General features: G+C 42.4%; 2 protein-coding genes across 2 annotated transcripts in view; both read right to left on the reverse strand.

Annotated features, from left to right (window-relative positions):
- LOC114113798 (antigen WC1.1-like) overlaps window positions 1-15,556 on the reverse strand; it is a 59,462-nt gene extending 43,906 nt beyond the window's left edge. The window contains exons 1-3 of the mRNA XM_042247611.2: window positions 15,431-15,556; window positions 11,637-11,957; window positions 1-150 (exon numbers count right to left, since the gene is read on the reverse strand). The exon at window positions 1-150 is cut by the window's left edge and continues 159 nt beyond it. Of these exons, the coding sequence (XP_042103545.2) occupies window positions 1-150; window positions 11,637-11,957; window positions 15,431-15,503 (544 nt within the window). The 5' untranslated portion in view covers window positions 15,504-15,556. The remainder of the gene's footprint in view (window positions 151-11,636; window positions 11,958-15,430) is intronic.
- Window positions 15,557-27,790: 12,234 nt separating this feature from the next.
- LOC101117316 (antigen WC1.1) lies at window positions 27,791-121,107 on the reverse strand. Its single transcript, XM_060413464.1, has 27 exons — window positions 120,982-121,107; window positions 115,586-115,906; window positions 100,726-101,034; window positions 100,315-100,632; window positions 96,081-96,173; window positions 95,692-96,006; window positions 94,198-94,512; window positions 84,082-84,396; window positions 76,001-76,309; window positions 75,590-75,907; window positions 68,887-68,979; window positions 68,496-68,810; window positions 66,957-67,271; window positions 56,313-56,627; window positions 51,547-51,855; window positions 51,145-51,453; window positions 39,887-39,979; window positions 39,497-39,811; window positions 38,095-38,409; window positions 31,508-31,549; window positions 31,098-31,412; window positions 30,814-30,846; window positions 30,114-30,251; window positions 29,643-29,736; window positions 29,336-29,382; window positions 28,680-28,823; window positions 27,791-28,086 (listed from the first exon to the last, which is right to left on the reverse strand). The coding sequence occupies exons 1-27, from the start codon at window positions 121,052-121,054 to the stop codon at window positions 27,941-27,943; spliced, it is 6,024 nt and encodes a 2,007-aa protein (XP_060269447.1). The 5' UTR covers window positions 121,055-121,107; the 3' UTR covers window positions 27,791-27,940.
- Between the last annotated feature and the right edge of the window lie 789 nt (window positions 121,108-121,896).

Genomic DNA, 121,896 nt, shown 5'->3' on the forward strand with positions numbered 1-121,896 from the left:
ACACAGCCTTGCCACACCCCAGCTCTGCACAGATGACCTGTGCAGTGGGGAGTGTGAAGTTCCCATCAGACACTGGGGTCCAGGCTTCTCCAGAATACACTTCTACTCGCCCTGAGCAGGGTCCATCCGCTCCAGCCAGATGCACAAATCCTAAGAGGAAACAACAACAAAACCAGTCAGTGTTCATGGTACTGACTTGGCAACTGGAAACCACATGTCACAGGCAGTGGGGTAAAAGTTTTTCTTTTTAGGAGTGGAGCATATAGAGTCTTTGACAGTGTCATAATTGAATTTTCATGAGCAGGTTTCTAAAGAGAAATCCAGGAGGATTACCAGATCAATTCAGATCATTGGAATGGCTGAATACTGGAAACACGTGTTTTAGCATTGGTTGGAGAAGTGAATTTCTCACTTAGCAGCCTAGGACCTACATACAGATCCAAGGATAATGTATAATTTTCAGGCACTTAAACTTGAACATAGAGATATGCAGACCAGAAGCCACCCAGAGGGACGTGGGCTATGACATGAGAGACCTAGCATCCAGCCAAGCTTAGAAAGCTTTCATGGGACTTGTGGGGCTAATATTCTGACCAGTTTTCTCTCCCAGAAGCTAGTCCTCAAGTGACTTAGGTTAAGGAAAGTCCTGAGGCTGGATCCATGAGGGGATGCCAACCTGTAGATGGGTGACAGCTCCAGAGAAGAAATATAGACACTATCATTAATTCACATTTATGTCATCACATCTTGTCTTTCTGATACTTTTTCATGCTAAAAACTTTCATGAATTCCTTCAGTGACCTCAGTGGGAAGGAAAATGAGTTACGAAAACTCAGAGAGTCATAGACAGTCCCAGCCATCTCTCTTGAAATCCTAGGATTTGTCAAAGAATCTTGGGGAGAGTGTGTTGTCAGTGGGAGTCTACCAGATAGCTGAGTTTCCACATCGTCTCCTATTAAAGGTTTTTTTTTTTTTTTTTCCTCAAACAGGACTCACAGAAAATGCTAAGGGCTGATAATAATTGATTTTAATACTTTCATTGTACTAATTCTAACCACAAAAAATATGCATTCTTCTCAAGCACACATGGAATAGTCTCCAGGCTAGGTTACAAATAAGCCTTAACAAATTCAAAAATATTAAAATAATTCCAAGTATCTTACATGACCATAATGGAATGGAACTAAAATTCAGTAATGATCAGAAAACAGGAATTCATGAATATATAAAAATTAAAGCACACACTCATATTTTAAGATTGTTTTCCTATTTATATAAAAAATGATATTTAGATAGGAATTGCATTAAATCTATAGAGGACTTTGAGAAGTTCAGGCATTTTAACAATACTAATTCTTGCAGGTCAGAAACACAGAATGACTTTCCATTGATCATATTGTCTTTAATTTCTTTCACGGATGTTTTACAATTCTAAAAGAAGATGGCATGTTGTCAAAAAGAAGGAAGAAAAAGAAGGAGAAGGAGGAGGAAATGAGCAAACAAGCCATAATTTGGAGAGTTCCAAGTTGAAAAAGCCTCAATATGGATAAATATGCAAATATTTGTGGGAAACACTTGTTGAATACGTTGTTAGCATACTACATCACCCTCTGCTCCTCCCGTCCACCACCTAAACTGCTATCCTTTCTCATTTCTCCCACTTCAGACAAACAAAAGCCATTTTAAAGGATACAGATGGATAGAAAAGAAAATCAGAAAGGATAGCTACTGCTGAAGAAGTAGGGTGTAGGTAGGGTATATGGCATGCAAGGTGGGATCAAGGAAGTTTTGAAACTAAAGGAGGAAAATCAAAATTAAAGTTCATCATTTGGTCATCAAAGGAACACATTTTGAACTGAATGAAGATAACCCAATGAAACAACTTTATTTAATTCATCAAGGACAATTCCCTGATTTCTGGGTGTGTTCTGATTATTTACTTCTGAAGTTCTTCCTGGTAAAGGACTGCTTAGTGATGCCCAACATCCAACCAAACAATTATTAGAATTTCCAAAAGAGAGAAATGTAACCCATAACACATTTTTTAAAAACAATCAGACAGAAAAAGAGACACCAATGCATAGAACAGTCTTTTGGACTCGGTGGGACAGGGCGAGGGTGGGATGATTTGGGAGAATGGCATTGAAACATGTATAATATCATATAAGAAACGAATCACCAGTCCAGGTTCGATGCCTGATACTGGATCCTCGGGGCTGGTGCACTGGGACGACCCAGAGGGATGGTATGGGGAGGGAGGAGGGTTCAGGATGGGGAACATGTGTATACCCATGGCAGATTCATGTTGATGTATGGCAAAACCAATAAAATATTGTAAAGTAATTAACCTCCAATTAAAATAAATAAGTTTATATTAAAAAAAATCATTTAAAACAGCTTCAGAAATTACAGAAATGATTGAATTGGCTGAAGAGCTCCTTAAAACCCTAATACCAATATGCTTAATGAAGCATAAAAATAAACAGGGAGAAAAACTAGGAAAAATAAACAAATGAGACTTCTGAAACTGAAAAATATAGTATTGGAATGAACAATTATTTGGATTAATTACACAAGAGACTAGACATTGCAGAATAAAAGAACTGGAAAGTAAAACACAGCAGTAGAGACTATCTAAATTGAACCAAAGAGAGTAAAAAGGCAGAAAAATATGAATGGAAACACAGTGGCATGTAGGATAATATCAAAATATATAAAATATGTGTATTTGGAGATTCAATTAAGGGATATGCAGAAAAATATTAAGAGAAGATAAATGACATTTTCCCAGTTATTGAAAACTGTAAACCCACTGATCCAAAAAGCTAATCAAACCCCAAACAAGATAATGAAGCTGTTCTCAGAAAACTTGACAATGTAAATACTGAAATACATTGGTAAAGAAACAAACAAAAATATGTTAAGAGCAGCCAGGGAAGTTTGGCACATTATCTGCAGGGAACAAAAGGATAAGTATTATTTACCGACTTTTTGTTGAAGGCAATGAAAGTCAGATGACAATGTAAGAACATATTTAAAGTATTGGGATTGGGCATTTGTTATGCTAAAATTGAATCTGCTATGAAAATACTTTTCAAAACTGAATGAAAATTAAAATGATATACCCGTGGCAGACTCATGTTGATGTATAGCAAAACCAATACAATATTGCAAGGTAATTAACCTCCAATTAAAATAAATAAATTTATATCTTAAAAAAATGAAATGATTTCAGGTAAATGAGAGAAGATAGAATTGGAGGCCACCAGATACACACTACACAAAACTGCGTCAGAAAGTTCTTTAAGCTAAAGGGAGATGACAGCAGATGAAAACATGGATCCTCTCAAAGCTATAGAGACTGTGCTAAATGTTGATTCTCTATTAGAGGATTTAAGGCAAAAAATATTAGCAACAAACTATAAGATTCATAATAAATTTATAAATAGAATTATGACAATGAGAGCACCAATGACAAGAATAAGAAAGTGGAAGGAATGTATAGTGACTAACATTGCATGTTGTGACATAATATCGTTTCAAGGTAAAATGTAATTTAAGATTAATAATTCAATGTTGGGCTTTCCTGGTGGTTCAGTGGTGAAGACTCCACCTGACAATGCAGGAGACGTGGGTTCAATCCGTGGTCTAGGAAAATCCCACATACCACAGAGCCACTAAGCGCGTGCACCACAACTAGTGAGCCTGTGTTCCAGAGCCCAGGGCCCACGACTGCTGAAGCTTGTGCCCCATAGAGCCTGTGCACCACAGCAAGAGAGGCCACCGCAATGAGAGCCTCATGCCTGCAACTAGAGAGTAGCCTCTGATCTCCACAACTAGAGAAAAGCCCATGCAGCAATGAAGACCCAGCCAGCAAAATATAAAAATTACTATAAACTAAAAAAATTAAACATTATAATCACCTAAAAATCTGATACGATTAATAAACCAATACAGTATTTATTTGGGGGGGTGTATTCTTTTTCTTTTTTTTTAATTTTTATTTTTACTTTATTTTACTTTACAATACTGTATTGGTTTTACCATACATTGACATGAATCTGCCATGGGTGTACATGAGTTCCCAATCCTGAACCCCTTCCCACCTCCCTCCCCATATCATCTCTCTGGATCATCCCCATGCACCAGCCCAAGCATCCTGTATCCTGCATCGAACATAGACTGGTGATTCATTTCTTACATGATAGTATACATGTTTCAATGCCATTCTCCCAAATCATTCCACCCTCTCCCTCTCCCTCTCCCTCTCCCTCAGAGTCCAAAAGTCCATTCTATACATCTGTGTTTCTTTTGCTGTTTCGCATACAGGGTTATCATTACCATCTTTCTAAATTCCATATATATGTGTTAGTATATTGTATTGGTGTTTTTCTTTCTGGGTTACTTCAGTCTGTATAATCGGCTCCAGGTTCATCCATCTCATTAGAACTGATTCAAATGTATTCTTTTTAATGGCTGAGTAATAATCCATTGTGTATATGTACCACAGCTTTCTTATCCATTCATCTGCTGATGGACATCTAGGTTGTTTCCATGTCCTGGCTATTATAAACAGTGCTGCGATGAACATTGGGGTGCACGTGTTTCTTTCAATTCAAGCATGGAAATTGAAACTGTAATCAGAAATCTTCCAGCAAACAAAAGCCCAGGTCCAGATGGCTTCACAGCTGAATTCTACCAAAAATTTCGAGAAGAGCTAACACCTATCCTACTCAAACTCTTCCAGAAAATTGCAGAGGAAGATAAACTTCCAAACTCATTCTAGTAGGCCACCATCACCCTAATACCAAAACCTGACAAAGATGCCACAAAAAAAGAAAACTACAGGCCAATATCACTGATGAACATGGATGCAAAAATCCTCAACAAAATTCTAGCAATCAGAATCCAACAACACCTTAAAAAGATCATACACCATGACCAAGTGGGCTTATCCCAGGGATGCAAGGATTCTTCAGTATCCACAAATTAATCAATGTAATCCACCACATTAACAAACTGAAAAATAAAAGCCATATGATTATCTCAATAGATGCAGAAAAGGCCTTTGACAAAAGTCAACATCCATTTATGATAAAAACTCTCCAGAAAGCAGGAATAGAAGGAACATACCTCAACATCATAAAAGCTGTATATGACAAACCCACAGCAAACATTATCCTCAATGGTGAAAAATTGAAAGTATTTCCCCTAAAGTCAGGAACAAGACAAGGGTGTCCACTTTCACCGCTACTATGCAACATAGTTCTGGAAGTTTTGGCCACAGCAATTAGAGCAGAAAAAGAAATAAAAGGAATCCAAATTGGAAAAGAAGACGTAAAACTCTCACTGTTTGCAGATGACACGATCCTCCACATAGAAAACCCTAAAGACAGAAAATTATTAGAGCTAATCAATGAATATAGTAAAGTTGCAGGATATAAAATCAACACTCAGAAATCCCTTGCATTCCTATACACTAATAATGAGAAAGTAGAAAAAGAAATTAAGGAAACAATTCCATTCACCATTGCAACGAAAAGAATAAAATACTTAGGCATATATCTACCTGAAGAAACGAAAGACCTATATATAGAAAACTATAAAACACTGATGAAAGAAATCAAAGAGGACACTAATAGATGGAGAAATATACCATGTTTATGGATCAGAAGAATCAATATAGTCAAAATGAGTACACTACCCAAAGCAATCTACAGATTCAATACAATCCTTATCAAGCTACCAGCGATATTTTTCACAGAGCCAGAACAAATAATTTCACAATTTGTATGGAAATAGAAAAAACCTCGAATAGCCAAAGCAACCTTGAGAAAGAAGAATGGAACTGGAGGAATCAACTTGCCTGACTTCAGGCTCTACTACAAAGCCACAGTCACCAAGACAGTATGGTACTGGCACAAAGACAGAAATATAGATCAATGGAACAAAATAGGAAGCCCAGAGATAAATCCACACACATATGGACACCTTATCTTTGACAAAGGAGGCAAGAATATACAATGGAGTAAAGACAAAGTGGTGCTGGGAAAACTGGTCAACCACTTGTAAAAGAATGAAACTAGATCACTTTCTAATACCACAAACAAAAATAAACTCAAAATGGATTAAAGATCTAAACATAAGACCAGAAACTATAAAACTCCTAGAGGAGAACATAGCCAATACAATATTTAAATTAAAATGGTAAAATATACTCAAAAATTAAAATAAGAACGAAGAGATAACATATAGCAGCTGCTGCTGCTGCTACTGCTGCTAAGTCATTTCAGTCATGTCTGACTCTGTGCAGCCCCATAGATGGCAGCCCACCAGGCTCCCCCGTTCCTGGAATTCTCAAGGCAAGAACACTGGAGTGGGTTGCCATTTCCTTCACCAATGCATAAATGCAAAAAGTGAAAGTGAATTTGCTCAGTCGCATCTGACTCTTAGCTACCCATGGACTGCAGCCTACCAGGCTCCTCTGTCCATGGGATTTTCCAGGCAAGAGTACTGGAGTGGGTTGCCATTGCCTTCTCTAACAAATAGCAGGCAAGTACACCTAAACCCAATTATGTCAATAATTGCATTAAATGTGAATAATTTAAGTACTCCAAATAAAAAACAAGATAATCAGATCAGATAAAATAAGACAAACAATATACTATCTACAAACTTTTGTGTGTTTAAATATAAACAGAGAAACATACTAAAGAGGTAAAAATTACTGACCATGCAAACACAAATCAGAGAAAACTGCATATAATATCTAAATTAATATCATACAAAGTCAGACTATAAGACAAAGACTTCATTCAGAGAAAAAGAAACATTTTATGATAATAAAATACAAAAGAAATTATATAGTATTGAAACTGGTGGGTTAAAAATAAAGTGATGCTTAGAGGAAAATTTAGAACCTTGATGCTTCCTTGATGGTTACATTGGAATAAAAATAGGCACAGAAGGAAATGATCCAAGACTCCACCTCAAGAATCTACAAAAGCAACCACAATCATAACTGAAAAAGAGGAATGAAAACAGAGCATAGAAATCAATTAAGAAGAAAGCAAATACACCATCAAGAAAACGAATACAGTCCATTAGTGAGTCTCTTAAAAAAAAAACATTAACATGGATAATCTTCTAGCAAACCAATTAAGAAAAAAAAAGGGAACACATTAAACAGCACCAGTAACAAAAGGAGGAATATCATTGTAGATCTTCCCAACATATAAAGATATGAGATATGAACCAGTGTTACTAATTTGAAATTTTTTGTAAAATGGGCCAAGTCCTTAAAAACACATTACCTGTGAAACACAACTCACCAAAATCTGATACAAAAAAATAAGAGAAAAATATGAGTAAACTTATTTGTTAAATAAACAGAATCCATATTATAAAAATTCTCCACTAAGAAAACTGCCAGCTACAAGTGCTAGCACTTCCAGAGAGCTCAGAAATGACTCCCACAGCAAAATAAAGGAAGAGAGGGAGGGAAGGAATGGAGGCAGGAAGGAAGTATAACACAGAGGCTGTGGTAAATGTACAAGTTGACTGCATCTTTCCAACCCACCCCTCCTGCAATCCTTGCATCTTCATCCCCTCACTATTTTGCACTTCAGTACTGTAGTCCCTGGTGGCTCAGAAGATAATCAAGACTCTGCCTGCAATGCAGGAGACCCAGGTTTGATCCCAGGGTGAGGAAGATCCCCTAGAGAAAGAAATGGCCACCCACTCCAGTATTCGTGCCTAGTCCATGGGGTCACAAAGAATAGGACAGGACTGAAGCAACTTGGAATGCTTGCACCACAGTCCTTCAAAATTTGTGTGTTCCCTCCCAGATCTTCCACGTGAATTCCATGAAATCTCGTTATTTCAAACAAGCTTCGCTACATTCTCCTCTGGTCATTGTTTCCACTCTAGATTTATCCTAAACATGGTACTTCACTTCCAGCAATCCACTACTGAGGCTGAAATTTCTCTAACGTACCTGACTCCTAAGGCTGAGCAGAAGTACTCCAAGAGTTTTGATTAAGATAATGAAAACACATGCTATTCTAATCTTATTCCTGCTACATCACCACCACTTTGACTTATCTTCACATCATTAAAATCTGTCTGAAAATACAGAAAAAACAGACCAGGAGGAGGTAACTAGCGACTAAAAGAGAAATAGAAGGAACCTGGAATCGTTCATAAAAATGTGAGAGCAATGGTAGCTAGGGAGTACAAACCACAATCAGGGTTTAAATATCAGTTCAGTTCAGTTCAGTTCAGTTCAGTTCAGCCGCTCAGTCGTGTCTGAGTCTTTGCAACCCCATGAATCACAGCAGGCCAGGCCTCCCTGTCCATCACCAACTCCCAGAGTTCACCCAAACTCATGTCCATTGAGCCAGTGATGCCATCCAGCCATCTCATCCTCTGTCGTCCCCTTCTCCTCCTGCCCCCAATCCCTCCCAGCATCAGAGTCTTTTCCAATGAGTCAACTCTTCACATGAGCTGGCCAAAGTATTGGAGTTTCAGCTTTAGCATCAGTCCTTCCAATGAACACCCATGACTAATCTCCTTTAGAATGGACTGGTTAGATCGCCTTGCAGTCCCAGCGACTCTCAAGAGTCTTCTCCAACACCACAGTTCAAAAGCACCAATTCTTTGGCACTCTGCTTTCTTCACAGTTCAACTCTTATCCATACATGACCACTGGAAAACCATAGCCTTGACTAGACAGAACTTTGTTAAATAGCAGAGCACTTCCAATTATCTAAGTATATCTTAACTGGAATTAATAACAAGACATCAGTTTCCTTAGGGTAACATTGGGAGTTCTAATTTCACACAAAGTTTCACCACACTCCATTCTCACTCAGGTGCTGATTTATCAAAATATGATAGAGACACCTGTAGTATTTCCACAAATTTATCTTCAGTTAGAACCATGATTATGACATTGCAACTATGAGGAAGGTTATTTGAGATGCTAGAAAACAGGTTTGTTTAAAACAAAAGTTTCTAACTAACATTCAAATTCACCTTGAAAATAATTACTTTTAATAAGAGTGATAAAGAGAATGGAAGAAAACATTTTGAAGAGATGAATAGATTTATGACATAAGTGCTGTAGTGGTTTCACAAATGCATGCTTATCCAGCAGTTTTGTATGTCAGACATAGCTCAATAAAGTATTTTTTTAAAAGGAAAAGAATTGTTTCCTTAAGGGCATCAACTAGAATCATCAAAGATCTGCTGAAGGTGAGATTAGAAGAGATCACTTTTCCAATGATCTTCCTGTACATAAACACCCAAGAGCTGATTGGCTGTGGCTGTTAAGGCCCTACTGCAGATGTCTTCAGGGCTCTCCTGTCACACCATCCCATTAGATGGGGTGATACTATCCTAAGTCCAGTCTTCTACCTTAGGGAACTCACCGTGATAACTGACAATATCTTCCTCCAGTCCAGGTGTTCTGATGTGGTTAATAACCTGGACATCCAATCTGCAATTGTGATAACAACTAGAAGCACTGAGTAATTCTTAGGAGTCACAGAGGTCCTCTTAGCTTCAATTCAGTTCAGCTCAGTTCCTCAGTCATGTCTGACTATTTGCGACACCATGGACTGCAGCATGCCAGGCCTCCCTGTCTATCACCAACTCCCGGGGTTTTCTCTAACTCATATCCATTCAGTCGGTGATGCCATCCAACCACCTCATCCTCTGTCATCCCTTTCTCCTCCCACCTTCAATCTTTCCCAGCATCAGGGTCTTTTCCAATGAGTCGGTTCTTCACATCAGGTGGCCAAAGTACTGGAGTTTCAGCTTCAGCATCAGTCCTTCCAATGAATGTGCAGGACTGATTTCCTTTAGGAGGGACTGGTTGGATCTCCTTGCAGTCCAAAGGACTCTCAAGAGTCTTCTCCAACACCACAGTTCAAAAACATCAATTCTTTGTTGCTCAGCTTTCTTTATAGTCCAATGCTCACATCCATACAGGACTACTGGAAAAACAATAGCTTTGACTAGACTGGTCTTTGTTGGCAAAGATATGTCTCTGCTTTTTAATATGCTGTCTGGTTTGGTCATAGCTTTTCTTCCAAGCAGCAAGCGTCTTTTAATTTCATGGCTGCAGTCACCATGTGCAGTAATTTTGGAGCCAAAAAAAAAAAAAAAAAACAGCCCGTTAACTATTTCCACTGTTTCCCCATCTATTTGCCAGGAAGTGATGGGACCAGATGCTATGATCTTAGTTTCTGAATGTTGAGTTTTTAAGCCAACTTTTTCACTCTCCTCTTTCACTATCATCAAGAGGCTCTTTAGTCCTTTGCCTTCGGCCATAAGTGTGATATAATCTGCATCTAAGGTTATTGATATTTCCCCAGACAATCTTGATACCAACTTGTGCTTCATCCAGCCCAACATTTCTCATGATGCACTCTGCATATAAGTTAAATAAGCAGGGTGACAATATACAGCCTTGATGTACTCCTTCCCTGATTTGGAACCAATCTTTTGTTCCATGTCCATTTCTAACTGTTGCTTTTTGTCCTACATACAGATTTCTCAGGATGCAGGTCAGATGGTCTGGTATTCTCATATCCTGAAGAATTTTCCAGTTTGCTGTGATTCACACAGTTAAAGGCGTTGACATAGTCAATAAAGTAGAAGTAGGTGTTTTTCTGGAACTCTCTTGAATTTTCAGTGATCGAACAGATGTTGGTAATCTGACCTCTGGTTCCTCTGTCTTTTCTAAATCCAGCTTGAACATCTGGAAGTTCACAGTTCATGGACCACAGCCTTGTCTAACTCAATGAAACTATGAGCCATGCCATGTAGGGCCACCCATGACAGATGGGTCTTAGTGGAGAGTTCTGACAAGACATGGTCCATGGAGAAGGAAAGGCAAACCACTTCAGTCCTCTTGCCTTGAGAACCCCAGGAACTCCTAGCTTCACTGCCTCTTATACATCATGCACTTCAGCTGCTGTGTTGTAAACTTCAAGACATTTTCCTGCTCCCTCAACATCCCTGCAAATGTGATGTGAGCTCCCCACTCGATTCATCAGGTACACCAGTGTGATGAGATTTTCCCTGCCATGAGTCCCGCTTCTGGCCTCCTCTGACTGTGACCTAGGGACATTTAAATGCACCACTGAATTTCTCTCACACATTTCCCTTGTGTAACTGCACCATGACTTCGGGTATGGTCACTTGTCCATGGGTCTTCACATGCCCTTTTGAGGTCACCATTGCTTGGTTGAGGCTGTTCTATTGGCACATCACCCACATACCAACCTGATGGTGTGTGGTGACTCTGACTTTTAGGACCAATGAGGATAATAAACCTTGTTGCCTACAACTCTCCTACGACACACCCCCCATCAATGTAGACATACACTACTGACCATTATGTCAAAAAATACAGAACAATTACCATGCTGAGACTGTGTCACAGAGGTCAAATTCAGAAGCTGAATCTGTATGAAACTTTTGACCTCACCTCTGCCTCCTGTGACACATCACAAAGACCTTTCACCCAAGTATGTTCTAAAGGCTGTATCCATAATCTCGAGTCATTCTGATGATAAGACAAAGGGTTTTCCTGCTAGAGATCCCCACACAGACCAGACAGGACTTACCTGAGCAGACTACTCCAGCATCCCAGTCATGGATATAGCTATCATTACGATAGTCTTTAATATTAGAATGCCTACAGTCACTGACAGTTGACTCCACTCCTTCACATGAAGTATACAAAAGCCAAATGGGGCCAATTCCTGGTCCAAAATAAGCCTGTTTAGGAATACCAACGGCAACTCCACACCCCAGCTGTCTGCACGCTACAGATGCATCCTTCAAGCTCCAGCTGCCATCAACCACTGTGCCCCATTCTCCTTGGTGCTTCACTTCCACTCTCCCCTCACAGCGGTGGGCTCCATCCTTCAGCCTCAGCTCCAGAGCTGCAAAAGAGACACACGACACAGAAAAGATTTTAGGAGACTTAGAGTTGCATAATATTTAAAACATTAGCTCTCTGAGGAGCAAAACAGTGCATGGGATATAGTATTTCCTGACCTCTGTAGTATAAGCATTCCCACCATGGCCAACTCTAAGCCCCCAGTGTGCCATCACTGAACACGGAGCAGGAAGGGAGGCACCAGGTATTTCTTAGGAGCCTGTAGAACCAGCTCCAGGGACACCACCGAGGACAGGCCTTCAGAGAGTCTGGATGCTGCCCTCCCTGTAGATGTGCCCAAGGCTCCTAGGGCCCAGCTTCCGCATCTCAGTTACAGATCATGGCCTGAAATCCAGGGAGGAATTATCCCTCTCCTTCCCTGTCCATAGGGAGGATCTCATCCAGCCTAGGAACAGAGGGCTGGGTAACAGGCTCTAAAATGCCCTGGTTATTCCTGCCATCTGGTGTTCATGTCTTTGTGTAATTCCACACTCCAATGTACCTGTAACACACATCTAACAAATGGAATTTGACAAAAGTGATCAGATGTCACTTTAGCGATTAAGTCATAAGATGACTCTGGTTTCTGCATATAAAAAGGAGTTCATTAGTAGGAACATCATAGATGGAGACATTACCAGTGTTCAGTTCAGTTCAGTTCAGTCTCTCAGTCGTATCTGATTCTTTGAGACCCCATGGACTACAGTACGCTCGGCCTCCCTATTCATCACCAACTCTCGGAGTTTACTCAGACTCATATCCATTCAGTCAGTGATGCCATGCAAGCATCTCATCCTCTGTCATCCCCTTCTCTTCCCACCTTCAATCTTTGCCAGCATCAGAAGACTATTTAAACAACAAACAAACAAACAAAGAACTAACCAAATATTTGCGATTTTCTGATGGCTCAGTTGGTAAAGAATCCACCTGCAATGCAGGAGACCCCGGTTCAATTCCTGGGTCAGGAATATCTGCTGGAGAAGGGATAGGCTCCCCACTCCAGTCTTCTCTTGGTCTTCTCTTGTGGCCCAGCTGGTAGAGAATCAGTCTGCAATGCTGAGGACCTGGGTTTGATCCTTTGGTTGGGAAGACCCCCTGGAGAAAGGAAAGACTACCCACTCCAGTAAGGCTTGGAGAATTCCATGCACCGTGTACCCATGGGGTCACAAAGAGTCAAACATGACTGAGTGACTTTCACTTCTTCAATTCTTCAACCAGCTATTTTGAAGCTGAATAATAAATGACTGGGCTTCCCAGGTGGCACTAGTGGTAAAGAACCTATCTGCAAGTGCAGGAAATGTAAGAGACTCGGGTTCAATTTCTGGGTCCAGAAGATCCCCTGGAGGAGTGCATGGCAACCCACTTCAGTATTCTTGCCTGGAGAATCCTGTGGATGAGGAGCCTGGTGGGCTACAGTCCATAGGGTCACAAAGAGTCAGACATGACTGAGGCGACTTAACATGCACAACACAATGAGTAAACTGAAGAATTCAACACAGAGACTCAACAACAGACTTGACCAAGGGAAAGAAAAAGACAAAAGAACCAATGTGTTAGAAGGAAGATTAGTTGAAAGCATCCAAATCAAGGAGCCAAAAGAGAATGAAAGGAATATAGAAAGCCAGTGGGCACCATAAAGAGAAACAATGTACGGACTGGAGCTACAGCAGAAGAAGTGAAGGAGAAAAGAATTAAGGGCTGAGGACTTCCCTGGTGGGGTAGTGGTTAAGAATCCACCTGCCAGTGCAGGGGACATGGGTTCAATCCCTGGGCCAGGAGATGCCACATGCCACAGAGCGACTAAGCCAGTGTGCCCCAGCTGCTGACACGTGCGCACCCAGAGCCTGTGCTCTGCACCAAGAGAAGCCCCTGCAGTGAGAAGCCTGTGCACTGCAGCGAGGAGCAGCCCCTGCTCACCGCAGCGAGAGGAAGCCCGCGGGCAGCAAGGAGACCCAGCACAGCCAACAGTGAATAATTAAACAGAAAGACAGGCTACGAATTTCCAAACCTGGGGAAAGATCTGGACATCTAAGTTCAAGAGCTAATAAGTCACCCCAAAATTTCTATTCAGAACAACCTTCCCACGACGCACAGAGTAAACTGTCCAAAAGCAAAGACAATGAGAGAATTCTAAGTCTAAAGAGAAGAAAAAAGTTCTGTCACCCAAGAGGACTCCCATAAGGAGATCAGCGGATTTGTCCAAAGAAACCCTGCAGACCATGAGGAAGGATTGGTAACACACTCCACCCTCACTCAGGGGAAAGCAGCTCCAGGGAGAGACAGGAGAGGGCACGGAGAAAGGGCTCCCTACAGAGTCACAGCAGCTCCTGGGAGGGGAAAGGACCGTCCCAGGCCCCCAGCACATCCGGAAATGTGTCACAGGGACCGGGGCAGGGACTCGGGAACTTATACACCTGAGGCTATGCATCAGCTGATCTCTACAGACAAGAGGTCCCCTCTCCTGAATGCAGGCTTCTCTGCTCCCTAATGACACCTGGTGGGAACAGGCAAGGCCAGCAGGCAGAGCCTCTCACAGAGCCCAGTGCTGGGCAGACACATCAACAAGCAGAGGGAAGCCTGGGGGATGGGGACGAGGAGCCAGAGAGAGGCGGGCAGGGGCACGATTATCTCTGATCCAGTTACAAGGAGTGGCTGTGACACCCAGCCCTGTGGACACCCAAGTGCTTCACAGACCAGCAGACACAGTCCATGCTCAGCAGCCCCGTTCCTCTCACAGAGACAGGCTCCATCCCCCTTACACACACAGCCTCACACACACAGCCTCACACACTCCCACATACACACACATATTCTCACACAAATACACACAATCTCCCACGCTACTCACACTCCTCACACACCCTCACTCACCCTCACATACTCCTCACATACTCCATACACACACACACACTCTTCACACCCTCACACACACAAATACATAACTCCTCACACACACACTCACACACTCCTTGCACACTCACACACACACACTCCTCACACACACACACCCTCCCACACTTCTCACCTGCACACATACACACACACACACACACACACACACACAAGCACAGAGCCTACAGGAGCACAGACACAAGAAACACGGGGACCCAGGGGCAGTGCTCACACACCAGGCACGTGGAGCATGTGGGAACAGCCCAGAGTCCCTGCTGAGCTCATTCACTGGAACTTCCACACACTGGGAGCCACTGGGACTCCTGGAAGCTCCCTGAGAACAAGGGAGACAGAGGAGGGGACTCAGGCTGACCCAGCTCTGTCCAGACCAAACCTCACTGCTCTGTAAAATCTGCCGCTATGACCAGTGGACCCCGCACAGGAGAAGGACCAATGTTCACAGTCAGCGTGGCTACTTTTTGGTCAAAAACACTAAGACTGAGGCTCCACAACTCCATACACCTTTCCCTTCCTCAAGGCGTCCACCCCCCTGCTGTGGACCCAGGACAGAAGGCCAGCTCTTACCTTGACCACCCACCACGGTGCCGAGGAAGAGGACACAGAGTCCCCGCAGGGAGAGGTATCTGCTCAGAGCCATCCTGACCCCACGTCCTCAAGGTCACAGTCCCAGCTGCAGGATCAGCCTGTGAGGAGTGTCAGGGTGCCGACTGGGGTCTATATAGACCACCCCTTACACCCTCCCTCCTGAGAGCCAATAGCGACACCTCTCACCATTTCAGGCACTATCCGAGGCTGCATCTGCCCCTTTCTGCAGCTCAGACACCAATGAGCTTCTGCGTCTTCAACATCTCCTTATATGAGCAACACGGTCTTTGACCTCCTGGTTCCGTGGTCCTGAGAGCCGGGCCCCATAATCAGGGCTGGCGTAGAAAACCTTTCTTTCTTCTGATCACCCTGGCTGATCCCCAAGGAGTGTGAGATTTTGCAGTCAGGTTGTAGAATCGATTGGCCTGCTGGGAATAACTCTAGTGGAATCAAACACTGATCTTCCCAGTACTGACCTCAGGCTGGAAGCAGAGTACTACAAGAAGGTTTGAAATACAAGAATATTTAATGGACCAGCAGAAAATGAGGGCAAGGATTGCAGGAATTCACAGGTGACCATGGAGAAGGTGAAGTGGAAACCATTAAGCTGAGGGAATGAGACTGCAGGTCTTTCTTCCCTTCTCAGAATGATCTGGAGACTGGGTCCTGGAGAAGGTGTGTTTCTGCTCAGTTGTGTCCTACTCTTTGTGACCCCTGGGCTTTTACCCCGCCAGGATCCTCTGTCCATAGGCTTTCCCAAGCAAGAATACTTGAGTGGGTTGCCATTTCCTTCTCGAGGGGTTCCTCTCGACCCCGAGATCAAACCCATGTCTCCTGATCTCCTGCATTGACAGGCAGGTTCTTTATTGCTGAACCACGGGGAAGCCCTATAAGGGATTTTCACACAGGCTAAATCCCTTTCCCTTTATTGCATTTCATATTATGTGAAATACCCCTTTCACCTAGTCAACAAATGATGCTTCAGGAGAGAAAGAGATTGCTGTTACAGGAAACAAAGAGAAAGTAGTAGTCATCATTCAACCCTAGCCCTCCAAAATATGAGTGGGAATCTCTAGAAGAAAATATGTAGCTTAGACAGATCAACATTTTCTAAACTTCACGATTTCCCCCTTTGGATATTGAGAGTTTGGTTTGATAGGATTCAGAACCCACCTGTGTTATAAGCCATAACTAAAGAAGATGCAAAATATTGTTTAAGGGAACCGCCCCCAGACAGAAGGATAAATAGAAAGTATTCTGCTGCACAGTGGCTGCAGGCAAGGGGCAAAGAAGAGGCAAATGAAGCAGAAAAGAGAAGAGGGATCATTCGTTCTGAGCTCAAGAGGGAAGGTGGCGGCAAGAATGGAAGCCCAGGTGGGTTGAGGGCACAGAGCCAAGCAGAAGGGGCTGATGTCCAGAGTGGCCACTGCTGCCTTGCCGTGTCCCACTGATCAGAGAAGCTCCCAGATGCTCTCCAGAAAGCAGCCCAGGGATGAGTATAGACAATGAGAAGGGCGGTAACGATGAAAGACAGAGCTCCCCCATCGAAATTCAAGGTCACTAACATACTGCCTCATTCCTCATACTCCCTCGGGCTAAAGACTCTCATGATGCACCTTCTGGTCCACACAAACCCACCCTGAGGCCCCCTCACCCTGACTCTCATCATTTCAGCACAAACTTGGGAAGGACCCGTCTGTGACACACATGCCCCCGAGTGCCCACCAGAGCCCCACACCCTCCCCCACCCACACCCGAAGGTCTCGTGAAGCCAACACGGAGGGAAGCTGTGGACCAGTCCACAGGCCTGTCACATCCCCCACTGGAAGGACCCCTCATCCCGGTCAGCAGACACAGCTTCTCTGTCCTGCCATACCCATCCTTCCTACTTGAGACTCAGGTAAACAGAAAGGGGGAAAAGTCAACTGAACACATGCTTTTGTCCCTCTAAATATGGTGATATTAACCTGTTATTTTATAACACTTCCTTGTCCTGTGTTCCTCTGACTTCCAAGCCTCCAACTGTACATGAACCCCATCTCCTTCTGGATGCTCAACACAGGAGTGATAATCACTGATTATAAATGTCAGAACCAGAACACAAACTCAGGCGCTGGAGTAGGAACAGGATCTGCTCAGTCACTAGAGTCGATGCTGTACTCCCCCTGGGGCCCAGAGTCACCACTCTTTACCCAGTTATGGACTCTACTCCACAGCATCACCAGAAACCACCAGACAGACACCTAGATACAGGATGCGCTTCCTGGAGTCCAGTCATTCCTCCCACAGGATGACACAGGGACGCACTTAGTGAACCAGGTACACACGGTCTCACCTCAGGATGGAAACCTCGCAGGTAACATACTGTTAGGGACTCCACACCCTACTATAAGGATGGAGTGGGCTGGAAGGAGGGGCTAAGCCAGCGCTGGCAGGCTGTGCTCAGGGAGCACCCTCTACCCCAGAGCTGGGGATGCAGGGTCATCAGGGACCGACTCAACCTCTGATGAAGGTTCGTCTTTTCTGACACATAAGGAAATCTCAGTGTCTAACCTCATCCAAGATTTGAAGGAGGAAAGCTTTAGGGAGGACACTAACCTAGCTGTGTCCATGTGAAGTTCAGGTGTCAGGAGAACAGGCTCAGGAACCAGTCTGCCCCGGCCTGACTCACAGCTCAGCCACATACCCTGTGTGTGACCTTGAACAGGGTCCTTACACTCTCTGTATAGTGGCTTTGTCTGTAAAAGAAGAGTTATACTTTTGTATAGATGAGAGAGTTTTGGTTAGAATTAAATGAGTTGGCATTAGTAAGATATATAACCACTAAGTCAACAGTAGTACCTCGTCTTGGCGGAGAAGCAATATTAGGGCCCCTCTCTCCATCCCATCCCAGGAATCCCAGGACTCTAGAACAGGAATTCAATTCTGTTACCTGCAGCCTTGACTGGAGCTGTCAGAACTCTCCCAGGAACCACACGCTGTGACGGTGACTGGGGCCAGAGTTGTGAGTCTTCCACACATCACCCCTTCTCTCTGTGCCCCAGAGAGAGCTTCTACTGCTCATGAACCTCGACCTTACCAACTGAGAACCTCATGACTTAAGTTGTTTACTTGCCAAGTTTACTTTATAAATGGACTTGGTAAAGGTTCTGTGTCTAATTCACCTCCTTATCTCCAATGCCTGCTAATTAAAAATCCTAAATGATGTCTATTGTATACCTGAATGAATGAATGTCAGCCAGGTATTTTGCACAAATCATTTCAATCAAAATAAATCTTTTGAGATATAATTTAACTTGGTATGAGGACTTAACAGCACAATGCAAGTTGTGTCACTTGTTGTAATGCTATTTCAATATGACTAAATGGCATAAGCTAGGTATGGTTCACTTCTACACTTTTCTGCAATGAATGCAGTCAGTTGCAATACCAGACACAAGGCTAGCCCCATTCCAAGAGCAGTGCTGAGAGAGCCAGTTCTAAACATGTATAAATGCTGCATCTTTGTATATCCGAAGATAAAGAAGACAGACCTCAGCACACTGACAGGTGAACACCATGAAGCCTCCTGTTCTGGTCTTAATCAGATATGGCCATGTGGTCCAGATGTTTATATACTTATCTTTTGGCATATTTTCAGTTCAAACCACACATAACTGTAACAGGAAGAAATTCTGTTATAAAAAAATTTAGTTTAACAGCTTCTGTATTAAATTAGAAGTGCAGAAGTAAAGACCAGGAAGAATCCTGTTCTTTAACTTAGACTGTTTATTTCATCTCATGGATTGTAAAGCAATACAATATGTAGCATTATTATGCCCAAATCACCATGAAAATATGGAGGTTTCAGAGGTTCAGTAATCTCTTTGCTGGGAAAATTAATAATTAAATATCCTTGGTAGAGGGACATTTTCAGGACCAATCAGAGTGACTAATATACAAAATATTTTTGGATTAAAAAATAACTGTATAACTTTAAAAGGAAACAATTAATGATTTGTTACAACAAACTTTTGGAGACCCACCTCACCATCTGTGTTCCTTGTATGGATGAGACCAAGGTTGGTAAAGGCTTCTTTACTAAAGACCACTTCATCATGAGGGCATGTGATGAGCTTGGTCATGAGCTGGCTGAGGTCCAGCCCATCATCTCTCTTCAGCCCTTTACAGTCTATAACCAGCAACATCTAACAGAGAGCATGGCAGAAACCAGAGCCATCAAAGCTGCTAAATCAAAGACAAGCAGCTTCTAAGTGGAGAGCATGCAGACCAAGGACACTTCCCCACTGCTGTTGGGAAGGAAGAAACCCTCCCACCCAAGACACCATCTGAGGGAGGAGAGACAAGAAGATGTCTCCTTAAATACAGGAAAACCAGTGTCAACAGGGAGCTTCAACTAGAGTTGACAAGATAATTATTACCATAAACCCAAGCTAACTTGGGGGACAAATTTTAAATGGGAGAGTCTGCGATTTTAAACAGGAGAGTCTGTGTTAACTTTGTGCAACTTTCAATTCATGCAAACACCACTTGCTACTGCACAAGATGAAATCAGTTATAAAAATAGTGAATATTGCATTTTTGCATATTTGAATTCTGCTGCTGCTGCTGCTGCTAAGTCGCTTCAGTCGTGTCTGACTCTGTGCAACCCCAGACAGTAGCCCACCAGGCTCCCCCGTCCCTGGGATTCTCCAGGCAAGAACACTGGAGTGGGTTGCCATTTCCTTCTCCAGTGCATGAAAGTGAAAAGTGAAAGTGAAGTCACTCAGTCATGTCCGACTCTGTGCGACCCCATGGACTGTAGCCCACCAGGCTCCTCCATGCATGGGATTTTCCAGGCGAGAGTACTGGAGTGGGGTGCCATTGCCTTCTCCAGTTGAATTCTAGAGGACACATTTTCAAGCCCACTACAGAAAGAAAATATGTGTATCTTTCCCTGTGTTTAGATGCACAGAGTTGGCACCTCTGTGAACTCTTTCTAATTCCTCCAGCTCAAAATTACTGCTGTGTCTCTTCAATCTGTAAAAACTTTCTTATTGTCTCTAAAGTGGGGGCTTCTTGAGAGCAAGTGTTGTGTCTTATTCTGCAGTGTCTCTATAAGGTCAAGTAAAGACACAGAGAAAGAGTTTAACAGACATTGGATAAGAAATGAATGCATGAACAAATGCTGAAAATCACTATGCAGCGAGTGATGCCAAGTGGGGAAGGGAGGCCGGGGCACTAATCTGACTGACCCCACCCGGCACAGACTGAGGTGGAGGAAGGAGTCAGAGACACGCCAGCCAAAGGATCCAAACAGAAAATGCCTTCAAGCCCGCTCCGGAGGGTCAGATCATGTTCAATCTCTGCACAAAGCTGTACCTCAGAAGCTTCTGCAAGGTGAGAAAAAACTGACTCACTGCTCTCAGGAGTTCTACTGAAGGATGTGGATAGACAGCAATACTTGTCAAATAGCTGCATTTCTACTCCCTGGTGACTCATTGTGGCCAATGAAGCGTGGGTGGTGTCACCTGTGGCACTTCTGAGTGGAGGCTGGAAAAGCCCAAGTGTGACTCTCTAGTCTCTTTTTCCTGCCCCAGAGGCTGCATGTTCCAGATGGTACATGTGCAAGAGCCTCACTGATCACAAACATCTGTAGGTTGCGATGAGTGTGTGTGTGTGTGTGTGTGTGTGTATGAGTGTGTATGTATGTGAGCATTTGTGTCTGTGTGTGCGTGTATATATATGTGTGTATGTGACTGAGATATGCGGGTCACTTTTTGCAGCAGCAGAGCAGAGTCTCTTCTGATGAATACAAAGGAGAAAGAAGACTTGAAAAGAAGACAGAATCTGTCACGTGAAGCAGGTCCTTTCCGGAATCTCCCCTTCCTTCTGTGTCTTCATCCCACGCTGCTCCCTCAGGCCTCACCTTGCTTCCTCTGTTGGGCTTGGCTGTTTCTCAGTCACCATTTCTGAGTGACCAACAACTAACGCAAGTCCTGTCTAGCTGCACCCGCCCCTGGTGCATCTCCTGTTCCCTTTACATCACTCTGTGCTGACAGTCAGGCTCAGTTTCCCGAATTTGTCTCTAGCACCTTGACCTTCATCCTTAGACAGCTCTTCTTTCCTCTGAGTTAGTCAGTTCATCATCTTTGATCCTGTTTTTACCTTCAACCAATCCTGTACTAATGAAAAGGCAAGTATTCACCATGTACTGTCTAAGCCCCCTAAGTCTTTTCTTGATGTCCTGAACAAATTTAATCCCTGGATTTAGTGCTTCATGCACTTAATAAACTACTTCACATCTGGTTAGGAAATGATTTTGCTGAACATTTTTTCTTCATCTCAAGAAAATGGCTGTTTCAAAACCTATATCCTTGTGAGCACAGCCCTAGGGCTTCCCTCATGGGACTTGGAAGGGACTGATGTAAGGAGAGGCTGTGAAAGTGAAGCTTCATTAGCTTCATGATTAATCCACCTCTGCTCAGAGTTGATGTAATGACCAACTCCAGAGCTATTGAGCTCCTATGGGTGGTCATTCTTAAGCCTCTTAAACCCAAGATTATTGCCACTGGGATGGCCCTCATAGTTCAAAGGCTGTGGTTGCTCAGACTTGAGCTCTATGAACTGATGCTCTATTACACATGGAGCTTTGGTGTAGCTGAGACCAGCTTAAGACACTGGAAACACAGCAAAATGTGTTCCTCCTTTAACATCTAAAAGTCTGTGAACAGATTCTCTTTTCCTTATCATCGAATCCGTCCACATCTGGGCATGCTCTCCAAGGCTCCTACAGGCTGCAGGCATCTGCTGAGGCCCTGCAAGGCCCAGGATTGGAGTGAGGCCTGCTCCTGTGTATAACCTCTGTATTTCCACTCTCTATAAGTTAATAGATGCTCAGTTCAGTTCAGTTCAGTTCAGTCACTCAGTCATGTCTGACTCTTTGCAACCCCATGAATTACAGCACGCCAGGCATCCCTGTCCATCGCCAACACCTGGACTTCACTCAGACTCAAGTGCATCGGTCAGTGATGCCATCCAGCCATCTCATCCTCGGTCGTCCCCTTCTCCTCCTGCCCTCAATCCCTCCCAGCATCAGAGTCTTTTCCAATGAGTCAACTCTTCGGATGAGGTGGCCAAAGTACTGGAGTTTCAGCTTTAGCATCAGTCCTTCCAAAGAACACCCAGGGCTGATTTCTTTTAGAATGGACTGATTGGATCTCCTTGCAGTCCAAGGGACTCTCAAGTGTCTTCTCCAACACCACAGTTCAAAAGCATCAATTCTTTGACACTCAGCTTTCTTCACACTCCAACTCTCACATCCATACATGACCACTGGAAAAACCATAGCCGTGACTAATAGGTGCTCAGCTAATGTTTATTGAATGACTGAATGGTACTATGCTAGACTTTTAAAAGAAAGTATCTTAAATATAAAGAACTAGTTTTGAGGACATCATTTAGCTAATTGATACCTTTGTTTTAAAGGCAAATGCTTTCAACAATTAACAGGGCAAACTTTTATTTTCAAAAAGAAGGTGCATATCACCACCAGATACATCACAACAAACTCTGCAAATCTCTATCTCTAAGGATACACAAGACAAACCGCAACACACTCACATGTGGCTTCTTATTAAGTCTTAATCAGAACCAACAGAGGAGACAGGGTATTGGGATGATTTATGATTTGGCAGTTTTTCAATAAAAACCACACAGGAAAGTCACAGGATGAAAATTTGCAATTAAAAAAGTACAGCTGCACCATCTATATGACATAAGGAAGGAGATGAGGTGCAGAAAGAGTTCTTTGGCTTATAATAACAGACAGACTAATGAGTTTTTCACTTTGTGAGAGGAGAGTCCTCTGGGGCTGATCTTGAAGGATGCTGTAGAGGCAGGACAACTCAACTGTTTTGTACAACAGTTAGAGCTGTGAGCTGAAGATTTTGGGTAATGATGTGCTTTGATTTTTTTTCTCTTTACTTTCTGTCAATCTACTATAGGTTTTTACATTTTTATTGCCACATGGTTCACATAAAATATCTTATAGACACAGTAGTCTCTATTACATTGATAGCAAATTCATTTCAATCACATACAATCCCCTCCCTGCACTTTCTGTTTTTGATGTCAGAATTTACCTCTCTTTATATTGTATATCACTAACAAAATATCTTTCTCTATTCTGAAAGAGATGGGAATACCAGACCACCTAACCTGCCTGTTGAGAAATCTGTATGCAAGTCAGGAAGCAACAGTTAGAACTGGACGTGGAACAACAGACTGGTTCCAACTAGGAAAAGGAGTATGTCAAGGCTGTATATTGTCACCTTGCTTATTTAACTTATATGCAGAGTACACCATGAGAAACGCTGGACTGGAAGAAACCCAGGCTGGAATCAAGATTGCTGGCAGAAATATCACTAACCTCAGATATGCAGATGACACCACGCTTATGGCAGAAGGTGAAGAGGAGCTAAAAAGCCTCTTGATGAAAGTGAAAGAGGGAGAGTGAAAAAGTTGGCTTAAAGCTCAACATTCAGAAAATGAAGATCATGGCATCTGGTCCCATCACTTCATGGGAAATAGATGGGGACACAGTAGAAACAGTGTCAGACTTTATTTTTGGGGGCTCCAAAATCACTGCAGATGGTGACTGTAGCCGTGAAATTAAAAGACGGTTACTCCTTGGAAGAAAAGTTATGACCAACCTAGATAGTATATTCAAAAGCAGAGACATTACTTTGCCGACCAGGGTCCGTCTAGTCAAGCCTATGGTTTTTCCTGTGGTCATGTATGGATGTGAAAGTTGGACTGTGAAGAAGGCTGAGCACCGGAGAATTGATGCGTTTGAACTGTGGTGTTGGAGAAGACTCCTGAGAGTCCCTTGGACTGCAAGGAGATCCAACCAGTCCATTCTGAAGGAGATCAACCCTGGGATTTCTTTTGGAAGGAATGATGCTAAAGCTGAAGCTCCAGTACTTTGGCCACCTCATGCGAAGAGTTGACTTATTGGAAAAGACTTGATGCTGGAAGGGATTGGGGGCAGGAGGAGAAGGGGACGACCCAGGATGAGATGGCTGGATGGCATCACGGACTCGATGGACATGAGTCTGAGTGAACTCCGGGTTATGGTGATGGACAGGGAGGCCTGGAGTGCTGCGATTCATGGGGTCGTAAAGAGTTGGACACAACTGAGCAACTGAACTGAACTGAACTGATAGTTATTTTAATACTTCCCCTAGACTACAGCTAACTGGTTAACACACTACCATATTCAGTGTATTCTGTATTGGATTACACATTTACATTTACAAGTCTTTTATATAATTTCACTTCTTTCATGTAATAATTAACATCCTTCATTTAGCTTGAAGAACTCCCTTTGGCAATCTTGTAAGACAAACCTGTGTTGGTGAGCTCCCTCAACTGTTGTTTGTTTGGGAAACTCTTCATCGCGTCTTCATTTCTGAAAGGCGACCTTCCTGAGAAAAGTATTCTTGGCTGGCAGGTTTACGTTCATCAGTTTGAATATATCATCCCTTCCTCTCCTGGCTTGACAGGTTTCTTCTCAGAAGTCCACTGATATTCTCAAGGGAATTTCTTTTTTGTGAGCATTTGCTCTTACCTTGATGCTTCTAAAATTCTCTCTTTGGCTTGATTATAAACAATGTGTCTTGGAGACGATCATTTTGAGTGAACTCTGAGGGGTGACCTATTAGCTCCATGAACTTGGATGCCTAAGTCTCATCAGATGTGTGACTTATCTGGTATTATTTCTTTAAGTACAATCTCTGTCCCCTTCTCCCTCTCTTCTCCTTCTGGGACTCCAATAATGTGCAGGTTGTTACTGTGAACGTTATCCCAGAGTTCACACAGGTTCTTTCACACCTTTTCTTTCTGTTTTCTTCTTTGTCCTCTGGCTGGCTAATTTCAATTTTCTTGTCTTGTGCCTCAAAGATTCTTCTGCTGTTGCTGCTGCTCTCTGTAGCATTTTTTATTTTGCTGCATTTCATTCATTGTAATCTTAAGCAATACAATTTCTGTTTGGTTCCTTCTCTTTTTTTTGCCTCATTACACAGCTTGAGGGATCTCTGTTTTTGCCTCATTGCACAGTTGCCTGACCAGGATAGAATACAGGCACAGCAGTGAAAGCATCGAATCCTAACCACTAAACCATCAGCAAACTCCCTGTTTGCTTTCGTTTTTATGATTTCAGACTCTGCACTGAAAAAAAAAAAAAAACTGAGTTTATTCTGTGGAGCAACTCAGAGCCTGGGCACAACTACTCTGTACTCTGGGACCCACAAACTGCCAATAGGAGCCGGCATGCTACGACTACTGACGCCTGTGCACCTAGAGCCTGTGCTCCACAGCAAGAGAAGCCCCCACGGTGAGGCCTGCTGTCCGCAAAGAAGAGCAGTGCCCGCTTGCCGCAACTAGAGAAAGCCCATGGGTGTCAACAAAGACCCAGGGAAACCAAAAATTGAAAACAATAATAATAAATAATCATTTTTCAATCTTATTTTGTTCATATTCTTTCCCTGGATTTGATTGTTTATCTGCATTTGGTGGAGTTCCCTGAGCTTCTTGGTGGGTATACTTTATTTCTTTCATCATATGTCATTTATTTCATCACTTCCCAGTGGTGAGTAGCCATGTGAGCTGCCCTGGGGGAAGTCCTGGGCATCTTCTAATCCCCAAGCACAGCCTAGAACTATGAAGACTGCAAGCGTGACTGTAGGTCGGAGCCCTGGACACCATGCAGAGCCATCAGCCAGGGGCTGGGTGGGTTCACCTCACAACCAGGCCATCACCCTCAGGTCTTATATAAGTTCAGCAGCCTCTCCACATGTCCATAATGGAACTGGGAGGGAGCGGGTGTTGTGAAATGTAATCTTTGCTTGGCCACTCCTACATGACAGCTCTCTCTGCCCTGAAGAATCACAGCAGGATCACCTTTACTTTTTCAGTAGTAACCAGATTAAAGCAATCTTGAAACAGCTTGTTTTCAGAGGAGCCCATTAGTTTTAAATTCTTCCTTTAGGAATTTAATCATATCAGGCCCCTCCATCCACATCTTTGAAAAGGAAATAGACAAATGTACCTGATTTTCCCATCTATCCCTTCTTCTGGATCCCCTCTGTCTAGGTCTCCACTTTCTTGCCCTCTTGTCCCACATGGATTCAGGCTGTGGGTGAGCACCAATTTGCCATCCATCAACTTAGAGAGAGATATGAGCTGATATAATTTGCTCAGAAGGATAGATAATTGGACAGATAAGAAATGGCAACGTTCTGAAGAAATAGTAGGCAGGGATAGAAAGAATGGATACATAAAGATTTGATAACCAACTACACATGGGAGAAAAACAATGAGGAATCTATATCTGCTTGAGGAATAAACAGATCAAGTAACCTAGGGAATGAGAGATGAAAAGGCAGAGGTAGTTACCTAGAGTTAGAGTTTTAATTGGCCCGTGAACACTTAGGCAGGTTAAGGAAAACTGTATCCCTGTTATCCCAACAGCAAACTCCAACTTTGAAACTCACATCCAAGTCTGGTGCCCAAGAACAGGTTAAAACAGGTGATGTGACATCTCAGGGAAGAACATACAGGAATGTTCAGGATTGGGTTTTTTCCATGAGTTTGTGAAATGAAAATATCTCCTGCCATATCAATAAACAAGAAATGTCACAGCCATCAGTGATTTCTGGTCTCCAGCTGTGAATGAGGGCTCCCAAAACTGATCCTGGGGATGCTGCCACCCCACATGATGATTGCTGAGAAGCTGGGGAATGCAAGCAGCAGCCGTCTGCCGCTCCTTAAGGTGAACAGGGAACCAGGGTTGGCCCCCAGATAGCTGAGCTGCATGCGGAAGCACTGAATCCAGTGAGTCCAGAGGCTGGCATCTTCCCACACATAGAACTCTACATTCCTTAACTTGACACCTGATCTTTGATGTTCAGACTCCCTGCTCCCTTTGTTGCAAACTTGTATACAGCCTGACTTCCCCTGCTGACGCTTTGGAGCAGTTTTCTCAAAGCTACTGAGATGCCGTCTCAGGGCTTAGAGTCTTAAGCATTCCCACCAAATAAAATAACTCTACCAGGTTCTGACTATACTTTTCGGTCAACAAAGGCATCTTGCTAGGAAGGAGGGTGTGAATGTGGACCAAGTTTAGATACCTTTTCTAAGCAAGAGTGAGCTGGAGCATCTGTGATCCCAGACAAAGTCATGGCCTCATTAGCCTTTGAAGGAGGTGAGAAAACAGGGCAGCACACTCATCGTGTATTTCCTTTGAGGTAAATGGTGTTTGAGGACCAATCCTCTAAAAGCATTTGACATGGAACTTGGTAATAATTAACAAAGCAAAAAAAATTTTTACTTTATTCAGAATATTTCATTTTGAGCAATTTCCATATAACACAGTCACAGGTCAGCACTGTTCTATTGAGACATAGGCAATTAGAATATCTGCGGCATGATCTTGTATTTAATACAACATCATGGAAAAGTCACTGTGGATGTTCCCAGGGCACTTAGTTCAACATCATCGTACCCAGGGTCCCCTTTCTCCCCCTGGAGCAGCCAGGGGCTCTCTTCTCCTTCTCCAGGATCAGCTTCCTCTCTAAAGACGTTTAGAGAAGAGCCTGAAAGAAGAGAGAGAGGTATGATTTAGAACAGAGACAAGGGGGCCAGACAGTGAGGAGGAAGCAAGTTAAGCAAGTGGTGATGACAAAGTATCCCTGGGACCCAGGGGTGGGCAGGAGGCTCAGATTATTTCATATCAGTTACAGTGAGGACGGATCCCAGCTGTCCTCTCAGATCCAGTCCATTTACTCTCTGGGGCCTCAGCTCCTGTGGAAACCCTGCATCACAGGAGACCTGTGCTCACACAGGAGCTCTGAGAAGACCTGCCTTCAGGCACTGAAGTGCTAGTTATTCAGTTGTGTCTGAATCTTTGCAACCCTATGAACTGTAGCCCGCCAGGCTCCTCTACCCATGGGATTCTCCAGGCAAGAATACTAGAGTGGGTAGCCATTCCCTTCTCCAGGGGATCTTCCTGATCCAGGGATCAAACCTGGGTCTCCTGCATTGCAGGCAGATTCTTTACCATCTGAGCCACCAGGGAAGCCCATCAAACGCATGAGAAAGTGTAGTGAGACTGGACATTGAGGAGCTCAAATTCACCCTTTCCAGGACAGAGACCAAAGATTACATGGGATTAACTAACCCCACTCACCTATCTCAGACTTCATCCCATCTTCCTTCTCTGGGGGCACTTCCTCCTCACTCCCCTCAGAGGTAGGAGGAGCCTGGGGCACTGGTACCTCTTCAGCATCATCATAACCCTCACCAAGGGCATAGGTCTTCTGATCTGGGGCTTCTGAGGGCACAGCAGGGGTCAGATGAAATCACAGTAAGTGGGTTGGTCTGGGAAATACCTAAGATCCCTTCTGACCCAGAGTTTCTGAGCTGCTAAATAGAGGCACCAGTCACTCCTTGTTAAGAAAGATTTTTTTCTCTGAGACCATGTTTCATTTTGATGTGTCCATAAACCAAAACATGACTTTACATATCTTAATATTTCCTAACTGAAAATATAGATCTCAAAGCAACTCTCCCACCATCAAGCATTACTAAAGTATTTTGACAAACTGTGTTTACAGATGTTATTTTTAAAACCAGTGTGTGTCTCTTGTGATTCAGAACTCAGAGAGCCCAGCCCCAAATGTGAGACATCACAGAACAGCCAGAGAAGGAGAAGGACAGACCCAATCTGGACACAAGGGATCCCTCTGGTCCATCAGAGGAAGACTGTTCCCCTTATATCTCCTCCCTATGAGGAGGGAAACTCTCCTCCGCAACACTCAGCTGACGCAGGTCCATCTCGATTACCTGGAGCGGATCTGGAGTCATTGTTGTCCTCACCATCTGACAGGAAGCCGAAAGTGGAGAAAAACAACACAGAGAATGAGCCTCCCACACCCACGGGACCTGAGTTAAGGCTGAGAAGGGACAGGTCTGGCTCTTGCAGTGTAGGCAGAGGCTGGGGGCTCACAGGGCTGTGAGAGGCCATCCTGCCGCTTTGGAGAGCCACCTCTGTGAGCCTGGGGAATGTGTGGGGTCTTCAGATGCTGAGGAAATGCCCACACCCAGTGGGTGTGACAACCAGAGGTCCCAGGAGGGCAGACAGAGACACCCACCTGGGCTGCCCAGAAGACTCTCCTTCTGAGTCACAAGGTGATCGAGCTCCTCATACATGGCTTCAGCAAGAGCATCTTCATAGCTGAATAAGGCTGAGAGATCCCCCAGCAGATCAGAGGTGCCACCCCAGACACCCCAGTCCAGCAGGCCCACCCTGTATCTCTTGATGTTCACACGGAGGCTGCCTGGACCTCTGCATCATCTTCCACCCCGTGCACCATGTCAGCACATCTGACCTGAATTCACAGCTTAGCCCCGACTCTGTCTGCTCTCATAGGAGAGGCCATGACTTATGAGATTCATGCCCCAGTCCTAAGAATCTGTCTGCTCACCCCTTAGAGCTCAGCACAGAGTGCATGGAGTTCTTCAGACTCACAACAGAGACCTGGCCCAGGTTCCCCTCCTAACACCTGCCCCATCTCCTGCCTCCACACACTCTCCCTGGTCCCCAGTTCCCCCTGCAGCCCACCTCTGCGCTCTGCTCTCCATCTGAACACCTGAGTCACCAGGATGACGAGGACCAGGAAGAGAAGGGACCCCAGGATGAGGCAGAGGACCCCAGGCAAGGAGAAGATGCCAGGGAGAGGACTTGAAACTGGTCTGGACCCTAAAGAGAACAAGGCAACAGGGTGGGGAGAAGGTCCTGGGCACAGAGGAACCCCCTGTGCCAGCATTTCCAGGGACTCCAGACAATGGCATCCCAGCCTCAGACACAGGTGCACTGACAGTGACTGGCTCCCCCGGGTCTCGTCCTGAGATGGGTCAGCTCCACTCCGGCCAGTGTGGCCCCTAAGCAGAGCTAGGGATTGTCAGGGAGCTGCCCTGCTGAGACAGCCTCTGAGGACCCAGCTCATCTCTTCTCCTTGAGCTTCAGGAGACAGAGCAGCAAACAGTCCTGGGACCCGTACCTCGCTGATGAGGAGCAACACTCAGAGGCCGGTGGGAGAACCTTAGATTCTGCAACACAGGAACCAGTCTCCCTTGGACCCCAGTCATGAGAAAAGTGTGGCCCCAGGAACCAAGGCAGAGGAGTTCCCCAACATAACGCCCTGGGCTCCTCCCCGCCAGCCAGGGCTCCTCAGGCTCTTTCCTCTCCTGAGCTGTCAGAGAGCCACAGAACAGGTCCCCAGACCTGAGTATCCTCTCCAGCCCATGGATGTTCACAGTACCTGCTGGAGTCGGGGGCAATGTTTTCCTTACACCTAAAGAGAAAAGTAGCAGTGTGAGGAAAGGGAATTGGCCAGAACGCAGGCAAACCCATTTTTCCCTCCTGAGCCTAAAATCAGACGTCAGTCTCCACATCAGTGTCCAGTCCTCCCAGCTCCCCCGTCCTAGATCAGAGCCCCAGGACCTGGACACTGTCTGAATACAAACTCCCCACCATGCCCAGTCCAACCCACTGCCCTCGCGCTGCCCCAGCTCACCCAGGGTGGACCCCGAGCCCCTCGCTCACCAGAGCACCTCACACCAGCGTCCTCCTCGTGCTTGCAGTCGCTCTGTCCCCAGGGCTCCGCAGCACAGTCCCACAGGGAGGACTCCCGGCCCCCGCACCGCACCTCGTCCAGCCAGATGCTCCCATTTCCAGGGCCGAATGTCGCGGCCTGCACAGCTTCCAGGGCCTGGCCACAGCCCAGCTGCTGACACACCACCTCGGCCTCTGCCAGGCTCCAGGAGTCATCGCACACGGTGCCCCAGGAGCCACTGTGCCAGACCTCCACCCGCCCTGAGCACTCGCTGTCTCCTCCCCTGAGCCGGAGCTTCTCTCTGTCTGAAAAGGCAGCAGCCCCTCCTGTGACTGCCCTGGTGGGAGGAAGGAGCCCCTGGGAGCCACGGGGAGGCGGGGGCGGGGGGGGGCTGATGTACCTGTGCAGGGGGCAGCAGTTGGACAGCTCTTGGGTCTTCTTCCTGCAAACAAGAAGGAAACAGTGGATCAGGAATAGCTGGGGTTGGTCTTGTCCCAAAATAAGATTATCTAAGGCCCTTGGGTCAGTGCAAATGACACATGAAAACACAGGCTCATTCATTAACTCCTGGGCTGAAACTTTCACTGCATCTGATCACCAGCTGAAATTACTTTAAATATTTACTTGTTTATCAGTCTTCACATCCCACAGCAAATATAAACACAGCCATCTACAAATGTACACATACGCCCCTCTGAATAAAAGGTCCATTAGAAGAAGGACCTTGTATATCTTATATGTGCCTTGTTTCTGCTATTAGGACAGTGCCGGCACATTGTATGCACTCATCCAACAAATATCTATGGAAAACCTTTTCTAAATACCTAGATAAGGGCTTGATAAATAGTTATTGAATGAATGAATAGATGAATAAAATTCAGTAAAATAAAACTTCTTTAAATTCACCCTAATCAGTGAAATAGTAAACCAAATATCAGTGACTGGTAATAACCTATGATAATAGCTCATAGTAAAAATGATCAGTCCAGTTAATTTATACTCAAAATCTCACATGCTGCTGCTGCGGCTGCAGCTAAGTCGCTTCAGTCGTGTCCAACTCTGTGCGACCCCATAGATGGCAGCCCACCAGGCTCCTCCGTCCCTGGGATTCTCCAGGCAAGAACACTGGAGTGGGTTGCCATGTCCTTCTCCAATGCATGAAAGTGAAGAGAGAAAGTGAAGTCGCTCAGTCCTGTCCAACTCTTAGCGACCCCATGGACTGCAGCCTACCAGGCTCCGCCACCCATGGGATTTTCCAGGCAAGAGTACTGGAGTGGGTCGCCATTGCCTTCTCCAAAATCTCACATACGTAATTTTAATGGAAAATTATTAAATAGATTATAAGCTGCTCTTACCTACTATTCAGTGTGACAAGTGGGCAAGTGAAGACTACTGTTGTAAAAGGAAACTCTTTTTTAAATTTATTTTTAATTGGAAGATAATTGATCTACAATGCAGTGTTGGTTATGTGTGTGTGTGTGTTAGTTGCTCAGTCGTGGCTGACTCTTTGTGACCTACGGAATGCAGCCCACCAGGCTACACTGTCCATAGGATTTTCCAGGGAAGAATACTGGAGTAGATTGCCATTCCTTTCTCCACTGGATCTTCCCTATCCAGGAATCGAACCCAGGTCTCCTGCATTGCAGGCAGTTTCTTTGCTGTCTGAACCACCAGAAAAGCCCATAGTGTTGGTTAGGATCTCTTAAAAAGGAAATATACAGGAAAGACTTAGTAGAATTCTAAGATATATGTACACATATCTGTACACACTGAGTAAGGCAGAAAGTTTTGCAATAGAGTAAAAAAAAAACCTACTGAGAAAAATTTGTATTGAGAAGATGCAGAAATAAAAACAAAAGACTGAAAAGTATATATAAAAGAATTGAAGCTGAGAGAAATAAATACAAATTCAAAGCAACACAAAGAAACAGAAGGGTAAATAGTACCTGTCGTAAAGTATCAAAATTTGTATATTCTTTCCAGATCATCCTATCAAACCTCCTACCCACTCTATGCAGAGAATCTCTGAGAAAATGGTGGCAGGACCTTTGTGAGCGGGTTGCTGATTTTCATGGTCAAAGCCTTTACCATCTCTCCATTCTCAGTGTTTAATTGTAGGAAAAATATCATCAATAAAAAGTCTAATAGTTTAATGCCTCTTTGGCCTCAAATGGAAAAGACAAAGAGATGAAAAAAGAGAGGCAAGGAAGGGATTGAGCCTCTGCTTTTGAAATATCTCTCGCCATATTCTTAGCGGCGGGTTTCAGGCAACAGCCAGCATACCATTCAAGGTGTACCGTGTGTACTGTGTACATACACTGTGTAGTTGTGAATGGGGTGTGTGTGTGTTTGTGTATGTGGAGGGGGAGGGAAGGAGAGAGAGAAACAGAGAGAGAGAAATGTTGAAGGAAGTAAGGTGCTATGGTTTAACTATTTGTCACCATCTCCAACATTTATTTATTTCATTCAACATTTATTTTCAAAATCCCAATTCCCAGTGTAACAATATTTAGTGGTGGAGCCTTCTCAAACTCTTCCAAAAACAGAAGAAAGAAACACATCCAAACTCATTTTATGAGGCCAACATTATTCTGATACGAAAACCAGATAAGGACACCACAAGAAAAGAAAATTACGGGCTAATACTCTGATAAATATAGGTGCAAGAATCCTCAACAAAATATTAGAAAACTGAATTTGACAATACACTAAAAGAATCATACACCATGATCAAGTGATGTTTGTTCCAAGGATGCAAGGATAATTCAACATTCACAAACTAATCAATGTGATACACCAAATAAAGAAAACGAAGGTAAAAAATCATATCTCAAAGGATGCAGAAAAAATGTTTGACAAATTCAAAATCCATTTATGATAAAAACTCTTTTACAAAGTAGTTATAGAAGGATTGCATCTCAACATAATTCAGGCCATATGAGCAGTTCACAGCTAATATCATACTTGACTGTAAAAAACCAAAAGCTTTTCCTCTGAAATCAGACACAAGACAAAATTATCCACTCTCACCACTTTTACTCCACTTAGTTCTGGCAGCCCCGTCCAGACCCATCAGGCAACGAAAAGAAAATCAGGATCCAAATCTGAAAGGGAGAGGCAAAACTGACACTACGTGCAGATTGGAAAGTGAAGTGCTAGTCGCTCAGTCGTGTCTGACTCTGCGACCGCAAGGGCTGCAGCCTGCCAGGCTCCTCTGCCCACTGGGGTTCTCCAGGCAAGAATACTGGAGTGGGTTGCCGTTCCCTCCTCCAGGGGATCTTCCCAACCCAGGGACTGAACCCAGGTCTCTTGCATTCCAGATGGATTCTTTGCCATCAGAGTCATGAGGAAGGAGACTCCCTTACATGATATTATATATAGAAACCCCAAAGACTTCACCAAAAATATGAGAAATAATACACTCAGTAAAGTTGTAGAATGAAAAATCTATATACAAAAATCAGTTGCATTTCTATGCACTAACAACAAAACTGCCATGAGGAGAAACTGAGAAAACAATTCTATTTACATTTGCATGAAAATGAATAAAATATCTAGGAATAAATTTAACCAAGGAGGTGAAAGACCTGTACACTGAAAACTATAAGATACTGATGAAAGTTACTCAAGATGACTCAAATAAATGGAAAGATATTCTGTGCTCATGGATTGGAAATCTAATATTATTAACATGCCCATTACTACCCAAAGCATTCTACAGATTCACTGCAATCCTTACCAAAATTTCAATGGAAATTTTCACAGATATAGACAAACAATCCTAAAATTTGCATGGAACCACAAAAGACGCTGAATACCAAAGCATCTTGAGAAAGAGTAATAAAGCTGGAAGTGTCATACTTCCTGTTTCTAACTATATTACAAAGCTATATTAGTCAAAACAGTATGTTGTTGGTATAAAAATGGACACAGAGATCAATGGAACACAATAGAGAGCTCAGAAATAAACCCACATTTGTATGGTCAATTAATTTTTTACAAAGAAGCCAAGAACATATCATGAGGAAAGGACACTTTTTTCAGTAAATGGCATTGGGAAAACTGGACAGCCACATGCAAAAGAATGAAACTGATCCACTATCTTACACCACACACAAAAATTAACTCAAAATAGATTAAAGACTTGATCACAAGTCCTGAAGCCATAAAATTTCTACAGGAAAAAAAAAAAAAAAACAGAAAATAAAATCATTGACATCAGTCTTCGTGAGGATTTTTTGGATTTGACACCAAAATCAAAGGGAACAAGACTAAAAACAAGCAGTTAGGACCACATAAGGCTACAAAGCTTCTGCCCAGTTAAGGAAACCATCAAGAAAATGAAAAAGCAACCTATGGAACTGGAGAAAATATTTACATATTATATTTCTGATAAAGATTAGTATCCAAAATACACAAGGAACTCACACAACTCAGCAGCAAAAATCAAACAATATGACTTTCCAAAAGTGGGCGGAGAAACTGATAAATATTTTTTTTAAAGAATACATGCAACTTGACAATAGGTACATGAAAACGTGCTCAACACTACTAATCATCAGAAAATACAAATCAAAACCACAATGAGATATGACCTCATATCCTCTAGAAAGGCTTTTATCAAAAAGAAGAAATAACAGGAGTTGAGGAGAATGTGAAGAGGCAGGAAAGTTTTTGCACAGTTAGAGGGAATGTAAGTTGATGCAGCCCCTATGGAAACAGTATTGAGGTGCATCAAAAATTAAAAATAGAACTGCCATATGATTTAGCAGTTTCACTTTGGGGTATTTATCTGAAGGAAACACTAACTTGAAAACCCAGTGTTCACTGCAGCAATATTTGTTCAGTTGACAGGTTGTGTCTGACTCTTTGCAACCCCATGGACTGCAGCATGCCAGGTTCCTCAGTCCTTCACTATCTCCCAAAGTTTGCTCAAATTCATGTCCACTGAATTGGTAATGCTATCTAACTATCTCATCCTCTGTGGCCCACTTCTCCTTTTGCCTTCAGTCTTTCTCAGCATCAGGGTATTTTCCAACGAGTCAGCTCTTCGCATCAGGTGACAGAAGTACTGGAGCTTCAGCTTCAGCATCAGTCCTTCCAATGAATATTCAGAGTTGATTGCCTTTAGGATGGACTAGGTGGATCTCCTTGTTGTCCAAGGAACTCACAATTCACTTGTGGCATCCAAGCACCACAATTCAAAAGCATCAACTCTTTAGCGATCAGCTTCTTTATAATCCAACTCTCACATCCATATATGACTACTGAAATAAACACAACTTTGACTATATGGACCTTTGTCAGCAAAGTGATGGCTCTGCTTTTTAATACTCTGTCTTGGTGTGTCATAGCTTTCCTTCCAAGGAGCAAGCTTCTTTTAATCTCATGGCTACAGTCACCATCAGCAGTGATTTGGGGGCCCAAGAAAAGAAAATCTTTCTGTATCCAACTTCTCTCTTTTTATTTGCCATGGAGTGATGGGACCAGATGCCATGATCTTAATTTTTAGAATGTTGAATGTTGAGCTTTAAGCCAACTTTTTCACCCTCCTCTTTCACCCTCAACAAGAAGCTCTTTATTTCGTCTTCTCTTTCTTCCAATAGAGTGATGTCATCTGCGTATCTGAGGTTGTTGATATCTCTCACAGCAACCTTGATTCCAGCTTCTGATTCATTCAGCCTGGCATTTCCCATGATGTACTCTACATATAACTTAAATAAACAGGGTGACAATATACAGCCTTGACGAATTCCTTTCCCAATTTTGAACCAGTCGGTTGTTTATGTCCAGTTACAACTGTTGCTTCTTGACCTGCAAACAGGTTTCTCAGGAGGCAGGTAAGGTGGTCTGGTATTCTCATCTCTTTAAGAATTTTCCACAGTTCGTTGTGATCCACATGGTCAAAGGCTTTAGTCTAGTCAATGAAGCAGATGTTTTTCTGGAGTTCTCTTGCTTACTCTATGATCCAACAAATGTTGGCAATTTGATCTCTGGTTCCTCTGCCTTTTCTAAACCCAGCTTGTACATCTTGGAAGTTCTCAGTTCACTTATTGCTGAAGCCTAGCTTGAAAGACTTTGAGCATAACCTTGCTGGCATGTGAAATGAGCACAATTGTGCAGCAGTTTGAACATTCTTTGGCATTGCCCTTCTTCAGGACTGGAATGAAAATTGACCTTCTCCAGTCTTGTGACCACTGATGAATTTTCCAAATTTACTGATATATTGACTGCAGCATTTTAACAGCATTACTTTATAGTATTTTATAGCAATATATACAAGAGCCAAGCAAGGTAAGTCTTCACTGATGGATGAATGGATAAAGAAAATGTAATACAGACATGTATCCACCCATAAAAAAGAAGATAATTTTGCCTGTTTCAACAAGGATGGACCTTGAGGGCATTATGCTAGGTGAAGCAAATCAGACAGAGATAGAAAAATACCATAAAATCTCATTGATATGTGTAATCATAAAACAAAAAGCAAGTTCAGAGATGCTGAGTAGTTGGTGGCTGCCAGAGGCGGAGAATTTGGTGTGGGCAAATGTGGTCAAAAGGTATAAACTTGAGTTATGAAATTAATAGGTGAAGACATATAACTTACAGCATGGTGACTATAGTGAATACCATACTGTCTACTTGAAAGATGATGAGAAAATACATCTTAAACATGCTCATCATATAAGAAAAATATTTAACTATATATATGGTTATGGATATAACTAGACTTACTGTAGTGATCATTTGTCAATATACACAAATATATAAGCATTATGTTATATACAGCAAACAATGTAATGTTATATCAATTATATCAATTAAAAACTTTTAATAAAGCAAGTTTGGAACATGTGGCTTAAATTAGATCCATCCAACTTCATTCTATAAACTCAAATTAAACATATCACTGAGATTTTAAAATATCAAATCTCACTAATAACTTCCTACAGGGTTGGGACAGACACAGAAACAGACATAAGTCACCTGCACAGGAGATGTAGGCTTCCTCCTTTGGAGAGCATGAACTGTATTTCCAGGGGTCAGAAGGACATTGCCAGAGAGAGGTATCAGTTTTCTGACATTGGATTCCATCTACCCACCGGGGTCTAGAACCTTCCCTGAGACCAACAGAAGTGTTGAGACTTCCACTGTCCCCACAGCCAAGCTGTCTGCAGATGATGGACACAGTGATGTCTTCCATGGGGCTGCGGCAGACACTGCCCCAGGTCCCATTGTAGAAAACTTCCAGCCACCCAGCACACTGCTGGTCCTCGCTCACCATCCTGAGGGCCAGGAACTCTGAGATTGAAAGAGAGGAGACAGGACACAGTGAGCACCCCACTCAGTGCTCTGGGTTTTCCTCTCTCCCCAAACTTGTGAGCACTCATCTGTGACCCGGCTGAGGAAGCAAATCCACTAGATGACCAGAGTGAAACCTGTCTCCTTTTCATCCGACTTTGTCCATTTGTGTCTGTCTTTCTAAATATTTCTACCACCGTGATGTAGTGGATATGAACTGAGGAAGACCAACCTGGACACCTGCAGGGAGAGAGAGCTGACTCCTGCTTCCTGACAAAACATCTAAAAGAGTGTATGAAAGGGATGTGATGTGGACAGTGCAGAGGCAGATAGAGTAATGGACCTGTGACTGTTTCCTTATCTGGCAAAGGGGACTTTACAGATGTGATTAAGGTAAGGACCTTGAGATTACCCTGGAATATGATGGATTAACCACCTGACCACAGTCTAATCACAGTCTTAGACTCACTATCCTTTAGGGTGGAACACTTTTCCTCGTTCTGGTTAGAGGGAGATGTGAATATGGATAACAGTTAGAGAGGTGGAGCATTGCTGGTCTGATGATGAACAGAAGGGGGTTATGAACAAAGGCAGGCAGGCAGGCAGTTTTTAGAAGCTTGAAAAGACAAGAAACAGATTCTTTCCCAGAGGCTCAGAGGTGATGTGACCCTACTGAAACCTTGATCCCCATTCAGTGAGAATCCTGCTGGACATCTAAGCTACAGAAGTGTAAGGAAGTAAATGTGTTGTTTTAAACCATTAACTATGTGGTAATTTGTTACAAAACAAAAAAACTAGCACCTTGGCTTTAAGACTTCTCTACCATATGTACCAGAAAAGTGAGCCCCGGTTTCAAGGAAAACTGAGAAAAGGCTCTGCCAGGAAACACTACTGAGGAGAAAAGACCAGAATCTCAGCTGCTGCAGGAGGCAGTGAAAGCACCCCGTCTTCACGTCTGCTGGAAACACAGGCTTCATGGGAGGAAGCCTCCTTCTCTGGTCCTTTCAGCATCTCTCCCTCAGGGCTCAGACCCCGTCCTCCAGGGCCCCACCCCTCCCCCAGCCTGTGGACAGTGTGCAGCGCTGACCTGAGCAGATGACTCCCGCGTCCTCCTTGTGTCTGCAGTCGTGCCGCCCCCAGCCCCGGGAAGGGCACCTCCACACCTGGGACTCATTTCCTGTGCAGTTTAGGTCGTCCAGCCAGATGGGCCCTGATCCTGCCCCGAAGTGAGCAGACCGCGTGGCATTAAGGGCTTCTCCACACCCCAGCTGCCTGCACACCACGCGGGCATCATCCAGGTCCCAGCCGTCATCACAGATGGTGCCCCAGGAGTCCTGGGCAAGGATCTCCACTCTCCCGGCACAGGGACCGCCCCCGTCCACCAGGCGGAGCTGCCTGCTGTCTGAAGAGAGAGAAATGGGACAATGAAGCCTTGACCTGGGGAATGAGAAGGGTCCTCTGTTTGTGGGACCCTCACCTGAGCAGTAGGGGGCGCTCTCCTCTGAGGCTGCAGACCCTGCTTGTTCAGACACGGAGTCATTGCACTGGGGCAGCACCTGGGAGTGGTTTCCTGAAAAAAAAGATCGATGATTAGAGCGTTGGGAGGGTTGAAGAACAGGAAACTCAGTTAAGCAAAATAATTTTTAGGAGGGGAGGGGAGTTTGGGGGGAAATGGATCCATGTATATGTATGGCTGAGTCCCTGCCTGTTCACCTGAAACTGTAACAACATTGTTAATCGGCTAATCCCAACACAAAGTAAAAAGTTCAAAATATAATAATAAAAATAATAACGACCTAGTGATGGAGCTGAGATGAAAGCTGTAACATACCAGTAAAGTTGCCATAATCTTAGTGTTCCTTTTCTCCATGAAGAGCCCTGGTCCTGACAATGCCACGATTCCTGTTTTAAGCCAAGCTTTCCCCTAAGAATGAGTTAAATAAGTTGCTCTATCCTTAATCTACCCCTAAATAGAAGCAAAACAAAATCCTTTCTGAAGGATTTGTACAATTTTTTATCTACAATGTTTGTGATTTTAAAAACACTTATATAAAAGAGATCTCATGGAAAACAAGAGGAAAAAGAAACATTAAAACAATTTCCCAGGGTATTGGGCTCTTAGAGTTACCTGACAGAGTTTATTTTATTTATTTTCATTAATTTTTATTTGAGCATAATTGCTTTACAACGTTGTGGTAGCCTCTGCTGCACAGCAAATTTAATACATTATATATACATGTAAGGGTTTCCTAGGTGACTCAGTGGTAGAAAAATCTGCCTGCCAAATAGAAGACTGGGGTTCCATCCCTGGTTGGGAAGATCCTCTAGGGAAAGAAATGGCAATCCACTCCAGTATTCTTGCCTGGGAAATCCTATGGACAAAGGAGTGTTGCAGTCCATTGGGTCACAAAAGAGTCAGATGCAACTCAGCGACCAAACACAATGACATATATATATATATATCCCCTCTTCCTTGGATTTGCTTCCTATTTAGATCACCACAGAGCACTGAGTAGAGTTCCCTGTGCTATAAAATAGGTTGTTATTTATCTATTTTATGTGTTCAGTTCAGTCACTCACTAGTGTCTGACTCATAAAGACCCCATGAACTGCAGCATGCCAGGCCTCCCTGTCCATCACCAACTCCCGGAGTCCACCCAAACCCATGTCCATCGAGTCGATGATGCCATCCAACCATCTCATCCTCTGTCGTCCCCTCCTCCTCCTGCCCTCAATCTTTCCCACCATCAGTGTCTTTTCCAATGAGTCAGCTCTTTGCATCAGGTGGCCAAAGGATTCGAGCTTCAGCTTCAACATCAGTCCTTCCAATGAACACCCAGGACTGATTTCCTTTAGGATGGACTGGTTGGATCTCTTTGCAGTCCAAGGGACTCTCAAGAGTCTTCTCCAACACCACAGTCCAACAGCATCAATTCTTTGGTGCTCAACTTTCTTATAGTCCAACTCTCATGACCACTGGAAAAACCATAGCCTAGACTAGATAGACCTTGGTTGGCAAAGTTTATGTGTGCATGCATGCTAAGTCACCTCAGTTGTGTCTGACACTGTGACACTATGGATTGTAGCCCATCAGGTTCCATGTCTATGGGATTCCCCAGGCAATATCTATTTTATAATTAGTATCAATAGTGTAGGGTTTCTGAGTCTGGTGGCTGAGGCAGTAAAGAATCCGCCTGCGGTGCAAGAGACCTGGATTTGATCCTTGGGTTGGGAAGATATCCTGGAGGAGAGTATGGCAACCCACTCCACAATTCTTTCCTGGAGAATCCCCGTGGACAGAGGAGCCTGGTGGGCTACAGTCCATGGGGTTGCAAAACGCTGGATACGACTAATCGCACAGCACAGCACATCAATAGTGTGTATATGCCATATACGTCGATCTCAAGGTCCCAGTTCACCCCACTCTTCATTTCCCCTCTTAGTATCCATATGATGTTCTCTATGTTGGTGTCTCTATTTCTGCTTTGCAGCAAGTTCATCTCTACCATTTTTCTAGATTCCACATATAAGTGATGTTATACAGTATTTGTTTTTCTCTTTCTGATTTACTTCATTCTACATAACAATCCTATTTCAAATCCTAAAAGATGATGCTGTGAAAGTGCTGCACTCAATATGCCAGCAGATTTGGAAAACTCAGCAGTGGCCATGGGACTGGAAAAGGTCAGTTTTCATTCCAATCCCAAAGAAAGACAATGCCAAAGTATGCTCAAACTACCGCACAATTGCACTCATCTCACTAGCAAAGTAATGCTCAAAATTCTCCAAGCCAGGGTTCACCAACACGTGAACCGTGAAATTCCAGATGTTCAAGCTGGTTTTAGAAAGGCAAAGGAACCAGAAATCAAATTGCCAACATCCGCTGGATCATTAAAAAAGCAAGAAAGTTCCAGAAAAGCATCTATTTCTGCTTTATTGGCTATGCCAAAGCCTCTGACTGTGTACATTACAATAAACTGGGGAAAATTCTGAAAGAGATGGGAATACCAGACCACCTGACCTGCCTCTTGAGAAACCTATATGCAGGTCAGGAAGCAATAGTTAGAACTGGACATGGAACAACAGACTGGCTCCAAACAGGAAAAGGAGTATGTCAAGGCTGTGTATTGCTACCCTACTTATTTAACTTCTATGCAGAGTACATTATGAGAAACACTGGGCTGGATGAAGCACAGGCTGAAATCAAGATTGCTGGGAGAAATATCAGTAACCTCAGATATGCAGATGACACCACCCTTAAGGCAAAAGTGAAGAGGAACTAAACAGCCTCTTGGTGAAAGTGAAGACAAGAGTGAAAAAGTTGGCTTAAAGCTCAACATTCAGAAAACAAAGATCATGGCATCTGGTCCCATCACTTCATGGCAAATAGATGGGGAAACAGTGGAAACAGTGGCTAACTTTATTTTTTTGAGCTCCAAAATCACTGTGGATGGTGACTGCAGCCATGAAATTAAAAGACACTTACTCCTTGGAAGAAAAGTTATGACCCAACCTAGACAGCATACTCAAAAGCAGAGACATTACTTTGCCAACAAAGGTCCATCTAGTCAAGGCTATGGTTTTTCCAGTAGTCATGTATGGATGTGAGAGTTGGACTATAAAGAGAGCTGAGCAACGGAGAATTGATGCTTTTGAACTGTGGTGTTGGAGAAGACTCTTGAGAGTCCCTTGGACTGCAAGGAGATCCAACCAGGAAATCAGTCCTGAAGGTTCATTTGAAGGACTGATGCTGAAGCTGAAGCTCCAGTACTTTGGCCACCTAATGTGAAGAACTGACTCATTTGAAAAGACCTTGATGCTGGGAAAGATTGAAGGCGAGAGGAGAAGGGGACGACAGAGGATGAGATGGTTGAATGGCATCACCAACTCAGTGAACATGCTGCTGCTGCTAAGTCGCTTCAGTCGTGTCCGACTCTGTGCGACCACATAGGCAGCAGCCCAACAGGCTCCGCCATCCCTGGGATTCTCCAGGCAAGAACACTGGAGTGGGTTGCCATTTCCTTCTCCAATGCATGAAAGTGAAAAGTGAAAGTGAAATCGCTCACTGGTGTCCGAATCTCAGCCACCCCATGGACTGCAGCCTACCAGGCTCCTCCACCCATGGGGTCCCCCAGGCAAGAGTACTGGAGTGGGGTGCCACTGCCTTCTCATTTGCGTAATCTCCGGGAGTTGGTGATGGACAGGGAGACCTCTTGTGCTACAGTCAATGGGATCCCAAAGAGTCGGACATGACAGAGAGACTGAACTGAACTAAACCGAACATAACAATCTCTAGCTCTATCCATGTCTCCGCAAATTTTACAACTTTATTCTTTTATGGCTGAGTAATATTCCATTTTATATATGTACAACATCTCTATCCATTCCTCCTGTAAGGGACATTTAGATTGCTTCCGTGTCCTGGCTGTTGTAAATAGTGCTGCAGTGGACACCAGGATGAATGTCTTTTTGAATGATGGTTCTCTCCAGGTATGGGCCCAGGAGTGGGATTGCTGAGTCCTACGATAGTTCTATTTTTAGTTTTTGAGGAACCTCCATACTGTTCTCCATAGTAGCTGTGCCAATTTACACACCCATATGTAGGAAGATTCCCTTTTCTGCACATTCTCTCCAGCATTTATTGTTTGTAGATTTTTTAGTGATAGACATTCTGACTGGTGTGAAGTAATACCTGACTGTAGTTTTGCATCTCTCTAGTAATTAGTGCTGTTGAACAACTTTTCATATATTTGTTAGCCATCTGTATGTCTGGAGAAATGTCTGTTTGTTTTTCCCATTTTTCAATTCTGTTGTTTGGTTTGTTGATATTGAGTTGTTTCTGCATTTTGAAGATCAGTCGCTTGTTAGTTGTATCGTTTTAGTTGCAAATATTTTCTCCCATTCTGACAGTTGTCTTTTTGTTCTGTTTATGGGTTCCTTTGCTATGCAAAACCTTGTAAGTTTAATCGGGTCCTATTTGTTTATTTTTGTTTTTATTTTCTTTACTCTAGAAGGCTGGTCAAAAAAGATCTTGTTGCAATTTATGTCAAAGAATCTTCTGCCTATGTTTTCCTCTAAGAGTTTTATAGTCTGACAGAGAATTTAAATAGCCAGGATTAAAGTCTTCAAATAATTAATTAACAAGATGTGTGTCTTGGCAAAGAAATGATAACAAAAACAAATGAAAATTCTACAACTGAAAAAGTTAACAGCTGAAATTAAGAACTAGAGAATGAGTCTATCAGCACATTAGATCAATATAAAGTAGAAATAGTAAAATGGAAGATGAGAGGATAAATATTCCTCTATATAGAAAAGCTGGTTACATGGCAAGTGCCTGGTTAACAATGGTGTATAACAAAGTTTCCCCCCAAACTTAGCACTGGGGGACTTTTTCTAAATTTTGATCATAATGTTCTGCTCAGTAATTTGGGAAAGACTCAACTTGGCAGCTCTGTCTTTGGGGTCTCTCATGTGGTTGCACTTAGATGTTATCTGGGGCTGATATCTCTAAAGGTTTGACTGAACTGTGGTTATGTAAGGAGATTCCCTGAAGTATTTTTTCGTTAGGAAGGGGAAGGGATAAAGGAGCATCCTGTCTGCAACTTAATCCAGAAAGATTTTACATACTCAGGGGAGAAATGGGGCAGGAGAGAGACAAAGGAGGAGAGAGACGGAAAGCTAGAGCAAGACAGAGAAAGAGAGAGAAAACTAGAGTGAGAGAGGGAGGGAGAGAAAAGAAAGAAAGAAGGATTAAAGCAAAATACTAACCTAACATTTTGGGAATCCAGAGAAAGTTCAGAGAGAATTCATTCCTAGAAAACCTTCACTAAAGGAAATACTAGTAACATCAAACCCATAAAATGCCTAGGAGGAAACCTAGGTAAAGATGTGCAAAACATCTGAGAGATATTCAAGACCTAACTGAATGAAAGGATATATTTTGCCAATGAATTGGGAAACTCAGTGTTGTCAAAATAAACCATTCTCAAGTTTATATACAGATTAAAGCTAACCTCAATAAAATTCCCTGATGCTTTTGTGTGTGTGTGTGAAACATGACAAGATGATTCAAAATTTCTGTTGTTGTTCAGTCACTCAGTCATGTCTGACTCTTTGCAACCCCACAGACTGCAGCACGCCAGGCTTCCCTATCCATCACCAACTCCCAGAGTTTACCCAAACTCATGTCCACTGAGTCAGTGATGCCATCCAACTATCTCATCTTCTGCTGTCCTCTTCTCCTCCTGCCTTCAACCTTTCCAAGCATCAGAGTATTTTCTAATGAGTCAGCTCTTCACATCAGGTGGCAAAGAATTGGAGCTTCAGCTCAAAAATGTATACAAAATACAAAAACCAAGAATGACCAAGGCAGTTAGGAAGAACAGCAACAACATAACTTCTTTAAATTAAAGTTACCCAGACTTACTATGTGTGCTTAGTCACTCAGTCATGTCCGATTCTTTGTGACCCCATAGACTATAGCCCGCCAAGCTCCTCTCTCCATGGGGACACTCCAGGCAAGAATACTGGAGTGGGTTGCCATGCACTTCTCCAGGGGATCTTCCCAACCCAGGGATCAAACCCAGGTCTCCCGCCTTGCAGACAGACTCCTTACCATCTGAGCCACCAGGGAAGGTTCAAGATTTACTATAAAATTACAATAATTAAGAAAATGTAGTACAGGTGCAAGGATAGACAAATGACACAGTGGAACAGAATAGAGAGTCTAAAGGAAGTACTCAGACATATGTGCCCTTTCGTTTATCAACAAAGGTGGCACTGCAGTAGGAAATAGTCTTCCAGAAAAAGGTTCTGAGTCAACTGGATGCCCATATGAAAACATGACACTTGACCCTTATGCTACAGTTATCAATCCTGGAAGCAGTGTATAGTCATGTGCAAGAGAAAGGTTATTACACTTCTGTGAGATACTCTCAGAGAACATTTTTTTGATTTTGGAGTAGACAAAGTTCTTTCTAGAAGGATTTAAGGAGTTCTATGGACTAGAACAATGGACTGGTTCAAAACTGAGACAGGACTATGTCAAGCCTGTATAGTGTCACCCTGATTATTTAACTTCTATGCAGAGCACATCATGCAAAATGCCAGGATGGATGAAGCACAAGCTGGAGTCAAGATTGCTAGGAGACATACCAATAACCTCAGATATGCAGATGATACCACTCTTATGGCAGACAGTGAAGAGGAACTAAAGAGCCTCTTGATGAAGGTGAATGAGGAGAGTGAAAATGTTGGCTTAAAACTCAGCATTCAGAAAAGGAAGATCATGGCATCTGGTCCCATCGCTTCATGGCAAATAGATGGGGAAACAATGAAAACAGTGACACACTTATTTTCTTGGACTCCAAAATCACTGCAAATGGTGACTGCAGCCATGAAATTAAAAGATGCTTGCTCCTTGGAAGAAAAGCTATGACAAACCTAGATCAGTTCAGTGCAGTCGCTCAGTCGTGTCTGACTCTTTGCAACCCCATGTTACCTAGCACACCAGGCCTCCCTGTCCATCACCAACTCCCAGAGTTCACTCGGACTCGCGTCCATCGAGTCACTGATGCCATCCAGCCATCTTATCTTCGGTCGTCCCCTTCTCCTCCTGTCGCCAATCCCTCCCAGCATCAAAGTCTTTTCCAATGAGTCAACTCTTCTCATGAGGTGGCCAAAGTACTGGAGTTTCAGCTTTAGCATCATTCCTTCCAAAGAAATCCCAGGGTTGATCTCCTTCAGAATGGACTGGTTGGATCTCCTTGCAGTCCAAGGGACTCTCAAGAGTCTTCTCCAACACCACAGTTCAAAAGCATCAATTCTTCAGCACTCAGCCTTCTTCAGAGTCCAACTCTCATATCCATACATGACTACTGGAAAACCATAGCCTTGACTAGACGGACCTATTCGGCAAAGTAATGTCTCTGCTTTTGAATATACTATCTAGGATGGTCATAACTTTTCTTCCAAGGAGTAAGCGTCTTTTAATTTCATGGCTGCAATCACCATGTGCAGTGATTTTGGAGCCCAAAAAAATGAAGTCTGACACTGTTTCCACTGTTTCTCCATCTATTTCCAATGGAGTGATGGGATAGGATGCCATGATCTTCATTTTCTGAATGTTGAGCTTTAAGCCAACTTTTTCACTCTCTTCTTTCACTTTCATCAAGAGGCTTTTCAGTTCCTCTTCACTTTCTGCCATAAGCGTGGTGTCATCTGCATATCTGAGGTTACTGATATTTCTCCCAGCAATCTTGAGTCCAGCTTGTGTTTCTTCCAGTCCAGGGTTTCTCATGATGTACTCTGCATATAAGTTAAATATGCAGGGTGACAATATACAGCCTTGAAGTACTCCTTTTCCTATTTGGAACCAGTCCGTTGTTCCATATCCAGTTCTAACTGTTGCTTCCTGGCCTGCATACAGAATTCTCAAGAGGCAGTTTAGGTGGTCTGGTATTCCCATCTTTTGAAGAATTTTCCACAGCTTATTGTGATCCACACAGTCAAAGGCTTTGGCATAGTCAATAAAGCAGAAATAGATGTTTTTCTGGAACTCTCTTACTTTTTCCATGATCCAGCAAATGTTGGCAATTTGATCTCTGGTTCCTCTGCCTTTTCTAAAACCAGCTTGAACATCAGGGAGTTCACGGTTCACGTATTGCTGAAGCCTGGCTTGGAGAATTCTGAGCATTACTTTACTAGCATGTGAGATGAGTGCAATGTGCGGTAGTTTGAGCATTCTTTGGCATTGCCTTTCTTTGGGATTGGAATGAAAATTGACCTTTTCCAGTCCTGTGGCCACTGCTACGTTTTCCAAATTTGCTGGTTATTGAGTACAGCACTTTTACAGCATCATCTCTCAGGATTTGAAATAGCTCTACTGGAATTCCATCACCTCCACTAGCTTTGTTCATAGTGATGCTTTGTAAGGCCCACTTGACTTCACATTCCAGGATGTCTGGCTCTAGATGAGTGATCACACCACCAAAGATTGAGAAGCTCTATACTTTCAACAAAAACAAGACCAGGAGCTGACTGTGGCTCAGATCATAAACTCCTTATTACCAAATTCAGACTGAAATTCAAGAAAGCAGGGGAAACCGCTAGACCATTCAGGTATGACCTAAATCAAATCCCTTATGATTATACAGTGGAAGTGAGAAATAGATTTAAGGACCTAGATCTGATAGATAGAGTGCCTGATGAACTATGGAATAAGGTTCATGACATTGTACAGGAGACAGGGATCAATACCGTCCCCATGGAAAAGAAATGCAAAAAGCAAAATGGCTGTCTGGGGAAGCCTTACAAATAGCTGTGAAAAGAAGAGGAGTGAAAAGCCAAGGAGAAAAGGAAGGATATAAGCATCTGAATGCAGAGGTCCAAAGAATAGCAAGAAGAGATAAGAAAGCCTTCTTCAATGATCCATGCAAAGAAATAGAGGAAAAGAACAGAATAGGAAAGACTAGAGATCTCTTCAAGAAAATTAGAGATACCAAGGGAACATTTCATGCAAAGATGGGCTCAATAAAGGACAGAAATGGTATGGACCTAATAGAAGCAGAAGATATTAAGAAGATGTGGCAAGAATACACAGAAGAACTGTACAAAAAGGATCTTCAAGACAAACCTAGATAGCATATTAAAAAGCAGAGCTGTTACTTTGCCCACAAAGGTCCAACAAAGCTATAGTTTTTCCAGTAGTTATGTATGGATGTGAGAGTTGGACCATAAATAAAGCTGAGAGCTGAAGAATTGATGCTTGTGAACTGCAGTGTTGGAGAAGACTTTTGGAGTCCCTTGGACTTCAAGGATATTACACCAGTCAATCCTAAAGGAAATCAGTCCTGAATATTCAGTGGAAGGACTGATGCTGAAGTTGAAGCTCTAATCCTTTGGCCACCTGATGGGAAGAACTGACTCATTGGAAAAGACCCTGATGCTGAAAAATACTGAAGGCAGAAGAAGGACATGACAGAGGATGACATGATTGGGTGGTATCACCAACTCAATGGATATGAGTTTGAGCAAGCTGCGGGAGATGAGGGAGGACAGGGAAGCTTGATGTGCTGCGGTCCATGGGGTTGCAAAGAGTCAGACATGACTGAGTGACTGAACTGAACTGACTGACTGAAGGAGCGCTACATGTACAGTAAAAAAGGTGAATGAATTAACTTAAGATGAGTAACTTGGCTCATTGAAGTACACCATACCATTAAGAAAATGAAAATATCAGACAGAATTAAACACACAAAAAAAGTAACAAATATTTGTTCCAAAAGTCATCATGATGGTAATTTGCACCATTGTGTTTGTAATGGTCAAGACCTGGCAACAAACTCAAATCTCTGCCACAAGTTGAATGGATCAATGCATGGTCATGTGATCATTCAAAGGAATACTCTATAGTAATAAAAATGAATACAGTGTTGCCATAAACAACATCACGAGTGAATTTCAAACACAGTTTGAAATAAAAAAAAACTTAGACACAAAAGAAAACGTTCTGTATGGTTATACATAAAGTTCAAAACCTGAGAAAATATTCTATGGCAGTACAAGTCTTAGGTAAGCAGGCCTCCCTGGAGAGGAGGAGGACACGGCTATTGGGAGGCAACAGTGATTCTGTGGTGCTGGGAATGTTCTCTTTGTAGATCTGGGTTGGGGAACATGACCTAGGTATACACTTATTGTTTGTACTTTGTTCTCTATTATTATCCTTAAATAATAATGTTTCATAAAAATATTATTCATCCAAGCATTTCTTTCCCTGACATAGCATTTCTTAGCATTTCTTAGCACTTCTTTCCTCTGAAAAAATGAGTGAACCATGAGAATGCTATGGAGCAGGACCTTACAGAGCCTTCTCAGGACAGACCACCCTCACGTCCTCCACCTGCTTCTGTCTGTAGAAAAACCTTAGCCAAAGAATAAATTTAATCACAGAAATGAAAAAATTTCAGAAACAAAGGAAAACAGTCAAATAGGACAAAATAATAATAGTTTAACCTTAAACAAAGTCAAGGATTTTTAGTTTCTCCTCATGGCTATAGCTAACATTCTGAGCCATATCCTTTGAGCTGTTTTGCAGATGCTGAAATTCCAACCAGGTGGTAGAAGAAAATACATGATGCCCAGACTAGTGGGATGCCATTTTCTTCTCCAGAGAATCTTCCCAACCCAGGATCAAGCCTGAGTCTCTTGCATTGCAGGCAGGTTCTTTACCATCTGCGCCAACAGGGAAGCCCATAATCATCACCTTACACAATTCCAAGAATCGGCCGCAAGGAAGTGGGAACAGACCAGCACTAGAACTGATGATTAACTGCATTTCAAACAATAAAGGTGACACCAATCAGACCTATTCCAAGATGATTGTTGGCGCTAGCTGTGCTATTCTGCAGGTAACCTGTCCCCTACCTCCACCTGTGCACTCCTAAAATTCCCGTTTAAAAACTCTCGTCCCTGATCAGCAAGGGGGAGCTGGTTCTTTGGTACATTACTCCTCTGTCTCCTCAGAACTGCTGGTTTTCTCAATAATGCTATCTTTAAATTTACCCCACGCTTGTCTCTCAGTATTGGATTCTTGAGTAATAAGGAGAGGAAACCTGAGTTCCATAATTTCACTACAGAATATCTTCCTTTTAAAGCCTGTTTTCCCTTACTCTCTGCTCTGGGGACATTTCACCCCAGGAGCATCCTAAGTACAGTAGCCCTTCCCTGTCTTACCTGAGCAGATCACAGAGGCCGTGTTGCCATGGGAACAGTCAGGAACACCCAGGGCAGTCACAGGGCATTTCCATAGGAAGGACTCAGTCCCTGAGCAGTGAAATCGGGCTTTCCAGAGTTGATCACTGCCTTCTGCCCCATTCGGGGTGGAGATGGCGACTCCACAGCCGAGCTGACGACAGACAACATTGGCATTGGCCAGACTCCAGTGGGAGGCACACAGAGCTCTCCATTGTCCAGAAATATTCATCTCCACCTGCCCCTCACATTGAGAGGTGCCATTCGTCATGAGCCGGACATCTGTGTACACTGATAGAAAAAGACAGAATTTCAGCAAAATCTGATTTCTCTTTTAGGTTGAACTGATTGTACACGGAGGTTAAGTCCTGATATGCATCTCACCTGAACAGACAACCTGAGCAGCTCCACTGTGCTGACATGTGCCCCCTGGACAGGGCACTCTGGGGCATGACCAGAGGTTAGGCTCCTCCCCCTCACACCTGAACTCTTCAGCCCAGACCCGGCCATCAGACTCTCTGAAGGGTACTTGTCCCAGGACAGACACAGCCTTGCCACACCCCAGCTCTGCACAGATGACCTGGGCAGTGGGGAGTGTGAAGTTCCCATCAGACACTGGGGTCCAGGCTTCTCCAGAACGTACTTCTACTCGCCCTGAGCAGGGTCCATCCCCTCCAACCAGACGCACAAATCCTGAGAAACAAAGAACAACAAACCCAGTGAGTGTTCATGAACCTGGCTGGACAATTGCAGACAACATCTCACAGGCAATGGTGTGAAAGCTTTTTTTCCAACAGTGGAATAAGAGGGGATAAGAAGAGAGAAATTGACTGTCGTCGTCAAGCTGCGTTTTCATGGGCAAGTTTCTGAAGAGATATCCAGAAGGATTGAAGGATCAGTTCGGAATGGCTGAATCTCAAGAATATATATTTTGGTTAGAAATGTTAATTCCTATCTGGGGGCCTGGAAACTACAGTGCCAGAGAAACTACACCTTGGTAGACATTCAAATGTGGGTACAGAGCTGAACTGAGAATGAAAAAGGTCCATGGGATTCAATAGGTTAGAGGCCTAAGAGCCACAGAAGTTTAGAGGACCATCCTGAGATTTCTGGAGCTAAAATTCTGGTCAGTTTTCTCTCAGAGCCAATATTCAAGTCACTGAGGACAGGGAAAATCACACGGGCTGGATCTGAGTGCAGGCATTATAATCTAACTGTGAAAGAAGTTGTCCACAGGTAAGTTTAGAAATGACAAAAGCTCAGAGGGTCATAGGAGAGGGAGGGAATGGTCCTAGCCATCTTTCTTGAAAACCTAGGATTTATCAAGACACCTGGGAGAAAGTGAGGTCTCAGTGGGATTATGCAAGACAAATGAGTTAGTTGATTACTTCATGCTAGACATGAGATTCTCTGCAAATGTGAAAGAGTAATGATAATTTAATGTATTCTAACCTTATCTATATGCTAACTGCATGTGCCTTTCTTATTTGGATCTGAGATAAGAAGCCAACAAGCTATAAAAGAGGACAATGAGAGGAAGAGGGCAGACAGCAAACAAGCCATATATACTTTCAGTTCAGTTCAGTTCAGTCACTCAGTCGTGTCCGTCTCTGCAACCCCATGCATCACAGCACGCCAGGCCTCCCTGTCTATTACCAACTCCCGGAGTTCACTCAAACTCATGTGCATCGAGTCGGTGATGCCATTCAGCCATCTCACCCTCTGTCGTCCCCTTCTCCTCCTGCCCCCATTCACTCCCAGGACCAGGGTTTTTTCCAACGAGTCAACTCTTCGCATGAGGTGGCCAAAGTACCAGAGTTACAGCCTCAGCATCAGTCCTTCCAATGAACATTCAGGACTGGTCTCCTTTAGAATGGACAGGTTGAATCTCCTTGCAGTCCAAGGGACTCTCAAGAGTCTTCTCCAACACCACAGTTAAAAGCATCAATTCTTCGGTGCTCAGCCTTCTTCACACTCCAACTCTCACATCCATACATGACCGCAGGAAAAACCATAGCCTTGACTACATGGACCTTTGTTGGCAAAGTAATATCTCTGCTTTTTAATATGCTATCTAGGTTGGTCATAACTTTCCTTCCAAGGAGTAAGCGTCTTGTAATATATACTGTAGAGATTTCTAAATTGCAAAAGCTTCAATAGGAATGAAACATAGAAAGATTTTGGGGGAAAAAAGACTCGTTCAACAAGATTTTAACACTTTCCATCCCCTGTGCTCCTCCCATTTGCCACATAACCCTGCTACCCTTTCCCATTTTTCCCAATGCAGAAAAGAAAAACCAAGCTTAAGAGCTACAAATAGATGGAAAGGAGACTCCAAAAGGGAAGAACTTCTGTGGGGAGTGAGGTGGAGGGAGTGGCAGGTGAAATGGGGAGTGGATGGAGTATGAGAGAGAGACCAGAGAAAACACTCATGATCATGATTTCATCCTTCAGAGGCCCTATTTTGGATAGAGAAAAGGTAATCCAATAGGGAAAAACCTGCACATCATAAAGAACAACTTTTTAAATCATTTTCCTGGTTTCTGAGTGGGCTCATAAGTATTTATGTACATGGTGGAATTTGTTCTGGTGAAGGACTCTGATTGTATAAGTTTGTGAACTTTGAAACCTCAATAAGAATGATGTAACAAAATTAAAATCTACTATAGAGAGCAGGCAGAGAAGGCAATGGCAACCCACTCCAGTGTTCTTGCCTGAAGAATCCCAGGGATGGCGGAGCCCGGTGGGCTGCCGTCTATGGGGTCGCCAGAGTCGGACACGACTGAAGCGACTTAGCAGCAGCAGCAGCAGCATAGAGAGCAGAAGAGAACAGAAAAGGCACTGAAGGATTAGCTTGACCACTCATACAGGAATAAATGATGTAAGAGAGGATGATCGGCTTGCCTTTTATTATTTATCCATTTCCATCTCCCCAGAGAGGCCCAGGTCAGGACCCCTAATCTATTCCGGCTGGGAGTTTGGTCACAGGCTACACATTCTAGATAAACCATTTTTATTTGACTGGTTGTTGTTGTTGTTGTTGCTCAGCCACTCAGTCATGTCCGACTCTTTGCTACCCCATGGACTGAAGAATGACAGGCTTCCCTGTCCTTCAACATCTCCCAGAGTTTGCTCAAACTCATGTCCATCGAGTTGGTGATGCCATCTAACCATCTCATCTTCTGTCGTCTCCTTCTCCACCAACCTCCAATCTTTCCCAGCATCAGGGTCTTTTCCAGTGAATCAGTTCTTCATATCAGGTGGCCAAAGTATTGGAGCTTCAGCTTCAGCATCAGTCCTCTCAGTGAATATTCAGGGTTGATTTCCTTTAGGATTGAGTGGTTTGATCTCCTTGCAGTCCAATGGACTCTCAAGAGTCTTCTCCAACAACACAGTTCAAAAGCATCAGTTTTTCAGTGTTCAACCTTCTTTGTGGTCCAACTCTCACATCCATTTATGACTATTGAAAAAACCATAGCTTTGACTAGACGGACCTTTGTCTCAAAGCAATGTATCTGTTTTGTAATATACTGTCTAGGTTTGTCATAGCTTTTCTTCCAGGGAGCAAGCATCTTTTAATTTCATGATTGCAGTCACTGTCCACAGTGATTTTGGAGCCCAAGAAAATAGTCTGTCACTGTTTCCATTGTTTCCCCATCTGTTTGCCATGAAGCGATGGGACAGGATGCCATGATCTTAGTTTTTTGAATGCTGAGTTTCAAGGCAGCTTTTTCACTCTGCTCTTTCACTTTCATCAAGAGTTCCTCTTCACTTTCTGCCATTTAGGGTGATGTCATCTGCATATCTGAGATTGTTGATGTTGTTATATTAATTCCACGAGATTAAAAATTTAGAAAGAAAAAGAGGGAAGTATTTCTTGTATTCTGTTTTATATACCCTGATAAAAGTTAAATATTCAAATATGTGCTGGATAATCAAGAAAGTCTTAGGATATATTAGGATAGAGACTTCTGAGATATATTATTTCTTTTTTATTATCTACTTGATTTAAAAATTTACATGGAAGAATAAGTGTGAAAATTCCAGGAAAATGATGAAATAGGAGGCGGATGTGAATGAGTAAAGATACTAAATATAATAAAGATATATCCTTGTCTGGTCTCTTGCTGTGTAGACATCTTGTGTCCTTAGGCACACATAGCACCTTCCACACCACACCTGGACCTTCAGTGCTGCTCAGAGAACCTCACCGTTGCCTTCCTCAGCTCCCATGGCCATTCCCCTTCCTCCCAGCTTCTATAAAACCTGCTCCACTTTTTTCAAAATTACATTTGTCTTCTTTCTCCAAATAAGCCCCCCAAACACGTCTCTTATATCATAAAAATCATCAAATATAAACTACGTAATCTCTTATCATAAAACACACAAATTCATGTTTTATTACCTCCACCTTTCACTTGCCAGTGCATGGCTAAGTGTTCCTCCGAAGTTTGCATTTGTACAGATATCTTAAAGGAAAATTGGGGAGAGAGACTGTTCTAGTAACAGTGAAAGAATGTATGACTCGGAGCATTTCATTCACAGTTCTCTAGTTCTAGCATCAAAGAACTATGAACATTTACATATAAATTTGCAAGGGAACTTGAAATCTGGCACAAATCCATAAGAATCTCAGATTTGTTAAATGATATCCCTTTAGGGATCACCTCTATACATGTAAATGATATCCTCCTATAGTAAGAGTAGACTCCACTCCTACTAGCCTAGTGCTAAATAATATCTCACATTGTTTGTACAGAAACAACTCCACCCAGGAAAGTACATCCTCATTTTTGTCCCTCCTTCGCATAGCCTCCCTGTGCAAAGAGAATGTGTATGTGGCAGTTAGCAAATGTTTCACAATACAAAAAGTGATTTATGAAAACAAATTATGAGGATTTACTTTAATTGGGAGAATGAATAAAGCTATTTTAGCGTCAGGTAACTCCATTGGAGATCAAAACAATGACAGAGACTTATAAGAGGAAAGTATATGAATCTCAGCACTCATAGCCACAGTGCAATCAGGGAGGATGGGTAGGCGTCTCAGTCCTCTCTAGGCCACCTATCTCCCATTGCCCTGCTGATCAGACACCAGCTTTCTTGGAACTTTCCATTTTCTCAGCCGGTGGACAAAGAACTGACCATACCTGAGCAGACGACTCCTGCATCTTCTCGATGATCACAGTTGTGTTGCTGCCATCCCCAGGCAGGGCACCTCCACACTTGGGACTCCTCTCCTCTGCAGCTCACTTCATCCAGCCAGATGGGCCCTGATCCTGCCCCGAAGGGAGCAGACCCCATGGCACTGAGGGCTTCTGCACAGCCCAGCTGCCTGCACACCACGCGGGCATCTTCCAGGTCCCAGCCGTCATCACAGATGGTGCCCCAGGAGCCCTGGTCAAGGATCTCCACTCTCCCGGAGCAGCGACCACCTCCGTCCGCCAGGCGGATCTGTCTGCTGTCTGAGCAGAGAGAAATGGGACATGGGGTGATGACACCAAAGGTTGACAAGGGTTTTCTGTCCTGTGGGACCCCCACCTGAGCAGTAGGGGGCGCTCTCCTCTGAGGCTGCCGACCCTGCTGGTTCAGACTCGGAGTCATTGCACTGGGGCAGCAGCTGGGGCTGGTTTTTTATACCAGTGGCAAGAGAATAATAAGGTTGAAAAATAGGAAGAAAATAAAACAGGAAATATTAAGTTGAAAACACTCTAGTGAGTAGTCTGAGACAGCAGGTAGTACAAGGTCCTATCAGAGTTAACATTCTGATCTGTAGAGTTCTGCACAGCATCAGAGAAAGATTTATAGGAAATGTTAGTCTCTCTACCCGGAGCAGTTAAATGAGTTCAGAGTCACAGAAATGAGCAAGCACCTGGATGGATTCCTTTCAAAGCACACACATTTTGATGCTGTTGACCTAAGAGTTAAAGGGGTTGATTAAAGGGAGTGGAGTCAGGAACGGGCCTTATCAGATGCCTCAGATAGCAATCATGAATCCTCTACCATTAGAATCCTTCTCCTTGGTACAGTCATTTAGAACTGAAAAACGAATGGGTTCCGTGATATCTTGGTTTACCCCCGAATATTTCATTTGCAGTTCTAAGCTTCAGACGTCAGATCTGGATACTACTTTCAAACAATGTGATCTTTTTGAGTAGACTAAACAACTTTGCATGAGAGATGATGTCAGAGAACATCAACACTGGCCAGATTCCACTGGGAATCATAGAATGTTGCTTCTTCTCCCCCAAAATATAATCCCTCCTTGGACTTTGTGTCAAGTATCTCTCTTATTCAAATTTTGGAGTTATCTGATCTTTAGGGGGAAGGAGAAGGCAATGGCACCCCACTCCAGTACTCTTGCCTGGAAAATCCCATGGATAGAGGAGCCTGCTAGGCTGCAGTCCATGGGGTTGCTAACAGTGGGACACGACTGAGCGACTAGACTTTCATTTTTCACTTTCATGCATTGGAGAAGGAAATGGAAACCCACTCCGGTATTCTTGCCTAGAGAATCCCAGGCATGGGGGAGCCTGGTGGGCTGCCATCTATGGGGTCACACAGAGTCGGACACGATTGAAGCAACTTAGCATCAGCAGCAGTGTGTATGTTTGCCTAGTCACTTCAGTCATGTTCAACTCTTTAAGACCCTATGAACTGTAGCCCACCAGGCTCCTCTGCCCATGGGATTCTCCAGGCAAGAATACTGGAGTGGATTGCCACGCCCTCCTCCAGGGGGTCTTCCTGACCCAGCGACCTAACCTGTGTCTCCTGCATTGCAGGTGGATTCTTTACGGCTGAGCCACCAGCAAAGTTCTTCTAGTTCTATCACTGAGCAGAAATAGGTCACATTCCTGCAGCCCCTTGAACAAATAACATTAACAAGCTCACTGTATTCTCCTCTCCTTTTATACATAAAAGTGATCTAAAGAAAGGTTAAAGAATGTCTATCGATGTTGTCCTTTAAGTAAATGATGTAGCAGAGAATTAAACCTAAAATTTTCCACTTCCATGGAGAATGGAGGAGTTCACAGCAGGCCAATGTGTTTTGCTGGGTCTAGCTGCACACAGCTTAAAAGCTGAAAAATGTTTTTCAAGAAACACTAACTGTTACTTTGCCAAAAAAGTTCTGATTAGTCAAGCCTATGGTTTTTCCAGTCGTCATGTATGGATGTGAGAGACGGACTGTGAAGAAAGCTGAGTGCCGAAGAATTGATGCTTTTGAACTGTGGTGTGGGAGATGACACTTGAGAGTCCCTTGGACTGCAAGGAGATCCAACCAGTCCATTCTGAAGGAGATCAGTCCTGGGTGATCTTTGGAAGGAATGATACTGAAGCTGAAATTCCAATATGTTGGCCATCTCATGAGAAGAGCTGACTCATTGGAAAACACTCTGATGCTGGGAGGGATTGGAGGCAGGAGGAGAAGGGGACGACAGAGGATGAGATGGCTGGATGGCGTCACTGACTCGATGGACGTGAGTCCGAGTGAACTCTGAGAGTTGGTGATGGACAGGGAGGCCAGGCATGCTATGATTCATGGGGTCACAAAGACTTGGAAATGACTGAGTGACTGAACTGAACTGAGCTGAACTGAACTGAAATGTATTCAACATTTGTTGACACAACATGGACCAAATATGCTAAAATTCTATGGTGTGGAGTTTATTTCAGTGTTAGCCAAGGATCTATACTTCTTTTTCTCTGGGAATTTGCTGATTCATTGCATAATTTAATGATTCAGAATCTGGGCTTGGGCAAGCAGAGGACTATTGTTGTGACAGGAAGCCAGCATAATTTGGGAGTTACCTGGTGCTAGAGTGACAAAATTAGAGTCTTGAGGGCCACTCTCACACAGCACATTTTCTCCTCAAATATCTGCCCAGTATATAAGCTGTGAAGGGCAGGAAACTAAAGAGCTATATAAAAAGACTTGAAAAGCAGAGCCTTTCTCATTCTCTTGGGTACGGAGCTACCAAAGAATCCAGGCTCTGAACTGGAATCTCCGAAAGCCCCTGTCATAGGGCCAAAAAATCAGAGGGGGACTGAGTGCTACCAAACCTGCAACCCACACTTATTACAGCTCAGTTTTAGGTTATATTTAGATGTTTGAGTGATATACACCCCTTCCCCCATCTGCCTAGCAAAACAAAGGGTAAATCCTTTCAGGTATTAGAAAATGTATCAGGAGTATCTTACTTTTTAATATATAATTTATAGCATTCAGTAAAAAATGGCATGACATTTGACAAGTTAGGATAACATGCCAAATGACCAAAGTGAAAAAAAGAGATGAGAGAATGCAGAGATACACATGATAAAAATGCATAAGGATTTTAACTATGACCAACGTGTTTAGGGGAAAAGAGAGAGGGGGAGAATATACAGGGAAAAAGATGAAAAAATTAACAAATAATCATAAAGAAATAAAAATGGCAATGGAATCATTGTCAACCCAAAATAAAATATTTAGTATTAAAAAGTGAATGAATAAGTCAAACAAATTTTAGATAGAACTTAGAATAGAGTGATTTAGAGGAGTCCTAAAGATGAGACATAGGAAGGAAAATAAAGAGTAGGAGAGGGGGAAGAGATACAAAGACAGAGAGGCAGAACTACAGAAGGCATATTTGAAGATATAATAATAGAACATTTTTTAATATAAAAAAAGAGTATGAAAATACCCACTCCTAGTAGAGCTGCAGAAAATCAAATGGAAAAAGGGGAAATCTGAAATAGTAACAGATTTATTTAATACTAAAGAAAGAAACAAGGGGAGAGAAAAAGGAACATAAAGCATGTGGATCAATTAAAAGCAAATGGCAGATACCAACATCAAATCAATATCAGTAATTGCATTTACAGTGAATGGATTAAGATAAAACAAACCTGATGCAAACGTTACTCACAAAATGATCACCTTATATTATGAAAACAAAGAAAGATTGAAAGTAAAATGATGGGGAAAATGTACTAACTGTAAGAAAACGGGAGTAGCATTTTCAATGTCCCAGAAAGGAGACGCTAAGAAAAGATGCACTAACTGACAGGAGTGCTGAGAGAGGGCATCAGAGGGCAGACAGACTGAAACCACAATCACAGAAAACTAGCCAACCCGATCACATGGACCACAGCCTTGTCTAACTCAATGAAACTAAGCCATGCCGTGTAGGGCCAACCAAGACGGACGGGTCATGGTGGAGAGTTCTGACAAAATGTGGTCCACTGGAGAAGGGAATGGCAAACCACTGCAGTATTCTTGCCTTGAAAACCCCATGAACAGTATGAAAAGGCAAAAAGATAGGACCCTGAAAGATGAACTCCCCAGGTCAGTAGGTGTTCAATATGCTACTGGAGATCAGTGGAGAAATAACTCCAGAAAGAATGAAGGTAGGGAGCCAAGGCAAAAACAACACCCAGTTGTGGATGTGACTGGTGATAGAAGCAAGGTCCAATGGTGTAAAGAGCAATATTGCATAGGAACCTGGAATGTTAGGTCCATGATTGAAAGGAAATTGGAAGTGGTCAAACAGGAGACGGCAACAGTGAACATTCTAGGAATCGGTGAACTAAAAGGGACTGGAATAGGTGAATTTAACTCATATGACCATTATATCTACTACTGTGGGCAGGAATCATTTAGAAGAAATGGAGTAACCATCATAGTCAACAAAAGAGTCTGAAATGCAGTACTTGGGTGCAATCTCAAAAACAACAGAATGATCTCTCTGTTCATTTCCAAGGCAAACCATTCAATATCACAGGAATCCAAGTCTATGCCCCAACCAGGAATGCTGAAGAAGCTGAAGTTGAATGGTTCTATGAAGACCTACATGACTTTTTAGAACTAACACCCAAAAAAGGATATCTTTTTCATTATAGGGGACTGGAATGCAAAAGTATGAAGTCAAGAAACACCTCGAGTAACAGGCAAATTTGACCTTGAGTACAGAATAAAGCAGGGCAAAGGCTGATAGAGTTTTGCCAAGAGAACACACTGATCATAGCAAACACCCTCTTCTGACAACACAAGAGAAGACTCTACACATGGACATCACCAGATGGTCAACACCAAAATCAGATAGATTATATTCTTTGCAGCCAAAGATGGAGAACCTCTATACAGGCAGCAAATACAAGACCAGGAGCTGACTATAGCTCAGATCAGGCACTCCTTATTGCCAAATTCAGATTTAAATTGAAGAAAGTGGGGGGAAACACTACACCATTCAGGTATGACCTGAAGCAAATCCCTTATGACTATACAGTGGAAGTGAGAAATAGATTTCAGGGACTAGATCTGATAGACAGAGTGCCTGATGAACTATGGATGGAGGTTTGTGACACTGTACAGGAGACAGAAATCAAGACCATCCCCATGGAAAACAAATACAAAAAAGCAAAATGGCTGTATGAGGAGGCCTTACAAATAGCTGTGGAAAGAAGGGAAGCAAAAAGCAAAGGAGAAAAGGAAAGATATACCCATTTTAATTCAGAGTTCCAAAGAATAGAAAGGAGAGATGAGAAAGCCTTCCTCGGCAATCAGTGCAAAGAAATAGAGGCAAACAACAGAATGAGAAAGACTAGAGATCTCTTCAAGAAAATTAGAGATACCAAGGGAATATTTCATGCAAAGATGGGGTCAATAAAGGGCATAAATGGTATGGACCTAACAGAAGCAGAATATTAAGAAGAGGTGGCAAGAATACACAGAAGAACTGTACAAAACAAGATCTTCATGACCCAGATAATCACGATGATGTGATCACTCCCCTAGAGCCAGACATCCTGGAATGTGAAGTCAAGTGGGCCCTAAGAACCATCTCTACGAACAAAGCTAGTGGAGGTGATGGAATTCCAGTTGAGCTCTTTCAAATCCTGAGAGATGATGCTGTGAAGGTGCTGCACTCAGTATGCCAGCACATTTGGAAACTCAGCAGTGGCCACAGGACTGGAAAAGGTCAGTTTTCATTCCAATCCCAAAGAAAGGCAATCCCAAAGAATGCTCAATCTACCACACAATTGCACTCATTTCACACGCTAGTAAAGTAATTCTCAAAATTCTCCAAGCCAGGTTTTAGCAATACGGGAACCATGAACTTCCAGATGTTTAAGCTGGTTTTACAAAAGGCAGAGGAACCAGAGATCGAATTGTCAACATCTGTTGGATCATTGAAAAAGCAAGAGAGTTCCAGAAAAACATCTATTTCTGCTTTATTGACTATGCCAAAGCCTTTGACTGTGTGGATCACAATAAAATGTGGAAACTTCTGAAAGAGATGGGAATACCAGACCACCTGACCTGCCTCTTGAGAAACCTGTATGCAGGTCAGGAAGCAACAGTTAGAACTGGACATGGAAAAACACACTGGTTCCAAACAGGAAAAGGAGGATGTCAAGGCTGTATATTGTGACCCTGCTTATGTAACTTACATACAGAGTACCTCATGAGAAATGCTGGCCTGGATGAAGAACAAGCTGGAATCAAGATTGCTGGGAGAAATATCAATAACCTCAGATATGCAGATGACACCAGCCTTAGGGCAGAAAGTGAAGAACTAAAGAGCCTCTTGATGAAAGTGAAAGAGGAGAGTGAAAAAGGTGGCTTAAAGCTCAACATTCAGGAAACTAAGATCATGGCATCCGGTCCCATCACTTCATGACAAATAGATATGGAAATAGTGGAAATAGTGGAAACAGTGGCTGACTTTATTTTGGGGGCTCCAAAATCACCGCAGATGGTGACTGCAGCCATGAAATTAAAAGACGCTTGTTGACAGGAAAAAGACACAGATGTGTATAACGGACTTTTGGACTCAGAGGGAGAGGGAGAGGGTGGGATGATTTGGGAGAATGGCATTCTAACATGTATACTATCATGTAAGAATTGAATCGCCAGTCTATGTCTGACGCAGGATACAGCATGCTTGGGGCTGGTGCATGGGGATGACCCACAGAGATGTTGTGGGTAGGGAGGTGGGAGGGGGGTTCATGTTTGGGAACGCATGTAAGAATTAAAGATTTTTAAATTAAAAAAATAAAAAACTAAAATAAAATAAATAAATAAATAAAAATTTAAAAAATTTAAAAAAAAAAGACGCTTGTTCCTTGGAAGGAAAGTTATGACCAAATTAGACAGCATATTAAAAGCAGAGACAATACTTTGTCAACAAAGGTCCGTCTAGTCTAGGCTATGGTTTTTCCAGTAGTCATGTATGGATATGAGCGTTGGACTTTAAAGAAAGCTGAGCACCAAAGAATTGATGCTTTTGAACTGTGGTGTTGGAGAAGACTCTTGAGAGTCCCTTGGACTGCAAGGAGATCCAACCAGTCCATCCTAAGGAGATCAGTCCTGAGTGTTCCCTGGAAGGACTGATGTTGTAGTTGAAACTCCAATATTTTGGCCACCTGATGTGAAGAGCTGACTCATTTCAAAAGACCCCGGTGCTGAGAAATATTGGGGGCTGAAGGAGAAGGGGGTGGCAGAGGATGAGATTACTGGGTGGCATCACTGACCCAATGGACATGAGTTTGTGTAAACTCTGGGTTTGGTGATGGACAGGGAAGCCTGGTGTGCTGCAGTCCATGAAGTCACAAAGAGTCGGACACAACTGAGCAACTGAACTGAACTGAACTGAACACTAATTAAATTAAAGAGGCAATCTTCATGATCATAATGAGGTGCACCCTTAATAAACATATAGACATCAAAATTCAAGAAAGGTAACAGTACATAACTTTGAAATATACTTGACAGAATGAAAAGAAATAAGCAAAATCACAATCAAAATGGGGGATTTTTACTGTATCTTTTTCAATAGCATTCAGACCAGACATACAAAACACAAAGGATACAGTAGATGTACAGGAAAATAGTCAGCACATTTAACCAAGTAACACATAGAGCAATGCACCCAACAACGCAAGAGTTCACATTACTGTAAAAGCACTCGGAACGTTTACCAAAACGACCACATAATGGGACAAAATCTTTCACTCTTTGAATTCATACAGAGTATTTACTCTGACCACAGTGGAATAAAATTAAGAATTAAAAAGAAATATTGTTAGCCATCCCTATTTCGGGAAATTCAGCAACACCCTTCCAAAAATCACCTGAGTCTTGGAATAAATTTAAAATTTACCAAATATTGTGAAATAATGATAATAAAAATACAATAATAATGATAGTAAACACAAAATAATGATATTATCATAAATTCTTCTAATGAAACTCAAGTAGTGCCTATAGGGAAATTTATACCCTAGATTTAGAAAAGAGGAAAGACCAAAAGTGAAAAAAATGTAAGCTTCAATTAAGAAACTAGGAGATGAGAAAGCCTAAAGAATATAGAATGTTGGGGTTAATTAAAAAAGGAACAAAAATGGATGGAAAACAAGGTAAGCATAAGATAGAAAGCATAGAAGAAACCCCTTTAAACGTGGCTCAATGAAAACTGAGGAACACTGATCAATAACAATGAAGAGCAGAGAGTAAATGAAGTTAACAACATCTAGAACAAAAAGGGACATCACTATAAATCATACAGACTTTTTGGTCATAGTTTTTGTGTTGTTTGTTTGTTTTTGGCTGTGCTGTGGCCCGTGGGATCTTAGTGCCCAGGTCAGGGATTGAACCTGGACCATGACAGTGAAAGTCCAGAGATGTAACCCCTGGATTGCATAGCTTTATTAATATAATTTATACATCTAATGTGGATAAGTACACAGAAAGTGTCAGTTTCTCCACAGCCTTGCCAACGCTTAAGTGTCTTTAAAAAAAAAATGAGATGATATCTCTTTCTGGTTTTGATTTACATTTTCCTGATGATTGACAATGTCAAGCATTTTTCATATACCCATTGGCCATTTGTATGTCTTCTTTAGAGAAATGTCTATTCAAGACCTTGGCCAATTTTTTAATTGAGTTATTAGGTTTTGGATTTTTTTTTTCTTGAGTTGCAGGAGTTCCTTATTTGTTTGGCAATTAATACCTTATAAAATTTGTGCTAGCTTCCTTTTTCACTCTGTTGGTATTTCCTTTGGCTTGAAGAAGCCTTTTAGTTTGATATATTCCCCCTTGTCTATTTTTGCTTTGTTCCCTGTACTTTTGACATCATATCCATGAAATCATGAAGTAATGTGTTTTAATTTTGTGATCAAGCTATCACATATCTAAAATATAATTATTATCTGGTGATGATATACAATCACACATAGTAAAATAAATTCAGATAAATAAATGAATTCAAAATTAGGTTTTGAATATTCTTTAGTGGAACTGTAAAATTATTTGCAGAAAATATAACTTGATTCAATGTTATTTTGAGATTAAGAATGGCATATGAAACATTTCATTAAAGGCAGAAGTCAAAAAAGTAAACCATTATAGATTTGATAACATAACCCCCTCCATTCACATATATAACCTTAAACATATGTGCAAAAAGTGGAGGAAATATTTACAAAAATATTTAAGAAAGAGTAAGTGATGTTTCTCTATAAGACTATAAAGAAAGATGAGCACCGAAGAATTGATGCTTTTGAACTGTGGTGTTGGAGAAGACTCTTGAGAGTCCCTTGGACTGCAAGGAGATCCAACCAGTCCATCATAAAGATCAGTCCTGAGTGTTCATTGGAAGGACTGATGTTGAAGCTGACACAACTGAGCAACTGAACTGAAGTGATGTTTGTTTATAGAGAGTTCCTATAAATAAATAAAAACTTTTAAAACATTCTAGAAGAAAAAATATTGTCATAAATGATATCTTAAACTGTAATATAGGAAAGAAGATAGTATTTTTGTACATAGTGTTTGCCAAAGTTGCTCAGTCGTGTCCAACCCTTTACGACCCCATGGAGTATACAGTCCATGGAATTCTCCAGGCCAGAAAACTGGAGTGGGTAGCCTTTCCCTTCTCCAGGGGTCTTCCCAAGCCAGGGATCGCACCTAGGTTTCCCACATTGCAGGCAGATTCTTTACCCGCTGAGTCATCAGGGGAGCCCAAGAACACTGAAGTGAGTAGCCTCTCCATTCTCCAGTGGATCTTCCCGACCCAGGAATCAAACCCCGGTCTCCTGCATTGTAGGCAGATTCTTTACCAGCTTAGCTACCAGGGAAGCCCAAATGTGGATAATAAATTTAAAAAACCATGATGCATGTTCTTATGTCAAGCCTATGAAGAGAATAATACTCTCTTTTAAAATTAATTATTTATTTGGTTGTCCTAGGCCTTAGTTGCAGCATGCAAATTCTTACTTGTGGGATCATAAGAAAAGAATTGTAACTACATGTGGTGATGGATATTACTGTACATGTGGTGATGATTTACCAATATGCACAAAAACATAAACACTATGTTTTACACTTAGAACTAATATAATGTTACAAGAATTACATTTCAATTAAAAATTTAACAAACAAGATTGGAATATGCGGATAAAATTAATTTCATCCTTACCTTATTTAGGCTCTCTGGTGGCTCAGACAATAAAGAATCTGACTGTAGTGTGGGAGACTCAATTGAGATACCTAGGTTGGGATGATCCCCTGGAGAAGGGAATGGAAACCCATTCCAGTATTCTTGCCTGGAGAATTCCATGGACAGAGGAGCCTGGCAGGCTATAGTCCATGCAGACACAAAGAGTCAGACACGACTGAGTCGGACACTAACATTTTCACTTAATGTCATTTGTGGACCCAAATTAAGCTCGTCACTTAGATTTTAAAATATCAAATCTCACTGCATCTTACAGGGTTGGGACAGACACACAGAAAAAAGACAGTAAATCACCTTCACACGAGATATAGGCTTCATCCTTTGGAGAGCATGAAGTGTAATTCCAAGGGTCAGAAGGACACTGCCAGAGAGAGGTGTCAGTTTTCCGACAGTGGATTCCATCCACCCACCGGGGTCTAGAACCTTCTCTAAGAGCAAAAGAAGAGTTGAGGGTTCCACTGTCCCCACAGCCAAGCTGTCTGCAGATCACGGACACAGTGATGTCTTCCATGGGGCTGCGGCAGACACTGCCCCAAGTCCCGTTGTAGAAAACTTCCAGCCACCCAGCACACTGCTGGTCCTCGCTCACCAACCTGAGGGCCAGGAACTCTGAGATCGAAAGGGGAGGAGACAGGACACGGTAAAAACTTTGCTGGATGTTCTAGGTTTTCCTTTCTTCTAAAAGTGGTAAACATTCATCTCTGACCTTGTTCAAGAGATACCCACTAGATGACAAGACTGACATCACCTCCCTTTTAACTGACTTTGTCCATTTGTGTCTGTCTTTCTATTTCTGCCACAATGGTGTAGTGGATATGAACTGAGAGGAAGACCAAACTGTGTGGGCACTAGTCAGGGAGGGGCAGCTGAATCCTGCTTCCTAACAAAATCTTTGAAGACTATGTTGAGGGATTTGATGTGGATATTAGGGAGACAGGCAGAATAATTAAGCTCAAAATGTCCACATCCCAATCTCTGCAACCTGTGAATATGTTACCATACCTGACAAAAGGGATTTGCAGATGTGATTAAGATAAGGTCCTTGAGATGGTGAGATTAAGCTAGAATATTGTATTAACAATGTGAGCCCAGTCTGAGCACATCCTTAGACCCACTATCCTTAAACATGGAATACATTTCTTAGCTCTGCCTACAGAGAGAAATGTGACTCTGGATAATATCTGGAGGCCTGTAGCATTGCTGGTCTGATAATGGATGAAGGAGGCTGTGAATCAAGGGATGTAGGCAGTTTCTAGGAGCTTGAGAATTCCATGGACAGAGGGGCAGGGCTGGATACAGTCCATGGGATCGCAAAGAGTCAGACAGGACTGTGTGACTAACTTTCTTTGTTTTTATCTAGAAGATTGAAAGGACAAGAAATAGATTCTCCCCCAGAGCCACAGAAGTGATACGGACCTGCTGAAGCCTTGATCCAGGCCTAGTGAGATCCCTGCTGGACATCTAAACTACAGAAGTGTTAGGAAATAAATTTATGTTGTTTTAACCCACTAATTGGTAAATTGTTACTGAAGCAAATGGAAACTATTATCATGGGTTTAAAATTTTTGTATGTAACTGGAGAGAGAGCCCTACTTTCAAGAAAAACTGTAAAAAACGGCTCTGCCAGGAAACACTGCTGAGAAGAAAGGACCAGATCCTCAGCTGCTGCAGAAGGAAGTGAAAGCACCTCGTCTTCCCCTCTGCTGAAAACACAGGCTCCACGGGAGGAAGCCTCCTCCTCTGGTCCTTTCAGCATCTCTCCCTCAGGGCTCAGACCCGCGTCCTCCAGGGCCCCTCCCCTCCCCCAGCCTGTGGGCAGTGTGCAGCGCTGACCTGAGCAGATGACCCCCGCGTCCTGCTTGTGTCTGCAGTCGTGCCGCCCCCAGCCCCGGGAAGGGCACCTCCACACATGGGACTCGTTTCCAGCGCAGTTCAGGTCGTCCAGCCAGATGGGCCCTGATCCTGCCCCGAAGTGAGCAGACCCCGTGGCATTGAGGGCGTCTCCACAGCCCAGCTGCCTGCACACCACGCGGGCATCGTCCAGGTCCCAGCCGTCATCACAGATGGTGCCCCAGGAGCCCTGGGCAAGGATCTCCACTCTCCCGGCGCAGGGACCGCCCCCGTCCACCAGGCGGAGCTGCCTGCTGTCTGAGGAGAGAGAAATGGGACAATGGGGCGTCGACCTGGGGAATGAGAAGGGTCTTCCGTCCTGTGGGACCCTTACCTGAGCAGTAGGGGGCGCTCTTCTCTGAGGCCGCAGAGCCTGCAGGTTGAGACAGGGAGTCGTTGCACTGGGGCAGCACCTGGGTCTGGTTTCCTGAAGAAAAAACAATGATCAGAAGTCTGGAAGGGTTGAAGAACAGGAAACTGAATTAAGGGAAATGATGACCTGGTTAGTTAGTTAGTTCAGTCGCTCAGTCGTGTCTGACTCTTGCGACCTCATGATTTGCAGCCCGCCAGGCCTCCCTGTCCTTCACCAACTCCCGGAGTTCACTCAAACTCACGTCCATCAAGTTGGTGATGCCATCAGCCATCTCATCCTCTGTCGTCCCCTTCTTCTCCTGCCCCCAATCCCTCCTAATGGAGCTCATATGAGAGCTGTATTCAGTTCACTTCAGTTCATTCACTCAGTCACGTCTGACTCTTTGCAATCCCATGAACCACAGCATGCAAGGCCTCCTTGTCCATCACCAACTACCGGAGTCCACCCAAACCCATGTCCATCCAGTCGGTGATACCATTCAACCATTCATCCTCTGTCGTCCCCTTCTCCTCCTGCCCTCGATCTTTCCCAGCATCAGGGTCTTTTCACGGGATAGAGTTCTTCTCATCAGGTGGACAAAGTATTGGATTTTCAGCTTCATCAGTCCTTCCAATGAATACCCAGGACTGATCTCTAAGATGGACTGGTTGGATCCTCTTGCAGTCCAAGGGACACTCAAGAGTCTTCTCCAATACCACAGTTCAAAAGCGTCAGTTCTTTGGAGCTCAGCTTTCTTTAAAGTCTAACTCTCATATCCATGCATGACTACTGGAAAAAACATAGCCTTGACTAGATGGACCTTTGTTGACAAAGTATTCTCTCTGCTTTTTAATATGCTGTCTAGGTTGGTCATAACTTTCCTTCCAAGGAGTAAGCGTCTTTTAAGCTCTTGGCTGCAGTCACCATCTGCAGTGATTTTGGAGCCCAAAAAAATAAGGTTAGCCAAGGCTTCCACTGTTTCCCCATTTATTCGCCATGAAACGATGGGACCAGATGCCATGATCTTAGTTTTCTCAATGTTGAGCTTTAAGCCAACTTTTTCACTCTCCTCTTTCACTTTCATTAAGAGGCTCTTTAGTTCTTCACTTTCTGCCATAAGTGTAGTATCATCTGCATATCTGAGGTTATTGATATTTCTCCCGGCACTCTTGATTCCAGCTTGTGCTTCATCGAGCCCAGAATTTCTCATTAGGTACTCTGCATAGAAGTTAAATAAGCAGTATGACAATATACATCCTTGATGTACTCTTTTTCCTATTTGGAACAAGTCTGTTGTTCCATGTCCAGTTCTAAATGTTGCTTTATGACATGCATACAGGTTTCCCAAGAGGTAGGTCAGGTGGTCTGGTATTCCCATCTCTTTCAGAATTTTCCACAGTTTATTGTGATCCATGCAGTCAAAGGCTTTGGCATAGTCAATAAAGTAGAAATAGATGTTTTCCTGGAACTCTCTTGCTTTTTCGATGATCCAACAGATGTTGGCAATTTGATCTCTGGTTCCTCTGCTTTTTCTAAAACCAGCTTGAACATCTGGAAGTTCACGGTTCACGTATTGCTTAAGCCTGGCTTGGAGAATTTTGAGCATTACTTTACTAGCGAATGAGATGAGTGCAATTGTGTGATAGTTTGAGCATTCTTTGGCATTGCCTTTCTTTAGGATTGAAATGAAAACTGACCTTTTCCAGTCCTGTGGCCACTGCTGAGTTTTCCAAATTTGCTGACATACTGGGTGCAGCACTTCACAGCATGATCTCTCAGGATTTGAAATAGCTCAACTGGAATTCCATTACCTCCACTAGCTTTGTTAGTAGTGATGCTTCCTAAGGCCCACTGGACTTCACATTCCAGGATATCTGGCTCTAAGTGACTGTGAGTGATCACACCATCATCATTTTCCAGTTCATGAAGATCTTTTTTGTACAGTCTATGTATTCTTGCCATGTCTTCTTAATATCTTCTGCTTCTGTTAGGTTCATACCATTTCTATGCTTTATTAACCCCATCTTTGCAAGAAATATTCCCTTGGTATCTGTAATTTTTTTGAAGAGATCTCTAGTCTTTCCCATTCTGTTGTTTTCCTCTATTTCTTTGCATTGATTGCTGAGGAAGGCTTTCTTATCTATCCTTGCTATTCTTTGGAACCCTGCATTCAAGTGGGTTTATCTTTCCGTTTCTCCTTTGCTTTTTGCTTCCCTTCTTTCCACAGCTATTTGTAAGGCCTCCTCAGACAGCCATTTTCCTTTTTTGCATTACTTTTTCTTGGGGGTGGTCTTGATTCCTGTCTCCTGTACAATGTCACGAACCTCATTTCATAGTTCATCAGGCACTCTATCAGATCTAGTCCCTGAAATCTATTTCTCACTTCCACTGTATAGTCATAAGGGATTTAATTTAGGTCATACCTGAATGGTCTAGTGGTTTTCCCCACTTTCTTCAATTTAAGGCTGAATTTGGCACTAAGGAGTTCATGATCTGAGCTACAGTCAGCTCCCAGTCTTGTTTCTGCTGCTGTATAGGGCTTTTCCATCCTTCGCTGCAAATAATATAATCAATATGATGTTGGTGTTGACCATCTGGTGATGTCCATGTGTAGCGTCTTCTCTTGTGTTGTTGGAAGAGGAGGTTTGCTATGAAAGCTGTGACCCAGCAATAAAGTTGTCATACTCTTGTTGTTCACCTTCTCCGTGGAGAGTTCTGCTTTTGACAGTATCACAATTTTTGTTTTAACCCAAGTGTTGCTATAAGAATGAGTTAAGTAAGTTGTTGTATCCCTAAATCTATCCCTGTGCTGTGCTTAGTCGCTCCGTCATGTCAGACTGTTTGTGACCCCATGGACTATAGCCCACCAGGCTCCTCTGCCCATAGGATTTTTCAAGCAAGAATACTTCAGTGGGTTGCCATGCTCTCCTCCAGGGGATCTTCCCAATCCAGGGATCAAACCCAGGTCTCTCACATTGCAGGCAGATTCTTTACCACTTGAGCCACCCAGGAAGGCCAAATCTATCCCTAAGTAAAAGCCAAACAACATTCTTTCTGAAGCATTTCTACAATTTCTTCAATGTCTAACTTTAAAACAAACACTTAAATAAAACAGATCTCGTGAAAAACAGAAAGGCAAAAGGAGACATTGGAAAGAATTTCCCAGATTTTTCAGCTGCTAGATTTACCTGACAGAGGATTTAAATCACCACAATTAAAGTGTTTATGGAAATAATAGACAAAATGTGTATCTTTGCAGAGAAATGATAACAAAAGAGAAGTACTTCTAGAGCTGAAAAACGTGTTAGCTGAAATTAAGAACTAAAGAATAATAGTAGCTGTGCACTAGCTCAGCATAAAATAGAAACATCACAGTGCAAGATCAGAGGATATTCTGAAATCTAGAAATTCAGGTCACATGACAAGAGTTCTGGTTACATTGTTGTATAGAAGATTTTCCCCCAAAATTTAGCCCAGTTCAGTTCAGTCACTCAGTCATGTCCAACTCTTTGTGTCCATTTACTGCAGCTTGCCAGGCTTCCCTGTCCATCACCAACTCCTGGAGCTTGCTCAAACTCATGTCCATCAAGTCGGTGATGCCATCCAACCATCTCATCCTCTGTCATCCCTTTCTTCTCCCACCCTCAATCTTACAGCATCAGGCTGTTTTCCAATGAGTCAATTCTTCTAATCAGGTGGCCAAAGTATTGCAGCTTCAGCTTCAGAAACAGTCCTTCCAATGAATATTCAGGACTGATTTCCGTTAGGATCCACTAGTTTGATCTCCTTGCTGTCCAGGGGACTCTGAACAGTCTTCTCCAACACCACAGTTCAAAAGCATCAATTCTTTGGCACTCAGCCTTCTTTATGGTCCAACTCTTACATCCATACATGACTACTGGAAAAGCCTTAGATTTGACTAAAAGGACAATTGTCAGCAAGGTAATGTCTCTGCTTTTTAATATACTGTCTAGATTTGTCATAGCTTTTCTTCCAAGGAGCAGTTGTCTTTTAATTTCATGGCTGCAGTCACCATCTACAGTGATTTTGGAGCTCAAGAAAATAAAGTCTGTCACTGTTTCCATTGTTTCCCCATCTATTTGCCATGAAGTGATGGGACTAGATGCCTTTATCTTTGTTTTTTGAATGCTGAGTTTTAAGCCAGCTTTTTCATTCTTCTCTTTCACTTTCATCAAGATGCTCTTCAGCTCCTCTTTGCTTTCTTCCATAAAGGTGGTGTCATCAGCATATCTGAGGTTATTGATATTTCTCCTGGCAATCTTGATTCCAGGTCATGCTTCATCCAGCCCAGCAGTTCACATGATGTACTCTGTATATAAGTTAAACAAGTGGGGGGACAACATACAGCCTTGACATACTCCTTTCCCAATTTGGAACCAGTCTGGTTTTCCATGTCCACTTCTAACTATTGCTTCTTGATCTGCATACAGGAGCCAGGTAAGGTGGTCTTGCATTCCCATCTCTTTAAGAATTTTCCACAGTTTCTCATGATCCACACAGTCAAAGGTTTGGCGTACTCAATAAAGCAGAAATCGATGTTTTTCTGGAACTCTCTTGCTTTTTCTGTGATTCAACAGATGTTAGCAATTTGATCAGTATGAAAAGGCAAAACTTTTAGCTGAAGAAAAGGAATATATATTTCATTTTGCTTATGACTTTGGGTCATTAATCAGGAAGAAACTCAGTTTGGCAGGCTTTCTGTCAGGTCTTTCAGAGCTGCAATTAGATGTCACCTGGGGCTGAAGTCATTTAAAGACTTGACTGAACTCTGGTTCTATAAGGAAATTCCCAAAAGTGTCCTAAGGGTAAAGGAACATCATGGCTTCAACTTAATTCAGAAAGATTTTACATATTCAGGAAGATATGGAGCCGAAGGAGAATCGAGTAGGAAAGACACTCACACACATACAGAGATTAACGTGAAATATTGATACTAACATGTAGAAACCCAGGTAAAGGTCATAAGGGAATTTTTATATTACTTTCCCAACATTTTAATGTCTCAAATCACATCAAAATTTAAAAACTTAAAAGATGAAAACAACACAAAGAGAATTCATTGCCAGGACACTTTCACAAAAATACTCATAACATCAAAAATAAAATACCTAGGAGAAATCCTAGTAGAAGATGGGCAAAATCTCTGAGAGAAATTCAAGATCTAACTAAATGGAGGGATGTATTATGTCAATGATTTGGTAAATTCAACATTGTCAGTGCCATTCATCCTCAAATGCCTTTGTCTCCTCTCAAATTTTTAAATCTAATCTCAATGAAAATACCCTTAAGCTTTTCTCTTGGTGAAAATGACAAGATGATTTCTAAATTCATACAAAACACAAGCAACCAAGAATGACAATCAAAGTTGGTAAGAAAAGCAACAAAGTTAGAGGAGTTAATATAAAGTAACTCTTGTAAACTAAAATTATTATGACCTACTACAAAGTTTGAAACTCTGGGAGATAGTGAAGGACACAGAAGCCTGGTGAGCTGTAGTTCATGGGGTCAAAAGAGTCAGACACGACTTAGCGATCGAACAAGAACAACGACAAAATTATGATAATTAAGAAAAAGCAGTATTGGTGCAAGGATAGAGAAATGATAGCATGGAACAGAACAGAGAGTCTCAAATAAGACAGACATACTTGCCCTTCTGCTTATGATGAAGGAGGCACTGAAGTGGGGAAAAGAGTCTTTTCAGAAAAAGATTGAGCCAATTGGATGTCCATATGAAACCTGACCCTTATCTTAAACTGATATCAATCCCAGAAGGAATGCACAATTATATGCAAGAGAAAAATAATACAATTTCCGTAAGATATTCTTGGAGAATGTTTTTATGATCTTGGAGTAGGCAAAAATTCTTTGTTAAAGGCTATAAGAAGCATTAAATTCACAGGGAAAAGTTGGCAAGTTATGTTTCCATAAGATTAAGAAATGAGTGCATCAAAGGACACCATTTGATTAAGAAAAAGAAAATAAAAGACCAAGGGTTAAACATGGAAAGTAAGTAACACATATTTGCATTCAAAGACATTGTCATGGTAAGTTGTAGTATCATATTTGTAATAGTCAAGAACTGGAAACAACTCAGATTTATACTGTCAGTAGAATTGATCAGTACATAACCATGTGATCATTCAGAGGCATACTCTACAGTAATGAAAAAAATAAATAAAGTGCTACAATATACAACATCATGTGTGAATCCCAAACATAATTTTGAGGCTAAGAAATTAGATACAAAACATGCAACATACTGCATCATTTTATAGAAGGTTCAAAAATTGATGAAACTCTCTATGTTAGTAGAAGTTAGGAAAGTGCTTTTCCCTGTTGAGGAGAGGGGATGACAGTGACTGTGGTGCTGGGGACATTCTCTTTGCTGCTCTGGGCTGGGGTTCATACTGGGGTCTATACTTACTGCTCATACATTGTTCTCTATGATGACATGTAAGCAACAATGTAGCTTAAAAATATACTATTCCCCTTCACACTTCTTGCCCTGGCCTGAAAAATGAAGGAACAATGAGAAGATCCATATTTCACCACAAAATATCTGACTTTGAAGTCCATTTTCCCTCCCTCTCTGCTCTTGGGGACATTTGACTCCAGGAGCATCCTGAGCATCAGTAGCCCATCTCCACCTGTCCCTCGCCCTTACCTGAGCAGATCACAGAGGCCGTGTTGCCATGGGAACAGTCAGGACCACCCAGGGCAGTCACAGGACAACTCCACAGGAAGGACTCTGCCCCAGAGCAGTGAAATCGGGCTGTTGAGATCTGATCACCTCCTTCCGCCAAGTGTGGTCCTCCAGGGGTGGAGATGGCGACTCCACAGCCGAGCTGATGACAGACAACATTGGCGTTGGCTAGACTCCAGTGGGAGGCACAGAGCGCTCTCCATCGTCCAGAAATGTTCATCTCCACCTGCCCCTCACACTGAGAGGAGCCGTTTGTCATGAGCCGGACTTCTGAGTATGCTGGTAGAAGAAGACAGAGTTTCAGCAAAATCACATGACTTTCTCACCTGAACAGGGTGTTCACAGAGGTGAAAGGCCTGACCTGCAGCTCACCTGAACAGACAACCTCAGCAGCTCCACTGTGGTGACAAGTGCCCCCTGGACAGGGCACTCTGGGGCAGACCCAGAGCTCAGGCTCCTCCCCCTCACACCTGAACTCTTCAGCCCAGACCCAGGCACTGGACTCTTGGAAGAGCTCATGTCCCAGGACAGACACAGCCTTGCCACACCCCAGCTCTGCACAGATGACCTGGGCAGTGGGGAGTGTGAAGTTCCCATCAGACACTGGGGTCCAGGCTTCTCCAGAATACACTTCTACTCGCCCTGAGCAGGGTCCATCCCCTCCAGCCAGATGAACAAATCCTAAGAGAAACAAAGAACAGCAAACCCAGTGAGTGTCCTGTTCAGGCGCCACTTGCTGGGTCCAGCCCAGGCGGATCCAGGGAATTCAAAGGTGGGGACGGCGTCGGCATCTTTGGAAATAACTTATTTAATTACAGATAGAGAGGGATTGGAAGATTAACAGAGAAAAAGAGGCTGAATAACTTGGTTCACATGGGATACCAATCATCACCTACGTAGGCCGCAGGCATCTTCCCGTTCTCCCAAAGGAGAGGAGGCACTGAGGCCCCCCCGGTCTGATATTAGAAGCCCAGGCAAAATTAAGAGGCTTGGTGAGTACCACTGTACCAGATGGGAATTCGGCCAGAAAATAGTAGGAGAGCAAAAGGGGCTGAATAACTTGGTTTACGTGGGATACCAATAAAATTTCAAGAGAAGGAATTTGCACCATCTACGCTGGGCCACTGGTGCCACTTGAATATCAGAAGGTGCCCCTCCTTGGGCTCCTTCTCATGTGGGCTTGAAAACCAGGGCAAATAAGTAGACTTGGAGGGCACCCACACTCCAGATGGGAATTCAGCCAGAAAAAAGGGGAGCAGAAAAGAACAACATGAGGGAATCAGTCTTTCTGGAAACTGATCCGATTTCTTTATTTTGGGGTTTGCTTATATACCTTTTGTTACACATAGGGATGAATATAGAGTCATGTGGGGGTCATCAGTCCTGACCTTTATCAAAATCAGGTGCTTCACATAAATGTATAAAAAAAGGTCTTAGGAATATTACATCATCTTCTGGCCATGAGACCCGCTGACATTTTATGATCCTTTCTTTCTGATAACCAAAAACTTATTTTTCCCAAGGGTGTTTTTTCTTAAACCAGGCACCACCCTCCAAATAAAGTTACATTCCTATAGGGTGAGGGTGCAGTGAGTTACAATCAAGAAAGGAATCTATTTAACCCAAGGTTAACATGATTAATCTTAAAGGTTAATACTTATTTCTCCTATATGCTTAAAGGTTAATACTTATTTCTCCTATATGTTAGTTATATTTATTATAAGGGCAGGGAACATGGAGATTTAGCAGCAAACATCAGCCCAACAAATGAAAATCCTTTCACCAATGCTCCCCTTAAGATCTATTTAGTCTTAAGATAGTGATAAAGTCACATTTTTACATAACAAGGACACAGTGATTTATAACAAAGCACAGTGATCTATTACAAAAGAGAAAATCCATTAACTCAAAAAGTCTAGTATTGCTAACATCAAAAACTACTGTATTTCCTTTGCTATATTTCAAATACATTGATTAATATATTCCCAGGTGCCTAAGGATATGGAGGCCTGGTGGCAATCATTGACTCAACAAGAAGAAAAAGCCCTATGCTAATTAAGACTCTCAAAATACTTCAAAACTCTCTGTGCTGTTTATGGTTAAGAGGTAGTAAACAATCATGTGGCAGGAGTATGGATAATCCTGTCACACAAGCTAGTCTGTCAGCAGAAAGGTTTGACCTAGGACATCCTTGTCCCACCCAGGGGAGGGAATTAGCAGCAATTATTGAAACAACAAATGAAGAACCCTTCACCAATATAATTCCTAACCAACCCACTATACTAATAATTTCTAATTCCCCAAAAGAATTTGCCTTTAGTAAGTCTAAAACATCTCGTGCCTCTCAGGTTGGGAGGCTGTAAACAATCACATGTGGCTGGACGAACCTATACAGGTGGGCTAGATAACCTTCAGAGGAGTCCATAAGCTGAAACACTCTTGTCACTCCCAGGAATTTTTATTGCCTTGGAGCTGCACGTTTACTCCTTCTCCGAGAGAAACGGTTATGGGGGAGAGCCCCTGTAAAGTCAGAGGTGTAGGTGAGAACACAAAACAGACTCTGGTTTTTGGGTAGAAGCTCGGAAACAGGGGGTTTCCTGAGGCTTGATCACGCCTTTGCGTATGCCAAGCCTCCTTCCTCATGACCTTTGCCATGGGCGGAGTTCCTCACGCTGGTTCCCGGCAGAGAAACAAAGAACAACAAACCCAGTGAGTGTTCATGAGCCTGGCTTGACAATTGGAAACAACATTCACAGGCATGAGATGGTGTGAAAGCTTTTCTTTCCAACAGTGGAATAAGAGGGGACAAGAAGAGAGAATTTGACTGTCATTGTCAAACTGCATTTTCATGAGCAAGTTTCTGAAGAGATATCCAGAAGGATTGAAGGATCAGTTCAGAATGGCTGAATCCTGAGAACATACAATGGTTAGGAATCTTAATTCCTATCCAGGGCATGGAAACTACAGTGCCCAAAGAAACTGCACAGTGGTGGACATTCAAATGTGGGTGCAGACCTGAACTGAGAGTGAAAACGGTCCATGGGATTCAAGAGGTTAGAGGCCTAAGAGCCACAGAAGTTTAAAGGACCATCATGAGATTTCTGGAGCTAAAATTCTGGCCAGTTTTCTCTCAGAGCCAATATTCAAGTCACTGAGGACAGGGAAAATCACACGGGCTGGATCTGAGTGCAGGTATTATAATCTAATTGTGAAAGAAGTTGTCCACAGGTAAGTTTAGAAATGACAAAAATTCAGAGAGTCACAGAAGAGGGAGGGAATGGTCCTAGCCATCTTTCTTGAAAACTTAGCATTTAAAGGACACCTGGGAGAAAGTGAGATCTCACTGGGATTATGCAAGACAATTGAGTTAGTGGATTACTTCATACTAGACATGAGATTCTCAGCAAATGTGAAAGAGTAATGATAATTTAATGTATTCTAACCTTATCTATATGCTAACTACATATGCCTTTCCTATTTGGATTTTTGAGATAAGCCAGCAAGCTATAAAAAAGGAGAATGAGAGAAAGAGAGCAGACAGCAAACAAGCCATATATACTTTCAGTTCAGTTCAGTCGCTCAGTCATGTCTGACTCTTTGTGACCCCATCAATCGCAAAATTCCAGGCCTCCCTGTCCATCACCAACTCCTGGAGTTCACCCAAATTCGTGTGCATTGAGTCAGGGATGCCATCCAGCCATCTCATCCTCTGTCGTCCCCTTTTCCTCCTGCCCCCAATCCCTCCCAGCATCACAGTCTTTTCCAATGAGTCAGCTCTTCACCTAAGGTGGCCAAAGTATTGGAGTTTCAGCCTCAGCATCAGTCCTTCCAATGAACACTCAGGACTGGTCTCCTTTAGAATGGACTGGTTGGATCTCCTTGCAGTCCAAGGGACTCGCAAGAGTCTTCTCCAACACCACAGTTAAAAGCATCCATTTTTCAGCACTCAGCTTTCTTCAGGGTCCAACTCTCACATCCATACATGACCACAGGAAAAACCATAGCCTTGACTACACGGACCTTTGTTGGCAAAGTAATATCTCTGCTTTTTAACATGCTGTCTATGTTGGTTACTAGGTTGCTGTCTAGGAAGGTTACTTTCTTTCCAAGGAGTAAGCGTCTTTTAATATATACTGTAGAGATTTCTAAATTGCAAAAGCTTCAATAGGAATGAAACATAGAAAGGTTTGGGGGGAAAAAAAGACTTGTTCAACAAGATTTTAACACTTTTTATCCCCTGTGCTCCTCCCATTTGCCACATAACCCTGCTACCCTTTCCCATTTCTCCCAATGCAGTAAAGAAAAAACAAGCTTAAGAGCTACAGATAGATGGAAAGGAGACTCCAAAAGGGAAGAGCTTCTGTAGGGAGTGAGGTGGGGTGAGTGGCAGCTTAAACGGGTAGTGGATGGAGTATGAGAGAGAGACCAAGGAAAAGACTTGTAATCATGATTTCATCCTTCAGGGACCATATTTGGACAGAGAAAAGGTAATCCGATGGGAAAAAAACCCTGCAAATCATAAAGAACAACTTTTAAAATCATTTTCCTGGTTTCTGAGTGTGCTCATAATTATTTATGTACATGGTGGAATTTGTTCTGGTAAAGGAATCTGATTGTATAAGTTTGTGAACTTTGAAGCCTCAAAAAGAATGATGTAACAGAATAAAAATCTACTATAGAGAGCAGGCAGAGAAGGCAATGGCAACCCACTCCAGTGTTTCTTGCCTGGAGAATCCCAGGGACAGTGGAGCCCAGTGGGCTGCTGTCTATGGGGTCGCACAGAGTCAGAGATGACTCGAGCAACTTAGCAGCAGCAGCAACAGCAGCATAGAGAGCAGGAGAGAACAAAAAAGGCACTGCAGAAATTAAAGAATTTAAGGATTAGATAGACCACTCGTACATGAATGAATGATGAGAGACAGGATGATCTGCTTGCCTTTTATTATTTATCCATTTCCATCTCCCCAGAGAGGCCCAGGTCAGGACCCCTAATCTATTCCGGCTGGGAGTTTGGTCACAGGATACACATTCTAGATAAACCATTTTTATTTGACTGGTTGTTGCTGTTGTTGTTGCTCAGCCACTCAGTCATGTCCGACTCTTTGCTACCCCATGGACTGAAGAATGACAGGCTTCCCTGTCCTTCAATATCTCCCAGAGTTTGCTCAAACTCATGTCCATCGAGTCGGTGATGCCATCTAACCATCTCATCTTCTGTCGGCCCCTTTTCCACCAGCCTCCAATCTTTCCCAGCATCAAGGTCTTTTCCAGTGAATCAGTTCTTCATATCAAGTGGCCACAGTATTGGAGCTTCAGCATCGTCCTTTCAGTGAATATTCAGGGTTGATTTCCTTTAGGACTGAGTGGTTTGATCTCCTTGCAGTGCAAGGGACTCTCAAGAGTCTTCTCCAACACTGCAATTCAAAAGCATCAGTTTTTCAGTGTTCAGCCTTCTTTCTGGTCCAACTCTTACATCCATACATGACTATTGAAAAAACCATAGCTTTGACTAGATGGACCTTTGTCTCAAAATAATGTCTCTGTTTCTTAATATGCTGTCTAGGTTTTTCAGGTTTTCTTCCAAGGAGCAAGCATCTTTTAATTTCATGACTGCAGTCACTGTCGACAGTGATTTTGGAGCCCAAGAAAATAAAGTCTGTCACAGTTTCCATTTTTTCCCCATCTGTTTGCCATGAAGTGATGGGACAGGATGCCACAATCTTAGTTTTCTGAATGCTGAGTTTCAAGTCAGCTTTTTTACTCTCCTCTTTCACTTTCATCAAGAGTTCCTCTTCACTTTCTGCCGTTTAGGGTGATGTCATCTGCATATCTGAGGGTGTTTATATCATATTAATTCCACGAGATTAAAAATTTAGAAAGACAGAGAAGTATTTCTTCTATTCCGTTTTATATACCCTGATAAAAGTTACATATTCAAATATGTGCTGGATAATCAATATAGTCTTAGGACATATTAGGATAGTGACTTCTGAGATGTATTATTTCTTTCTTATTTTCTCCTTGATTTTAAAATTTACAAAGAAGAATAACTGTGAAAATTTTCAGAAAATTATTAAATAGAAGGCTGAATAGGAAAAGGAGTACATCAAGGCTGTATATTGTCACCCTGCTTATTTAACTTATATGCAGAGTACATCACGAGAAACGCTGGGCTGGAAGAAGCACAAGCTGGAATCAAGATTGCCTGGAGAAATATCAATAACCTCAGATATGCAGATGACACCACCCTTATGGCAGAAATTGAAGAGGAACTAAAAACCCTCTTGATGAAAGTGAAAGAAGAGAGTGAAAAAGTTGGCTTAAAGCTCAACTTTCAGAAACCTAAGATCATGGCATCTGGTCCCATCACTTCATGGGAAATAGATGGGGAAACAGTGGAAACAGTGCCAGACTTTAGTTTTATGGGCTCTAAAATCACTGTAAATGGTGGTTGCAGCCATGAAATTAAAAGATCCTTACTCCTTGGAAGGATAGTTATGACCAAACTAGATAGCATATTGAATAGCAGAGACATTACTTTGCCAACAAAGGTCTGTCTAGTCAAAGCTATGGTTTTTCCAGTAGTCGTGTATGGATGTGAGAGAAGGACTATGAAGAAAGCTGAGCGCCAAAGAATTTATTCTTTTGAACTATGGTGTTGCAGAAGACACGTGAGAGTCCCTTGGACTGCAAGGAGATCCAACCAGTCCATTCTAAAGGAGATCAGTCCTGGGTGTTCTTTGGAAGGAATGATGCTAAAGCTGAAACTCCAGTACTCTGGCCACCTCATGAGAAGAGTGGATTCATTGGAAAAGACTCTGATGCTGGGAGGGATTGGGGGCAGGAGGAGAAGTGACAACAGAGGATGAGATGGCCGGATGGCATCACCGACTCGACGGACAAAAATTTGACTGAACTCCAGGAGTTGGTGATGGACAGGGAGGCCTGGTGTACTGCAATTCATGGGGTCGCAAAGAGTCGGACATGACTGAGCGACTGAACTGAACTGAATTGATGTGAATGAGTAAAGATATTAAATATAATAAAGATATATCCTTGTCTGGTCTCTTGCTGTGTAGACATCTTGTGTCCTTAGGCACACATAGCATCTTCCACACCACACCTGGACCTTCAGTGCTGCTCAGAGAACCTCACAGTTGCCTTCATCAGCTCCCATCACCATTCCCCTTCCTCCCAGCTTCTATAAAACCTGCTCCACTTTTTTCAAAATTACATTTATACTAACACATATATATGGAATTTAGGAAGATGGCAATGACGACCCTGTATGCAAGACAGGGAAAGAGACACAGATGTGTATAACGGACTTTTTGGACTCAGAGGGAGAGGGAGAGGGTGGGATGATTTGGGAGAATGACATTCTAACATGTATACTATCATGTGAATTGAATCGCCAGTCTATGTCTGACGCAGGATGCAGCATGCTTGGGGCTGGTGCATGGGGATGACCCAGAAAGATGTTATGGGGAGGGAGGTGGGAGGGGGGGTTCATGTTTGGGAATGCATGTAAGAATTAAAGATTTTAAAATTTAAAAAATAAAAAACTAAAAATAAAAAAAAAATTACATTTGTCTTCTTGCTCCAAATAAGCCCCCCAAACACAAGTCTCTTATATCATAGAAATCATCAAATATAAACTACATAATCTCTTATCATAAAACACACAAATTCATGTTTTATTACCTCCACCTTTCACTTGCCAGTGCATGGCTAACTGTTCCTCCAAAGTTTGCATTTATACAGATATCTTAAGGGAAGAATCGGGGAGAGAGACTGTTCTAGTAACAGTGAAAGAATGTATGACTTATGCATTGCATTCACAGTTCTCTAGTTCTAGCATCAAAGAACTATGAACATTTATGTCTAAATTTGCAAAGGAAACTTGAAATCTGCCACAAATCCATAAGAATCTCTGATTTGTTAAATGATATCCCTTTAGGGATCACCTCTATATATGTAAATGATATCCTCCTATAGTAAGAGTAGCCTCCACTCCTACTAGTCTAGTGCAAAATAATGTCTCACATTGTTTGTACAGAAACAACTCCACCCAGGAAAGTACATCCTCATTTTTGTCCCTCCGTCTCATAGCCTCCCTGTGCAAAGAGAATGTGTATGTGGCAGTTAGCAAAAGTTTCACACTCACAAAAAGTGAATTGTGAAAAAAAAATTATGAGGATTTATTTTAATTGGGAGAATGAATAAAGCTATTTTAGCATCAGGTAAGTCCACTGGAGATAAAAAACAATGACAGAGACTTATAAGAGGAAAGTATATGAAGCTCAGCACTCGTAGCCACAGTGCACTCAGTGAGGATGGGTAGATGTCTCAGTCTTCCCTAGCCCACCTATCTCCCATTACCCTGCTGATCAGATACCAGCTTTCTTGGAACTTTCCATTTTCTCAGCCGGTGGACAAAGAACTGACCATACCTGAGCAGATGACTCCTGCATCTTCCCGATGATTGCAGTTGTGTTGCTGCCATCCCAACGTAGGGCACCTCCACAGTTGGGACTCCTCTCCTCTGCAGCTCACTTCATCCAGCCAGATGGGCCCTGATCCTGCCCCGAAGGGAGCAGACCCCGTGGCACTGAGGGCTTCTCCACAGCCCAGCTGCCTGCACACCACGCGGGCATCTTCCAGGTCCCAGCCGTCATCACAGATGGTGCCCCAGGAGCCCTGGTCAAGGATCTCCACTCTCCCGGAGCAGCGACCACCTCCGTCCGCCAGGCGGATCTGTCTGCTGTCTGAGCAGAGAGAAATGGGACATGGGGTGATGACACCAGAGGTTGAGAAGGGTTTTCTGTCCTGTGGGACCCCCACCTGAGCAGTAGGGGGCGCACTCCTCTGAGGCTGCCGACCTTGCTGGTTCAGACACGGAGTCATTGCACTGGGGCAGCAGCTGGGGCTAGTTTTTTATACCAGTGGCAAGAGAATAATAAGGTTGAAAAATAGGAAGAAAATAAAACAGGAAATATTAAGTTGAAAACACTCTAGCGAGTAGTCTGAGACAGCAGGTAGTACAAGGTCCTATCAGAGTTAACATTCTGATCTGTAGAGTTCTGCACAACATCAGAGAAAGATTTACAGGAAATGTTAGTCTCTCTACCCGGAGCAGTTAAATGAGTTCAGAGTCACAGGAATGAGCTGGCAGCGGGATGGATTCCTTTCAAAGCACACACATTTTGATGCTGTTGACCTAAGAGTTAAAGGGGTTGATTAAAGGGAGTGGAGTCAGGAACGGGCCTTATCAGATGCCTCAGATAGCAATCATGAATCCTCTACCATTAGAATCCTTCTCCTTGGTACAGTCATTCAGAACTGAAAAACGAATGGGTTCTGTGATATCTTGGTTTACCTCAGACTATTTCATCTGTGGTTCTAAGCTTCAGACTTCAGATCTGGATACTTACTTTCAAACAGTGTGATCTCTTTGAGTAGACTGAACAACTTTGCATGAGAGATGATGTCAGGGAACATCGACACTGGACAGATTCCACTGGGAATCATAGAATGTTTCTTCTTCTCCCCCAAAAATATAATCCCTCCTTGGACTTTGTGTCAAGTATCTCTCTTATTCAAATTTTGGAGTTATCTGATCTTTAGGGGGAAGGAGAAGGCAATGGCACCCCACTCCAGTACTCTTGCCTGGAAAATCCCATGGATAGAGGAGTCTGGTAGGCTGCAGTCCATGGGGTCGCTAAGAGTGGGACACGACTGAGCGAACTGACTTTCATTTTTCACTTTCATGCATTGGAGAAGGAAATGGCAACCCACTCCGGTATTCTTGCCTAGAGAATCCCAGGCATGGGGGAGCCTGGTGGGCTGCCGTCTATGGGGTCGCACAGAGTCAGACATGACTGAAGCGACTTAGCATCAGCAGCAGTGTGTATGTTTGCCTAGTCACTTCAGTCATGTTCAACTCTTTAAGACCCTATGAACTGTAGCCCACCAGGCTCCTCTGCCCATGGGATTCTCCAGGCAAGAATACTGGAGTGGATTGCCACGCCCTCCTCCAGGGGGTCTTCCTGACCCAGCGACCTAACCTGTGTCTCCTGCATTGCAGGTGGATTCTTTACGGCTGAGCCACCAGCAAAGTTCTTCTAGTTCTATCACTGAGCAGAAATAGGTCACATTCCTGCAGCCCCTTGAACAAATAACATTAACAAGCTCACTGTATTCTCCTCTCCTTTTATACATAAAAGTGATGTAAAGAAAGGTTAAAGAATGTCTATCGATGTTGTTCTTTAAGTAAATGATGAAGTAGAGCATTAAACCTAAAATTTTCCACTTCCATGGAGAATGGAGGAGTTCACAGCAGGCCAATGTGTTTTGCTGGGTCTTGCTGCATATAGCTTAAAAAGCTGAAAAATGTTTTTTAAGATACAGTAAATGTTATTTTGCCAACAAAGCTCTGTCTAGACAAGCCTATGGTTTTTCCAGTGGTCATGTATGGATGTGAGAGATGGGCTTGAAGAAAGCTGAGCGGCGAAGAATTGATGCTTTTGAACTGTGGTGTGGGAGATGACACTTGAGAGTCCCTTGGACTGCAAGGAGATCCAACCAGTCCATTCTGAAGGAGATCAGTCCTGGGTGTACTTTGGAAGGAATGATACTGAAGCTGAAATTCCAATATTTAGGCCATCTCATGAGAAGAGCTGACTCATTGGAAAACACTCTGATGCTGGGAGGGGTTTGGGGCAGGAGGAGAAGGGGACGACAAAGGATGAGATGGCTGGATGGCATCACTGACTCCATGTACGTGAGTCTGAGTGAACTCTGGGAGTTGGTGATGGACACGGAGGCCTGGTATGCTGTGATTCATGGGGTCACAAAGACTCGGAAACAACTGACTGAACTAAACTGAACTGAACTGAAATGTATTCAACATTTGTTGACACAACATGGACTAAATATGCTAAAATTCTAAAGTGTGGAGTTTATTTCAATGTTAGCCAAGGATCTATACTTCTTTTTCTCTGGGAATTTGCTGATTCATTGCATAATTTAATGATTCAGAATCTGGGCTTGGGCAAGCAAAGGACTATTGTTGTGACAGGAGGCCAGCATAATTTGGGAGGTACCTGGTGCTAGAGTGACAAAATTAGAATCTTGAGAGCCTCTCTCACACAGCACGTTTTCTCCTCAAATATCTGCCCAGTATATAAACTGTGAAGGACAGGAGTCTAAAGAACTACATAAAAAGACTTGAATAGCAGAGTCTTTCTCATTCTCTTGGGTACTGAGCTACCAAAGAATCCAGGCTCTGAACTGAAATCTCCGAAAGCCCCTGTTATAGGGGCAGAAATATCAGAGGTGGACTGAGCGCTACCAAAGCTGCAACCCACACTTATTACAGCTCAGTTTTAGGTTATATTTAGATGTTTGAGTGATATACACCCCTTCCCCCTATCTGCCTAGCAAAACAAAGGGTAAATCCTTTCAGGTATTAGAAAATGTATCAGGAGTATCTTACTTTTTCACATATAATTTATAGCATTCAGTAAAAAATTGGCATGACATTTGACAAGTTAGGATAACATGCCAAATGACCAAAGTGAAAAAAAGAGATGAGAGAATGCAGAGACACACATGATAGAAATGCATAAGGATTTTAACTATGATCAAAGTATTTAGGGAAAAAGAGAGAAGGGGAGAATATACAGGGAAAAAGATGAAAAAATTAACAAATAATCATAAACAAATAAAAATGGCAATGGAATCATTGCCAACCTAAAATAAAATATCTAGTATTAAAAAGTGAATGAATAAGTCAAACAAATTTTAAATAGAACTTAGAATAGAGTGATTTAGAGGAGTCCTAAAGATGAGACATGAGAAGGAAAATAAAGGAGAGGGGGAAGAGATACAAAGACAGAGAGGCAGAACTACAGAAGTCATATTTGAAGATATAATAATAGAGCATTTTTTAATATAAAAAAAGAGTATGAAAATCCCCACTCCTAGTAAAGCTGCAGAAAATCAAAAGGAAAAAGGGAAATCTGAAATAGTAACAGATTTATTTAATACTAGAGGAAGGAAAAAAAAAGGGAGAGAAAAAGGAACATAAAGCATGTGGATCAATTAAAAGCAAATGGCAGATACCAACATCAAATCAATATCAGTAATTGCATTTACAGTGAATGGATTAAGATAAAACAAACCTGATGCAAACGTTACTCGCAAAATGATCACCTTATATTATGAAAACAGAGAAAGATTGAAAGTAAAATGATGGGGGAAATGTACTAACTGTAAGAAAACGGGAGTAGCTTTATCAATGTCCCAGAAAGTAGACGCTAAGAAAAGATGCACTAAATGACAGGAGTGCTGAGAGAGGGCATCAGAGGGCAGACAGACTGAAACCACAATCACAGAAAACTAGCCAACCCGATCACATGGACCACAGCCTTGTCTAACTCAATGAAACTAAGCCATGCCGTGTAGGACCAACCAAGATGGACGCATCATGGTGGAGAGTTCTGACAAAATGTGGTCCACTGGAGAAGGAAATGGCAAACCACTGCAGCATTCTTGCCTTGAAAACCCCATGAACAGTATGAAAAGGCAAAAGGTAGGACTCTGAAAGATGAACTCCCCAGGTCAGTAGGTGTTCAATATGCTACTGGAGATCAGTGGAGAAATAACTCCAGAAAGAATGAAGGTAGGGAGCCAAGGCAAAAACAACACCCAGTTGTGGATGTGACTGGTGATAGAAGCAAGGTCCAATGGTGTAAAGAGCAATATTGCCTAGGAACCTGGAATGTTAGGTCCATGAATGAAGGGAAACTGGAAGTGGTCAAACAGGAGATGGCAACAGTGAACATTCTATGAATCGGTGAACTAAAAGGGACTGGAATAGGTGAATTTAACTCATATGACCATTATATCTACTACTGTGTGCAGGAATCATTTAGAAGAAATGGAGTAACCACCATAGTCAACAAAAGAGTCTGAAATGCAGTACTTGGGTGCAATCTCAAAAACAACAGAATGATCTCTCTGTTCATTTCCAAGGCAAACCATTCAATATCACAGGAATCCAAGTCTATGCCCCAACCAGGAATGCTGAAGAAGCTGAAGTTGAATGGTTCTATGAAGACCTACATAACTTTTTAGAACTAACACCCAAAAAAAGATATCCTTTTCATTATAGGGGACTGGAATGCAAAAGTATGAAGTCAAGAAACACCTGGAGTAACAGGCAAATTTGACTTGAGTACAGAATAAAGCAGGGCAAAGGCTGATAGAGTTTTGCCAAGAGAACACACTGATCATAGCAAACACCCTCTTCTGACAACACAAGAGAAGACTCTACACATGGACATCACCAGATGGCCAACACCAAAATCAGATAGATTATATTCTTTGCAGCCAAAGATGGAGAACCTCTATACAGGCAGCAAAAACAAGACCAGGAGCTGACTATGGCTCAGATTAGGCACTCCTTATTGCCAAATTCAGATTTAAATTGAAGAAAGTGGGGGAAAACACTACACCATTCAGGTATGACCTGAAGAAAATCCCTTATAACTATACAGTGGAAGTGAGAAATAGATTTCAGGGACTAGATCTGATAGACAGAGTGCCTGATGAACTATGGATGGAGGTTTGTGACACTGTACAGGAGACAGAAATCAAGACCATCCCCAAGAAAAAAGAAAAACAAAAAAGCGACATTAGAGATACCAAGGGAATATTTCATGCAAAGATGGGGTCAATAAAGGGCATAAATGGTATGGACCTAACAGAAGCAGAATATTAAGAAGAGGTGGCAAGAATACACAGAAGAACTGTACAAAAAAGATCTTCATGACCCAGATAATCACGATGGTGTGATCACTCCCCTAGAGCCAGACATCCTGGAATGTGAAGTCAAGTGGGCCTTAGGAACCATCACTATTAACAAAGCTAGTGGAGGTGATGGAATTCCAGTTGAGCTCTTTCAAATCCTGAGAGATGATGCTGTGAAGGTGCTGCACTCAGTATGCCAGCACATTTGGAAACTCAGAAGTGGGCACAGGAATGGAAAAGGTCAGTTTTCATTCCAATCCCAAAGAAAGGCAATCCCAAAGAATGCTCAGTCTACCACACAATTGCACTCATTTCACACGCTAGTAAAGTAATGCTCAAAATTCTCCAAGCCAGGGTTTAGCAATACGTGAACCGTGAAATTCAAGATGTTCAAGCTGGTTTAGAAAAGGCAGAGGAACCAGAGATCGAATTGTCAACATCTGTTGGACCATTGAAAAAGCAAGAGAGTTCCAGAAAAACATCTATTTCTGCTTTATTGACTATGCCAAAGCCTTTGACTGTGTGGATCACAATAAAATGTGGAAACTTCTGAAAGAAATGGGAATACCAGACCACCTGAGCTGCCTCTTGAGAAACCTGTATGCAGGTCAGGAAGCAACAGTTTGAACTGGACATGGTAAAACACACTGGTTCCAAACAGGAAAAGGAGGATGTCAAGGCTGTATATTGTGACCCTGCTTATGTAACTTACACACAGAGTACCTCATGAGAAATGCTGGGCTGGATGAAGAACAAGCTGGAATCAAGATTGCTGGGAGAAATATCAATAACCTCAGATATGCAGATGACACCAGCCTTAGGGCAGAAAGTGAAGAACTAAAGAGCCTCTTGATGAAAGTGAAAGAGGAGAGTGAAAAAGGTGGCTTAAAGCTCAACATTCAGGAAACTAAGATCATGGCATCCGGTCCCATCACTTCATGGCAAATAGATATGGAAATAGTGGAAATAGTGGAAACAGTGGCTGACTTTATTTTGGGGGCTCCAAAATCACTGCAGAGGGTGACTGCAGCCATGAAATTAAAAGACACTTGTTCCTTGGAAGGAAAGTTATGACCAACCTAGACAGCATATTAAAAGCAGAGACAATACTTTGTCAACAAAGGTCCGTCTAGTCTAGGCTATGGTTTTCCCAGTAGTCATGTATGGATATGAGAGTTGGACTTTAAAGAAAGCTGAGCACCAAAGAATTGATGCTTTTGAACTGTGGTGTTGGAGAAAACTCTTGAGAGTCCCTTGGACTGCAAGGAGATCCAACCAGTCCATCCTAAGGAGATCAGTCCTGAGTGTTCCCTGGAAGGACTGATGTTGTAGTTGAAACTCCAATATTTTGGCCACCTGATGTGAAGAGCTGACTCATTTCAAAAGACCCCGGTGCTGAGAAAGATTGGGGGCAGAAGGAGAAGGGGGTGGCAGAGGATGAGATTACTGGGTGGCATCACTGACCCAATGGACATGAGTTTGCGTAAACTCTGGGTTTGGTGATGGACAGGGAAGCCTAGTGTGCTGCAGTCCATGAAGTCACAAAGAGTCGGACACAACTGAGCAACTGAACTGAACTGAACTGAACACTAATTGAATTAAAGAGGGAATTTTCATGATCATAATGAGGTGCACCCTTAATAAACATATAGACATCAAAATTCAAGAAAGGTAACAGAACATAGCTTTGAAATATACTTGGCAGAATGAAAAGAAATAAGCAAAATGACAATCAAAATGGAGGATTTTTACTGTATCTTTTTCAATAGCATACAGACCAGACATACAAAAAACAAAGGATACAGTAGATGTACAGGAAAATAGTCAGCACATTTAACCAAGTAACACATAGAGCAATGCACCCAACAACGCAAGAGTTCACATTACTGTAATGCACTTGGAACTTTTACCAAAACGACCACATAATGGGACAAAATCTTTCACTCTTTGAATTCATACAGAGTATTTACTCTGACCACAGTGGAATAAAATTAAGAATTAAAAAGAAATATTGTTAGCCATCCCTATTTTGAGAAATTCAGTAACACCCTTCCAAAAAACGCCTGAGTCTTGGAATAAATTTAAAATTTGCCAAATATTGTGAAATAATGATAATAAAAATACAATAATAATGATAATAAACACAAAATAATGATATTATCATAAATTCTTCTAATGAAACTCAAGTAGTGCCTATAGGGAAATTTATACCCTAGATTTAGAGAAGAGGAAAGACCGAAAGTGAAAAAAATGTAAGCTTCAATTAAGAAACTAGGAGATGAGAAAGCCTAAAGAATATAGAATGTTGGGGTTAATTAAAAAAGGAACAAAAATGGATGGAAAACAAGGTAGGCATAAGATAGAAAGCATAGAAGAAACCCCTTTAAACATGGCTCATTGAAAACCGAGGAACACTGATCAATACCAATGAAGAGCAGAGAGAAAATGAAGTTAACAATACCAAGAACGAAAAGGTACATCACTATAAATCATACAGATTTTTTGTCATAGTTTTTGTGTTGTTTGTTTGTTTTTGGCTGTGCTGTGGCCCGTGGGATCTTAGTGCCCAGGTCAGGGATTGAACCTGGACCATGACAGTGAAAGTCCAGAGATGTAACCCCTGGATTGCATAGCTTTATTAATATAATTTATACATTTAATGTGGATAAGTACACAGAAAGTGTCAATTTCTCCACAGCCTTGCCAACACTTGAGTGTCTTTAAAAAAAAAAAAAAAACGGTCATTCTGACATGTGTGAGATGATATCTCTTTCTGGTTTTGATTTACATTTTCCTGATGATTGACAATGTCAAGCATTTTTCATATACCCATTGGCCATTTGTATGTCTTCTTTAGAGAAATGTCTATTTAAGCCCTTGCCAATTTTGTAACTGCATTATTAAGTTTTGGGGTGTTTTTTCTTGAGTTGTAGGGGTTCCTTATTTGTGGAAATTAATACTTATATAATTTGTGCTAGCTTGCTTTTTCACTCTGTTGATGTTTCCTTTGGCTTGAAGAAGCTTTTTAGTTTGATATATTCCCACTTGCCTATTTTTGCTTTGTTGTCTGTATATCCATGAAATCATGAAGCAATGTGTTTTTATTTTGTGATGAAGCTTCACATATCTAAAATATAATTCTTATCTGGAAATGATATTATACAATCACACATATTAAAATAAATTCAGATAAATAAATGAAATCAAAATTAGGTTTTGAATATTCTTTAGTGGAACTGTAAAATTATTTGCAGAAAATAAAACTTGATTCAATATTATTTTGAGATTAAGAATGGCATATGAAACATTTCGTTAAAAGCAGAAGACAAAAAAGCAAACCATTATAGATTCAATAACATAACCACCCCATTCACATACACAACCTTAAGCATATGTGCAAAAAATGGGGGAAATATTTCCAAAAATATTTAAGAAAGAGTAAGTGATGTTTCTTTATAAGACTATGAAGAAAGATGAGCACCGAAGAATTGATGCTTTTGAACTGTGGTGTTGGAGAAGACTCTTGAGAGTCCCTTGGACTGCAAGGAGATCCAACCAGTCCATCATAAAGATCACTCCTGAGTGTTCATTAGAAGGACTGATGTTGAAGCTGACACAACTAAGCAACTGAACAGACGTGATGTTTGTTTATAGAGAGTTCCTATAAATAAATAAAAAATTTTTAAACATTCTAGAAGAAAAAAATATTGTCATAAATGATATCTTAAAACTGTAATATAGGAAAGAAGATAGTATTTTGGAATATAGTGTTTGTCAAAGTCACTCAGTGATGTCCAACTGTTTATGACCCCATGGAGTATACAGTCCATGGAATTCTCCAGGCCAGAAAACTGGAGTGGGTAGCCTTTCCCTTCTCCAGGGGTCTTCCCAAGCCAGGGATCGCACCTCAGTCTCCCACATTGCAGGCAGATTCTTTACCCGCTGAGTCATCAGGGGAGCCCAAGAACACTGAAGTGAGTAGCCTCTCCATTCTCCAGTGGATCTTCCCGAGCCAGGAATCAAACCCTGATCTCCTGTGTTGTAGTCAGATTCTTTACCAGCTTAGCTACCAGGGAAGCCCAAATGTGGATAAAAAATTTAAAAAAAATCCATGATGCATGTTCTTATGTAAAGCCTATGAAGAGAATAATACTCTCTTTTAAAATTAATTATTTATTTGGTTGTCCTAGGTCTTAGTTGCAGCATGCAAATTCTTACTTGTGGGATCGTAAGAAAAAAAATTGTAACTACATGTGGTGATGGATGTTACTGTACATGTGGTGATGATTTACCAATATGCACAAAAACATAAACACTATGTTTTACACTTAGAACTAATATAATGTTATAAGAATTACATCTCAACTAAAAATTTAACAAACAAGATTAGAATATGTGGATAAAATTAATTTCATCCTTACCCCATTTAGGCTCTCTGGTGGCTCAGACAATAAAGAATCTGACTGTAGTGTGGGAGACTCAATTGCGATACCTAGCTTTGGATGATCCCCTGGAGAAGGGAATGGAAACCCATTCCAGTATTCTTGCCTGGAGAATTCCATGGACAGAGGAGCCTGGCAGGCTATAGTCCATGCAGACACAAAGAGTCGGACACGACTGAGTCGGACACTAACATTTTCACTTAATGTCATTTTCTGCACCCAAATTAAACTCGTCACTTAGATTTTAAAATATCAAATCTCACTGCATCTTACAGGGTTGAGACAGACACACAGAAACAGACAGTAAATCACCTGCACACGAGATATAGGCTTCCTCCTTGGGAGAGCATGAAGTGTAATTCCAAGGGTCAGAAGGACACTGCCAGAGAGAGGTGTCAGTTCTCCGACAGCGGATTCCATCCACCCACTGGGGTCTAAAACCTTCCTTGAGACCAAGAGAAGAGTTGAGGGTTCCACTGTCCCCACAGCCAAGCTGTCTGCAGATCACGGACACAGTGATGTCTTCCATGGGGCTGCGGCAGACACTGCCCCAAGTCCCGTTGTAGAAAACTTCCAGCCACCCAGCACACGGCTGGTCCTCGCTCACCAACCTGAGGGCCAGGAACTCTAAGGTTGAAAAGGGAGGAGACAGGACACAGTGAAAACTTTGCTGGATGTTCTAGGTTTTCCTTTCTTCTAGAAATGGTGAACATTCATCTCTGACCTTGTTCAAGAGATACCCACTAGATGACAAGACTGACATCACCTCCCTTTAACTGACTTTGTCCATTTGTGTCTGTCTTTCTATTTCTGCCACAATGGTGTAGTGGATATGAACTGAGAGGAAGACCAAACAGTGTGGGCGCTAGTCAGGGAGGGGCAGCTGAATCCTGCTTCCTAACAAAATCTTTGAAGAGTATGTTAAAGGATTTGATGTGGATATTAGGGAAACAGGCAGAATATTTAAGCCCAAAATGTCCACATCCCAATCTCTGCAACCTGTGAATATGTTACCATACCTGACAAAAGGGATTTACAGATGTGATTAAGATAAGGCCCTTGAGATGGTGAGATTAAGCTAGAATATTGTATTAACAATGTGAGCCCAGTCTGAGCACATCCTTAGACCCACTATCCTTAAACATGGAATACATTACTTAGCTCTGCAGCATTGCTGGTCTGAAAATGGATGAAGGAGGCTGTGAATCAAGGGATGTAGGCAGTTTCTAGGAGCTTGAGAATTCCACGGACAGAGGGGCAGGGCAGGATACAGTCCATGGGATCGCAAAGAGTCAGACAGGACTGTGTGACTAACTTTCTTTGTTTTTTATCTAGAATATTGAGAAGACAAGAAATAGATTCTCCCCCAGAGCCACAGAAGTGATGCAGCCCTGCTGAAGCCTTGATCCAGGTCCAGTGAGATCCCTGCTGGACATCTAAGCTACAGAAGTTTAAGGAAATAAATATAGGTTGTTTCAACCCACTAATTGGTAAATTGTTACTGAAGCAAATGGAAACTATTATCATGGGTTTAAAATTTTTGATGTAACTGGAGAGAGAGCCCTGCTTTCAAGAAAAACTGTAAAAAACGGCTCTGCCAGGAAACACTGCTGAGAAGAAAGGACCAGATCCTCAGCTGCTGCAGAAGGAAGTGAAAGCACCTCGTCTTCACGTCTGCTGGAAACACAGGCTCCATGGGAGGAAGCCTCCTCCTCTGGTCCTTTCAGCTTCTCTCCCTCAGGGCTCAGACCCCCGTCCTCCAGGGCCCCACCCTCCCCCAGCCTGTGGACAGTGTGCAGCGCAGACCTGAGCAGATGACCCCCGCGTCCTCCTTGTGTCTGCAGTCGTGCTGCCCCCAGCCCCGGGAAGGGCACCTCCACACGTGAGACTCCTTTCCTGTGCAGTTCAGGTCGTCCAGCCAGATGGGCCCTGATCCTGCCCCGAAGTGAGCAGACCCCGTGGCATTGAGGGCTTCTCCACAGCCCAGCTGCCTGCACACCACGTGGGCATCATCCAGGTCCCAGCCGTCATCACAGATGGTGCCCCAGGAGCCCTGGTCAAGGATCTCCACTCTCCCGGCGCAGGGACCGCCCCCGTCCACCAGGCGGAGCTGCCTGCTGTCTGAGGAGAGAGAAATGGGGCAATGAAGCCTTGACCTGGGGAATTAAGAGTCTTCTGTCCTGTGGGACCCTCACCTGAGCAGTAGGGGGCGCTCTTCTCTGAGGCCGCAGAGCCTGCAGGTTGAGACAGGGAGTCGTTGCACTGGGGCAGCACCTGGGTCTGGTTTCCTGAAGAAACAACAATGATCAGAAGTCTGGAAGGGTTAAAGAACAGGAAACTGAAATAAGGGAAATGATGACCTGGTTAGTTAGTTAGTTAGTTCAGTCGATCAGTCGTTTCAGACTATTTGTGAACCCCATGGACTATAGCCACGAGGCTCCTCTGCCCATAGGATTTTTCGAGCAAAAATACTTCAGTGGGTTGCCATGCCCTCCTCCAGGGGATCTTCCCAATCCAGGGATCAAATCCAGGTCTCCCGCATTGCAGGCAGATTCTTTACCATCTGAGCCACAGGGGAAGGCCAAATCTATCCCTAAGTAAAAGCCAAACAACATTCTTTCTGAAGCATTTCTACAATTTCTTCAATGTCTAACTTTAAAACAAACACTTAAATAAAACAGATCTCGTGAAAAACAGAAAGGAAAAAGGAGACATTGGAAAGAATTTCCCAGATTTTTCAGCTGCTAGATTTACCTGACAGAGAACTTAAATCACCACGATTAAAGTGTTTATGGAAATAATAGACAAAATGTGTATCTTTGCAGAGAAATGATACCATAAGCGAAGTACTTCTAAAGCTGAAAAATGTGTCAGCTGAAATTAAGAACTAAAGCATAATAGTAGCTGTGCACTAGCTCAGCATAAAATAGAAACATCACAGTGCAAGATCAGAGGATATTCTACAATCTAGAAATTCAGGTCACATGACAAGAGTTCTGGTTACATTGTTATAGAGAAGATTTTTCCCCCAAAATTTAGCCCAGTTCAGTACAGTCACTCAATCATGTCCAACTCTGTGACCCCATTGACTGCAGTTCGCCAGACTTCCCTGTCCATCACCAACTCCAAGAGCTTGCTCAAACTCATGTTCCTCAAGTCAGTGATGCCATCCAACCATCTCATCCTCTGTCATCCCTTTCTTCTCCCACCCTCAATCTTACAGCATCAGGGTCTTTTCCAACAAGTCACTTCTTCTCATCAGGTAGCTAAAGAATTGCAGCTTCAGCTTCAGAATCAGTCCTTCCAATGAATATTCAGGGCTGATTTCCATCAGCATCCACTAGTTTGATCTCCTTGCTGTCCAGGGGACTCTGAACAGTCTTCTCCAACACCACAGTTCAAAAACATCAATTCTTTGGCACTCAGCTTTCTTTATGGCCCAACTCTTACATCCATACATGACTACTGGAAAAGCCATAGATGTGACTGAATGGACAATTGTCAGCAAGGTAATGTATCTCCTTTTTAATATGCTGTCTAGATTTGTCATAGCTTTTCTTCCAAGGAGCAGATGTCTTTTAATTTCATGGCTGCAGTCACCATCTACAGTGATTTTGGAGCCCAAGAAAATAAAGTCTGTCACTGTTTCCATTGTTTCCCCATCTATTTGCCATGAAGTGATGGGACTGGATGCCTTTATCTTAGTTTTTTGAATGCTGAGTTTTAAGCCAGCTTTTTCACTCTCCTCTTTCACTTTCGTCAAGAGGCTCTTCAGGTCCTCTTTTCTTTCTTCCATAAAGGTGGTGTCATCAGCATATCTGAGGTTATTGATATTTCTCCTGGCATGCTTGATTCCAGCTAGTGCTTCATCCAGCCCAGCAGTTCACATGATGTACTCTGCAATATAGGCAGACGCTTTGGCTCAGAGGGTAAAGCGTCTGCCTGCAATGCAGGAGACCTGGATTCAATCCCAGGTCAGGAAGATCCCCTGGAGAAGGAAATGGCAACCCACTCCAGTATTCTTGCTTGGAAAATCCCATGGACAGAGAAGACTGGTAGACTGCAGTCCATGGGATCGCAAAGAGTCGGACACAACTGAGCGACTTCACAGCAGGTGACAACATACAACCTTGACATACTCCTTTCCCAGTTTGGAACCAGTCTGTTTTTCCATGTCCAGTTCTAACTATTGTTTCTTGATCTGCATACAGAAGCCAGTTAAGGTGGTCTTGTATTCCCATCTCTTTAAGAATTTTCCATAGTTTGTTATGATCCACACAGTCAAAGGTTTGGCGTACTCAATAAAGCAGAAATCGATGTTTTTCTGGAACTCTCTTGCTATTTCTGTGATTCAACGGATGTTAGCAATTTGATCAATATAATAAGGCAAAACTTTTAGCTGAAGAAAAAGAATATATACTTCATTTTGCTTATGACTTTGGGTCATTAATCAGGAAGAAACTCCGTTTGGCAGGCTTTCAGTCGGGTCTTTCAGAGCTGCAATTAGATGTCACCTGGGGCTGAAGTCATTTAAAGACTTGACGGAACTCTGGTTCTGTAAGGAAATTCCCAGAAGTGTCCTAAGGGTAAAGGAACATCATGCCTTCAACATAATTCAGAAAGATTTTACATATTCAGGAAGAAATGGGGCAGAAGGGGAATCAAGAAGGAAAGGCACTCACACACACACAGAGATTAAAGCAAAATATTGATACTAACATGTAGAAACCCAGGTAAAGGTCATAAAGGAATTTTTATATTACTTTCCCAACATCTTAATGTCTCAAAAGACATCAAAATTTAAAAAACTAGAAGAAGAAAACAACACAAAGAGAATTCGTTGCCAGGACACTTTCACAAAAAAATAGTCATAATATCAAAAATAAAATACCTAGGAGAAATCCTAGTAGAAGATGGGCAAAGTCTCTGAGAGAAATTCAAGATCTAACTGAATGGAGGGGTGTACTATGTCAATGATTTGGAAAACTCAACATCGTCAATGTCAATCATCCTCAAATTTCTTTGTCTCCTCTCAAATTTTTAAATCTAATCTTAATGAAAATACCCTTAAGCTTTTCTTTTGGTGAAAATGACAAGCTGATTTCTAAATTCATACAAAATACAAACAACCAAGAATGACCATCACAGTTGGTAAGAAAAGCAACAAAGTAAGAGGAGTTAATATAAAGTAGCTCTTGTAAATTAAAATTATTAAGATCTACTACAAAGTTTGAAACTCTGGGAGATAGTGAAGGACATGGAAGCCTGGTGAGCTGTAGTTCATGGGGTCACAAAGAGTCAGACATGACTTAGCGATTGAACAACAACAACAACGAAAAAGTTGTGATAATTAAGAAAATGCAGTATTGGTGCAAGGATAGACAAATGATAATATGGAACAGAATAGGGAGTCTTAAAAAGGACAGACATATTTGCCCTCCTGCTTATGATGAAGGCGGCACTGAAGAGGGGAAAAGAATCTTTTCAGAGAAAGATTGAGCCAGTTGGATGTCCATATGAAACCTGACCCTTATCTTACACTGATATCAATCTCAGAAGGAATGGACAATTATATGCAAGAGAAAAATAATAAAATTTCCATAAGACACTCTTGGAGAATGTTTTTATGATCTTGGAGTAGGCAAACATTCTTTGCTAAAGGCTATAAGAAGCATTAAATGTACAGAGAAAAGTTGGCAAGTTATGTTTCCTTAAGATTAAGAAATGAGTTCATCAAAGGACACCATTTGATTAAGAAAAAGCAAATAAATGACCAAGGGTTAACCATGGAAAGTAACACATATTTGCACCCAAAGACATTGTCATGGTAAGTTGTAGTATCATATTTGTAGTAGTCAAGAACTGGATACAACTCAGATTTATATTGTCAGTAGAATTGATCAGTACATGACCATGTGATCATTCAAAGGCATACTCTACAGTAATAAAACTAAATAAAGTGCTACAATATACAACATCATGAGTGAATCCCAAACATAATTTTGAGTCTAAGAAATTAGATACAAAAGCTGCAACATACTGCATCACTTTATATAAAGTTCAAAAATTGATAAAACTCTCTATGTTAGCAGAAGTTCGGTAAGCACTTTTTCCTGTCGAGGAGAGGGGATGACAGTGACATTCTCTTTGCTGCTCTGGGCTGGGGTTCATACTGAGGTCTATACTTACTGCTCATACATTGTTTTCTATGATTACATGTAAGCAACAATGTAGCTTAAAAATATATTATTCCCCTTCACATTTCTTTCCCTGGCCTGAAAAATGAAGGAACAATGAGAAGATCCATATTTCACCAAAAAACATCTGACTTTGAAGTCCATTTTCCCTCCCTCTCTGCTCTTGGGGACATTTCACTCCAGGAGCATCCTGAGTACCAGTAGCCCATCTCCACCTGTCCCTCGCCCTTACCTGAGCAGATCACAGAGGCCATGTTGCCATGGGAACAGTCAGGACCACCCAGGGCAGTCACAGGACAACTCCACAGGAAGGACTCTGCCCCCGAGCAGTGAAATCGGGCTGTTGAGATCTGATCACCTCCTTCCACCAAGTATGGTCCTCTGGGGGTGGAGATGGCAATTCCACAGCCAAGCTGACGACAGACAACATTGGCATTGGCCAGACTCCAGTGGGAGGCACAGAGTGCTCTCCATTGTCCAGAAATGTTCATCTCCACCTGCCCCTCACACTGAGAGGAGCCATTTGTCATAAGCCGGACTTCTGAGTATGCTGGTAGAAGAAGACAGAGTTTCAGCAAAATCACATGACTTTCTCACCTGAACAGGGTGTTCACAGAGGTGGAAGGCCTGACCTGCATCTCACCTGAACAGACAACTTCAGCAGCTCCATTGTGGTGACAAGTGCCCCCTGGACAGGGCACTCTGGGGCAGACCCGCAGCTCAGGCTCCTCCCCCTCACACCTGAACTCTTCAGCCCAGACCCGGGCACTGGACTCTTGGAAGAGTTCATGTCTCAGGACAGACACAGCCTTGCCACACCCCAGCTCTGCACAGATGACCTGGGCAGTGGGGAGTGTGAAGTTCCCATCAGACACTGGGGTCCAGGCTTCTCCAGAATACACTTCTACTCGCCCTGAGCAGGGTCCATGCCCTCCAGCCAGATGCACAAACCCTAAGAAGAAACAACAAAACCAGTGAGTGTTCATGGTACTGACTTGGCAACTGTAAACCACACGTCACAGGCAGTGGAGTGAAAGTTTTTCATTTTAGGAGTGGAGCATATAGAGAGTCTTTGACAGTTAGTGTCATAATTGAATTTTCTTGAGCAGGTTTCTAAAGACAAATTCAGGAGGATTACAAGGTCCATTTAGAATGGCTGAATCCCAAGAACATACACTTTGAGACTGGTTAGAAATCTGAATTCCTTGGTCTAGGAGCCTAGAAACTACAGAGCCCAATTCAGATCATTGGAATGGTTGAATACTGGAAACACATCTTTCAGTTGGTTGAAGAAGTAAATTTCTCACTTAGCAGCCTAGGACCTACAGATCCAAGGATAATGTGTAATATGCAGGCACTTGAAAGTAGAGATATGCAGAACAGAACCCACCCAGAGGAACATGGGCTATGAGATGAGAGACCTAGCATCCAGACAAGCTTAGAAAGCTTTCTGGAACTTGTGGGGCTAATATTCTGATCAGTTTTCTCTCCCAGGAGCTAGTCCTCAAGTGACTTAGGTGAGGGAAAGTCTTGAGGCTGGATCCATGAGGGGATGCCAACCTGTAGACGGGTGACAGCTCCAGAGAAGAAATATAGACACTATCACTAATTCATGTTTATGTCATCACATCTTGTTTTTTCAATGGCAAAAATTCCATGAATTTCTTCAGTGACCTTAGTGGGAAAGAAGATGAGTTAAGAAAACTCAGAGTGTCATAGAGAGAGAGGCCCAGCCATCTCTCTGGAAATCCTAGGATTTGTCAAAGAACCTGGTAGAGTGTGTGTTCGCAGTGGGAGCTTACCAGACAGCTGAGTTTCCAGATCATCTCCTATTAAAGGTTTTTCTTCTGAAACAGGACTCATAGAAAATGCTAATTGATTTCAATACTATCATTGGACTAATTCTAACCACAGGAAAATATGCATTCTTCTCAAGCACACATGGAATATTCTCCAGGCTAGGTTACAAATAAGTCTTAACAAATTCAAAAATATTAAAATAATTCGAAGTTTCTTTCATGACCATAATGGAATGGAACTAAAACTCAATAGTGATAAGGAAACAGGAAATTTATGAATATATAAAAATTAAACCACACACTCCTATTTTAAGACTGTTTTCTCTATTTCTATTAAGAATGCCATTGGGATTTAGCTAGGAATTGCATTAAATCTGTAGATCACTTTGACAAGTACAGGCATTTTAACAATATTACTTCTTCCAGGCCAGAAGCACAGAATGACTTTCCATTGATTATATTGTCTTTAATTTCTTTTTTTTTCCCTTTAAAATGTTATTGGATTATAGTTGATTTACAGTGTTATGTTAGTTTCAGGCATACAACAAACTGATTCAGTTATACATATAAATATATTCATTCTTTTTCAGATTTTTTTCTATATAGGTTATCACAGAATATTTTTAATATAAATTTATTTATTTTAATTGGAGGCTAATTACTTTACAATATTGTATTGGTTTTGCCATGCATCAACATGAATCCGCCACAGGTATACACGTGTTCCCCATCCTGAACCCCCCTCCCTCCGCCCTCCCAGTACCATCCCTCTGGATCATCTCAGTGCACCAGCCCCAAGCATCCAGCATCATGCATCAAACCTGGACTGATGAATCATTTCATATATGATATTATACATGTTTCAATGCCATTCTTCCAAATCATCCCACCCTTGCCCTCTCCCACAGAGTCCTAAAGACTGTTCTATACATCTGTGTCTCTTTTGCTGTCTTGCATACAGGGTTATCATTACCATTTTTCTAAATTCCATATTTACGCGTTAGGATACTGTATTGGTGGTTTTCTTTCTGGCTTACCTTACTCCGTATAATAGGCTTTAGTTTCATCCACCTCATTAGAACTGATTCAAAAGTATTCTTTTTAATGGCTGAGTAATACTCCATTGTGTATATGTACCACAGCTTTCTTATCCATTCATCTGCTGATGGACATCTAGGTTGTTTCCATGTCCTCGCTATTATAAACAGTACTGCGATGAACATTGGGATACATGTGTCTCTTTCAATTCTGGTTTCCTTGGTGTGTATGCCCAGCAGTGGGATTGCTGGGTCATAAGGCAGTTCTATTTCCAGTTTTTTAAGAAATCTCCACACTGTTCTCCATAGTGGCTGTACTAGTTTGCATTCCCACCAACAGTGTAGGAGGGTTCCCTTTTCTCCACACCCTCTCAAGCTTTTATTGCTTGTTGATTTCTGGATTGCAGCCATTCTGACTGGCATGAAATGGTACCTCATTGTAGTTTTGATTTGCGTTTCTCTGATAATGAGTGATGTTGAGCATCTTTTCATGTGTTAGCCATCTGCATGTCTTCTTTAGAGAAACGTCTGTTTAGTTCTTTGGCCCATTTTTTGATCGTGTCATTTATTTTTCTGGAATTGAGCTGCAGGAGTTGCTTGTATATTTTTGAGATTAGTTGTTTGTCGGTTGCTTCATTTGCTATTATCTTCTCCCATTCTGAAGGCTGTCTTTTCACCTTGCTTATAGTTTCCTTTGTTGTGCATAAGCTTTTAAGTTTAACTGGGTCCCATTTGTTTAGTTTTGCTTTTATTTCCAATATTCTGGGAGGTGGGTCATAGAGGATCCTGCTGTGATGTATGTCAGAGACTATATGTTCTCCTCTGGAAGTTTTATAGTTTCTGATCATACATTTACATCTTTAATCCATTTTGAGTTTATCTTTGTGTATGGTGTTAGAAAGTGTTCTAGTTTCATTCTTTTACAAGTGGTTGACCAGTTTTCCCAGCACCACTTGTTAAAGAGATTGTCCTTAATCCACCGTATATTCTTGCCTCCTTTGTCAAAGATAAGGTGTCCATAGGTGTGTGGATTTATCTGTGGGCTTTCTATTTTGTTCCATTGATCTATATTTCTGTCTTTGTGCCAGTACCATACTGTCTTGATGACTGTGGCTTTGTAGTAGAGCCTGAAGTCAGGCAGGTTCATTCCTCCAGTTCCATTCTTCTTTCTCAAGATTACTTTGACTATTCGAGGTTTTTTGTATTTCCATAGAAATTGTGAAATTATTTGTTCCAGCTCTGTGAAAAATAACATTGGTAGCTTGACAGGGATTGCATTGAGTCTATAGATTGCTTTGGGTAGAATACTCATTTTCACTATATTGATTCTTTTGATCCATGAGCATGGTATATTTCTCCATCTATTTGTGTCCTCTTTGATTTCTTTCACCAGTGTTTTATGGCTATATATATCTATGTCTTTAGTTTCTTTAGGTAGATATATTCCTAAGTATTTTGTTCTTTTCGTTGAAATGGTGAATGGAATTGTTTCCTTAATTTCTCTTTCTGTTTTCTCTGTATTAGTGTATAGGAATGCAAGGGATTTCTGTGTGTTGATTTTATATCCTGCAACTTTACTATATTCATTGATTAGCTCTAGTAATTTTCTGCTGGAGTCTTTAGGGTTTTCTATGTAAAGGATCAAGGGCAGTGGGAGGAGATACCCCTCATCCAAGGTAAGGAGCAGCGGCTGTGCTTTGCTGGAACAGCCATGAAGAGATACTCCATGCTCAAGGTAAGAGAAACCCAAGTAAGATGGTAGGTGTTTCAAGAGGGCATCAGAGGGCAGACACACTGAAACCATACTCACAGAAAACTAGTTAATCTAATCACATTAGGACCACAGCCTGGTCTACTCAATGAAACTAAGCCATGCCCGTGGGGCAACCCAAGACGGGCAGGTCATGGTGGAGAGGTCTGACAGAATGTGGTCCACTGGAGAAGGGAATGGCAAACTACTTCAGTATTCTTGCCTTGAAAACCCCATGAACAGTAGGAAAAGGCAAAATGATGGGATACTGAAAGAGGAACTCCCCAGTTCAGTAGGTGCCCAATATACTACTGGAGGTCAGTGGAGAAATAACTCCAGAAAGAATGAAGGGATGGAGCCAAAGCAAAAATAATACCCAGCTGTGGGTGTGACTGGTGATAGAAGCAAGATCCGATACTGTAAAGAGCAATATTGCACAGGAACCTGGAATGTCAGGTCCATGAATCAAGGCAAATTGGAAGTGGTCAAACAAGAGATGGCAAGAGTGAACGTCGACATTCTAGGAATCATCTAACTAAAATGGACTGGAATGGGTGAATTTAACTCAGATGACCACTATATCTACTACTATGGGCAGGAATCCCTCAGAAGAAATGGAGTAGCCATCATGGTCAACAAAAGAGTCCAAAACGCAGTACTTGGATGCGGTCTCAAAAACGACAGAATGATCTCTGTTTGTTTCCAAGACAAACCATTCAATATCGCAGTAATCCAAGTCTATGTCCTAACCAGTAATGCTGAAGAAGCTGAAGTTGAACGGTTCTATGAAGACCTACAAGACCTTTTAGACTAACACCCAAAAAAGATGTCCTTTTCATTGTAGGGGACTGGAATGCAAAAGTAGGAAGTCAAGAAACACCCGGAGTAACAGGCAAATTTGGCCTTGGAATGCGGAATGAAGCAGGGCAAAGACTAATAGAGTTTTGCCAAGAAAATGCAGTAGTCATAGCAAACACCCTTTTCCAACAACACAAGAGAAGACTACACATGGACATCACCAAATGGTCAACACCAAAATCAGAATGACTATATTCTCTGCAGCAGAAGATGGAGAAGCTCTATACAGTCAACAAAAACAAGACCAGGAGCTGACTGTGGCTCAGATCATGAACTCCTTATTACCAAATTCAGACTGAAATTTAAGAAAGCAGGGAAACTCCTAGACCATTCAAGAATGACCTAAATCAAATCCCTTATGACTATACAGTGGAAGTGTGAAATAGATTTAAGGGCCAGATCTGATAGATAGAGTGCCTGATGAACTATGGAATGAGGTTCATGACATTGTACAGGAGACGGGGATCAAGACCATCCCCATGGAAAAGAAATGCAAAAAGCAAAATGGCTGTCTGGGGAAGCCATACAAACAGCTGTGAAAAGAAGAGAGGGGAAAAGCCAAGGAAACAAGGAAAGATATAGGCATCTGAATGAAGAGTTCAAAAGAATAACAAGAAGAGATAAGAAAGCCTTCTTCAGCGATCAATGCAAAGAAATAGAGGAAAAGAACAGAATGGCAAAGATTAGATATCTCTTCAAGAGAATTAGACAGCCTTCTGAATGGGAGAAAATAATAGCAAATGAAGCAACTGACAAACAACTAATCTCAAAAATATACAAGCAACTCCTGCAGCTCAATTCCAGAAAAATAAATGACACGATCAAAAAATGGGCCAAAAAACTAAACAGACATTTCTCCAAAGAAGAAATATGGATGGCTAACAAGCACAGGAAAAGATGCTCAACATCACTCATTATTAGAGAAATGCAAATCAAAACCACAATGAGGTACCACTTCACACCAGTCAGAATGTCTGCAATCCAAAAATCTGCAAGCAATAAATGCTGGAGAGAGTGTGGAGAAAAGGGAACCCTCCTACACTGTTGGTGGGAATGCAAACTAGTACAGCCACTTTGGAGAACAGTGTGGAGATTCCTTAAAAAATTGCAAATAGAACTACCTTATGACCCAGCAATCCCACTGTTGGGCATACACACCGAGGAAACCAGAACTGAAAGAGACACATGTACCCCAATGTTCATCGCAGCACTGTTTATAATAGCGAGGACATGGAAACAACCTAGATGTCCATCAGCAGATGAATGGATAAGAAAGCTGTGGTACATATACACAATGGAGTATTACTCAGCCATTAAAAAGAATACATTTGAATCAGTTCTGATGAGATGGATGAAACTGGAGCCGATGATACAGAGTGAAGTAAGCCAGAAAGAAAAACACCAATACAGTATACTAACACATATATATGGAATTTAGAAAGATGGCAATGACGACCCTGTATGCAAGACAGGAAAAAAGACACAGCTGTGTATAACGGACTTTTGGACTCAGAGGGAGAGGAAGAGGGTGGGATGATTTGGGAGAATGGCATTGTAACATGTATACTATCATGTAAGAATCGAATCGCCAGTCTATGGCCAATGCAGGATATAGCATGCTTGGGGCTGGTGCATGGTGATGACCAGAGAGATGTTATGGGGAGGGAGGTGGGAGGGGGGTTCATGTTTGGGAACGCATGTACACACGTGGTGGATTCATGTCAATGTATGGCAAAAACAATACAGTATTGTAAAGTAAAATAAAGTAAAAATAAAAATTTTTAAAAAAAGAAAAAGAAAATTAGAGATACCAAGGGAACATTTCATGCAAAGATGGGCTCTATAAAGGACAGAAATGGTCTGGACCTAACAGAAGCAGAAGATAGTAAGAAGAGGTAGCAAGAATACACAGAAGAACTGTACAAAAAAGATCTTCACGACCTGGATAATCACTATGGTGTGATCACTCATCTAGAGCCAGACATCCTGGAATGTGAAGTCAAATGGGCCTTAGGAAGCATCACTACTAACAAAGCTAGTGGAGGTGATGGAATTCCAGTTGAGCTGTTTCAAATCCTGAAAGATGATGCTGTGAAAGTGCTGCACTCAATAACCAGCAAATTTGGAAAACTCAGCAGTGGCCACAGGACTGGAAAAGGTCAGTTTTCATCCCAATCCCAAAGAAAGGCAATGCCAAAGAATGCTCAAACTACTGCACAATTGCACGCATCTCACATGCTAGTAAAGTAATGCTCAAAATTCTCCAAGCCAGACTTCAGCAATACGTGAACCATGAACTTCCTGATGTTCAAGCTGATTTTAGAAAAGTCAGAGGAAGCAGAGATCAAATTGTCAACATCCGCTGGATCATGGAAAAAGCAAGAGAGTTCCAGAAAACATCTACTTCTGCTTTATTGACTATGCCAAAGCCTTTGACTGTGTGGATCACAATAAATTGTGGAAAATTCTGAAAGAGATGGGAATACCAGACCACCTGACCTGCCTCTTGAGAAATCTGTATGCAGGACAGGAACCAATAGCTAGAACTGGACATTGGACAACAAACTGGTTCCAAATAGGAAAAGGAGTATGTCAAGGCTGTATGTTGTCACCCTGCTTATTTAACTTATATGCAGAGTACATCATGAGAAACCCTGGACTGGAAGAAACACAGGCTGGAATCAAGATTGCCGGGAGAAATATCAATAACCTCAGATATGCAGATGACACCACCCTTATGGCAGAAAGTGAAGAGGAACTAAAAAGCCTCCTGATGAAAGTGAAAGAGGAGAGAGAAAAACTGGCTTATAGCTCAACATTCAGAAAACGAAGATCATGGCATCTGGTCCCATCACTTCATGGGAAATAGATGGGGAAACAATGGAAACAGTGTCAGACTTTATTTTGGGGGGCTCCAAAATCATTGCAGATGGTGATTGCAGCCATGAAATTAAAAGACTCTTACTCCTTGGAAGAAAAGTTATGACCAACCTAGATAGCATATTCAAAAGCAGAGACATTACTACGCTGACTAAGGTCTGTCTAGTCAAAGCTATGGTTTTTCCAGTAGTCATGTATGGATGTGAGAGTTGGACTGTGAAGAAGGCTAAGCGCTGAAGAATTGATGCTTTTGAACTATGGTGTTGGAGAAGACTCTTGAGAGTCCCTTGGACTACAAGGAGATCCAACCAGTCCATTCTGAAGGAGATCAACCCTGGGATTTCTTTGGAAGGAATGATGCTAAAGCTGAAACTCCAGTACTTTGGCCACCTCATGAGAAGAGTTGACTCATTGGAAAAGACTTTGATGCTGGGAGGGATTGGGGGCAGGAGAAGAAGGGGACGACAGAGGATGAGATGGCTGGATGGCATCACTGACTTGATGGAAGCGAGTCTGAGTGAACTCCGGGAGTTGGTGATGGACAGGGAGGCGTAACGTGCTGCGATTCATGGGGTCACAAATAGTCAGACATGACTGAGCAACTGAACTGAACTGAACTGATGTAGAGGATCATGTCATCTGCAAACAATGAGAGTTTTACTTCTTCTTTCTAGTTTGGATTCCTTTTATTTCTTTTTCTGCTCTGATTGCTGTGGCCAAACTTCTAGAACTATGCTGAATAGTAGTGGTGAAAGTGGGCACCCTTGTCTTGTTCCTGACTTTAGGGGAAATGCTTTCAATTTTTCACCATTGAGGATAATGTTTGCTGTGGGTTTGTCATATATACCTTTTATTTTTTTTCTTTTATTTTTTTTTACTTTTTTTTTATTTTAAAATCTTTAATTCATATATGTGTTCCCAAACGTGAACCCCCCTCCACCTCCCTCCCCTTAACATCTCTGCGGGTCATCCCCAGGCACCAGCCCCAAGCATGCTGCATCCTGCATTGGACATAGCCTGGCGATTCAATTCTTACATGATAGTATACATGTTAGAATGCCATTCTCCCAAATCATCCCACCCTCTCCCTCTCCCTCTGAGTCCAAAAGTCCATTATACACAGCTGTGTCTTTTTTCCTGTCTTGCATACAGGGTCATCATTGCCATCTTTCTAAATTCCATATATATGTGTTAGTATACTGTATTGGTGTTTTTCTTTCTGGCTTACTTCACTCTGTAGCATCAGCTCCAGTTTCATCCATCTCATCAGAACTGATTCAAATGTATTCTTTTTAATGGCTGAGTAATACTCCATTGTGTATATGTACCACAGCTTTTATTATGTTGTTATGTTCCTTCTATTCCTGCTTTCTGAAGAATTTTTATCATAAATGGATGTTGAATTTTGTCAAAGGCTTTCTCTGCATCTATTGAGATAATCATATGGCTTTTATTTTTCAATTTGTTAATGTGGTGTCTTTAATTTCTTTCATGGATGTTTTACAATTCTAAAAGAAGATGGCATGTTGAATGTTTTACAATTCTAAAAGGAGGAAGAAGAAGGAGAAGGAGGAGGAAGTGAGCAAACAAGCCATAATTTGGAGAGGTCCAAGTTCAAAAAGCCTCAATACAGACAAAATATGTAAATATTTGTGGGAAAAACTTGTTGAATAGGTTGTTAGCATATTACATCACCCTCTGCTCCTCCCATCTACCACTTAAGCTGCTATCCTTTTTCATCTCTCCCACTTCAGACAAGCAAACACAATCTTAAAAGACACAGATGAATGGAAAAGAAAATTAGAAAGGACAGCTACTGCTGTAGAAGTAGGGTGTAGGTGGGGCATATGGTTGGCAAGGTGAGATCAAGGAACTTTTAAAACTAAAGGAGAGAAACCAAAATCAAAGTTCATCATTTGGTCATCAGAGGAACACATTTTGAACAGAATGAAAATAATCCAATGAAAAAACTTTATTTGATTCATCAAGTACAATTCCCTGATTTTTAGATGTGTTCTGATTATTTATTTCTAAAGTTCTTACTGGTAAAGGACTGCTTAGTGATGCCCAACATCCAACCAAAAAATTATTAGAATTTCCAAAAATAATCATTTAAATCAACTTCAGAAATTACAGAAATGACTGAATTGGCTGAAGAGATCTTTAAACCACTAATATCAAAATGCTTAATGAACAATAAAAATAAACAGGGAGGAAAACTAGGAAAAATAAACAAATGAGACTTATAAAACTGAAAAAATGTAGCACTGGAATGAACAGTTATTTGGATTAGTTACACAAGAGACTAGACATTGCAGAATGAAAGAACTGGGAAGTAAAACACAGCAGTAGAGACCATCTAAACTGAACCAAAGAGAGTAAAAAGGCAGATAAATATGAATGGAAACAAGTGGCATGTAGGATAATATAAAAATATATATAATATGTGTATTTGGAGATTCAGAATAAGTGCTGTGCTGAAAAATATTAAGGAAAGATAAATGAAATTTTTTGCAAATTTATTGAAAACTATAAACCCACCTATTCAAAAAGCTAAACAAACCCTGAACAAGGTAATGAAATCATTCTCAGAAAACATGACAATGTAAATACTGAAATTCAGTGGCAGACAAACAAACAAAAATATCCAAGAGCAGCCTGGGAAATTTGACACATTATATACAGTGGAACAAAAGGATAAGTATTATTTACTGACTTTTTGTTGGAGGCGGTGAAAGTCAGATGACAATGTAAAAGCATATGTAAAGTATTGGGGTTGGGCACTTGTTACTCTAGAATTGAATCACCTATAAAAATAATTTTCAAAACTGAATGAAAATTAAAATGACTTCAGGTAAATGAAAAAAATAATAGAACTGGAGGCCAGAAGACACAACTACACAAAACTGCCTCAGAAAGTTCTTCAAGCTAAAGGGAGATGACAGCAAATGAAAACAGGGATCCACTCAAAGGTATAGAGTCTCTGCTAAATGTTGATTCTCTGTTAGAAGATTTAAGGCAAAAATATTAGCAACTATAAGATTCATAATAAATTTATAAGTAGAATGTGTGACAGCGATAGCACCAATGGCCAAAGCGGAAGAAAACTAATGACTGACTTTGCATGTTGTGACGTCACGTCATTTCAAGGTGGAACGTAATTAAAGATCAGTGATTCAACGTGGGCTTCCCCAGTGGTTCAGTGGTGAACAATCCATCTGCCAATGCAGGAGACGCGGTTTCTTTCCCAGGTCTAGGAAAATCCCATATACCACGGAGCAACTAAGCCCGTGCACCACAATTAGTGAGCCTGTGCTCTAGAGCCCGGGGGCCATGACTACTGAAACTTGAGCACCATGGAGCCTGTGCTCCACAGCAAGAGAGGCCGCTGCAATGAGAACCTCATGCCTGCAACTAGAGAGGAGCCTCTGATCTCCACAACTAGAGAAAAACCTATGCAGCAATGAAGACCCAGCACAGCCAAAATTAAATAAAAATTATTTTAAAATTTAAAAAAATAATTCAACATTATTATCACCTAAAAATCTGATATGATTAATAAGCCAATAAAGTTTTAGGATAAAATAATATACTCAAAAATTAAAATAGGAACAAAGATATAACAAATAGCAGGCAAGTACACTTAAACCCAATTATATCAATAATTACATTAAATGTAAATAATTTAAGTACTCCAAATAAAAACCAAGATGATCAGACCAGATAAAATAAGACATAACAGTATACTGTCTATAAATATATATGTGTTTGAATATAAACACAGAAACATAGTAAAAGGGTAAAAAATTATATACTATGCAAACACAAATCAGAGAAGGCTGTATACACTATCTATATTAATATCATACAAAGTCAGACTATAAGACAAAGAATACATTCAGAGAAAAAGAAACATTTTATGGTAATAAAATACAAAAGAAATTATATACTAGCTAAACTGGTAGCTTAATAAAGTGATGCTCAGAAGAAAATTTAGAATCTTGATGCTTCCTTGATGCCTACATTAGAATAAAAATAGAAACAGAAGAAAATGATCCAAGACTCAAGAATCTATAAAAGCAACAACAATCATAACTGGAAAGTGAAAGTCGCTCAGTCGTGTCTGACTCTTTGTGACCCCATGGTCTATACAATCCATGGAATTCTCCAGGCCAGAATAGTGGAGTGGGTAGCCATTCCCTTCTCCAGGGGATCTTCCTGATCCAGGAATCAAACAGGGGTCTCCTGCATTGCAGGCAGACTGTTCACCAACTGAGCTACCAGGGAAAATCATAACTGAAAAAGAGGAGTGAAAACTGAGTACAGAAATCAATTAAGTAGAAAGCAAATACAAATCAAAAAAATCAATAGGGTCCGTTAGTGATTCTCTTAAAAAGAACATTAACACAGATAATCTTCTAGCAAAACCAATTAAGAAAAAAGAGGGAACACAAACTAACACCACCAGTAACAAAAGGAGGAATGTCATTATAGATCTTCCCGACATCTAAAGATAAGAGATTACGAACCAGTGTTATTCTAATTTGAAAATTTTTTTGTAAAGTGGGCCTAGTCCTTGAAAACGCATTACTTGTGAAACACAACTCACCGAAATCTGATACAAAAAAAGAGAGAAATATGAGTAAATTTATATTTGTTAAATAAACAGAATCCCTATTATAAAAACTTTCCTCTAAGAAAACTGCAATCTCCAAATGCTAGCACTTCCATAGAGCTCAGAAATGACTCCCACAACAGGATAAAAGAAGAGAGGGAGGGAAAGAATGAGGGCAGGAAGGAAGTGTAACACGGAGGCTGTGGTGAATGTACAAGCTGACCTGCATCGTTCCAACCCTCCCCTCCTGCAATCCTTGCATCTTCATCCCCTCACCATTTTGCACTTCAGTACTGTAGTCCCTGGTGGCTCAGAAGATAATCAAGACTCTGCCTGCAATGCAGGAGACCCAGGTTTGATCCCTGGGTAAGGATGATCCCCTACAGAAGGAAATGGCAACCCACTCCAGTATTCTTGCCTGGAGAATCCCATGGACAGAGGAGCTTGGTGGACTAGGGTCCATGGTGTCACAAAGGGTAGGACACGACTGAAGCAACTTAGCACACTTGCACCACAGTCCTTCTCAATTTGTTTAGCCCCTCATTGAAATCTCCTCCTTGTTTCAAACAAGCTTCTCTACCTTCTTCTTTGGCCATTGTTTCCACTTTAGATTTCTCCTAAACACAGCACTCCACTTCCAACAATCCACTACTGAGGCTGAAATTTCTCTTGCGTACCTGACTCCTAAGATTAAGCAGAAGAAACTCCAAGAGTTCGATTTTGATTGAGATAATGAAAAGACAAGCTATTCTAATCTTATCTCTACTACATCACCACCACTTTAACTTATCTTCGCATCATTAAAACATGTCTGAAAATACCGAAAAGACAGACCAAGAGGAGGAAACTATGACAAAAAGAGAAATAGAAGGAACCTGGAACCATTCATAAAAATGTAAGAGCCTAAGTTAAAGCAATGGTAGTCAGGGAGTACAAACCACAGTCAGGGTTTAAATATCAGAGCACTCTCCACTTCTCTACTGTTAAGTGTATCTTAACTGGAACTAATATCAAGACATCAGTCTTCTTAGGATGATAACATTGGCAGTTCTAATTTCACAGAAAGTTCAAACATCACACACTCTATTTTCATTCAGATGCTGATTTATCAAAATATGGTAGAGACACCTGTAGTGTTTCTACAAATTTATCTACAGTTAAAACCATGATTAGGACATTGTGACAATGAGGAAGGTTACTTGAGACCAGAAAATGGGTTTGCTTAAAACAAAAGTTTCCAACTAAAATTTACAAGCACCTTAACAATAATTATTTTTAATAAGAATGATAAAGAGAATGGAAGAAAACTTTTTGAAGAGATGAATAGATTTATGATATAAATGCTGTAATGGTTTCACAAATGCATACTTATCAAGCAATTCTGTATGTCAGTCATACCTCAGTACAGTACCTTTTAAAAAGGAAAAGAATTGTTTTCTTAAGGGCTTCAACTAGAATCATAAAAGATCTGCTGAAGGTGAGATTAAAAAAGATCAATTTTCCAATGATAATCTTCAACATAAGAGCTGATTGGCTGTGGCTGTTAAGGACCTACTGCAGATGTCCTCAGGGCTCCATTGTCCCATGATCACATCAGACGGGGTGATTCTTGCCCAAGACCAGCTTCCTACTTGAGGGAACTCACTGTGATAACTGACAATATCTTCCTCCAGTCCAGCTGCTCTGATGGGATTAATATCCTGGACATCCAATCCATAATTATGATAACACCTAGAAGCCTCTGCCAAATACTGTGACCACCCACTCACACCCTAGTTTCACTGCTGTCTTTCCTGCATCACCTTGGCACAGATCAAACACATAGACAGCACTGAGCACTTCATAGGAGTCACTTCAGGTCCTCTGAGCTTCACTGCCTCTTACACGTGATGCGCTTCAGCTGCTGTGTTATAAACTTCAAGACTGCATTTTCTACTCCCTCAACATCCCTGCAAATGTGATGTGAGCTCCCCACTCTCTTGATCAGGTGCACAAGGGTGATGAGACTGTTTTCTGCCACAAGTCCCACTTCTGGCTTCCTCTGACTGTGACCTAGAGACATTTAAATGCATCAGCAAAATCCCTTCACACCTTTTCCTTGTGTAACTGCACCCTGACCCCCAGTATAGTCACTTATCCACGGGTCTTCACATGCCCTTTTGTGTCACCATTGCTTGGTTGAGCCTATTCTACTGGCACATTCCTGACATACCAACCTGATGGAGTGTGTGACTCTGAGTTTTAGGACCTATGAGTATGATAAACCTTGTTGCCAACAACTCTCCTGTGACCGCCCCTCCCCCACCACGTAGCCAAACCGTACTGACCATTATGTCAAAGAATACAGAACAATTACCATGATGAGACGATGTCACGGAGGTCAAACACAGCAGCTGTATCTGTATGGAACTTTTGACCTGACTTCTCTACCTTCTGTGACGCATCACACAGACCCTTGACCCAAGCATCTTCTAAAGGCTATAATCCACAATCTCGAGTCATTCTGGTGATAAGACAGAGGCTTTTCCTGCTAGAGATCCCTTCCCAGATCAGACAGGACTTACCTGAGCAGACTACTCCAGCATCCCGGTCATGGGTATAGCTATCATTACGATAGTCTTTAATATCAGAATGCCTACAGTCACTGACAGTTGACTCTGTCCCTTCACATGAAGTATACAAAAGCCAAATGGGGCCAAGTCCTGGCCCAAAATAAGCCCCTCCAGGAAAACCAATGGCAGCTCCACACCCCAGCTGTCTGCACACTACAGATGCATCCTCCAATCTCCAGCTGCCATCAGCCACTGTGCCCCATTCTCCTTGGTGCTCCACTTCCACTCTCCCCTCACAGCGGTGGGCTCCATCCTTCAGCCTCAGCTCCAGTACTGCAAAAGAGACACATGACAGGAAAGATTTTAGGAGACTTAGAGTGGTACAATATTTAAAACATTAGCTCTCTGAGGAGCAAAACAGTGCATGGGATATAGTATTTCCTGACCTCTGTAGTATAAGCATTCCCACCATGGCCAACTCTAAGCCCCTAATATGCCAACACTGAACACGGAGCAGGAAGGGAGGCACCAGGTATTTCTTAGGAGTCTATAGAACCAGCTCCAGGGACACCACGAAGGACAGGCCTTCAGAGAGTCTGGATGCTGCCCTCCCTGTAGATGTGCCCAAGGCTCCTAGGGCCCAGCTTCCCTGTCTCAGTTACAGCTCATGGCCCAGGATCCAGAGAGGAATCTTCCCTCTCCTTCCCTGTCCATAGGGAGCATCTCATCCAGCTTAGGAACAAAGGGCTGGGGAACAGGCTCTGAAATGTCCTGGCTATTCCTGCCACCTGGTGTTCATGTCCTTGTGTAATCCACACTCGAATGTACCTAGTAACACGCATCTAACAAATGGAGTTTGACAAAAGTGATCAGATGGCACTTTAGCGATTAAGTTTTAAGACGACTCTGGTTTCTGCATTAAAAAGGAGTTCATTTGTAGGAACATTATAGATGGAGACATTACTAGTGTTCAGCAACATTTAAAATTCTCTTTTTGTGAGCATGTGGAAATAGTAATACTTCCTTACTTATTTGAAGTTAAGCATAACCATGTGATCTGGCTCATTCAACAAAGTGGCAGAACAAATGATGTCACTTCCACATAGAAACATTTAAGAGCCACTATATTTTTCTACTGCAGCAAATACTGCAGCCTTGTATTGCAGTGGGAGCATAATACAATGGTGGAGAATTCAACAACCTGAGTGCTTGAAGAATTACGATAGCAGAAGTCCTGCCAAAGTGAACAGAACATGTTATATAAGGATACATCTTGTTTTTTTACTACACCATACCTAGCTTACTTTCACTGAAATGGAAAATAACTGCAGAAAATAGACAGAAAGAAAATTACTAAGATAAAGACTAGGTATATAAAATTGAGAAACATCTATACTAACATCTAAAACCCCAAGAACAAAAAGAGATGTCAGGGTAGAGTAGACTGAAGCCTTAGATTTACTGAAAGAAAAAAAAATCCCAATCTCAAATTCTACACTCAAAGAATAAAGACCTCAAATGTACCATTACCAAAATGCTGATGTAGGAGAGAGCAGCCCCCATCCTCTTAAAAAAGACCAAACTTAGACAGCAATCAGTAGCAAAAACAGCTCCAGAAAGATCTGGAGTACCCTAAGAAGTTTGACCACGCCAAGATACTATCATTTTGGAGGCATCATTACATCCTCCAAACCAGAATCACTCAGTGTCAAGGGTGCCAGGAGAGTTCCTCTCATCGGGAGGGTAAGAGCAGGCTGAGTAACCAGTGTCCCTAGCCTTTAGGGGCACCATATGAAAGTCCTGCTTCAGGTTCTCTTCAAGCAGACCTGCAAAGATGAGCCAGTCTTATAGAGCTGGCTAGGCATAAGAAAGAAGAGCAAAGGACCAATACAAACCACATGGCAGGAGAAATCACAGTTCACAGTGACCTGCTCTGCAGACAGAGGCGGCAGATTTTACCCCTGAAAGAATTAATAACCAGCACAGATGATGGCTCCCAGTAGTCATGTATGGATGTGAGAGGTGGACAGTAAATAAGGCTGAGCGCCGAAGAATGGATGCCTTCGAAATGTGGTGCTAAAGAAGACTCTTGGGAGTTCTTTGCACAGAAAGGAGATAAAACCAGTCAATCCTAGAGGAAATCAACCCTGACTATATTGAAAAGACTAATGCTGGAGCTGAAGCTCCAATAATTTGGCCACCTGGTGCAGAGAGCTAACTTGTTGGAAAAGACCCTGATGCTGGGAAAGACTGAAGGACAAGGAGAAGAGCAGCACAGGATGAGATGCTAGACAGCATCACCAACTCAATGGACATGAGTTTGAGCAATGAGCCAGTGTTGGTCTCAGTCTTTGCTGCCTTCCTAGGCCTTCCCACAACCTGAGCACCTGTAACCATCATCTCCCCCACAGAGGCACCTGCAACAGGCCCCCAAAGCCAAGTGTGTGCACACCATTGGCTCTGGCCACCGCCACTGCTGGCCATGATCCCCAGGCTCTGGAACCAGAGGCACTGCTGAGAACACTAACTACCATTCCAGTGACAGCAGACCCCCTGCAACACTTGCCAAACACCACACAGTTGTCGATGCTGTGAATGTCAGCAGCCTGAGCCAAACAGCCTCATGCCCTCCCAGACCCAGTGCCACCTCATGCCTCTGCACTTGGCACCCTGCAGGACATTCCAGTGTTCCTCTACCCAGAAGTGAAAGGCTTTCTCTACTGAAATCAGGACATAGAGTCTGGCAGAGATGACACCTTTTTTAAATGTGCAGACATCTACAAGAGAATAAGACATCAAGAAGAATCTGGGAAACAAAATCCCACCAAAGGAATACAGTAAACCTCTTGTAACCAGCTCAAATTAATGGAGATCCAAGAATTGCCTGACAAAGAATTCAAAATAATACTTCAAAAGATGCTCAGAGAGTTACAAGAGACTTCAAATATTTATTGATAACAGGAAAATAATACAAATAAAATAAAAGCAATAAATACATATACTTAAAAAAAAAAAGAACTAACCAGATATTTTGAAGCTGAATAATAAATGAATGGGCTTTCCAGGTGACACAAGTGGTGAAGAACCTGTCTGCCAGAACAGGAGATGTAAGAGACACGGGTTCGATCCCTTGGTCTGGAAGATACCCTGGAGGAGTACATAGCAACCCACTCCAGTATTCTTGCCTGGTGAATCCCATGGACAGAGGACCCTGGTGGGTTACAGTCCATGGGGTCACACATGACAGAGGCGATTTAGCATGAACACAATACGATGAGTAAACTGAAGAATTCAATACAGAGATTCAACATCAAACTTGACCAAGGAAAAGGGGGAAAAAGAACCAAAAAGTTAGAAGAAAGATCAGTTGAAAGTATCCAATTAGAGGAACAAAAAGAGAATGAAAAGAATATAGAAAGCAGTGGGACCTATGTAGACCATAAAAAGAAACAATGTATTGAATGGAGTCACAGGAGAAGTGAAGGAAAAAAGAAATAATGGCTGATGACTTTTCTGGTGGTGAAGTCGATAAGAATACGCCTGCCAATGCAGGGGACATGGGTTCAATCCCTGGTCCAGGAAGCTGCCACATGCTGCAGAGCAACTAAGCCAGCATGCCCCAGCTGCTGAAACGTGCACACCCAGAGCCTGTGCTCTGCACCAAGAGAAGCCCCTGCAGTGAGAAGCCTGTGTACTGCAGCGAGGAGTAGCCCCTGCTCACCGCAGCGAAAGAAAGCCCACGTGCAGCAAGGAGACCTAGCACAGCCAAAAGTAAATAATTAAAACAGAAAGACAGGCTGCGAATTTCCAAACCTGGGGAAAGATCTGGACATCTAAGTTCAAGAAGCTAATAAGTCACCCCAAAATTTCAAGCCAAAACAACGTTCTCCAAGACTCACCAAGTAAACTGTTCAGATGCAAAGAGAAAGAGAGAATTCTAAAAGTACAAAGAGAAGAAAATAATTCTGTCACCCAAGAGGACTTCCATAAGGAGATCCGCGGATTTGTCCAAAGAAACCCTGCAGACCATGAGGAAGGATTGGTAACACACTCCACCCTCACTCAGGGGAAAGCAGCTCCAGGGAGGGACAGGAGAGGGCACAAGAGAAAGGGCTCCCTACAGAGTCACAGCAGCTCCTGGGAGGGGAAAGGACCGTCCCAAGCCCCCAGCACATCAGGAAATGAGTCACGGGGACCAGGGCATGGACTCGGGAACTTATACACCTGAGGCTATGCATCAACTGATCTCTACAGACAAGAGGTCCCCTCTCCTGAACGCAGGCTTCTCTGCTCCCTAATGACACCTGGTGGGAACAGGCAAGGCCAGCAGGCAGAGCCTCTCACAGAGCCCAGTGCTGGGCAGACACGTCAACAAGCAGAGGGAAGCCTGGGGGATGGGGATGAGGAGCCAGAGAGAGGCGGGCAGGGGCACGATTATCTCTGATCCAGTTACAAGGAGTGGCCGTGACACCCAGCGCTGTGGACACCCAAGTGCTTCACAGACCAGCAGACAGAGTCCATGCTCAGCAGCCCCGTTCCTCTCACAGAGACAGGCTCCATCCCCCTTACACACACAGTCTCACACACACAGCCTCACACACTCCCACATACACACACATATTCTCACACAAATACACACAATCTCCCACGCTACTCAAACACTCCTCACACATCTTCATACATCACTCACACACTCCTCACATATTCCACACACACACACACACACACACACTTCACACCCTCACGCACTCTTCACACCCTCACACACACAAATATATAAACTCCTCACACACATACACACTCACACACTCCTCACACACTCACACATACACTCCTCATACTCTCACACACACACCCTCACACACACAAATATATAAACTCCTCACACACACACACACACTCACACACTCCTCACACACACACACACACACTCCTCATACTCTCACATACACACACCCTCACACACTCCTCACCTGCACACATACACACACACACACACAAGCACAGAGCCTACAGGAGCATAGACAGGAAACACGGGGACCCAGGGGCAATGGTCACACACCAGGCACGTGGAGCGTGTGGGAACAGCCCGGAGTTCCCGCTGAGCTCAATCGTGGGAACTTCCACACACTGGGAGCCACTGGGACTCCTAGAAGCTCCCTGAGAACAAGGGAAACAGCAGAGGGAACTCAGGCTGACCCAGCTCGGACCAGACCAAACCTCACTGCTCTGTAAAATCTGCCGCTATGACCAGTGGACCCTGCACAGGAGACAGACCAGTGTTCACAGTCAGCGTGGCTACTTTGTGGTCAAAAACACTAAGACTGCGGCTCCACAACTCCATACACTTTTCCCTTCAAGGCTTCCATTCCCCTGCTGTGGACCCAGGACAGAGGGGCAGCTCTTACCTTGACCACCCACCACGGTGCCGAGGAGGAGGACACAGAGTCCCCGCAGGGAGAGGTGTCTGCCCAGAGCCATCCTGACCCCACGTCCTCCAGGTCACAGTCCCAGCTGCAGGATCAGCCTGTGAGGGGTATCAGGGTGCCGACCGGGGTCTATATAGACCACCCCTTACACCCTCCCTCCTGAGAGCCAATAGCGACACCTCTCACCATTTCAGGCACTATCGGAGGCTGCATCTGCCACTTTCTGAAGCTCAGACACCAATGAGCTTCTGCGTCTTCAACATCTCCTTATATGAGCAACATGGTCCTTGACCTCCTGCTTCCGTGGTCCTGAGAGCCGGGCCCCATAATCAGGGCTGCCGTAGAAAACCTTTCTTTCCTCTGATCACCCTGGCCGATCCCCAAGGACTGTGAGATTTCACAGAGTCAGGTTGTGGAATCAATCGGCCAGTGGGGAATAACTCTGATCAAACACTGACCTTCCCAGTACTGACCTCAGGCTGGAAGCAGAGTACTACAAGAAGGCTTGAAATACAAGAGTATTTATTGGACCAGCAGAAAATGAGGACAAGGATTGCAGGAATTCACAGGTGACCATGGAGAGGGTGAGGTGGAAACCATTAAGTTGAGGGAATGAGACTGCAGGTCTTTCTTCTCTTCTCAGAATGATCTGGAGACTGGGTCCTGGAGAAGGTGTGTTTCTGCTCAGTTGTGTCCTACTCTTTGTGACCCCTGGGCTGTAACCCACCAGGCTCGTCTGTCGATAGGCTTTCCCAAGCAAGACTACTAGAGTGGGTAGCCATTTCTCTAGAAATGGGATTCCTCTCAAGGAGTTCCTCTAGACTCAGGGATCAAACCCGTGTCTCCTGTGTCTCCTGCATTGACAGGCAGGTTCTTTATTGCTGAACCACCTGG

This window comes from Ovis aries, chromosome 3 (genome assembly GCF_016772045.2).
Source record: "Ovis aries strain OAR_USU_Benz2616 breed Rambouillet chromosome 3, ARS-UI_Ramb_v3.0, whole genome shotgun sequence".
NCBI classification, from domain to species: Eukaryota; Metazoa; Chordata; class Mammalia; order Artiodactyla; family Bovidae; genus Ovis; species Ovis aries.

Coding starts and splice junctions, on each gene's coding strand:
- LOC101117316 (XM_060413464.1), bottom strand. CDS start 121,054: ATGGCTCTGGGCAGACACCTCTCCCTGCGGGGACTCTGTGTCCTCCTC. Junction 51,856..56,312: donor TGCAGGAGTCGTCTGCTCAG/GTATGGTCAGTT, acceptor TTTGTTTCTCAG/GATTTGTGCGTCTGGTTGGA. Junction 51,454..51,546: donor TGCTCAGGTTGTCTGTTCAG/GTGAGATGCATA, acceptor TTTTTCTATCAG/TGTACACAGATGTCCGGCTC.